The sequence below is a fragment of the Ceratotherium simum genome, chromosome 16, assembly GCF_057802395.1.
Source record: "Ceratotherium simum simum isolate JZ-2026a chromosome 16, ASM5780239v1, whole genome shotgun sequence".
NCBI lineage: Eukaryota > Metazoa > Chordata > Mammalia > Perissodactyla > Rhinocerotidae > Ceratotherium > Ceratotherium simum.
The window spans coordinates 23,894,386-24,016,281 of NC_141915.1; the positions used below are offsets into that span (position 1 = coordinate 23,894,386).

At 40.2% G+C, this 121,896-nt stretch overlaps 2 protein-coding genes and 1 pseudogene across 3 annotated transcripts; 1 reads left to right on the forward strand and 2 right to left on the reverse strand.

Annotated features, from left to right (window-relative positions):
* The first annotated feature begins 8,895 nt into the window (after nucleotides 1-8,895).
* Nucleotides 8,896-22,906, forward strand: LOC147914952 (schlafen family member 5-like). The gene is given in 5 exon segments (XM_087440816.1): nucleotides 8,896-9,934; nucleotides 11,129-11,254; nucleotides 14,038-14,758; nucleotides 14,931-15,276; nucleotides 15,278-22,906. Coding segments are annotated over 5 exon segments (2,685 nt in total). The 5' UTR covers nucleotides 8,896-8,922; the 3' UTR covers nucleotides 15,758-22,906.
* Nucleotides 22,907-46,970: 24,064 nt separating this feature from the next.
* On the reverse strand, nucleotides 46,971-105,999 carry LOC147914953 (schlafen family member 13-like; annotated as a pseudogene). The gene is made up of 5 exons (XR_015554677.1): nucleotides 105,936-105,999; nucleotides 53,419-54,493; nucleotides 52,077-52,196; nucleotides 50,370-51,091; nucleotides 46,971-50,171 (listed from the first exon to the last, which is right to left on the reverse strand). The product of XR_015554677.1 is annotated as a schlafen family member 13-like (transcript).
* LOC101397600 (schlafen family member 12-like) lies at nucleotides 60,720-121,015 on the reverse strand. Its single transcript, XM_087440819.1, is given in 5 exon segments — nucleotides 60,720-70,732; nucleotides 105,936-106,016; nucleotides 107,277-107,858; nucleotides 107,861-108,366; nucleotides 120,935-121,015. Coding segments are annotated over 4 exon segments (1,704 nt in total). The 5' UTR covers nucleotides 108,327-108,366; nucleotides 120,935-121,015; the 3' UTR covers nucleotides 60,720-70,157.
* Between the last annotated feature and the right edge of the window lie 881 nt (nucleotides 121,016-121,896).

Consider the following 121,896-nt stretch of genomic DNA (forward strand, 5'->3'; position numbering starts at 1 on the left):
ATTGCTGAAGGGCATCTTGCAATCATAATGAGAACCACAAGAGCCGGTCCAGCCACCGCATTGGTTAGGGATAGGCTGAGACCGGCACAAAACACTGGTTCATGACAGTTTTGAACTTAGTTCCCTGCAGTGCACAACACCTTTTCTCATAGTTAAAAATGATTGCTAAATCCATACTGTAATAATTCTTGCACTCTATAAGGATGGACACCCAAAAGAAACCAAACAAGAGCTCAAGGGAACTGTGACTTGTGTGGGCTGTGGAGGGAAGCAGCAGATCAAAGTGGTAAGTAGAAGAAACTTAATCAGAACAGTAGCAACGGCATTAGCAGCCAAATCAATAACAGGAAATCCAGCAGAAATTTCAACCGGGCCTCAACTACCACCATGGGGATTATAGAGGCTACTAGAAAAATTAAATGACAAACTCAACAAGATGCACTGCTTAATTCCCTGTCTGGCTCTAGCACTGTTTTTTTTTCCTTGCTGCATTAAATATTTCTTGAGTCACTCAGGCTTATTGTACAAAATAATTCCTCCCGCCCCTTCTTCTTCCCAGGTGGCAATCCGTAATAATAGTTTGGTGTGTATGTAAACAGGCTTTCCTGTAGCATTGTTCTCCAAGGTTAAAGCTCTCTTTGTGATAAACAGTTCTTTTAGAGTCAAGTCAGAACGAACTAGCCTTTCACTTACGAAAACAGTGAATTTCTATTGGTAGACTGAAACAGCCTTTTTTTTTTTTTTTTCCCCTTGAGGCCAGAAAGGCAGGCATTAAGAAGTGAGAGCATTTTAATGTAGTTTTCTGGGAAATCGAAACCTAAAAGACAGGAGCACATCTAGCTTAGTTTTCCGAGACATCAAAATTAAAAAAAAAAAGGCAGGGGGGCCAGCCCGGTGGTGTGTGGTTACGTTTGCATGCTCCGCTTCAGCAGTCCCGGGTTCATTGGTTCGGATCCCAGGCGCGGACCTACACACCGCTCGTCCCACCATGCTGTGGCAGGCGTCCCACATATAAAGTGGAGGAAGAGGGGCGTGGATGTTAGCCCAGGGCCAGTCTTCCTCAGCAAAAAAAGGAGGACCGGCAACGGATGTTAGCTCAGGGTCAATCTTCCTCAGCAAAAAGAGGAGGACTGGCAACGGATGTTAGCTCAGAGTCAATCTTCCTCATACAAAAAAAAAAAAAAGGGACGTTCTAATTTCTTTTTTCAGAAGAATCAAAACTGGCCATCCTCCTGGGCTTGCTTTTGTCCAGGGGGCTCAGAATTAAAAGCCATTTCTTCTCTCTGAAGGTTACCACAGCCCTTGTCAATCAGCAGACTCCTGAATATATCAGGACTCCAGGAGTTTTCTCTTTAACACTCCAACCCTGAGGAATCTTCTCATTCCCAAGACAAGTACAGACTTCCTGGAGAGACCCAAAGCCATTCCTGTTTAACAGAAAGGATGGTCTCAAAAAAAGACCACAGAACTCTAAGACGAAAATCCACTCTGTGGCTGCAGACCCTTCCAGATATACCCACTTTAGGCAAGAGAGGCTGAGGTGGACATGTTAGGGCCGCTCTGTTCTTAAGTAGGAGAAACAGACAGCAAGGAGAACTGGCCCTTAGAGGGGACTCACCTTCTAGCTGAGGCCAAGGGTCCAGGATGCAGGATTCCAGCCCAGACAACCCGGCAGAAGTCTGAGACAGACAGTGGTGGTGAGGGTTATAGGGTGGACCGATCAAAGATCTGTGGAACACACTTTCAGCCAGGCAGGGAGGAGCTAAAGCCTTGGCGGGAGGGGATGACAGTTAGGATTGTCAGTTACCCAGTTGGTTGGTCTCTATGAAAAGGGTTTTCTTGCTTTTCATAATGTATACACTTTCATTTTCAGGAGAAACTTAAGATATATTGACTGAGAAGCTCTGACCTAGTTAGATTTTCCAGGTTACTTTTGGCAACTGTGTCAAAAATACATTTGGCTATTTTGTTTACCAATATTAATTAAAAGCACTGGAAAAGTGAACTTGCCCAACTTTCATAGTTGCTTCAAATCCTTTTGGAGAGGGGTTACAATCAGCAGGTGGATAGCTGAGAAATATTTGCCATTCTATAATAGGAAAAGAATCATCTGTAAGAACAGATATTTATTTTACTGGACACAGGCAGCACCTACACATATTCCGGATATTTTCGCTAGACATCAGTTGGCATACTCATTTTTACATGAGTATGTTGTTATTACATCAGCCATAAATGTAAGATGAATTTTTAGACCCAAATTAAGTGAACTATTTCAGTATGTGTGTGAACAACAAACCATTGGAGACCGTGATTACCCCCAGGACCCACACTGAAGTGGGGGAAAGAAAATAAATCAGAGAAGGTCATCTAATCCTGCTTCTAATCCTGAGCAGGCCATAACTTCTCTGGCTCAAGTCCTCTTTTGCGAAATACAAGACAGCATAATGCTTGGGGGCAGACAGAGCCAGGTCTGAGGACGTGGGTCTCCTCGGTCCAGCGTCTGTGGTTAGTTTCTTCCTGGACTGTCATTTTCGGTTATTCTTCCTGGAGTGCCGGGGACTCATAACCCGACTTCCCTATTCCATTCTTCCCCTTGGGCCCACAAGCAAAGGCTCTGCTCCTCTCACCCCCCGGCCACCCCTGACATCACCATTACCAAACCAGCACACACTCTCTCACACAAACACACACGCTCTGGCGCCTGCACCCCCAACCACTCCTCTGGCCCCGCTGCTGGGGTGCGGCTGCGCTAGGACCCTGTCCTGCAGGAGCCTCCCTGGCCAGCAGCGGGGCCAGAGCGTCGCTGTCGTCGGACGCCGCAATGGAAGCCGCTCAGTTTGCGGTGGGAGGGCGCGCCCAGAGCTCTGGGGGAGCCGGGGAGCTGCTGGAGGAGCTGAAGAGGAGGAGGTGCAGGGCGACAGGGCGGGCGGGAGTGCGCCTGCGTGAGGGGTGAGCGAGGCGGAGGAGAGGCGTGTGTGTGAGTGTGTGTGTGTGGTGTGTGTGTGTTTTTTTAAATTATTTTATTGAGGTCACACTGGCTTATAACATTGTTTAAATTTCAGGTGCACATTGTTGTAGTTCACCTCCTGTCTAGACTCCATTCTGTTCACCACCAAAAGTCTAGTTTCCATCCGTCACTAAACACATGGGCCCCTTTACCCTTTCTGCCCTCCCCCTGCCCCCTTCCCTTCTGGTAACCACCAATCTGTTCTCCTTATCTATGTGTTTGGTTGTTTGTTTATCTTCCACATATTCTGTCACACTTCTTACTCTACCCTTTCTCTCCCCACATCCTGCCAGTACAATTATATCATCATTTCTGATCAGAACAATTTTCAGAGTTTATATCATTATGACTGTCATTTTACAGCTGTGTTGTATAATTATATTTTATTTCCTATTTTTATGCTTTTAATTTTTATGTTAGAGTTATTATCTTATATTTGTATATTGTATTTGTGTATTTGTATTTGCATATTTTCCTAAGACCCTATTGCTAATTCATCCCCAAACTCTCCACCTCTTCAGTTGACTAACTTATTAAGTGTCCCATCAATTGCACAGTCTCAGGGGCTACCTGCTGAAGCCTGTTGCCATCTGCTCCGGTTTTTGGATGCTGATTCTCTAGACCTGCCCCACAGCTGTCATTCTGGAGTCTCCTTTCCCACTCATCCAGGGGATTGTGTTTGCTTCTCTCTTGGGTTGTGTCTTTTGTTTCCTGCATCTAGGGTTTTGTGTGTGTGTGTGACAAATATGGTCATTTCTTTATTTATATGTTTTCTGTAATGTTATTCAATAAGTTTTTAAAAAAATTATTTTATTGAGGTCATTGGTTTATAACATTGTGTTATTTTAGGTGTACATTATTATATATCAGTTTCTGTATAGACTGCATCATGCTCACCAGCAATAGTCTAGTTTTTATCTGTCACCATACATATGTGCCCCTTTACCCCTTTCACCCACCTCCCCACCACCTTTCTCTCTGGTAACCACTAATCTCTTCTCTTCATCCATGTGTTTGTTTATGTTCCACGTAAGTGAAATCATATGGTGTTTGTCTTTCTCTGTCTGGCTTATTTCGCTTAGCATAATACCCTCAAGGTCCATCCATGTTGTTGCAAATGGGACAATTTTGTCTTTTTGTATGGCTGAGTAGTATTTCATTGTATATGTATATACCATATCTTCTTTATCCATTCATCCATTGATGGGCATTGGGTTGCTTCCGTGTCTTGGCTATTGTGAATAATGCTGCAATGAGCATAGGGGTGCGTAAATGTCTTTGTATTCTTGGTTACATGTTCTTTGGGTAAATACCCAGTAGTGAGATAGCTGGATTGTATGGTATTTTTATTTTTAATTTTTTGAGAAATGTCCATACTGTTTTTCATAGTGGCTGCATCAGTTTGCATTCCCACCAGTGGTGTATGAGGGTTTTCTTTTCTCTACATCCTCCACAACATTTGTTATTTTTTGTCTTGTTAATTATAGCCATTCTGACAGATGTGAGGTGAGATCTCATTGTACTTTTGATTTGCATTTCCCTAATAATTAGTGATGTTGAACATCTTTTCATGTGCCTGTTGGCCTTCTGTATATCTTCTTTGGAAAAATGTCTGTTCAGATCCTCTGCCTATTTTTTGATTAGGTTGTTTTTTGTTGTTGTTGTTGTTGTTGAATTGTATGAGTTTTTTATCTATTTTGCAAATTAACCCCTTGTCGGATATATGATTTGCAAATATTTTCTCCCAGTTGGTGGGTTGTCTTTTCGTTTTCTTGATGGTTTCCTTTGCCATGCAGAAGGTTTTGAGTCTAATGTAGTCCCATTTGTTTATTTTTTCTTTTAGTTCCCTTGCCTGAGTAGACGTTGTATTCAAAAAGATGCTGCTAAGACCGATGTCAGAGAGCGTACTGCCTATATTTTCTTCTAGGAGTTTTACCCTTTCAGGTCTTACATTCAAGTCTTTAATCCATTTTGAATTAATTTCTGTGTATGGTGTAAGATAATGGTTTACTTTCATTCTTTTGCATGTGGCTGTACAGTTTTCCCAACACCACTTATTGAAGAGTCTTTCCTTTCTCTAATGCATGTTCTTGGTTCCTTTATCCAAGATTAGCTATCCATAGATGTGTGGTTTTATTTCTGGGCTTTCAATTCTGTTCCATTGACTGTGCATCTGTTTTTGTGCCAGTACGATGCTGTTTTTTTTTTTTTTTGTCTCTATGTGTTTGTTTATTGTTGTTATTATCTACTGCTTAATGAAGGAAATCATATGGTATTTGACCTTCTCCCTCTGACTTATTTCACTTTGCATAATACCCTCAATGTCCGTCCATGTTGTCACAAATGCCTGGATTTCATTGTTTCTTATGGCTGAGTAGTATTCCATTGTGTATATATACCTCATCTTCTTTATCCATTCGTCCCTTGATGGGCACTTAGGTTGCTTCCAAGTCTTGGCTATTGTGAATAACGCTGCAATGAACACAGGGGTGCATGTATCTTGATGCATTGGTGTTTTCAAGTTCTTTGGATAAATACCCAGCAGTGGAATAGCTGGATCCTATGGTAGTTCTATCCTTGATTTTTTGAGGAATCTCCATACTGTTTTCCATAGTGGCTGCACCAGTTTGCACTCCCACCAGCAGTGTATGAGTGTTCCCCTCTCTCCACATCCTCTCCAACAAATGTTGTTTCCTGTCTTGTTAATTATAGCCATTCTGATGGGCATGAGGTGATATCTCATTGTAGTTTTGATTTGCATTTCCCTGATAGTTAATGATTTTGAACATCTTTTCATGTGTCTCTTGGCCATCTGTATATCTTCTTTGGAGAAATGTCTGTTCAGGTCTTTTGCCCATTTTTTAATTGGGTTGGTAGTTTTTTTGTTGTTGAGATGCATGAGTTCTTTATATATTTTGGAGATTAAGCCCTTATCAGATGTATGGTTGGCAAATATCTTCTCCCAATTGTTAGGTTGTCTTTTCGTTTTGTTGATGGTTTCCTTTGCTGTGCAGAAGCTTTTTAGTTTGATGTAGTCCCATTTGTTTATTTTGTCTATTGTTTCTCTTGCCCGGTCAGACATGGTGCTTGAAAATATGTTGTTAAGACCGATGTCGAAGAGCGTACTGCCTATGTTTTCTTCTAGAAGTTTCATAGTTTCAGGTCTTACATTCAAGTCTTTAATCCATTTGGAGTTAATTTTTGTGTATGGTGTAAGGTAAGGGTCTACTTTCATTTTTTTTGCATGTGGCTCTCCAGTTTTCCCAACACCATTTGTTGAAGAGACTTTCTTTTCTTCATTGTATGTTCTTGGCTCCTTTGTCAAAGATTAGCTGTCCATAGATGTGTGGGTTTATTTCTGGGCTTTCGATTCTATTCCATTGATCCGTGTGTCTGTTTTTGTGCCAGTACCATGCTGTTTTGGTTACTATAGCTTTGTAGTACATTTTGAAATCAGGGAGTATGATACCTCCAGCTTTGTTCTTTTTTCTCGGGGTTCCTTTACCTATTCGGGGTCTTTTGCTGTTCCATATAAATTTTAGGATTCTTTGTTCTATTTCTGTGAAAAATGTTGTTGGAACTTTGATAGGGATTGCATTGAATCTATAGATTGCTTTAGGAAGTATGGACATCTTAACTATGTTAATTCTTCCAATCCAAGAGCACGGAATATCTTTCCATTTCTTTGTGTCTTCTTCAATTTCTTTCAGCAATGTTTTATAGTTTTCGGTGTACAGATCTTTCACCTCTTTGGTTAAGTTTATTCCTAGGTATTTTATTCTTTTTGTTGCAATTGTAAATGGGATGGTATTCTTAATTTCTCTTTCCACTACTTCGTTGTTAGTGTATAGAAATGCAACTGATTTTTGTATGTTGATTTTGTATCCTGCAACTTTACCGTATTCATTTATTACTTCTAAAAGTTTTCTGGTGGATTCTTTAGGGTTTTCTATATGTAAAATCATGTCATCTGCAAATAGTGACAGTTTCACTTCTTCCTTTCCAATTTGGATCCCTTTTATTTCTTTTCTTGCCTGATTGCTCTGGCTAGGACTTCCAAGTACCATGCTGTTTTGATTACTATAGCTTTGTAGTATATTTTGAAGTCAGGGATTGTGATGCCTCCAGCTTTATTCTTTTTTATCAGGATTGCTTTGGCTATTCAGGGTCTGTTATTGTTCCATATAAATTTTGGTATTCTTTGTTCTATTTCTGTGATGATTGTCATTGAGATTCTGATTGGGATTGCATTGAATCTGTAGATTGCTTTAGGTAATATGGACATTTTAAATATGTTTATTCTTTCAATCCATGAGTATGGAATATCTTTCCATTTCTTTATGTCTTCTTTGATTCTTTCAATAATGTCTTATAATTTTCAGTGTATAGGTCTTTCACCTCCTTGGTTAAATTTATGCCTAGATGTTTTATTCTTTTTGTTGTGATTGTAAATGGGATTGTATTCTTGACTTCTCTTTCTGCTAGTTCGTCATTGGTGTGTAGAAATGCAACTGATTTTTGTGACTTGATTTTGTACCCTGTAACTTTGCTATAGTTGTTGATTATTTCTATTAGTTTTATAGTGAGTTCTTTAGGGTTTTCTATATATTGAATATGTCATTCACAAACAGCAAGAGTTTCACTTGCTTCTTTCCAATTTGGATACCTTTTATTTCTTTTTCTTGCCTAATTGTTCTGGCCAAAACCTCAAGTATTATGTTGAATAGGAGTGGCGAGAGTGTGCATCCTTGTCTTGTCCCTGTTCTCAGAGGGATGGCTTTCAGTTTTTCACCATTAAGTATGATGTTGGCTGTGGGTCTGCATCTAGGATTTTGAGGAAGGAATTGTTGGGGGGCAGAGCCAGGACACTGTCCAGATAGCATGACATCTTCTTAGTTCACAGTGAAGTCTCTCGTGATAGAGGGTTTTTAATTATGTGTGAGTTGGTTTAGTCGCTCCTTCTTCTTCCTCAACTGCCACAGATTGGTCCAAGATGGCAGCTGCAGGGATGTGTATCACTCACATCCCTTCTTCAATCCTGTCGTGTGGTTGCAAACATGGTGTGTCTGCACGCTCTCATTCAGCTTTCCCTCTTCTGAGATTCCTTGTTGTCAGCTGAGGTTTAGGAAATGTCGAAAGCCCACCTTAACCTGCCAGCCTGGTTATTCCAAACAAATAGTCAATAATTTGTAGTTCCAAATAAATTATATATAAAAATATATAGTATATAATTATAATTATATATAAAATATGTTTTAATGTATAAAAATTGAATATATATTATATATAAAAGTATATAATATACGTATATATTTTTTTTCACAAGATGAGAACTGCTTGGACCAGGGGAAGCTAAAGGATCTGTTCCACAGCAACAACGATAAATTACCAACTCAATCAGATTTGCTCCTTCCCAAAACTGGGCTATAAAATAATCTGAGAATTGCCCAGGTCTCAGTGAAATGAAAAAGACAAAACACCAAGAAATACAATAAACAGCACACCCCAGAGAGACCTCTGACCGTGAAAGCTTTCCAGTTGCATTCCACCTCCAGTCCATGTGTATCTTTGTAAAATTTCCTGTTTTCTGCAGGTGACCCAGGAGACCTTGCCACTCAGAGAACTTGGCAGAAACAGTTGCTAAAATCACAGCATAAAAATAGCCTCTTGATCATTTCTCTGGTGGCAGTGGGCTTCCGGCAGACTTAGTTCCTCAGCCCGTCCTACACACTTAATTCTTGCATCAGTCTGGCCTCAAACCCTGTGGGAATAAATGAAGTTACCAACTTGAGAACAGTGGCCTCAAACTGTCAATTTTCCCATGGCCCCTATTCTTGTCCTATTCTAATGGCTCTATCTTCCTGTTTTTTAGGAGGACATTTCAGGGTAAGAATAGGACAAGTGCCGAGAAGATGAGTATCAAGACTGATTTGGAAACAAACTTTGCTGAGTGTGTTTTAGATGCAGGAAAAGTCATCCTTGGGAATGAGCAAAGGAATAAAATGGACCCTCAATTGCAGGAGAAACAGAATAAAGTCATCTTGCATGCAATATGTGCCCTGATGAATTCTGGTGGGGGAGTGGTCAAGGCTGAGATTGAGAACAAAGAGTACAATTATGAAATTCATGGAGTAGGGTTGCATCTGCCTTCCATTTTCAATGGCTATTTAGACGAGATGCAGCAGGGAGACCTCTTTTTGATTTTTGTGAAATCATGGAACGCAGAGGCCTCTGGTGTACGGCTTGCTACCTTGTGCTCTAACTTGTACTACAGACATAGAACATCTACCAATGTCATGAATTCTCACGAAGCACTGGCATTCCTCAAAGAGAAGACTCGGACTTGTATGAATATTAATGATTCTGATTTAAATCCACAGAAAGTTTGGGTTGGTGTACAAAATGAAGGTAACATAAAGGCCTCAGCCGCTGCTTTATTTGATAGAGCTCACCTTCAGTACCTGGAAAAGCTCAACTTTACTAATTCCACGCATGTTGAATTTAAAATGTTGTCAACAGAGGTGTCACAATGCTTTAAAGAGAGTCTCCCCAGTTGTGTTTCTGCGTTTGCAAACACTGAAGGAGGGTTTGTATTTTTTGGTGTGTGTGATGAGACCCATCGAGTCATTGGATGTAAAAGTGAGAGACTAGATCTTACCGCCTTGAGGGATTCTATTGATCACTGTATTAAGAAATTACCTGTCCATCATTTCTGTACACAGAGGCGTGAGATAAAATATGCCGTCAAATTCCTTGAAGTACACAATCAGGGTGCCCTCCATGGATATGTCTGTGCTGTCAAGGTGGAACCATTCTGCTGTGCAGTGTTTGCTAAAGTGCCTAGTTCCTGGCAGGTGAAGGACAATCGTGTGAGACAGCTGCGCACAAAGGAATGGGTAGCTTGGATGACAGAAGCCGACCCAGGTCAGGGAGCAGAATCCACAGTGATTGTACTGTTTGCTGGGACAGGGGAGGTGGGGAGGGAGGAAAGGAAGGTATTATTTTAGAATCTGGGGAAAGAGAGGTACTCTGAATTGCCCTGATTTATTAATTCCTATAGACATAGTCGGTGGGTCATTGCCCTTTTTTCATCTGCCCATCTTGAATATCCTGCATTCAACAAAAAGGTACCCTGGGCTAGTAAACCAACTAGAGGTTGGTGCAGGGGGCTGTTTGACTTGGTAATTTCTATTTTTACATGCTTTCTTGTGTTCATTTCAAGTCTCTTCTTTTCCTTTTCATGAACTCACATTTTTTCAGGAAATTCCTGTTTCACATGTACATATGTGTGCCCTTGAACTTACTGCCCCATTCCCCTGCCTTCCCATTCTTCTGTGGTTCCCTGGATGAAATATTCTCCCTTTCTCATTGCCCCACTTTCATTTTTGAACCCAAACATGACATGGCTGTCCCTCTCCTTTCTCACATTTCCTTTTGAGAGCCAACATGTGATGCTAACCGTGACTGATAAGCCAAAGAGTAGTCTTGGTGATATGCATCCACCTTGGAAAAGGAAAGCCTGAGATAAAATTAGACAAAAGAAAATCAATGGTAACTTCTTCAAAAGTCCAGAAAAATGAAGTCCATTTCAGAATCTTCTCAGAAATCTATATCCATTGACCTTCACATCTTCTAATCATATTTTTTTAAATATAAGCATTCTAAAAATATGAAAATAGTTTGATTCAATATAATAAAATTAAAAATTAAAAACTGGGGCCAGCCCGGTGGCGTAGTGGTTAAGTTCGCATGCTCTGCTTTGGCAGCCCAGGGTTCGCAGGTTCGCATCCCGGGCGCGGACATACATACCGCTCATCAAGCTATGCGGTGGCAGCATTCCCGGATACAAAATAGAGGAAGACTGGCAACAGATCTTAGCTCAGGGCCGATCTTCCTCACACACACACACACACACACACAATTGAGAACTGTTGCTACATGCCAGTTTTTCCCCCCAAGATGTCAGTGGGCTTTCCCGAGCTGACTTAGGATGTAAACACAAATAGTGTGGGCCACAGCTCTGAGTTCTAAAACTAAGTGAAAGACTGTGCAACACAGCTCAGCTCTAAGTTGGGGTCTGCCTTTTGCATTTTGAAGCTTTGGTTCTTGTTTCCTAAGACCTTTCCAGAGTTTCTGAGATGGTCCTTGTGCTGAGCTTGTCAGCCACGACGCCCTGCAGCAGGAGTGTGTGCATCCATAAGAATTTGGAATGTCTGGAAGAACAGCAAAAACGTTACTTTCCAGGTAACTCCTCATCTCTGGTTGCTTCCGCACATGTTGGTTGTTCATCCATATGGAAAAAAATAAAAATGGGCTCCTATTTTATATTCTATAGAAAACCAATTCCAGAAGTTTTAAGGACTCAAATGGCAGAAACAAACTTTTCACATTTTTAGTAGAAAATGTATATGAATAATTTTGTGTCATTGAGGTAGGGAGGGATTTCCTAAACGAGACACAGAAGTATTAAACTTAAACAAAAAGATTGATCAATTTTCCTACATTAAAATTAAAAACTTCTGTTCCTCAAAAATAGCTTAAAAAGAGTGAAAAGATTTAACTAAAAACTTGAAGAAGATATTTGCAATCCATGTAGCTGACAAAGGATTGGTAGGAAGAACGTATAAGGAACTTGCACAATTTTTTAAAAGGACAAACCACCCAGTGGAAAAATGGGCAATAGTTATAAAGATGTATTTCCCAGAAAAGGAAACATATATGTCCAGTAAACTTATGAAAAGATGCTCAACCCATCAGTCATGAGTGAAATGCAAATCAAAACCACAAGTAGATACCATCTTACACCATTTAATTGACAAATCAGGTGTTGGGGAGGTTGTGGGTAATCAGGATCTTTTGTACATCCATGCTGGGAATTAAGTTGGCCTAATCCCTTTGGAAAACAAACTGGATATTTGGTCATTTGCACACTCTAGCATTCAGCAGTTCTTTCTAGCTTCTAGAGAAAAACGTGTACACGTGCATCAGGAGATATCTATAATTGGAGATATGCCCGTGAGGGGTCATAGAGTCACTATTTGTAACAGCCCCAACAGGAAGCAACCAAATAATCTGTTGTCACAACAATGGATAAATATATTGTAGTTTATTTACATAATGGAATATTACACAGCAGTAAAAATGAATGCACTACAGCTGTGCAAGCTGAACCTGAGTAACGTGTGTGTACCTCTTGTTACAACCTTACTCATAGATTTACCCGATTCTTTTATTGATTGTATAGTATTGCATAGTATTCCTAAACATGTTATTAATTTTGCTGTTTTTATCCTGAAATGTATAATACATGCAGAAAGTACATCGAACAAAGATATAATTTAATAAATAATTATGCAGTGAAACCTGTGTAACCACCACCCTGGTCAAAATATAAGACCTTTGCAAACACCTCTGCTATCACTTCGTTAACCAGTCCCCTTTTTGATGGAATTTTAGATGATATCTAATTTTTTCTATTTTAAACAGTGCTACAATATACGTTTTTCTACAAATACCTTAAGGATAAATCCAAACTAGTAACAATTGCTTGTAAATTTAGGTGAATATTGCCAGTTTGTAATTCAAAACTTGTAAGTCCTTAAGTATACCAGAGTACAGTTTCCTCAAATGGTATTATCATGGTATTATCATTATCATCTCCTACTCTGACAATCTTCGATTTCTTCTGTATAGTCTGCATATTATTCTGTATCAAGTATTCTTTTTCTGCTGTTTCTTCTACATTATCTCTATCGATTGGAGAGTCCATTCTCCATCCGGCCAAGCACAGAAATCTAGATTCATCTTTGTCTCTTCTCTCTACCCTCACTTAGAAATTCAAATTTTATGTGTATTTGAGTTTTTTCTGGAGAGAGGGCTCATAGTTTTGGTTAGATTCCAGATTTGGGCTTGTCACCTCACAATGTTTAAGAACCTTTTGTATACACAGAGAAAAAGCCAAAACTCTTTTTAAAAAGCACTTTTAAAAATTAATTTTTTAAATTTACGTCTGTAAAACGGAATTTTTTTGTTATACTGTTCTAAGGGTTTTCAAACATATATAGATTCATGTAACCACCACCACAGTCAAGATAGACTATAATTCCAACACCCAAAAGAGACTCCTTCATGCTCCCCCTTTGTAGTCACTCTCCTTCAGTCCCTACGCCTAAGAGCCGTTGATCTGTTCTCCATCCCTATAGTTTTGCCTTTCACAGAATGTCAGGTAGGTGAAGTCATATAGTATACAACCTTTGCCAGGTGTTTTTTTTTTCTGGTTTTATGGAGATATAATTGACATGTAACATCATGTGTAAGGTGTATAGTACGATGATTTCATACATGTATATATTGTGAAATGGTGACCGTGATAAGGTTAATTAACATTAACGTATCCATCACTTCACATAATCATCATTTGTGTGGGTACGTGTGGTGAGAACATTTAAGACCCCTCTCAGCAACTTTCAAGTGTATACTACAGTATTGTTAACTATAGTCAGCATTGCCAGGTGTTACGATGGCACTATAGTGCCTTCCTCCCCACCATCATCGCCACCTCTTTCCCTCTCACTTTAGGTGTCAGCAACACACACTGCTTGGAGTTGCCTGAATGGAGCTTGCTGTTGCTTGTCTCTTGTGCTTTACTCATGAATCCTGTTTTGCCTCGCTCTCTGTTCTCCCGTCCTTCTACTGGCTAACTCACAGCGATCCTTTAAGAAACAGCTCAAGATCCTTTAAGAATCTCCTTCATAAGACTCACATTTTCTTCTTTCTTAAGCTGTACGTCTCCTTGGTGTTCACATAATGCCTTGTGCACTTCCTTCCCATTGCATTTATCACTTTGTGTCATAATTATTGTTTGTCTCTGTTTATGCCAATCAATTATCAGCTCCATTGGACTGGGAATTGTTTTATCTTTTTGTTACTAATGCATAACCTAGGGCTGACACACAGTAGGGTCTAAATGTCAATTGAATCTTTTACACGTGGTGGTGATTATTTATTCCAATTCTTTCCCTGTCTAGTATTTTCAGACAGAGTGGTGTATACTCCAGACAGCCTCTACAAAGAATTGATCTCACAACATAAAGGACTCAGAGACTTAATCAATAGAGAAATGCGCTCTGTCTCTCGAGGAATCTTGATTTTTTCTCGAAGCTGGGCTGTGGACTTGGGTCTGCCAGAGAAGCAGGGAGTAATCAGCGATGCTCTTCTACTTTCCCAGAACAACATCCCGCTCCTCTACACCATCCTCAGTGAGTGCGATGAGGGCTGGAAGGACTATTCTCTGCGAGTCGCCTGTTCCTTAAAGCTGAAGCTGGTGAACACAGGTGGCTACACTGGGAAACTGTGCATCACTCCCTTGGTCTTCCTGTTGAATCCTGATAGAACCGCAAACGCCCTTCATGGTTCTGATTTGCAAATTTACCCCGAGTCCTACAACCTTACGACCACCCAGCACATGGAAGCTCTGTTACAGTCCCTTGTGATAGTCCTGCTTGGGTTCAGATCTTTCTTAAGTGAAGAGCTGGGCTCTGAGGTTTTGAACCTACTCACAGATAAACAGTATGAGTTGCTTTCAAAGAACCTTCGCAAGACCAGAGAGCTGTTTGTTCACGGCTTACCTGGATCAGGGAAGACCATCCTGGCTCTTAGGATCATGGAGAAGATCAGGAATGTGTTTTGCTGTCAACCAGGTGACATTCTCTACGTCTGTGAGAACCAGCCCCTGATGAAGTTTGTGAGGTATGCAGCCTAAGTATATTCACTTTCTTTTCTTGAGTAACTCTGACTGATGTGGCTTTAAGTTTACATGCTAAGAGTCATATTATATTTACTATTTTCAGATGAGTTTAAGAGTAGAATTAGCTTCCTTTGTTTGATTGGGGAAACTTGACTATATTTCTTACATTTTCAGCAAGAAAAATATCTGCCAGGCAGTGACCCGGAAAACCGTCATGAAAAATAACTTTGAAAGGACTCAACACATCATCATCGATGAAGCTCAGAATTTCCGCACTGAAGATGGGGACTGGTATGAGAAGGCAAGAACCATCACTCGGAGAGAAAACGGTAACCGAGGAATTCTCTGGATCTTTCTGGACTACTTTCAGACCAGCCACTTGAGTTGCAACGGCCTCCCCCATTTCTTAGACCAGGATCCAAAAGAAGAGCTCACCAGAGTGGTCCGCAATGCAGATCCAATAGCCAACTACCTACAAAAAGTAATGCAGGAGGTCACAGAAAATCCTCCACCTAACCTCCCCCCCTGCATGCCTGGAGATGGTCCATGAAGCTAAATGGGTTCAGGGTGTCCCAGGCAATTTCCAGATTGTGGAGTGCTCGGACTTGGAGGAGATGGTGGTCAAGCTAGCAGAGAGGTGCCAGTTTCTCTTGAGGAATGGTTATTTCCCCAAGGATATTGCTATGCTTTTCAGCAAAGCAAGTGAAGTGGAAATATATAAAGAGAAGCTTCTAAGAGCAATGAGGAGGAGAAGAATGTCTCAGCTCGATGAGGAATCTGATCTGTTAGTACGGATCAAGGATGCAACGGATATCGCGGGCAATCACATTGTGTTGGACAGTGTCCGTCGATTTTCGGGTCTGGAAAGAAACATCGTGTTTGGCATCAATCCAGTGGCAGCTGAGCCAGCTGTTTCCCACAATCTTCTGCTCTGTCTGGCGTCCAGGGCAAAGAAACATCTTTATATTCTGAAGGTTTCTGACAAGAAGATCCCGGTCTAAGAAACAATTAGGTAGCTCTCATCTCTAGTTAACTGTGAAGCTATTGGATCTAAACATTTAATCATCAAATATTTAATGGCACTCATTGTGAGCCATATACTCTTCTAGGTGCTGGGCGTTGGGGATAGCAAACAAGACAGACGAGTTTCCTTCTTCGGAGCAGAGGCAGATCACAGACAAGTAAACAAATACAAGGAATTTTAGATAGTAACAAGAGACATCATAGTAGTAATTAGAGGCCCTGAGATGCAGAGATTGTGTGTGTGTGTCTGTGTGTCTGTGTGCGCGCATTCGCACGCGTGAGTAGGTAGGTAGGTAGGTAGGTAGAGGGAGGGGTTATTCAGGGCGGTCCGGGAGGCCTCCGTGAGGGAAGAAGTCACGAGAAGATCTTTGAGCCAAGAGTGCCAGGCAGACTCAGATATTTTCATTGTTTAACACAGCCATGGTGCAAAAATGCTTGAGTGGGATCTCCTGGGAGAGTATGAAGGGTAGAGAAGAGTAGCGTGGCGAATCCTGGGCCACCACTAAAGGGAAGTGTATGAACTTAACTGCCATGCCACCAGGCTGGCCCCTTAATTGTGCATTTTTTAATGATTAGATTTCATCTCCTTTACTGGTTTATTAGTTATAACTCTTGGTTTTGTTATTTTAGTGGTAGCTCTAGGGTTTACAGTATATATCTTTGACCTTATCATGGTCTACCTTCAAGTGATAATATACGATTTGCTGTATCGTATAAGGTCTTTACAACAGTATTCTTCCATTTCTCCTTTTCAAGACTTTGTGCTATTGTTGAGATACATTTTACTTCTATATAAATCCCATAATATGTTGATATTATTTTTGCTTTAAATAGCCACTTATCTTTTAAAGAGGTTTACATAATATGAAAAAGAATTCTTTATACTTACATATGCAGTTACCATTTCTGGTGGTTTTTATTCCTTTGTGTCAATCTAGATTTCCATCTTGCCTCATTTTCCTTCTGCTGAAAGGAATTTCTTTAACATTTCTTATAGTGTAGGTCTGCTGCTGATGAAGTCATTCAGATTTTGAAAATCTGAAATCGTGAAAAAAGTCTTCATTTCACTTCTATTTTTGATAGATAGCTTTGCTGAGTAGAGACCTAGGTTGGTAGTTTTGTCTTTCAGTAATTTAAATATTTTGCTTCATTGTCTTCTATCTTGCATCATTTCCAATGATAAATCTGCTGTCATCCTTATCTTTGTTCCTCTGTATATAATGTGTCATGTTTCTCTGATTGCTTTTAGGATTTTTTCTTTACTATTGGTTTAAGCAATTTAATTATGATTATTTTCAGTAATTAAAAAATTTCTTGTGCTTGAGGTTTGTTGAGAGCTCCTTGGATCTATGGATTGACAGTTTTCATCAAATTTGGAAATTTTTCAGCCATTATTTCTTCCAATATATTTTCTATATTCCTTCCTCTCCTCAGGTACTCCAATTATAAGTATATTAGGCCACTTGACTTTGTTCCACAACTTACTAATGCTCTGTGCTTTAAAATTTTTCTCTGTGTTTGTTATCAGGTTGTTTCTCTTGCTATGTCTTCAAGTTCAATAACCTTTTCTTCTGCATGCAATGTAATATGCCATTAATCCTGTTCAGTGTATTTTGCCTCTCAGACATTGTTGCATCTTCTAGTCTTTCTCTAGAAGTTTGATTTGGATTCTTTTTTAATATTTTCCATGTTTCTATTTAAGATATTCAATCTTTCTTGTAGCTTCTTGAACATATGGAATACTTTTATAATGTCTATTTTTAATGTTGTGGTCTATTAATTATATTATCTGTGTTAATTCTGAGTCAATTTCAAAGGAATCTTTTCCCTTTATGATTGGTATTTTCCAGCTTCTTGCATACATGGTAATTTTTTATTAGATGCCAGACATTGTGAGTTTTACCATGTTGGATGTTGGATGTTTTTGTATTCTTGTAAGTACTCCTAAGCTTTGTTCTGAGGCACAGTTAAGTTACTGGGAAGCAGTTTGATCCTTTTGGATCTTGTTTTTAATCTTTTTTATACAGGACCAGGGCAGCATTTAGTCTAGGGTTAACTTTTTGCAGCTACTGAGGTAAAATTCTTCTGAGTGCTCTACCTAATGCCTTGTGATTGTTGATGTTTTTCACCCTGGTTGGTGGGACCACACTATTTCTGGCACTATGTGAGCTCCAAGGATTATTCCCTCTAATACTTTTGGGTGAGTCTTTCTCCATCCTCAAGTGTTTCCTCGCAGCCATGAGCTGATAAGCTCTGAGTTGAGTACTCAAAGGGAGCGCTTTGCAGATTTTAGAATTTTCCCTCTGTGAAGCTCTCTCTTCTTTGGTATTCCTCCCTACAAACTCTAGTTTCCTTGGTCTCCCTACAGTCAACTCTGTCTATTCACCTCATGGAGACTTCCAGACTGTACCTGAGTTTTCCCTCCCTGAACTGCTACCTAGAAACTTTCTACAGGCAGTAAGCTGGGGGCAATGAGAAAGATCACCTCATAAGTTTCCCCTATTTCAGGGATCACAGTCCTTCACTGACTGGTTTCCAATGCCTTTTTTTTTTTTAATCCCATTGTTGATTCCACCTTTATACTTTTTTTGTGTGTGTGTGAGGAAGATCAGCCCTGAGCTAACATCCATGCTAATTCTCCTCTTTTTGCTGAGGAAGACCGGCTCTTAGCTAACATCTTTTGCCAATCCTCCTCGTTTTTTTCCCCAAAGCCCCATAGATAGTTGTATGTCATAGTTGCACATCCTTCTAGTTGCTGTATGTGGGACGCCACCTCAGCATGGCCGGTGAAGCGGTGCGTCACTGCACGCCCAGGATCCGAACCCGGGCCACCAGTAGCGGAGCGCACGCACTTAACCGCTAAGCCAGGGGGCCGGCCCCTCCAATGCCTTAAGATCTGTTGTTTCATGTATTCTGTCTGATTTTGCAGTTGTTTCAGAAGGAAGGGTAAATATGGGCCCTATTACTCCATCTTGGCCAGAAGCATCTAAGAAGACAACGAAGCAATATGTATGTAGTTCTTAGGGAATGAAATTTTTGGCCTAGAAATATTAAATTTGACCTAGCCAAAATATTGTTCTAGTACAAAGGCAACTCACGGATATTTTTGAACATACAAGAATTCTATAAATACAGGACCTATAAATCATTCTTGAAGAAAAATTACTCGTGAGGAAATCCACCTAAGTAGGCAATAAGTGAAAATAAAGGATAATGGTAATTGGACTTTAAACCGTTCATATGTATATAATTAAGATATATAAGAATTATGATTACAGAAAAGAATGTTATAAACCTTGACAAAGTAAAAATATTTTTACATCAGATAGATTTTTTTTCAGTCAGCAAAAGCAGAATCTGGATGATTTAAACAAACAACAAAAAAAGAATTTATTGGAACCATGAGGGAGACCACTCACAGAATCAGAAGACAAGCTGAGCGAATAGGTCTGGGAGAAGTGAGGGGCCTCGGAAGCTCCAAGGGTCTGGATGGTGTGCGTGAACCGGCTCCACTCATTTTCCTCACATGGCTTGTAAAGGTCAGATTCCTGCCAGAGAGCTGTGTGTGCCCAGCCGGGTACTCTGCTCAACGCTCAGCTAGCACAGGGAAGGCCCTCGGTTGAAAATCCCCAAGAGGCTTGATGTCAAGTGCAAAGGTTAGTTCCTCGAAAGAGTATCAGTTACTAAAGTAGAGTGAGAGGAAGTTCAGTAGGTCAAAACAACAGATGCCCTTTACAGTAACTAACAAAAGTTAGGGAGGGAGGAAGTTTGAGTGCTAATGTCATCTTTCATGGCAAGGAGTTGATCAATGCTAACCACAGATTTCAAGATAACTTTAAAAATTATCCCAAACATTGTAATGCTTTTTTCAATTTAGTTATTTTAATATTGGATCAATCATTTGGTAACTAAAAGTTCTTGGGTTAAAGAAATGTATTCAGTAGTTCAGCTCTTCAATTTTAGTTGTTGCTTTTCCTTCAGTTAAGTTCAAGCAAAATAAATGTAAAAATAATTTCAAAATAGTATATATAATATCATTCTATTTAATATAATTAAGTCTGTCTAACTGTTCTTATACTTTATCTGATATATTAAAAAACAGTTCTCTGGAATATGGTTAACCTTGAATGTTCTGGTTGCGGGATTATGGGTGATTTATTGCTTCCCTTTTTCTTTCAGTATTGCTGGAATTCATTTTATTGACGTTGTATCTTTGTATAAAGACTTTGGAGGTCACATGTTGAAATCTCTCTCTTTCAAAACAAAATTCAGAGAGATAATGAAAAGATATTTTAGCACATTACTATAGATATAGTGATATTCAAAAACAAGAAAAGCACCTCTCCAGGGATTAAAAACTATGAGGCATTTGCATGACTAGAAAAGAGAAGGCTAAACCACAGGGATAAACAGAGGCTGCCACTACCACAAGGCCAGGACAACCACAGTTGCAAAGCCAGGAGTGAATCCCCCAGGCAGAAATTGTTGCCCTGAAGCTGAGGCCAAGTCTATTCGGCCCCCACTTGGCCGGACCAAGGCCTAGAACTAAAATACCCACACCTCAGCCTGTCTCAGTGTTAGCACTATTGGCAGATTGCGCAGGATAATTCTTTGTTGTGAGGGGCTTTCCTGGATGTTTAGCAGTAAAGCCTCTCCTCCCCAGTTGTGACAAGCAAAAATGTCTTCAGACGTTGCCCAGTGTCCCCCGAGGGGCAAAACCACCACCGCCAAACCTCCTTAGACTAAAAGAGTTCCTGAATAGTGGGCAGAATATATAAGTCAAACATGTAACACATTATAGTCACGATTCAGAACATTAAAGATTTCTTTGATCCTAAAGAGAAAAAAGTTTAGCTAATCTACAAGAAGAAGGATGAATTCGGCAGTAACTGTTTCATCAGCAAGGGTGGGTGCAAGAAGCATGTGGGCAGTATGTTCAAACTGCGGTGGGAACAACTTCGCATCTAGACTCCTCTCCCCAAACTATCGTTCAAGGTTGAGGGAAAAATAAATACATTTTCAGACTTGAAACGACTTGCGATTTTTTTAAAATCAACCATAGCCCATTCCTGAAAGAATAACTGAATAATGTACTCCGGTGAGAGAAAAATGAACTGAGGAGAATGTAGTGGTTTCGAGAAAGAAAGGTGGACAAATAAATCAGTAGAACATAAGGTTAATCTATGTGTATTATTTTCCAGTTGCCAGATAATTCCATAGCCTTTCTATAGGCAAACTACATCTACTTAGAAGATATAATGAAATAAAAGCCCTTTATTTGTAATTCCAACAAAAAAGATCATTAAGAATAAGTGAACAAGAAATGTACAAGGTCTGTATGAATAAAATTATAAAGTGAAACTGAAGAACACAAAAGAGAACTTGAAGAGAGAAATAGCAGATTGTATTGTTGGATGAGAAAACTTAAAATCATAAAAAATCCATGTTCACTACGTTAATCTATAAATTCACTGTGATCCCATTTGTTGTAATAATACCAACAATCTTTACCCAAAGCATCAAAATGATTTTAAAAGTCCTTGAAAAATAAAAAGCAAGACTATCCAGGAAAAATCTAAAAAGGAAGAAACCTGAGGGTAATTAGCATTACCAAATATTAAAACTTTATAAATCTACAATAATTAAAACAATGCGGTTCTACCGTGTGGCAGGTCAGTGGGACAGACTAGAATGTCCAAAAATAAGTTCAAATATATGTGGGAATGTAGCCTATATTAAAGGTGGCATTCACATCAGTTGGGAAAAGATGTATTACTCAACAAATGATGTTGAATGACTTGGGTGCCTATCTGAAAAAAAAAATTAAGCTTAGGCCATACATCACATTTGATACCAAAAGAAATTCGAAGTGGATCCAATACTTAAATGTAAAAATATGGAGTCAAGGGAGTACATGGAGAAAAAGTAGGACATTTATTTTTATAATCTCAGCATAAAGAAGGCCTAAAGATGGCCCCCACTCAGAAAACATGAAAGAAAATATTGATTATTTTAAACAAATTATCTTTGTGGCAAAAACACCATAAAAAGATCAGAATAAAACAACACACTGGAAAAATATTTGCAACAAAAATCATAGACAAATTGTTAACTCCTCAGTTTTAAAAAAGTTTTGACAAATCAAAGAGCAAAATTGTAAGATTCCAAAAGAAAAACAGGCAAAGGATGTGAACAGGCAGAAGAACACAGACAAGGAATTTAAAATAGTTCCTAAGAATATGGAAACTTTAGTCATGATATAGAAGTATCAATTAAAAACTACAAGACTTCACTCTTTTTCACTTATTAGATTAACAATTAGATTAAGTTCAAACTTAATGATGTTGCTCTTTGGCAGAGGAAAAGCACTTTCATACATTGCCATAAAATAGACAACTCCTATGGAGAACAATCTGGCAGTAGCTATCAAAATTTTAAATGCACACATCCCTTTACCTAGCAATTCCTCCTTTAGGAATTTATTCAACATATTTGCTCGAACATGTATGAAATGACTTCCGCAAGTTAATTGAATTTCACTTTATTTCTAATAGAAGACGGTAAAATAGTAACTAGCCACTGGAAAGGGCCAAACTGATTAACTCAGGGCATAGCAACACATTGTCATACTATGAAGCTATAAAAAAAGAGAGATCTCTATATGTATTCATGTGGGATCATCTTTTTGTGTGTGTGTGTGGAAGATTGGCCCTGCGCTAACATCTGTTGCCAAGCTTCCTTTTTTTTTTTTTTTTTTGCCCCAAAGCCCCAGTATGTAGTTGTATATTATAGTTGTAGACTTGTAGCTCTTCCATGTGGGACGCCGCCTCAGCATGGCTTGATGAGTGGTGAGGTGGTCTGTGCCCAGCATCTGAACCGGTGAACCCGGGGCCGCCAAAGTGGAGCGTGCAAACTTAACTGCTAGGCCACCGGGCTGGCCCCTTGATGTAGGACCATCTTTAAGATACATTGTATCGTGAACAAAGCAACATGTGGAAAAATGTCTATCTTGTGCTTATGGAATTGATATAGGTATGTGCTTGTAAACGCATTAAATATCTTTGGAAATATACTAAAACACTGGTAATGGTGTTTGGCTCTAGGGAAGGACAAATGATTGTCAAGGGAACACGGATGAGAAAAGACGGCTTTTGCTTTTCATGACTTTTGGATTTTGTACAAGGTAATAATTTGGGGTATCTACCCATGTGATTTTGCCGTGTGTGTGTTTTTACTTGTTGATGTAATGGTTTTATGAATTACTTTCTTAGTTTTCTATCAACCTGTACCCTGGGATAAGCCCCTCATGATCATTATGAATAATGATGTATGGGGAGTGGAGAGGGGTAAAATTTGAAAAATACAAAACTTAAGAAAACAGTTTAATAAATCTTTGCTACGTCGGATTTCTAAGTATCAACCTTTTTTCATATTTGCTTCAAGCTTTTTTTTAAATAAAGGAAATAAAATACCTTAGCAAAATGTGAATTCCTTTTTTTTTTTTTTTTTTGCTCTTTCCTATGCAATTTCTCTCCCCTTTCCCCTGCACCAAAAACCATCATGACTTGGGTGGGTATCCTTTCAGGCTTCCTGTTAGTGGTTGGTATTACACACACACACACACACCCCCACCTGGTGGCATAATTATCATCAGGAGTGGCAGAGGATGAAGTGAAGGTGGAGGGCAAGGCACTGGGAGATCAAGTGACTGTGGCGTTTAGTTTCTATGGCAACAATAGTAATTATAAAGATGGTGGAGTAAACTGGCTTTTTCTGATAGCTCCAGGAAGTACAGACAGTGGAAAAATTGCGATTGAGAGAAAACTATGCCCCCGAGAAGATCCATGGAAAACCCGACAGCCTTGACAGTTTGGAGGAGTCCCTCAGCCCCTTTAGTTGCAGGGCTGGTATGGCTGAGTGCCAAGCTGAGGGCTGGATTTTTCGGGTTGCTGAGTTCAATGCCAATTAAATCTACAACCATACCAGGTCTCTCACACTTGGGGAGGGGCACTGGTGTGGAAGGAGTGAGACCTTGAGACACGGAATGAGGACATTTGGGTAGTTGCTGAGAACTTTGGATCCCCAAATACCTTTATAATTTTATTTATTTATTTATTTTCCCCCCAAAGCCCCAGTAGATAGTTGTATGTTGTAGTTGCACATCCTTCTAGTTGCTGTATGTGGGACTCGGCCTCAGCATGGTGGGAGAAGCGGTGCGTCGGTGTGCGCCCGGGATCCGAACCCGGGCCGCCAGCAGCGGAGCGCGCACACTTAACCGCTAAGCCACGGGGCCGGCCCCCCAAATACCTTTAGACAGGTAGCCACACCATGCCTAAGGGAACCTGCCTTCCCAGGCAAAAAAGCTTTTCAATAACTGCACTTGGACCAGCTGCTTCACAACCTGATGCTGATTTTCCTCAGGACCCATCCCGACCCCATCCCCATAATAAGAGTTAGATCCCACTGTAGCCAGATGTAGAAGTGAAGGCCTGTTCCAGGAGGAGATAGCCTGTACCCAAAAAAGTCCCAGCACCTCATCAATGCACATTGACAGAGTCTGGGGAGCAAGTATGAGAGTGTGTACTAAAGACGTTCAATGAAGGAGGATGAAATAAAAGGCTTGATCTGGCTGAAATCCTTAACACTCAGCTGGGATTGAATGTGTCGGCTTGGGAGTGGTATTAATACTCTGCTAGATTTGGCTAATTAATGCCTCAACTCACCATGGTCAATAGTTAGAGTTGGAAATGCCTTAACTTGCGTGGCATTTTGTAGAGCCTCGCTACTCAAAATGTGGCCTGTGGACCAGCAGCGATAGTGTCACTGAGAGCTACTTTAAAATGCAGAATCTCAGGCTCCACCCCAGACCATCTGAGTCAGATTTTACCAAGATCTCCATGTGATTCATATGCACATTACACACAACAATTTGAGAAGCACTGTTTCAGAAGAAGGAGCTCAAAGACTCAGAGAAGTGGGAAAATTGAAATAGAGCTACTTTGTGCAACATGCTTTGACACCAGCGCCTAACCGTAATCCCTGAGCAAGCCCAGAGGATGTACCTATCACCAAGGAAATAGACACGCATTGGTGATGAGGGTACTAGCAGGGCTGGAGTACAGGTGAGGCAAGCAGGCACCAGGGAATATTAGAGGCACTCGCCCTCAAGTGCCAACCCTACACTTGCACCAGCCTGAGAGTGCGTGCCTCTTTAAATATTGTACCCTAGGTGCCTTAGCTCCCTCACCCTAATGCTGGTCTTGGGCACTAGCAACCTTGCAAAGCTCTTCAGTGGCTCTTCTCTACAGGCCTGAAATCACAGTGGGACGTGCTGCAGTGGAATTGGTTTCTCTTATCTCAGTGGAAGTAATGGGATCCAGCAGTGGAAGAGGCCTTTTGGTGATGCTTATTAAACAATCAGAGTATTTTTGTGTGTGTGTGAGGAAGAGCATCCCTGAGCTAACATCCATGCTAATCCTCCTCATTTTGCTGAGGAAGACTGGCTCTGAGCTAACATCTATCACCAATCCTCCTCCTTTTTTTTACCCCAAAGCCCCAGTAGATAGTTGTATGTTATAGTTGCACATCCTTCTAGTTGCTGTATGTGGGACGCGACCTCAGCATGGCCGGAGAAGCGGTGCGTCAGTGCGCACCCGGGATCTGAACCCGGGCCGCCAGTAGCGGAACGCCCACACTTAACCACTGAGCCACAGGGCCGGCCCACAATTAGAGTATTTTAACTGGCAGGGATCTGTAGTGATGATCACAGCGTCTGTAGAAATGAAATGGATGGGCAGTCTACTAAGATGCTGCCTAACACACACAAGAAGGAAGATTCGAGTCATACTAGGCATAAACATATCTTTAGTTGCCCTGATGGGCATTCACAGCCCTTACCCAGTTTCCAGATCCAAGCCAATCCAAAATCCTATAGTTTTTTGAGGGAGAGGCCAGGTCCCTACAAGAAAGATCCTGTTACATGGCTACAGGCACATTCTAAGAATCTCCCCTCAATCCTTCCTCAGAGGGACCTGAGAACGCTCAATAGGGTGACTGTGCACTGGGGAAATGGAAATACCCAGACTTCCAGGGGTTATTAGATCTTGGCTCTGAACCAGCAGGGATCCACAGAGAACTGAAATGACACACTGGTCCAGCAGTTAGAGTGGGAAATTAAGGAGTCAGACAACCACTTGTTCTGTGGTTATTTCCCCAGTCTGGACAATGTATAGTAGTCAGAGATATTGGTAATGGGCAGAATTCCCAATCAGTTTCCTGATCCATAAGTGATAGTCATTAAGGTAGGGTCAAGTAGAAGCCCTGGACTTGCACCCCTACCCCCATCAAAACAGCAATATCACATTCCTGGGGAAGTTCAGAGATTAGTCACACCATCAATGACTTGAAAGATACAGGGTAGTGATTGCTATCACATCCCGACTTAACCCACTTGTTTGGTGCAAAAGCCAAGACAGGCATGGAGAATGCCAGTGATTTTTACAAACACGGTCAGGTAATGATGCTAATTTCACCTGCTCTTCCTGATGTGGTATCTTTACTGGAACAAATCAACACAGCCCTGGGCACCTGGTTTACAGCGATTACTGGCTTCCTCCATCCCCAACCCCATCTCCATAAGAGAAGAAAAGCAGAAGCAGGTTGACTTCAGCGGCAGGGCAACAGGATAGTTTATTATTTTGTTTAGGACTACATCGACTCAAATACTCCCTGCCCTAAAATAGTCAGGAAGACTCTTGATTATTTTGATATCCTGTAGGGATATCATTATGCTAATTGGACCTAGTGAGCAAGTATAGCAAATGTGCCTTAGATACATGCCTGCCAGAGGGTAGGCCACCAACCTAAACCCCACACATTCTGGGGACTGTCCCATCAGTGGTGTTTCTGGGGTCTGGTACACTGGGGCATGTTGAAATAGCACCTCTAAGAGAAAGACAAGTTGCAGCACTTTTTAAAACTTTTATTATGTTTTTATTATACTTTTATAATTAGACGTTTTGGGGAGATGATTACACTGAGGGATAATAATAAATAGCAAACGGATACAGAATCCTTCTTTTCAAGAAGTTAAATTTTGTTAACAACTGATTTTATATTTAATTATTTGTTAAGAGTTTGGTTTTTTTAGGGCAGTTTAAGGTTCACAGCAAAACTGAGAGGAAGGTACAGAGATTTCCTGTCCCCACACATGCACAGCCTCCTCCATTATCAGCATCCCCCACCAGAGTGGTACATTTGTTACAACGAATGAACCTACATCGACACATCATGATCACTCACAGTCCGTAGTTTACATTATGGCTCACTCTTGGTGTTGTACCTTCTACGGGTTTGGGCAAATGCATTACGACAAGATCCACCATTACGCTATGGTACAGAGTAGTTTCACTGCCCTCAAAATCCTCTGTGCTCTGCTTATTCATCCTTCCCTCCCCTCCAATATCTGGCAACCACTGATCTGTTTACCGTCTCCATAGTTTTGCCTTTTCCAGAATGTCGTATAGTTGAAATTGTACAGTGTAGCCTTTTCAGATTGGCTTCTTTCACTTAGTAATGTGCATTAACGTTTCCTCCATGTCTTTTCATGGCTTGACAGCTCATTTCTTTTTAGTGCTGAATAATGTTCCATAGTCTGGATGTACCACGGTTTATCTATCCACTCACCTACTGAAGGACATCTTGGTTGCTTCCAAGTTTTGGCAATTGTGAATAAAGATGCCATAAACATCCATGTGTAGGTTTTTCTGTGGACATAAGTTGTGAACTCCTTTGGGTAAAGACCAAGGAGCAAACTGCAGCACTTTACACTGCCCACTACAAAGAGGGAAGCTCCATGCTTGGTTGGTTTCTCTGGATTTTGGACATGGGGCTCTAATCCATTTCCTGGTAACCACTAAGGCTGCCAGGGAAGGACAGGACTCTGTAGCAGGTCCAGGCTGTGGCCTAGATGTCCAGCCATTTGCACATGACGACCCAGCAGACCTAATGGTAATGGAAGGCTTTGTAGAAGACCGAGATCTGTGGAGAGCCTCTAACAAGCCCCAATAACAGAATCCCTAGGGATTCAGAGGAAGACCACACCCTCTTCTGCCAACAAGTGTGGTCCATGTGAAATCAGTATCTAGATTCGCACAGGACCCTATCGAGACTGAATATCTGACCATGAGGTACCAGGTAACTGTGTGACATGAGATCCCACCACGGCCTAGGGGTCATCTGATCCACTAAATCATACAGTGAAGGTACACAGCAGAACTCCATGATCAAATGGAACTCATATATACGAGACTGGGCCCACGTGGGTCTGCAAGACAAGAACAAGCTATAAAGGCAGGCAGCTCAGACTCCCATGGATCTCCATGCACTGTTTCCCTGCCTTTCCCTCCATGCACAGCACTGGCCTCAACCAGAATGGATGGTTGCTGCTCTCTTGCCCCACTCAGGGGTCACCCTGCTAGACAATGACAGAGGGAGCTCCTCTGGGTCAGTGGACACTACAGTAGTACATGTTTGTCCTGCTAGGGTGGAATGAGAGCTCTCCAAGGGCTCAGATCCCACAAGAATGAAAGTTTAAGTAATCCCACCAGGTTACTCCCACCCAACTGAGGTGGCAGAGCTTGGAGGAGGTGGCGGGAGAAGGAAGGCTGCTATAATTACCACTGGGGCTGTGGTCAGCTCCAGAAGTAGGGACAGCGGCAGTGAGGTTTTATGCTAATTGATGCTTATTTCTCTCCTTTCCCCGGTGGCCTTATAAGAAGATTGGGGATGGCTGACATTTTCAGCTTCAGATGAACATTTGACTGAATTGACACCACGGTAGGGTAGCTGATCACATTTCATTGTGTTGGGGACATCAACACTTCGCCTACAGTAAAGATAAGAGTAGATGCTTGGGAGGGCTGGAGGGTATGTCCCGGACATCTTCCATTAGTCCCTCTGGGATCCATTCTCCATCCTCCTCCACCCTGTTCTGGATCCCAGGAGACTGACTGGATGATATCAATGGGCTCCCTTGCCACCTGAACGCTGGTTGATTTGGTCCACGGCGACGATGGCTGGAGCTTAGCGGGAGGGAGGAGAGTGAAGCAAGGCTATTTTTTCTCCTGGCTGACCTCTTGCAGGTGATGCAGGCTGGCTGCGTCCCACAGCTGAAGTTCCTGTGAAGTAGCTCCTTGACAGAGGTCTTTTAGCCTCGGGTTTTAGTAAATGCTCCCTCCCCTCAACAGGGCTGCCAGCCCCTCACCAATAGCCCCAAGCTATACACTGTCTCCTGTGTATGTCTTCCTGTGGCTTTCTACCGTCTATCCACACCTTTGCAAATAGTTCCTTTTCTATTTTTCTCTAATTATGCATTTGAATGTGCCTTGGGATTCCTGCCAGGACCCCTGACTGATCCCCCAGGTTAACAGGATGGATCCAGGAAAGGTAGCATCTGGCCAGCACTTCTCCAAGGAGCATATGATTCACCTGGGGATCTTTACACGATGCAGATTCTGAGTCAGTAGATCTGGGATTCAGCATATTTTAGTAGAGAGGAACTATTCTAGACCCTTGCTACTCAAAGTGAGGTCTGTGGACCAGCAGCTCCCGCATCACCTGGGAGCTTGTTAGAAATGAACAACATCAGACCTCACCCACGCAGACTTCCTGAATGAGTCTCTGGAAGACGACCAGCTCCTTCAGGGGAAACCAGAGGCTCCCATTCTTCAGCGTTTTCCTCGACATTTCCCAGAACTACCTACTCATCTTCTTAGCTGCTTCTCTTTAAATTCATAAAAATTCAACGGATTTTGTTTGATTCACTCTGTCTTGCTTTAGTGCTACTTCTGGGCTGGGATAGAGACAAGAGTTATATAGTGAGGCCAGAATTTTCCAATTCATTTCTTGACCACTCATTTTAGATATTTATGGCAGAAGTCTGCCCCTTTGCTTGCTGTGGGGCAGCTGACTCTCTCACTGGCTCTCTCTGAGGTTAAATCACAGAGAAAATATTTCTCCCAGGGATACTGAGGCAATGAGAGACTTAACTGGATATTGTCCGAAGGGGATAATATTAAGCAGTAATAAACAGCAGAGTTTGACAGTAATCGAAAGAAAAAATGTATTTTGACAACATATTGACTAATCCAGCCAAGGAAAGGAAAAAGGGGAAGTAACAAGAAAACTTGATATAGTGTTGCAAAAATTATAACTTGCAGGACAACATTTGCTATGCTTCTGTTTTTATACCCTGTCCCTGCTCCTCTTGGCTCTTCCAAGGCCTGACACTCTGTCCCTCTCCGTCCTTCATGCCCACCCTGCCTGACACACTCAGCCATTTCTGTCCCAGTGTGGTGTGGGTGGATGTAGAACTGGGAAGCTCCTGCCCTAAGCTCTCGCAGGGCAGCCTTTTGCTCAATGAGGCCTCCTTGACTTTCCACTCTACTGTATCAACCCCTCTTAACACACACACACAGGCACACACACTTACAGATACTGAGAGCCTTTCTATTATACCACCTCATTTACAACCATATTATCACTTTTCATGCTCTGCCATTCATTCCTTGTATTTGTTCACATATTCGAGGTCTTTTCTGAATTCCCAGCAGCTACATCAGCTAGTGTCACACACAGGAAGAGGCAGGAGCTGCCTCGTTTCTTCTTAGACAGGAGGCCTCCCGATCAGTTCTCGCCTTTCACAGCTGTGTTTCCATCCCGGAGGCTGGAGAGAGCGGAAGAGTCTGTACAACACTTGGCTCAGCCGCCCTTGGAGTGATCTCAAATGGGACCGTCCTTTCAAGCGGGAAAACGAGAAGACACTGTCCACCCTGAGGGACTCCTCCAGCCCCTCAGATGCCCCGCTGATGTGGACCACACTCTTTGCTTTCTTGATTCTTTTGGGAGCTTCATCTGCTGTGCTTATTAAAACAGCAACCCCTGCAGGGGAGGGACCCTTTTAAAAAAGAATTGGCACAGCTCTGCCACATGGGTCCCCTCATCTTCCAGATACAATTTGTCCTAATCTCTAAAGTATCATCCACACCCTGAGCCCAGGAAGCCTCCAGAGTCAGGACGGATGCTTGGAGGAGAATTTCCTCTGACCTCCCGCACGACTCCTCAGAGATCCTTGGCTTTTGGATCTCATTGCAAACCACTCTGGCGAGTTCTTTTCCTGAACGCTGGGCTAAGAAGCGGGGAAGGCCCTGGCAATCCCAGTGCCTGGTCAAGAAGTGTCCAAGAGAATCCAAAGACAATTCCTGGGCAATTCTTTGTCCTTTGAGTGATTTTTTTCCCCCATAGCAGTCCCTAGTGTCAGTGTGGAAATTCCTACCTTCATCACTGAAGATGTATTCCATCTTTTCAAAGTTGCTTTTTCAGAAATGTTTCCTGGGCTAGTGCCTAGCAGAAGTTCTACTTGTCGTTAAAAACGTAAAACACAAATGCAAATTTTCCCAATGAAATAAAGAAAGCAGATTCAGTATTAAACTGCTGTGTACATGGACGTTATAACACTGCTCACATCATCTAAATGTAAAGCAACACCAGTCAAGTTATTCAGGAAGAGAGGAAACAGTCTAAATCTCCTTTGCTGTCATCACCACCAGGGTGCACAGCTCACAAACTTCTTCGGAGGCTGCTTTTCACCAATGTAAGAAACCTCAACTGACTCGCAAGGAAACACATGCCTGATCTTCTCTCTCTATCAGGTAAGTTGTAAACATGTTCTCCGCTCATGAAGGTTCCTTAAAAACAGCTTACATTCTTATCTGACAGTAGGCTCAAACTTCAGAGCTCAACGTTCACATAAGAATAGACTAAACCAAAAAAGAATAACCCAAAGGCTGTAACAAACTTTCATTTTCTGGGTGTTTGTAAGGCTTTAGGTCTCAGGATGTGTTATTTGCAAGCCTGAACCATCTGGATCTGCGCATGCCTCTCAGTGCCTGCGTCCCCGACCATGGTTATGAAACGTACATTTGCAGTGTAAGCACCGTTTCCGCCAGCTCCTGCTGTGATGGAAGGCCAGTGCACGTGGAAGAACCTTCCACCTGCTGCCCACTTTGAGTGATATAGCTCAGGGGTTGGCAAACACTTTCTGTAAAAAGCCAGACAGTAAATATTTTAGGCTGTGAGCCATACAGTCTCTGTTGTAATCATTCAGCTCTTCTGTTGTTGCACAAAGAAGTTATAGACAATACCTAAACGAGTGAATGTGGCTGTATTCCAATAAGACTTCTTATGGACAATGAAATTTGAATTTCACATGATTTTCACGTCACAAAACATTACTCTCCGTTGGATTTTCTCAACCTATTCAAAATGTAAAATCATTCTTAGCTTATGCATGTAACATAGGAGTAGGCAGAATTTGGCCCATGGTCTATAGTTTGTCAGCTCCTTGTGTAGAGGATTGGGAGGTTGTTCTGAGAAATTGGGCAAGTGTCACTGATGGCTCCTTGATTTCCTCCACAGACTCCAGCACTGGGTCCATAGCCCAACTTATAAATGCATCAATGCTCCTGGAGACAGACAATATTTTTAATTTATTCACTCTTTGAGTCCTTCATATTGTGGGAACAGCTCCTTGAAGAGGGTTTCTGGAGTTGGTGTTAACCTGCCTAACAGTGTCTGAAAGGAAACAGTTGGAATAATAGAAAATCCTCAAGGAGATGACCATCATCATTCCATATAATAATTCAATCACTATTAGAGTACCTACCCTATACCAGGGCCTGGGCTTGGTGCTGGAAACATAAATATAACATAAATATAAGATTCGTCGTCTTAAGGAGCTCATAATCTACTGGCACAATCAGAGATGGAAAGATAATTATAATTCTAACTAGGAAGTGAAACGAGAGGACAATGCACATACCATATGGGAACACTGAGGAGAGGTGTAGCTTAAGTCAATGGAGATGAGATTTATTCCTAAATGAGGTGATGCCTGAATTGAGTTTTACACTAACTTTGATTTTGAAATAATCTCAACTTTACAGAAAGGGATAAACAGGGGGGTAAATGTTAATGCATATTCTGCAAAAACAATCTTAATAATGACTGCTGGAGATTAAAACTATGTAGAAGTTCAATAAATGACAACAAGAGCATGAAAGGCAGGAAGGGGCAAATGAATGGAAAGTCCTAGCATCCTCAGGGAATTGGTAAAAGTGATAATTCATATTAGAATGGAGTAAGCCAAAAATGTATGTTATAATTTCTAGTGAAGCCTTTATACAAGTGACAAATGATTTAAACTAACGAGCAAATGAGGGAAGGAAACAATAATAAATATTTGACTAATCCAAAAGGAGGACAGGAAGGAGAGAAAATGGAACAGAAAATACTCCAGCCAACTGTAAAACACACAGCAAGATGATAGATATAAACCCAAAGATATAAGTAACTACTATATCAGATATAAATGGACTAAATACCCCAATGAAAAGACTGAGATTGTCAGACTTGATAAGACAAAAAAAACAAAAATCAAAAGCCAAGTATATTTCACCTAAAAGAGATACACATTAAATATATGGACTCAAAAAGTTTGAAAGGAGAGGTATGGAGAAAGGTACACCATGTAAATATTAACCCAAAGGAAGCTCATCTCATGGGCTACAGTAATGCCAATCCAAACAGTTTCAGGAAAGCACGTGGCCAGCTCTGCCCAATCCTCATCCAATGTAGAGCTTGTTCTCTCAGCTGCCAGGAGTGCCATCAGTGGCCACACTTCAGCTGTCAGCTTCTTCGATAATGGCCTCAGCTGAAAAGGGCCACCTGCCCTCAGGTCACACTGCTTCCTGAGGCAGCCCATATCCAGTGACTGATTGTTGGGAGAGTGTGAAGCCTGGGCACCTCTATCGAGATTGGGAGAACGCTGAATGGCCATTCTACCTCCAGGGCTCCCCGAGGGATTGGCCAAAGCTGTCTCTGGGGCTGTATCACAGCTCACTTTCTCTTCTGCCCAACCCTTCCTTCCCTTCCCCAGATATTGGACCCAAGGGCACTCCTTAATCAATACCCGGCACACTACACTGTCTCAGACTCTGCTTCCTGAGGAACCTAGCCTGCGGTGCATTCCTAATGATAAAGATGGATGTTTCACAGGGATGAATAGGTCAAATCACCTGGAATACATAGAAATTCTAAAGCTGGATTCACTGACTAATATGTCTGTGGTAGACTGCAAAAATAGCTACATAGTTCTCCTCTCTTTAGCCACACCCCTTTGCTGTGTCACTTTGATGTGCTCCCACTTGGGGTCTTAGCTCAGCCTTGTGGCCTGCTTTGGCCAATAGGATCACAGCAGGGCTTGCAAGGCACTAGCACAGTGGGACTTGTGCTTTCCTGTTTCTCTTTGGAACCCTGAGACCTGTATGGGATGATGCCCCAGTTAGTCTACTGGATGGTGGGAGACACACGGCCTAGTTATCCTGGCCCCTAGACCAACAGCTTGCTAAGTATCAAATATGTGTGTGTGAGGCTGTTCGAAATTATCCAGCCTTTGCCAACCCACGTGCTGACCCCAAATGCACGAATAAGCCCAGCCAAGATAGCCAGATTGGCCCAGAGCAGAAGAATAACCCAGCCAACTTCCTATACAATGTCTAGCTATGTAAACGGTTGTTGTTTTAAACCACTAGATTTTGGGCTGACTTGCTAAGCAACAAAAGCTAATTGATACAATAGTTTCAAACCATATAAAGCAAAATTTGACACGGTTAATAGTCAAGAGAGACAAATTCATAATAACAACTTGGATATTTAACATACATATCTCAATAGATGATGGAACAAGCAGACAAAATATCAGTAGGGATACAGAATATCTGAATAACATAACATATTTTACCTAAATGATGTACATGGAACTCTGTACCCACCATTGATATGTTACTTATAGTTACATAGGGAACTTTTTGCAAAATGATCACATTCTGTGCCATAACGCAAGCCTCAGCATATTTCAAAATATTGGAAGCTATTAGTATATGTCATGTAAATGCTCTCATCCCAAAGACAGGGAATACCTGTCACATTACGTGTGATTCAGGACACTGAAGAGAGAATGTGTATTAGTTCATGGTGTCCCTGACTCGGAACATCCCAGGGTTTATAGTTTCTGTTTCCCACAGCCAGTGGGCCTTGCAGTATCCTAATCCCAACTTTCCTTCCACCACAGTGGTGCAGTCCCACGAAGCCAGGCCAGGACATGCAGAGTTCCAGCATTTGGGAGTTAAAAGGCCATTCAAGAGACTGAGGTTCCTGTACCGAGAGAGGTGTTGGTACCGAGTTTCTCACAATTGTGGTCTGTGAACCACCTGCATCCAGATCACTCGAGCTGCTTGTTCCAAAAGCTGACTCCTGAGCTCCACCCCTCGCGTACTGAGTCAAAATCTCAGACAGTAGGAGGACCAAGAGGAGGACTGCATCTCAGTGCTGGGCATCTTCATCAAACAAGCAGCCCAAGGGATTCTCAGGATGCCAAGAGTGAAGCGCCACCAGTGTCGCGTTAGAAGAATCCTGTGCTGCCCAGGATGCAAGTGCGTTCCTGACAAGAGGAGGTTCTCTTAGGAAACGAAATTGAAGAGGCACAGAGTCTGAGACAGGAAGTGCTCACGACAGAGCAGGAAAGGTTTCCCGAAACTGGCAGAGCTTTCGGGCACGCCGGGTGTTGAGATTTTTCCCACTTCCCTTGTTTTCTCCTGTTTCTCAACCAGGGGTTAAGGCATCAGACCGCCAAGCAGGGCGCTCACCCTGGGGGGCGCACTGGGTGACAATTGGACTTTGCATGGTGAGGAATCCGCCCTAAGGCGTTGGTGGGCCCATGTCCTGTTGTGCTCAGCTCTTCCGGAGTGGCTGCGGCTTCTCTTCAGCTTCTCTCACGGTCCTCACTTGGTTTCTCCACACGAACCACATGCTCTCAACCTGTCTCTGTGTATTTACCATATATACGTAAGAACCTGGATACAAACTTCTCAGCAAGGGAGTGGTGTTTTTGGTCAAAAAAACAAAAAAACGGATTAAGAGAAGGACATTTTTCCAAGGATATTGTCCCTTCCTCTGGGGATGATGTGGAGAAAAACAGAATGAATTTATTATAAAAACTAAAATGAGAATATTGATATTAAATGCCGACCCCTACCATGCCTTTGTCTGAGGATTTGCTGGCCACAGAAAACATGGAAGGACGTTGGTCATCTGGAAAAGAGACGGCACAATACAACAAATGAACTGCAGCCCACAGGGGAGGTTTCACTGGAGAAGTGGCAGAAGGCAAATAAGCAAGTGTTGGAGGCAAAAGGGACAGAGGGGCTTCTTGGAGGAAGAGGCTGCAATCTTAGACAAGGATGGATTGACATGGAAGTAAAAGGAGCTATGTGAGAACTTACCTGCTCTAGAAGATGAGTTTGAGGAAGAGGGGGTTTTTATGTTATTAGGAAGGGAAGATTTTTCAGAGGAGCAAACCATTTGTACGGGAATTTATTCATGAGCACTTCTGGGGATGCAGACCAAGTCAATAGTACAAGCAACTGATAAATAGTTCTTGGATGACTGCGCTATGACCCCAAGGTGGTCACAGAGAATCTCTGCAGTTGGGAGAGTTCAGCTCAGAAGACCTCAGCGTCGACTCGGGAAGTAGAAAGAATTTAAGATTCGTTTAGATGGCAGATACACTTGACCCAGAACTCGCTGAATTCAAACTCCTCAATATGGCACACTGCATGAAGCAGGGTCTCTCGGAGAGGCGGTATAGCACAGTCGTCAATAGCACTGACTGTGTGGGTTTGAATTCTGCCTCAGTCACTTACTAGCTCTGTGACATTGGGCAAGTTAGTTCACGCTTCTCTGCTTCAGTTTCCTTACCTGAAAAACGGGGATATTAGTCACCACCTTACGGGGCTATTTTGAGGTTTGAAGGAGTATGTAAGCACGTGGTAAGTAACAAAGAAATGTTAGCTCGTTGCCAAGAACACACAAGGAAAGGACAGTGTCTTCAATAAATGGTGTTGAAAAAACTGAATATCCACATGCAAAAGAATGAAACTGGACCTCTATCTTACACCACTCTCAACAATTAACTCAAAATGGACCAAAGACTTAAATGTGAAACCCGGAAACATAAAACTCCAAGAAGAAAACAGGGGGAAAGATCCTTGACATTGGATTTGGCAATGATTTCTTGGAGAAGATACCAAAAGCACAGGCAACAAAAAGGAAAATAAACAAGTGGGACTACATTAAACTAAAGGGCTTTTGCACAGCAAAGAAAATAATCAACCAATGGAAAGGGCAACCTACAGAATGGGAGGAAATATTCACAAACCATGTATCTGAGAAGGGGTTAATACCCAAAATATATAAAGAACTCACACAACTTAATAGCAAAAAAGCAAGTGATCCAATTAAAAACAAGCATAGGACCTGAATAAATATTTTTGCAAAGAAGCCATACACATGGCCAATAGGTATATGAAAAGATGCTCAACATCACTAATCATTAGGGAAATAAAACCACAATGAGATATCACTTCACACCTGCTAGGATGCTATTATCAAAAAGATGAGAGGTAATGAATGCTGGAAAGTAGGCGGGGAAAAGGGAACCTTTATACGCTGTTGGTGGGAATGTAAAATGGTACAGCCACTATAAAAAATAGTATAGTGGTTCCTCAAAAAAGTAAAAATTGAACCATGTGATCCAGAAATCCCACTCATGTGTCTATATCTAAAGGAATTGAAATCAGTATCATGAAAATATATCTGAACACCCATGTTCATAGCGGGATTCTTCGTAGTAGCCAAGATATGGAAACGATCTAAGTGTCCGTCAATGGATGAATGGATAAAGAAGATACGGTGTATATATATATATATATATATACAATGGAATATTATTCAGCCATGAGAAAGAAGGAAATCCTGCCATTTGGGACAACAGGAAGGAACCTTGAGGGCATTATGCTAAGTGAGATAAGCCAGTCAGAGCAACAAAAACTATATGATATCATTTCTATGTGGAATCTAAAGAGGCAGAACTCGTAAACACAGAGAGTAGAAAAGTGGTTACAAGGTGCTGCGGGAGGAGGGAATTGGGGAGATGTTGTTTAAGGGTACAAACTTGCAACTAAGTTCTGGAGATCTAACCTAAAGCATAGTGAATATAGTCAACAAAAGTGTATTATAAACTTCAGAGTTTCTGACAGTCTAGATCTTAATTGTTCTCACCACAAAAAAATGATAATTATGTGACATGGAGGAGGTGTTAACTAATGCTACAGTATCACATTGCAATATATAAATGTATCAAAGCAACCCGACATACACGACATACACGTTAAACTTACACAAAGTTATACATCAATTATATCTCAATAATAAATAAATAAATGTTAGCTATTGCTTTTATTATTATTTGAGACAGCAAGTAGCATTAGCTCTACACAGGGTAGATGTAAAGAACCTTAAGAAGTTTGAAAATGAACAAATCTCATTGTACTTTCTTGAGGGAACAGGGGAACAAATTTTGAGGTCAGAGTCAAAACCCACTAACAGGAAAATAGGGAAGAAAAAAATTTTTTCCTTGTCACTGAAGTTACACAATAGCTAATAATAACCAAAATGTATTGAGCAATGACTATCTGCCTGCACTCTTCTAGGCACTTTACTTCAATCACTCCCTCAATCCTTTAACAGCTCTATGACTTGGGGCCTATTATCCCCATTTCACAGATCAGGGAGCCAACTCAAGGCACAAAGAGATTACCAATTAGCCCAAGGTCCTGGAACTGGTAAGTGGCAGAGAGGCAGACCCATAATCTTCCTCACTATGTACTCTGTCCCTCTCCAAGTGACACTTGTCACTCTAGGCCTGGAAAGTTCACAAGTTCCAGGGAAGGCAAGGGATTCCAGAGGAGCTCATGGCCAAAGACACAACTGGCCTGTAGTAGACACTTGACACAGGCTTTTGGAAGCATCAACTGTAGCTCCAGTTCAAAAATCTGTTGAGGGAGATTCTTCAGCTGGCAAAAGAAGAGAAGGAGGCACTGCCCAGAATCTAAGAAGTTCCAGAGCATGAGACAGAAGTAGGTGCATTAATCAGCATGTCACAAGGCTAAAAATGCCTTGTAATATTGCTGGAGATGAGACAGACAGGGAGGAGATCAAAAGAAAGTGGAGGTTGTATGACCAGAAAGTGAGGGGATGGGGCCTCGATCCAACACAGAGGTATCAGGAATGAGGCAACCGGGATATGGACAATAAGGTTTTAAAACACACTGGATTGACCCAGAGTGGCAGAAGGAAGCCTTGAGGAATAGCCTGAGGACCCGAGCTGCCGTCACTGCAGATGTCTATGTTTTGAAGACTGGGCGTTTGGGTGTTTCTCCAAGAAGGAAATGGTGCAAATAAGTGTAGTCTCCTCCAAGGACTTGGGGGAGCAAGATGTCACAGTTAAGCTTTGATAAGAGACTTCTCCCAGTCCAGTTAAAGTCCAGGCCAAGCACCACTGACAGCTACAACAGGTTGACTGGATTGGTTGAAGTTGGAATCGTGAAGGCTGTCACTTCTCTCTGGTCTAATTTCCTGGCGCAGCCACTTACCCCAGGTAAAACGAAGTATCTGACATGAGCCACGACGGGAGGCAGCAGTGTGGCTCTCAATCAAAAAGATGATTTTGTAGTGGTTATGATTGCATTGGATTTGGGGTCATAAAAGGCTGTAGTCGCGGAGAACTGGCTTGTATCTTGTGTGGGAGCTTGTGCGGTGATATTTTTACATATCATTTCAAACTTGCGGAATGTTGGGGAAGTGACACCCAAGAGAAATTGGTTCAATTGACCCAACCTTGGAGTTGAAAAGACATGCACATATATCCTTGTTCTGCCACTCACTAGGGGTTCAGCCGTGAGGAAGATCTTAAGTTCTCTGAGCCTCAGATTCTTCCACTGTAGAATGGGGATAAAATACCCTACTTCATAGAGGGTTTTTTTTGCAGGGAAAGATTTGCCCTGAGCTAACATCTGTTGCCAATCTTCCTCTCTCTCTCTCTCTTTTATTCCCCCTCCCCAAAGCCCCGGACCATAGTTGTATATTCTAGTTGTAAGTCCTTCTAGTTTTTCTATGTGAGCTGCCATCACAGCATGGCTACTGACAGACGAGTGGTGTGGTTCTGCGCCCCAGAGCTGAACCCAGGTCGCCGAAGTGGAGTACGCCGAACTCTAACCACTAGACCATCAGGGCTGGCTCCAAATCTTTTCAAAGGGTCTCTCACCCATGGAGCTTGCTGTTTTAATAAACACAGCAGATGAACTCCAGAAAGAATCAAGAAAGCAAAGAGTGTAGCCCACATCAGCAGGGCACCTGAGGGGCTGGAGGAGCCCCTCAGGGTGGACAGTATCTTCTCGTTTTCCCGCTTTGAAAGGACGGTCACATTTGAGATCACTCCAAGGGCGGCTGAGCCAAGTGTTGTACAGACTCTTCCGCTCTCTCCAGCCTCCAGGATGGAAACACAGCTGTGTATTCTGAAAGGCGAGAACTGATCGGGAGGCCTCCTGTCTAAGAAGAAACGAGGCAGCTCCTGCCTCTGCCTGTGTGTGAAACTAGGTGATGTAGGTGCTGGGAATCCAGAAAAGACCTCGAATACGTGAACAAATACAAAGAGTGGCAGAGCATGAAAAGTGACCATATGTTAATGAAGTGGTATTATAGAAAGGCTCTCAGTATCTGTAAGTGTGTGTGTGTGTGTGTGTGTTAAGAGGGCTTGGTATAGTAGAGTGGAAAGTCAAGGAGGCCTCATTGAGCAAAAGGCTGCCCTGCGAAAACCTAGGACAGGAGCTCCCCAATTCTACATCCACCGACACCACACTGGGACAGAAATGCCTGAGCGTGTTGGGCAGGGTGGGCGTGAAGGATGGAGAGGGACAGTGTGTCAGGCCTTGTAGGAGCCAAGAAGAGCAGGGACAGGGTAGAAAACAGAACCACAGCAAATGTTGTCAGTGCAAGTTATAGTTTTGGCAACACTGAATTGAATCTTCTTATTCCTGTTCCCTCTCCGTCCCCTTGGCCCCTTTTAAATTGGTTTGAATAGTCAATCTGTTTCCATAGCACCTTTTTCTTTCCTTTGTGTTATTGTGCAATCCTGTTGTTTGTCACTACTTAACGTCAACCTTGTGAAGAATCCCACATTCCCCACAGTGGTCAGACTGCATCAGCATCACAGGGCAATAACATTTTCTCCTTGAATTTACCTCTCAGAAAGTCCAACAGAAGGAGTCAGCTGCTCCCAAACGTCTTCAGTCCTGCTGAGTCGTCGTGAGTCCAGGTAGGCCTTCCTGGGCCATCGCTGCTTAAAGTCCAGTTATATGACACGTTACAGCTTCCTCTAGATTACCTTAATGCCTAAAGAATCAGTGGCCCCCAAACCTACATTTCCTGAGAGAAAGAATCTGGAAAATGATCCTTTAAGGGGGTTAATTTCTGGTTAATAAAATAACATCTGCCACCTCCTCTGAATATCGACTTTTACTTCTCACTGTAAGAAGCAGGATCTTCAATAGACATGGTTTATCAATGTGAGAACCAGTTCTGGTAATTAGATGCAATATAGAGAAATTTGTTGCATAGTTTTGAAATATAAGACCTGTTCACAGGAAAACATAAGATTTCCCTGTTGCTTATGTATAAAAGTTTAGAATTCTGTTAAAGATGTCAGAATGCATTTAGACCACACAATATCGCTCCCCCAGTATCGTGAAATGGACAAAAACAGTAAAAATACAGCCAGGAATTAAAAACAACAATGAGTAACAGAGAAGCAAGGAAAGAGTTACAGCTTCTGGCCAAAAACATCAAGAAGTGTCCAAGAAAAGAGAGAGAAAAGTCTAGCCTGTATAACTCTTGTTTCCACCCCAGCCCCCAGAAGCACACTGGAAAAAACAAAGAGTGAATCAACAAAATCTGTGGAATTCTCATGAATACATGAATTTAAAGAGAAGCAGCTAAGGAGGGGAGTAGAAATATTAATACTTCTTAAACAGTAACTGCCACCTCACATCATCCTTGCTGGTCTGGCCACAGGAAGTTCCCACCTCCACCAGGAAGGGGAGTCAATTTCTCTTTCCCTGACAAGTCAGATGGCGCTTTGCCACCCATGGTAAAACAAGCCCTGTCAAGCATCAGCCCCTTCCTCCAGCTCTTCCTGGGGGCTCTGCTCTGGGACACTGGCCTGGGGTCCTAGAGAGTTCTCTCTTGGTTTTGACACTCACAACAGGAAGAAGAATCACTTCTCAAAACATGGGTCAACCAATGGGGACCAGAGTCCCAGGAGGTCTAGCTTAGGGATGCGTGTGGGGACCAGGGCTTTGGAGGCTAGAATGAGGGGCTGCCCATCCTTTCTGAAGCTGTTGTGGAGTGAAGCCTAACCTGGCCAACTATTTGGAACATGGCTCTACTTGTACCCTGGACTGACACCTCCCTGCCCTCACTCTACTTGGGGCCTTCAAGTTCACAGCTGGTTGTTTCCTCTGCAAATCTTCCTGCCCATGAACCATGGGAAATAGTACCAGGCTTGAGAAGGGATGTAGGCTGTGCAAGTGTGTGAACTTGAGTGGGACAGAGTGATACACGAGGGTCTTCAGAGACCAGTGTGGGAATGGTGGATAGGCAGGAACTCCACGGAAGGGGGCTGAGGTCGGAGCTGAATGTTATGTTGAATGTCACTGTATTTGGAGGCAGTGTGCTCATCCACCCTCCCCCAGAAATTGAGTTTAGCTGCTGTCTCTGGCTCCGACAACTGGAATACACATCGTGGTGACATGTGCTCCTGTAGGAGTCCAAGAGCCCAGAGCTGCAGGGAACCCTTGGGAACTCAGATGGGGGTCTCACAGACTGACCCCCACCTTGCCAGGAATTACCCAAACAACATTTGGAGCGATTCTCTGCACAGCCCCTGCCACGGGCGCCCCTGAACTCCGCTCTGGCCCGGTGCCCTTCTCAGCACTGTGCGGCCCACGCAGGAGGGTCTTCTGCGCCAGCCATCCCGCCGTCAAGTACAAGGCCTGCTCTCCTCCCCTCCACCCGACTGCTCCCCAGACCCCACAGCCTGTAGTTTCCGTGGAAGTTGCTACTGAACCTCTAGCTAAGCCCAGATTCCCTGGCAGGAGAGGAAAGCTCTGGAAGCTCACAGATCTGGTGAAGGATGTGCTCCCCTCCTCCCACTCTCCTCGTGCTGCCGAAAATCAGGGCCAGACAAGACTGGCGGATGGGGAGAAGCTGGGGCTTTGGGGAGCCAGGCGAAGGAGCTGGGGCAATTTCTGAGTACTTAATCTGCTTTCTCTGGGAGCCAGCCCACCCGACCCTCGGAACCTCGAGTCCTGGGGGGCGCTGGGTATCGATCCTTACATCACACGACTCTAGAGACACCCCGGGGCAGGGATCCGCGCAGCGCTGGCACCCCGGCAGAGCCAAGACAGGGGTCTCTCTGGGCCAGAGAGGAGAGACATCCCTGGTTACCTCCGGTACTTAGCAGGGCCTTTTCTTCCTCTGTCTTTCTCCCTCTTTTTTTTTTTTTTTTTTAACAGTTAAGACAAAAAGAGTCAAGAGTATTCCAAAGGAAAGGTGTTAAGAGCTCTGCAGGGGCGTCGCGCCTGTCTGGGGGCCGCGGCCTGGGTAGGGACCCCGGTCCTTTCCCGCATGGCCCACCGCCCTCGCGGGCTGTAGGGTCCCGTCGGGGAAGCCGGCCCACAGCTGCTGAGCTGGCCCCCCATCCCCGCTCGGTCTGCCGGCCGCAGCCCGGGCTCCGCCGCCCCGCGCCGGGGAAGGTGCGGGGTGGGGGGCAGGGGGCGTGCCCGCGGGGCCCGGGAAATCGAGCCTGGGCTCGGCCCGCAGCCGGCCTCGGAACCCGGGAAAAGGCGATTCGGCCGCTGCTCTTTCGTTGCTCTCATTTCCACAGCGTGTTCTACGAAGACGGGGCTCCACCTTAGTCCTGGCCGGGCGGTGGGTTCCGCTTGGGTGAACTCCGGGAGGGGCAGGCGCCGGGGTTGGAGTGTGGAGAAAATGAAACTGGGCCTTCGGGTTCTTCTTCTCCACCTCCCTCCCGTTGCCTCCCCCTCGCCCTATCCTCCTCCTCGCCTGCTTCCCTCTCTCCTCGCCACAGGCACTTAGCTCACCAGAGCCGCCTTCAGCAACTTGGATGCTGGCTCACACAGAGCCCTGTGGGTGCAGATGCGCCTGCTGCGCGCTGAGGCGCGCTGCGGCCCTTCCTGGGCCCCCCAGACCTGTCCACGTTGCCCGACTGGCCCAGTGGTAGCTGGTGAGGGGGAACTGAAGGGCTGAAGCCACTGATAACCTCGGGGCACCACTGCCCACCCAGTTCTAGCTCCATCTTCTCCTTTCCCCTGTGCCTTCCTTGGCCATCCCCCTAGGAATTCTGGGGCATTACTTTTTCTCTGCATTTCCTCACAGACAAAAACAGATTCCCCTCAAATTACCTGGACAAAGGTCAAACAAAGAGGTCAAAGTCACTTGCATTTATTGAAGACTTTGCAAGAATGAACCCTTCTTATTTCCCAACGTTGAGGCACTAAGATATCCAGCACCCCAATCTTTCAAAGGGAAAGCTCTCAACATTTTACCATTAAGACAATGTTTGGTGGGAGATTTTGAACATGCCCTTTATCAGAAAGTAAAGGTCCTCTTTAGTCCTACTTTGCTGTGGGTTTTTACCTTGAATGTGTGTCAAATAACGTTAAATGCTTTTTCTGCATTTATCGAGATTATTATATCATTTTTCTCTTTTAATCGGTTGATGTGGTGGATTACATGAACTGATTTTCACATGTTAAACCAAACTTTGCCTTCTTAGGATAAATGTATGTATGTATTACATTCTTGGGAGACTCTATGTCCTGCATTCCTGGCATAAATGATGCATCATTTGATACATTTGCTATGTTTGTTTTGCTAACATTTATTGAAGAACTTTTGCACCCACATTCATTGGTTAGAATGCCCTAGGATGTTTTCCTCATAATTTTCTTGTGAAATGAGGGGTGTTCTCTCTTTTCTTCAATACCTTGGAATATTACGTACAAGAATGGAATTATCTGTTCCTTGACTGTTTGATAAAACTTGCTGGTGAAACCATTTGGCCTAATGTTTTCTTTATGAGGAGATTTTAAGCTACCATTGGAGGTATGGTCTGTCATTGGGGCCCCACACTCCGGAATCCAGTTATAACCGAACAGTCCAGTTATAACCGAACAGTTTTGAAATAGAGACGATGTGTGGGCTAATGAACCTGGACTCCCCCTTACCACAACTGATCTGGCTACCGCCACCGCTGAGTGTTTACCCTGCTGACAACAGAGGCCAATACAGAGTCAGCAAGATAGCAGCATTCTCCACAGAAACCAGCAGAAACATGGTAGCTCACAGGAATAAATACACATCTCAGGTATGAGTGTTTCTTCCCTGCCCACAAAGCTTCTTCTAGCATCACTTAAAGAATGCCTTATTTATTGCCATAAAACATTGCCTCCAAACAAGGAACACATCTTACCACAACCGTATACCACAATGGTGTAGCACAATGGTATGCCACAGTCATACAGCAATGGGCTCACACCCAGAGAAGTCTCTGCTTTTACCATGTGCCCACCTCTCAGAATCAGCTGGCTTTATAGCATGAAGCCATAGCCTGCTGAAGGATTATTTTAGCCTCAGCTGGGAGACGACACCTACAAGGTCGGGGTTCTTCCCTACAGGAGGCAGTATATGCCAGAATGTACCAGTCTGAGAACCAAGGGGTGGAAGTGGGAGGAGACCTTCTCGTGATTACATCTAATAACCCATTTAGGGAATTTTTGCTACCAGCCACTGTCACCCTGGGCCCAGTAGGTTTGGAAGTTCTAATAGCCCAAAATTGTCATGATCCCATTAAGTTGGAAGCCAAGGTTTCCTCCTGACCCTTTTGGGCTCCTCAGGCTACAGAATCAACATTCAGAAAAAGGTAGTCACTGTAATTGCTGAGTGATTGATCCTGATTGAAGGTTCTGCACCCAATTCCAACAGTGTGGGGTCTTTTTCCCTCACATCACCAAGCAATTCTCCGACACCAACAGGGTGTCCTACAATTCAACTCAATTCTGACACTATTTACTTGGAGATAGCAGTGAGTCCACAGGTTAAGGGCTCAGTCCCACAAGACCACCTTCCACTTCAGATGCCAGCTGCAAGTCCAGGTTGTTATCTGTGCTTCTGACTGAATGGCTATAAATCAGAGGTTGCCACGACCCCTCCTTGGGCTGGCTTAATTTGCTAGAGCGGCTCACAGGACGCAGGAAGTCAGTTTACTCACTAGATCATGGGTTTATTACAAAGGATATTAAAGGATAGAAATCAACAGTGAGATGAAGAGATACATGTAGGGTGAGGCGAGGTCCCCAACAAAGGAGCTTCTGTCGCTGCGGTGTTTGGGGCCCACAAGGGGGCATGTGAAAGCGCTCTGGTTCCCCAACCCGGAAGCTGTCTGAACCTCCTCTTTGGGGTTTCTATGGAGGCTCCATTGCACAGGCGTGACTGATTAAACCACAGGCCATTGGTGACTGATTCAACCACCACCCCCTCTCTCCTCTCCAGGAATCAGGAGCTGGGACTGAAAGTTCCAACCCTCTCTTCATGGTTGGCTCCCTTGGGGAGCAGCCCCCATTTTTAGGGGATTTCCAAAAGTCACATCATTAACATAAACTCAGTTGTGGTTGAAAGGCGCTTGTTATGACTAACAAGACACTCATTTCACCTTTATTGTTCTGAAGGGTTTTTTTTTTAGAAGCCCAAGACAAGAGACCAAATAATAAAACAAAAGATGCTCCTACTGCACTTATTGCTCAGGAAATTCAAAGAGTTTTGGGAACTGTGAGCCAGGAACTGGGACAAAGACCAAATATCTATGAGAAATATACATTTAGTCATCTGAGTGACCAAATATGTGTTCTTATAAATCACAATATCACACTAATAATGAAGGGGAAACTGGTTTACTGCTACATAGCAGATCAAAGCAAACAATGTAGGGAGCCTAGGGGACTCCTGGGAGCACTTCTTAATGCTCCCTTGCCCAACAGAATTGGCTGAGGGAAAAACAGCATCATTTCCTAAAAACAGGACCATCAAGAAGCCCTGATGTCAAACGCCTCACTTCTGCTCACATACCTTTGGCCATGATTTGGTCCTATGGCTACAACTGGCTTCAAGGGAGGCTAGGAAATATCATTTTTTATTTCAGGTTATCATGTGCTCCCCTAAAATGTCTATTACTATAGAAAAAGGAAAGAATAAATATTGAGAGACCATTAGCAGCCTATGTCACTGGTAGAAGATAAGAGCATGAGGGATGGGTCAGAAGAAAGCAACAAATCAAAACAAAATCTATATCACCTTGCCTAAGAAGTAAACAGAATTTGGGGCTAAAAGAAGAATACAGAAGACAGAAGAGAGACTTTTGAGGAAAATAAAAAGGACAAGCAATGTCTTTATATAATACTCTTAGCTCTCTCTTCTTTAGACCATTCCCATGAGTCTTAATAAAATTATCTTGTAAATTCTCCCTCCCCTACTGTTTCCCTCTCCTCTACCATCCAATGAATCGTATCGTGTTTTTAGTGTTTATCTTTGTACTTTTAAATATACTTAATTTTCTACAAATAGTTTTACCAGCTTAAAACGGTTATCTTTTTGTCAGATATGACCTATGAGGCAATAAGACTTCTCTTCTTCTGTGGTCTTCCCCCTTAGGTATGCAATTTCTATATTGTCACAGTATATATCATTTACATATTATCTTGTCACCCTTACCTCTACCTTTGTCTTTGATCTTAGATCTACAGTTCACTATAGCCAATGTTCACTGATAACCTTTGTGCCCAAGTTTCTACAATCATTTCTTGGTTGGATGAAGGTCATCCTCTAATAAGTTCCTCAGGGAGGATTCATGTGCTTGGTCTTCCCTGAGTTCTTACCTAGACAAAATTGTTTGTCTCTAGTCTTCACTCTTGAAGGACCAAGAGGCTGCAGAGAAACGCTCACATATGCACGGCTCGCACATCCTTTCCAGGGCTCTTTTGTTGGTGTCTCTCCACTCTTTCCTGGCATGAAACATTCTTCTGAGAAGGCCGATGCCAACCTGATACTCCTTCAAAGTGACTCAGTCTTTCTGTGTGGCTGCCAGTGGATTCTCTATCTTTACAGTCCAATTATAAATTGGACTAGATTATAAATATAATTTATATGTATATTTCTGTTCTATTGCTTTATATTACTCTCTGAGCAACTCCAATTATACACACATTGAAAATCCATTGCCTATCTTCCGTACTATCTCCTTCTCTCTAATCTTTTCAAAATCTCTTTATTTCTGTTTACTGTTTTGGGCTTTTCTTATTTATATTTTTAGATTTCTTATCTTGCTTTCTATTGTGCTGATTATCCCTGTGCATCTTGTAATCTAGCCTTTGCTTCTGAAGTTCTTTTGTGGTGTTCTTCCTCTCTTGATTGGGTTACTTTACATTCACATCCTCTTTTGGTGGGGCCGTGTCTTATCTGTGCTCCTTTACATCTGATTTGCGATATTCTTCTGGAGTTGCAGTTGCTTCATGATATTTTTTAAAAGTGCGTGTTGAAATGTTGTGTGGCAACCTTCCGCTGCTTCCTGGCCATATTGTTCTGGTGAGCCTTATTCTTTTGCTAATATTGCACAATATATTAAATCAATTTAGAAATTAGTCTTCAGATGAATGAATATCATAATGGTATTCTACTTGGAATAGTTGCCTTTCAAGATCACTCAAGTGAGTTATGTATCAGTCAGTAGAAAGGCAAATATTGCCTTTTGAACAGAATACTATATATTATATATATATCAATATAAAAACAACTAAGTAATTTAAATAAATGTTTACAGTGTTCCATTTTTCTAATGTAAATGTTTTCTCTTTCTAAAAATATCGTGGCTGAGAAAAAGGCACATCAGAGCCTGCTGGAACGGCTTCAGCTGTGGCCCGGTGCTGGAGCTGGCTGACACGGGCTCACGAGAGCAAGCTGTTCAATTCTCAGAGATGCTGGGAGCCTCAGGATGTCACAGCTTCAACAGGTAGCTTGAAATTGGCTGTGGTGGGACTACTCACCAGCTCTCAGATTAATCGTCCAATTCATATCATTCTTTGTCAAAATTAAAGAGCCACGAGTTCTTGAATTCTTTATAAAATAAAGAAATACAGTGCAGTTATATGTTTTATTGCTGTTCAAGTGTGGACAAAGAAGGAATTACCAACAATTCTCTTCTGGCTTACCAAAGAAAACTTATGTTATGTTTTAAAAAATTAAATGTCAATATAAATATAAATAGCAAGGCAATAAAAGAATTAATTAATAGGACCAATCAGAATTAGACTTTTAGAAGTTCTTTTCACAGAATATAGCAACAACTCTGAAGCCAGTCTTCTTACCAGGTTCCACTGTTAGGAATAATACTTTTACGATGCAGAATAGTCATTCCTTTTCTGAAACTGCAGGGACACAGGGAATACTTTATCAGTTCTTCTTAGATTGAGGTCTTTCTTTCAGTTAGAAAGTGTCAGAATATACAGATGTTTCTGCGCTCTGGAAGCCAGACAGAGCAGAAGATTGTTGAAAATGGCTGGCTCAGCTACCACTGGATTGATCCCAAATACAACGTTTCTTTCAAGGCCTAAAAATCGACCAGCAGGATGTGACTGGCCAAAATGGATGCATCATTGAGCTCAGACTCTTTCTTCTTCTTCATTGCTCTTAGAAACTTATCTTCATCTTTTTCCACTTCACTTACTTTGCTGAAAAGCACAGCAATATCCTTGGGGGAATAACCATTCCTCAAGAAAAACCAGCACTTCTCTGCTACCTGGACCACCATCTCCTCCAAGTCCGAGCACCTCAGAATCTCGAAGCTACCTGGAACGCCCTGAGCCCATTTAGCTTCATGGACCAACTCCAGACACCCTGGAGGGATGTTAGGTGGAGGTTTATCTTCTGACGTCCTGCATTGCGTTTTGTAGGTAGTTGGCTATTGGATCTGCATTGCGGACCACTCTGGTGAGCTCTTCTCTTGGAAACTGGGCTGAGAAACGGGGGAGGCCCTTGCAACTCAAGTGGCTGCTCTGAAAGTAGTCCAGAAAGATCCAGAGAATTCCTGGGCAGTCCTTTTCTCTCTGAGTGATGCTTTTTGCCTTCCTATACCAATCCCCATCTTCAGTGTGGAAATTCTGAGCTTCATCGATGATGATGTGTTGAATCTTTTCCAAGTTATGCTTCATGAAAGTTTTCCGGGTCACTGCCTGGCAGATACTTTTATTACTGTAAAAATTAAAATGACACACTCAGGTTTTCTTCAAATAAATAAAGGAGGGAAATGACTCTACCATGCTCCTTGGAACATGGGACTGTTGTCACAGATCATTTTACCACCAAACTCTCAAGGAACAAGGAGTGAGGGTTGTGTGGAGTGAATTCAGACTGTACCTCATTTGGCGACAGTGAGATGCCACTGCTTACCTGATGAAGTTCCTCAGAGGCTGGTTCTCACAAATGTAGAGAATTTCATCTGCTTCACAGTGAAACGTATTCCTGATCTTCTCCGTGATCTTCATGGCCATGATGGTCTTCCCTGAGCCAGGTAAGCCATGGATAAACAATTCTCCCTTCTTGCAGAGGTTTGTTGAGAAGATCTCAGACTGTCGGGCTGTGAGCAGATTTAAAACCTCACAGCCAAGCTGGTCACTCAAGAAAGATCTGAAGCTGAGCAGCACAATCACAAGAGACTGCAGCAAGGCTTCCATTTGCTGGGTGTCTGCAAGGTTACGGGACCCGGGGTAATCGATGGAGGAGCCGGAACCCGCCAAGGACTCCGCATGGCTCTCAGGACTCAGGTGGAGGACCTTGGTCCTGACACACAGCTTCCCGGTGTAGCCGCCCCTGTTCACCAGCTTCTGCTTCACAGTGAAGGCGGTGCGGGTGCAGTAGAACTGCCGTCTGCGTCCTGCTCCCTGAGAACGGTGCAGAGAACGGGGGGCTGTCCTGTGCTATCAGCAGAGCATCGCAGATGACTCCCTGCTTCTCTTGCAAGTTCAGGTCCACAGCCCAGCTTCCAGAGAGGATCAAAATTCCCTGGGAGAAAGGACGCATTTGCTTCTCTATTAATTCCTCCAGACCTTCATGCTGTGCGGACAGCTCCTTCCAGAGGGATTCAGGAGTGTATTGCAGATGTCCTGGGGGCACTAGACATGGAAAGAATTGAAAAGATTTAAAAAATGCTGTTGGTATTTTCTATAAATCACATATTACATTTAAAAGGGAGGGTAAGGCCCCCAAAGAATTGTAGAATTTAAGGGAAATTCTATCTAGCACACCTCTCTTTAACCCACACCCTACAAATCTGGTGAAATGAAGTCACCCTTCTACATATCTCATGAAGAAGGAGAGAGTGCCAACCTTAATGGAATTTATTGAGCCTGAGAAAGCAACAACCATGTACTCAGTACTCTTGTGTCTCATGTTCTTATTGTGGAATGCTAAAAAAAAACCTTTCTGGTAAGCTAATGACTACAAAGATCTCAGGTAAGTAAAGAAACTATTTGATTGAAAATGGATGTAAGGTAGGTCTAATCTAGTAATTTCCAGGGTCTTGATAAACGTTTAGACATATATATACTTATATAATATTTGTATATAATATTCTACTGTCAGAGCTCGCATTTCTGTTTTTTTTTCCTAGGTTTCTCTGTGTTTTTATATTCTATCTAGGTGAAAACTTTATTTTTACAGGCATAATGCTTCCATCCCTGAAAAGCTGACCAGAGGTGGACAATTATTCCACTGTTCCCCCCGATCTAGTGTTTTGCCTACAGTTGGACCAGATCAGTGGTTTCCAAACCCGGTGGAGCATCAGAATCACTTGGGAAGCTTGTTCAAATGCACACGCCCAACCCTCACCCCTGGAAACTGCAGGAGTGTACACTCTCGGTGAGGGCCTGCGTATCTGCATGTTTAACGACCTCCTACGGCATTTCTGATAATCAGCCAGATTTGGCAAACACTAAGCTAGACCATTTCTAGGGGCCTCTGACACTCACCCCAAGAGGCTTGTGGCGTTGTCACTTTATACACCCGGATTTACAGAACACAGTCTTCCATGGATTTATTTTTAACCAAATGCATTCACTTGCTTCCCTTTCTCCTTATGTAAAAACTGGCACTTAGTACCTGGAAATAAACTTCATTGGAGATCTGCTTTATGTTCCAGATTTTTCTTAGAATATACTGGTCTGCAACTTGTAGGCCTGTGAAACTGATTCAGCTGAGATTCAAAAGCTTCGGTCAACTCTGAAAGAAAGAAGGCTCATCTTACTCTATAGGATTTCATCCCTCAACACTGGAATAGGCCATATAAGCTGATGTCTATGTTTCATTTAACACGGTACAATTCAAGACACAAAGGCAGATACTTCACTTGACTCTATGTCAAGGTTCCCAAAGATCCAGAGCCCTTCCTTTAAATGTTGAATGATGTTTCCTCATTCAATATAATGCTCCCTCTTCTATGTTTGAATGGCTATTTGCTCAAATTGTAATGGAACTTAAAACACTGTCGGGGCAGGCCCAGTGGTGTAGTGGCTAAGTTCGTGCTTTCTGCTTCGGCAGCTGCCGGTTCGGGTCCTGGGCGCAGACTTACTCACCGCTCATCAGGCCATGCTGAGGTGGCATCCCACATAGAGGAGCTACAACTCTACACCTATGATACACAACTATGTATTGGGGCTTTGGGGAGAGAAAAGAAAAAGAGGAAGATTGGCAACAGAAGTCAGCACAGGGCCAATCTTCCTCAAAAAAAAAATTACAAAACAAAATATCCCCACTGTCTTTTTAAATTCTAATGATCATGTATTTTATAGTCCTGCACATGTACCTCCACTAATCCCAACCAAACAAACCTCACCCAACACTGGCTCTTGTCTCCCAGAGCTGATCTCACGATAAACTGAGGTACAAGGGAATCATTCTTATGAGGCTCCAGCCAGTTCCAATCAGAGGATTTTAAACAATAAACAAACACATAGAGACAGAGATTGGATTGGTGGTTACCAGAGGGGAAGGGGCGAGGGAGGAGGGCGAAAGGGATAATTGGGCACATGGGTGTGGTGATGGGTTGTAATTAGTATTTGGGTGGTGAACATGATGTAATCTATGCAGAAACAGAAGTATAATGATGTACACCTGAAATTTAGACAATGTCATAAACCAATGTTACTGCAATAAACAAAAAATGTAAAAAATAAATAAATAATTAACACATAGTTAGCCGAGGAATTCATTTCTAAATTATTTCCTCTATTTTTTCTTTTGTGGGAAATCACCATTTACAAAATACTTGATTTTGGCTTTTTCTTACCCAACAAACTCTTCCCGTACATGAAAAGCATGGAGATTTACAGAAAGCAAATTTTAGTGTGTGGGAGGAGTTCAAAGTTATAGAGAATGAAGAAAGGACATGGAGGTGCCACAGAGGGAGAAAAGAACAGGGAAGGAAGAGCTTTCTCCCTCTCACCTGGCTCTGTGTCCATCCTCATGCCGACCCATTCTCCAGCTGTCAGGCTACACACGTGCTTGTCCTTCACGAGCCATGAGCTTGGAGCTTTTGAGAACACTGCACAGCAGAATGGCTCCACTCTGACCACACAGAGATAACCATACAGCTTTTCCAGCTGAAACACATCTATCATTTTGGTCTCATACCTCAGCGCTGGTTGGGAAGAGCAAACATGGACAACAGGCAACTTGGAAATTGCTCCTGCTATTCCAAAGAGACGCGGTCAACATTTTCTTTAGCACATCCCAGGACTTGTTTATTCTTATCATCCACTCCAATAGCAAGATAGCCTCCTCCCGTATTTGCAAATGCAGGGACATACTCTGGAATTTGGCTTTTTAAATATTCTTGGATGTGTTTTGTAGAGAACTGTTTAAACTCTGTGACCTAGGACTCAGGAAAAGGCAAGATTTCACCATATTCAAATCTGTCTCTTTGGAAAACTTGGTAAGCAGGATTCGATTCAAGGATCTGATGCTTCGCGCTGGGAATTTTGCGAGGTAGAGATCCTTCATTAATCAGACTATCTTCTGCATCTCTTTTCTTGGTTTTCAGGAACTTGAATGCATCTCTTGAACTCATGGGAAGCACTGAGGTGCCAGATCTACAGTATAATGAAGAACCCAGGCTGCAAACGCAGGGCTTAACAGAAATGTCTTCAGGCAAAGGGTCACCGCTCCAAGATTTAACGAAAATGTAAAAACACCTCCCTTGTTGCTTAGTCTCAAACAAAGTCTGCAAATCTGAAGACTGAATAAGCGCCCTCAAACACTGTTCTAAATCCAGTCCCATGTCCACGGGATGCTCAGCCTTGTTTGCCATAGCCAGCCGAATCACTCCTCCTCCTGAGTTTAATCAAGCACATGCAGCCTGTATAACTTTCGCCTTCTCTTGCTCTCTCGGAATTTTCTGCAGCTTATTTCTGTTTCCTTCACCAAGAGTCCCGTCTCCTACATTGATGACCAAGTCTGAGTAACGTGGTTCCACCACCAGGGAGCAGTGGTTTGTCTGCATGTTGATCCTGCAGCTGAAACTATTGAAAGATTTGTTTCATTTTGATTAAAAAATAAATTGCTCCATGCACACAATTCATTCACCCATTTATTAGAAAATATTTAATCTGTGTCCCACATGTGCTTGGAGAAGGCACTAGACTAGTGAGCAAAACAGCAATAGTCCCCTCTCTTTAGCAGCTGTCTGGCGGGAAAGGGGGCTAATTAAATGAGCATTTACAATCACGTGTGGTGTGGGTTATAATAGGGGAAACACACTGGAGGGGTACCTGAGCTAATGTGGAGAGGAAAGTTCAACCAGACTTCCAGGAGGTGGTGATATTTAAGCCAAGACTTAAAGGATGCACTGGAATTGGCCAGGTGAAGTCACCAGCGTTGAAGCAATGGGAGCAGGTGGATCACCTGAGGTGGATGTGCACTTACGGTGTGAGAAGGTCTCAGTTTAGAACAGATTTCCAATGAATATCAACTTTAAGAGATGAGTCAAAGAAGAAAACCTTGCGAAGGAGACTGCAAAGAGGACCAAGCGTGAAAAACCAGAGAGGAGGGAGAAAGCCCGAGGGAATGTGGTATTGAGGAAGCCCAGTCGAGGCCACCTGCTGAGGTTTTAAGGTGTCTAATGCTGCTGAGAGGACAGCTAGGTGATGACTGGAAGGAGAATTATCACCACCTGCCGGCTCCTTCCACCAAATCAGTCCTGAAGGACCCATAGGCTGAAACAGAGAGAGAGAAAGGCAGCAGAGTTCAGGGATTAGGATTCAGATTTCCTGGGTTCAAATCCCAGCTCTGCCACTTATTAGCCTTACTTTCCTTTCCCACAAAAATCCATTATATCCTAAAGGATTGAAATGGCAAGCCTTGCTGGCTAGTAGGTGCTAGTAACTCTGGACAGAGAAGGCAGATGTTGATGCAGGTAACAGAAGGAAAGAGATTACTGGGCAGTGAAGACAAATAGGAGAAATTTGTTAGATAAAAATGAAGGCTGGAACATCGACAACTTGATGCTCTTGCCTAATTTAGATCCTTGCATAGAAATTTCTATTTGTAACGATTCCATTTTTGCATTCCAAGACCACTGAAGCGTCTTTGTCAAGATATTTGTAAAATGTTCCTTTGGATACATGGGAACTTCAAAGTTAAATGTTTTCCTCTTGTCCCATACACTTGAACATCAAAACAATGTATGCTGACAGTTTTTCATTGGTAACTGTATTCAAACCCTATCTATTTCGATTCTTCTGTAGGCAGAAGAGGCTCAGGGAGCTCTATGCCCCTCATCTCTTAGGTTTAAAGGAAAATTATAATCAGTGACTCCTGCAGATTGTTTATAATGACTTAAATAAAATTGCACTAAGCCAATAAGAAATTGAGAATTCAGAAAAAAATCAAGAAACTTCAAATAACTTTAAAATAAAGAACACTTCTATGTACCGGGTTTACAGGAGAACTTGCTCAAACTTTCAAATATTTTCAGTTCCCCGAGTTCCTACCAAGACAGCGAATTAGCACCACCTGCTGGCTCGTTCCAGCAAAATCAGTCCTGAAGGACCCACAGGCTGAAACAGGATAGAGAGAGGCAGCGGAGTTCAGAGATTAAGATTCCAATTTCCCGCGTTGAAATCCCAGCTCTGGCACTTATCAGCAGTGTCATTTTGTGGCTACTTATTTAACCTCTATGTACCTAAGAAAAATAGTGTTAACAACAGAACCTACCGCATAGAGTTGTTGTGAGAAGTAAATAAGGTCATATTTGTAAAGTAATTAAAGTATATGACACAAAGTAAGCCTACACTAGACTTTGCCAGATAAACATAGAAAGAAACCTAGGAAATGGGGGCTGGAGGTGGACGGGGACCTGTGAGAAACTCCCAGGTGAAATGGATGCTTGCTGGGGAGCACGCAGTATAACTGGATGAGAATACAGTAATTAGAGACACGCGATCGTTCTGCCCCTTCCCTCGCTGTGGAAACTGGTCGCAACAACCCAGGCCTCCGGTGCAGGTGCCTCTATGCGGGTAAAACGGGTCCGCACAGACTGCGCGCCGGGGCAGGGCTGTGGGGAAACCGGGTGGGGACTGGCTAGCCTCAGGCAGAGGCTGAACAGACGGGGAAATGGGCTGTGATAGAATTGGCCTCTTGGGAAACTAAAATCAAGGAGCTCTTTGCCATTCTCGCACCCTTCTCTTTTGTTTTACCGATCCTGTTGGGAGGGAGACATTTTTCTCATTTCTCCCTCTTCTGGATTATAACCTTTCTGTAGGGAAGTGGCAATTCTAATTCTGCGTTCTAGTTCCTGGATTAAGGACAATAATATACAGTGTGTGGTCGGTCACACAGTCACCTGCAGCACTTCTTTCCCAACCCTGCAATCCCCAAAACTCGGGAAGCCCTGGCCTGCCCTGGGATCTGCCCAAACCTCCGGCTCCGCCTCCGCGGAAACCCGGGCGAGCCTCGCAGCCGCCGGTCAGGCCCGCTCCCCGCCCCCCACCCCTGCTGCCCTCCCCCGACCCCCACGCCTCCCCGCCCTGTCTTCCCCAGTCCGCCTCTCCATTTCAGTAAATTTTCATGTCTCCCCATTCACAGATTATATTCAAGTTTCTCCACTTTTCTTTAAAATATTGCTTACACATGGTTTGTACAAACCTGTATCCAATCCAGGACCGGGCATCTATAAAGTGCTGAGAGGAAGAAAAGATCGTCAACCTAAAATTCTATAACCACACACACACAAAAACCCTCCCCAGTGGCATAGTGGTTAAGTTCGGTGTGCTCTGCTTTGTTGGCCTTGTTCCCGGGTTTGGATCCCAGGTGCAGACCCACAGCACTCCTCAGTCGTGCTAAGGCAGCGACCCACGTACAAAATAGAGGCAGATAGGCAGGGATGGTAGCTCAGGGCTAATCCTCCTCAAGCAAAAAGAGGAAGATTGGCCACAGATGTTAACTCAGGGCGAATCTTCCTCCCCCCCCAAAAATCCTCCCAAATGAAAGGGAAATAATGACTTTTTCAGGCAAAAAAAATTCTTTAGCTTGAAGGAAAATCATACCAGAATGAAACTCAGAACTACACACAATGGGCCGGCCCTGTGGCTTGGTGGTTAAGTGCGCGCGCTGCGATGCTGGTGGCCCGGGTTCGGATCCCGGGTGCGCATCGAGGCACCACTTCTCCGTTCATCCTGAGGCCGAGTCCCACATACAGCAACTAGAAGGATGCGCAGCTATGACATACAACTATCCACTGTGGCTTTGGGGGGAAAAAATAAAAAATAAATAAAATCTTTAAAGAACTACACACAAGAATGAAGCGCACCAAAGATAGTGAATATGTAGGTAAATATAAAAGATGATCTTACTCAGTGTTAAAAATTATTTAAAAGGTAATGGATTGTGAAAGAAAAAAAAAATACCCTTGTATTGTCATGCTTATAACAATGTAGAAATAATAACAGCACAGAGGATGGAAGGGGAAAGGGATGTATGTTGTTGTAATATTCTTTTATTATATATGAAGTGATATATAATTTAACTGTAAAAACTAAAGATGCCTATGGTAAGCCCTAGAGCTACCAATAAAATAAATTAGAACAAAGATGTATAAATAATAAGCCAACAAAGGAGTTTTCCTTATAATTCCTATTTTCTTTCTGTTTTGTAGAAAAATTTTATTTTTTTACCGTTTTCGCTTTATACGCACGCAGTATTTGACTTTGTGTGCCCATTTGTCACCATCAACTTTGCTGAATTTTATAGTTAATTCTCACGATTGATCTGTGTGTTCTTTTAGGTCATCTAAGAACACAATAATATCAAATGTGCATAACAAGTTTTATTTCTTCCTTTCTAATCTAATTTTTTATTTCATTTTCTTGTATGATTGATTCACCAGGACTTTGGGTACAATGCTAAATGAAAGAAATGATACCCAAAGACACAACCTAACAATACTAAAATCCCATCTTTGGGGGTCTGTTTCCTGGGATCACTCTAGAAATCAATTTCTATGCTAATCAGGGTTTTGTCAGAAGAGCAGTTACTTTAAACAGAGGAATTTTAAAATAAAGTTATTCACCAGGTATAAAGACTTAAACTAGTTAATGGAAAGGGACACAAAGGTAACACCAAGGTGTTATGGAGGTAACTACAGAAAACAGCCGCCATTCCTAGGGCTGGGGGAACAAAAAGAAGAGGTCTGTAAGGGAAGCATAAGGCTAATGCTGTGAGTGTTGGAAAAAATTATGTAAAGAGCTGAAAGGTTTTTATGGTGAAAGTTTACAAAACTTTAGTGAATGACAATAAATAAATAGAGTCATATATTATGCCCATGGATTGAAAGACCTAATATATTAAAGAGATCAATTCTCCCCAAATTGATAAGTAAACGTACTGAGATTCCATTTAAAATTCCAACAGTATTTTCCTGGAACTTGACATACTGATTATAAATTTATATCTAAGAGCCAAGACACCCTTAAAAATGAAAAACAGGGTGCGGGCAGATATCAAAATTTATTAGAAAGCTACAGTAATTAAACAAATAGATGAACAGAATAAAATATAGAGCATAAAAGCTGACTCATTTATGGAAAATCTTTGACAGAGTAGGCATTGTACATCAGTGGGGAAAGGAGAGAATATTTCATAAATTGTGCTGAGATATCAGGTGTCCACATAGGACATAAAATTAATTTGCATCTCTCACTCCAAAATCAATTCCAATGGAATAAATATGAAAGGAAAAACCAGTAAACTCTTAAAGACAATATGTAGAAGTATTTCTTAAAAAGACAGAAAACCATGACATTTCCACTCTGTCGTGTGTTAACAAACCTTTCCCTTAGGGAGAGGTAGGAGATGACTAAGGCAGTGGTGATATGACTAACATATCCAGGGCCAGACCGATTATGTGGGAACCCTTCTTAAGTACAGATTCCAAAATTAAAATTGTGCCTTTGCAAATTAGGTTACTCGCTTCCTTTTTTCACTCTGTATTGGATGCTTTCTTTTTCCCAGCTCACATTCCCGTCTTTTTTTTACTCTTTAAACTTATATACAATAAACTTTACTTTTTCATGTACAGTTGTTTGAACTTGAACACATGTATGGTATAATGTAATTCCCACAACTAATGATACAGAATAGTTCCATCACTGCAACAAAACAAAACAAAAACTCCTGCTGCTTCTTTGCAGTCAAATCTCCACCAACTCCAACCCCTGGCAAACACTGATTTGTTCTCCATCCCTAGCTTTGCCTTCTCCAGAATGTTATGTAAATGTCGTCAAATAGGATGTAATGCTTTGAGACTGGCTTTTTCCACCTGTGTAACATCTTTGCAATTCATCCTTGCTGTGTCAATTGTTCATTCCTTTTTATTGTCAAGTACCATTCCCTTGTTTAGATGTACCACAGACTGTTTAAACATTTACCCATTGAAGGTCATTTGCTTGTTTCCAGGATTTGTCTATTATGAATAGAACTGCTATAAATAATCATATTTTTGTGTGATTATAAATAATCACACATTTTTGTGTGAACTTAAGTTTTCATTTTTTCAAGGATAGATACCTAGGAGTAGGATTACTGGGTCATATGGGAAGTATATGTTTATAAGAAACCGTAAAACTGTTTTCTAAAGTGGCTGAACCATTTTGCATCCTCAAAAGCGATGCACAAGAGTTCCAATCCTTGTCAGCACTTAATATTGTCATCTTTTACTTTAGCCATTCTAATATTTATGTAGTGGAATCTCATTGTGGTTTTAATTTACATTTCACTGATGGCCAATAATTTTGAGCATATTTTTATGTGCTTAGTGGCATCCCTACATCTTCTTTGGTACATTCTCTCTCTATACCCAGTGTTGAGAGGTTTTTTTTTTTTAATCATGAATGGATGTTGAATTTTATCAAATGCTTTTCTGCATGTATTGAGATGATCATATGATTTTTATCCTTCATTTTGTTAATGTGGTGAATCACACTGATTGATTTGTGGATGTTGAGCTATCCTTGCATCCCTGGAATTAATCTCACTCGATCACAGTGTTGAATTCAGCTTGCTAATATTTTGTTGAGGATTTCTGCATCGATGTTTATCAGGGATATTGGCCTGTAATTTTCCTTTCTTGTAGTGTCCTTGTCTGCTTTTGGTATCAGGGTAATTCTGGTCTTGTAAAATGTTTGGAAGTGTTCTCACCTCTACTATTTTTCAGAAGAGTTTGAGAAGGATTGGTATTAATTCTTCTTTAAATGTTTGGTAGAATTCACTAGTTAAGGCATTTGGTCCTGGACTTTTGTTTGTTTGGAGGTTTTTGATTAGTGATTCAATCTCCTTACTAGTAATTGGTCTGTTCAGATTTCCTCTTTTTTGTGTGTGAGGAAGATCAGCCCTGAGCTAACGTCTGATCCCAATCCTCCTCTTTTTTGCTGAGGAAGATTGGCCCTGAGCTAACAGCCCTGCCCATCTTCCTCTACTTTATATACGACGCCGCCACAGCATGGCTTGACAAGTGGTGCGTCGGTGCACGCCTGCAGTCCAAACCTGAGAACCCCAGGCCGCCAAAGCGGAGCACACCCACTTAACGGCTTACGCCACTGGGCCGGCCCCTTTCTCTTTCTTAATGATTCAGTCTTGGTAGGTTGGATGTGTTTAGGAATTTATCCATTACTTCTAGGTTATCCAATTTGTTGGCATCACTTTGTTCATGTTTCTGGTTGTCTCTTACGATCCTTTGTATTTGTGCAGTATTAGTTGTAATGTCTCCTTTTTCATTCTAATTTTATTTATGTGAGTCCACTCTCTTTTTTTCAGGGTAAATCTAGCTAAATGTTTGTCTATTTCATTTATGTTTTAAAAAAAACTGCTCTTGGTTTCATTGATCTTTTCTATTGTTGTTTTGATCTCTATTTCATTTATTTCTGCTCTCATCTTTGTTATTGCCTTCCTTCTACTAACTTTGGGCTTCATTTGTTTTTCTAGTTTCTTGAGGTGTCAAGTTAGGTTGTTTATTTCATATTTTTCTTGCTTCTTGATGTAGGCTTTTATTGCTATGAACTTCCCTCTTTAAAACTGCTTTAGTTGCATCCCATGAGTTTTGGTATGATGTATTTCCATTTTCATTTGTTTCAAGATATTTTTGGATTTCTTCTTTGGCCCTTTGGTTGTTCAGCAGCATGTTGTTGAATCTCCACCTATTTGTGAATTTTCCTGTTTTCTTCTTGTAATTGATTTCTAGTTTCATACACTGTGGTCAGAAAAGATGCCTGATATGATTTCAATCTTCTTAAATTTATTAAGACTTGTTTTGTGCTCTAACATATGATCTATCCTGGAGAATATTCCATGTGCACTTGAGAAGAACATGTATTCTGCTGCTATTTGATGGAATTTTCTGTAAATGTCTGTTAAGTCTATCTGGTTTAACAAATAGTTCAAGTCCAACGTTTCCTTAATGACTTTTTGTCTGGATGATTATCCATTGTTGAAAGTGGGGTACTACTACCACAGTATTGCTGTCTATTTCTCCCCTTAGGTCTGTTAATATTGCTTTATATATTTAGATGCTCCTGTGTTGGGTGCATAAATATTTACAGATGTTATATCCTTTTGTTGTTTGGACCTCTCTTTATCATGACCTTCATGACCTTCTATAATGACCTTGTCTCTTATCACAGTCTTTGTCTTAAGAGTCCATTTTCTCTGATATAGTATGGCTACTCTTGCTCTCTTCTGGTTTCTGCTTACACAGAACATCTTCACTTTCTGTCTGTTTGTGTCCTTAGCTGAAGGGAGTCTCCTGTAGACAGCATGTAGTTGGGTCTTATTTTTTTTTTAATCCATTCAGTCACTCTGTCTTTTGATTGGAGAACTTAGTCAATGTACATTTAAAGTAATTATTGATAGGTAGGGACTTACTATTGCCATTTTGTTAACTGTTTCCCGGCTGTTTTGTAACTTCTTTGTTCCTTTCTTCTTCTCTTGTTCTCTTTCTTTGTAATCTGATAATTTTCTGCAATGGTATGCTTAGATTCTTTACTCTTTCTCTTTTGTGTATCTACTATAGGTTTTTGCTTTATGTTACCATGAGACTTAAATAAAACATCTTATATTTATAACTATCTGTTTTAAGCTGATAACTTAACTTCAAATGTACACTAAAGCTCTACATTTTCACTCTCCCCACAATATTTTCTTTTCGATGTCACGATTTACTTTTTTATCTTGTGCATCCATTAACAAATTATTGTTGTTATAGTTATTTTACTACTTTTGTCTTTTAATCTTCATACTAGATTTACGAGTGATTTACCCACCACCATTATACCATTAGAGTATTCTGAATATAATTATATATTTATCTTTACCAGTGAGATTTGCACTTTCGTATGTTGTCCTGTTACTATTTAGTGTTTTTTAATGTCAGCTTGAAGAAGTCCTTTAACATTTCTTGTAAGGCCGTGCTGGTGGTGATGAACTCCTTCAGCTTTTGCTTGTTTGGAAAACTCTTTATCTCCCCCTCAATTCTGAAGGACAACTTTTCCAGGTAGAGTATTCTTGGTTGGCTCGGCTTTTTTGTTTTCTTTCAGCACTTTGAATATATTGTGCCACTCTCTTCTGGCCTGCAAAGTTTCTGCTGAAAAATCTGCTGATAGTCTTATGGGGGTTCCCTTGTACATACCAAGTTGTTTTTCTCTTGTTGCTTTTAAGATTTTCTCCTTGTCTTTAAACATTGACAATTTAAATCACAATGTGTCTCAGTGTGGATCTCTTTAGATTCATCTTATTTGGAACTATCTGGGATTTCTAGATCTGGATGTCTGTTTCTTTTCCCAGGGAAGTTTTCAGCCATTATTTCTTTGAATAAGCTTTCTTCCCCTTTCTCTCGTCTTCTGGGAATAATGTGAATATTCGTCTGCTTCATGTTGGCCCATACATCCCCTAAGCTATCTTCATTCTTTTTCATTCTTTTTTCTCTTTGCTCCTCTGATTGGATGAATTCCACTGCCCTGTCATCAAGTTCACTGACCCTTTCTTCTGCTTGATATACTCCACTGTGAACTCCTCAGTTGAATTTTTCCATTCAATTATTATATTCTTCAGTTCTACGATTTCTGTTTAGTACTTTCTTATATTTTCTATCTCTGTTGAAACTCTCACTTTGTTCATGCATTGAACAATTGCTCGATTGTTCATGCATTCTTACTTTTGTTCATCATCTCCTGATCTCGACAAGCATCTTTATGACCGTTTTTTTTGAACACTCTGTCAAGTAAATCACTTATCTCCATTTCATTAAGGTCTGTTTCTGGAGTTTTATCTTGTTCTTTTGTTTGGAACATATTTCTTTGTTTCTTCATTTTCCTTGTCTCTCTGTGTTGCTGTTTGTGCATCAGATAAAACAGCCACCTCCGCCAGTCTTGACAGAGTAGTCTCATGTAGGAGATGAACCTTATCATTCAGCCCAGCCCAAGCTCTTGGTTGTCTCTCAAACCTTGTGGTTGTCCAACCCTCCTTCTGTGTTCATAGTGACTACCAGTAGCTGAGAGTGTCAAAAACCCTGTCAGTGTCCCCAGAGGGCAGGATCTCAGTTAGCACCTAGATGCAGGCTGATTGGAAGCCACATCCTGAGGCAGCAGCTTGTAAAGTATGTAAATAGGCCTCTTTCAGGGAAAGACTGGGAGATGGGTGTTACTGGCCACTCTCTTTGTGCTGAGCCCTGGGAGGATAGCCACAGTGAGTTCTTGTGAGCCCATTAAGAACTTCTCTTTGTTTGCTACAGTCTTGTGGACAGAAGCCCTCTTGGCTTCCAGAACTAGGTGTTTTGGGGCCTGTCCCCCAGCTAGACCTCTTAAAAGTTGGGCACTAGATGTTGAGTCCAAACCCTTCACTCCTCATTGAGAAGCTGGGAGCTGTGAGTTCCTACCCAAGTGTATGTTGCTGTGCCAGGTGTGGGGGTTATGGTAAAAGTGTGTCTCAGCCTTTCCTACCTGTATTGATATGGGTATTTTCTAGTTTGTCAGATGTGTAAGAGGTTTAAAGTTTCTGGACTTCATTCAGTGGGAATTGTTCCATGTGTAGCTCTAGATCCCATGTATCCATGGGAGGAGGTGAAATCAAGAGCCTTCTCTGTGGCCATCTTGGCCCAAAACTATATATATTTTTTATTGAGTATTTCATTAATTTATTTCCATTCTTTCATTTTTACTAATAGAAATATCTAGTGCTATCAATTGTCCTCTGGTCACTGCTTTAAGTGTATCCCATAGTTTCCATTATCTATTAAGTCCCTAGCTGTAGACTGTGCTCTGATCTACCATAGCACTTTTTTTTTCTTTTAGTATTTTTAGACTTAGTGTTCACTTACTCTTTTTGGTAATGGTTTTAGATCAACGCTATGTCTGTCATTAGCTTCCTTCTTCTGTCTTCTTTGCAGTTTTTCTCAGTCTGATTTTGCTTCACAAAGACTTACATTGGGACAGGAATGGGGAGGGAACATAAGGGATCACACTCTGGTTTTTGGTGTTTTGTTTTTACTTACGGTTATTTTGAATGTGTTTACACAGGCCACAGAGGCAAAGACTTGAACTGCAACTAATTTGAATCTTGATAGAAGGCTTTGAGATCCTCCCAGGGCACGGGAGGATAGGAGGTGTTGCTAAAAGGCCATGTCCCACTTGCCCCTCTGTCTCCTCTAGGAGCCTGCTATGGGGACAGTTTCTCTACAGTTTACAGATTTTGAGGAGGTATGGGGCTTTCTGGCCCAACCCCTCAAGGTATAGCTGCAGACTATAAAACCACTTCACTGTCCACTAGAATAGGCTCCTCAGCAACAAAGTGTCCCACAACTCGCACTGGAGTCACCAGCCTTTCGGCTTCAGTATCCTATTTTCTGGTGTGGAACAAGGACCATGAGGAACCAGAACTTGTATACAATCCCTTTCACTGTTTATATAAATGATAAAATGACAAAATCTAAAAAGGGCTCATTGTGTCTTTACCAACCAGATCTGTCAGTCTTGGTCTGGCCTGGATCTTACCATGCCTGCTGGGTGTGTTTGTATTTACTTACCACCTGTATGTCCTCTTCGGTGAAATGTCCCTTCATGTCTTTTGTCCACTTTCTAATCGAATTATTTGTTTAACTGCTGAGTTTTGAGAGTTCTTTATACATACCAGATACTGGTGCTTTGTCAGATCTGTGGCTTGTAAATATTTCCTCCCGGCTTGTGGCTTATTTTTTATCCCCTTACTGGGTTTTCTTTCAAAGCAAAAGCTTTTTGTTTTTTGTTTTTAATTAATAGAATTTATTTTTTAGAACAGTTTCAGGTTTACAGAAAAACTGCACAAAAAGTACAGAGAGTTCCCGTATACCTCCCCACTCCCCACTCCAATACATAGTTTCTCTAATATCTTGCCTTAGTGTGGTACACTTGTTACAACTGGTGAACCTCCCAACCCCTGGTAACCACTGATCTTTTTACTGTCTCTATGATTTTGCCTTTTCCAGAATGTCATATAGTTGAGATCACATAGTACATAGCCTTTTCACATTGGCTTCTTTCATTTAGCAATATGTATTTAAGCTTCCTCCATCTCTTTTTGTGGCTTGAAGCCCACTTCTTTTTATCTCAGAATAATATTCCATTGTATGGCTGTACCACAGTTTGTTTATCCATTCACCTAATGAGGGACATCTTGATTGCTTCCAGTTTTGGGTAACTATGAATAAAGTTGCTATAAACATTCATGTGCAGGTTTTTGTGTGGACTTCTGGGAGTCCTAGGGACATACCTAGGAGTGGGACTGGTGGATCATACGGTAAGAGTATGTTTAGCTTTGTAAGGAACTGTCAAACAGTCTTCCAAAGTGACTGTACCATTTTTCATTCCCACCAGCAATGAGTGAGACTTCCTGTTGTTTTACATCTTTGCCAGCATTTGGTGTTGCCAGTGTTTTGGGTTTTAGGCATGCTAGTAGGTGTATAGTGGAATCTCATTTTGATTTACTATTCCCTACATAATGTTGAGCATTGCAAAGGTCTGAATGTTTATGTCCCCCCCTCCCAAATTCATATGTTGAAATCTTAACCTCTAAAGGTGATGGTATTAGCAGGTGGGGCCTTTGAGAGGTGAGTAGGCCATAAAGGTGGAGCCTCAATGAATTAGATTAGTGCTCTTATAAGAGATCCCACAGAGCTCCCTAGCCCCTTCTGCCACGCGAGGATACAACCAGAAGTCCGTGACCCAGAAAGGGTCTTACTTGACCATGCTGGCCTCTGATCTCAGATTTCCAGCTTCCAGAACTGTGAGTAATCAATTTCTACCTTTATAAGCTACCCAGTCTGTGGTATTTTGTCATAGCAGCCCAAACGGACTAAAACAAGCATCTTTCCCTATGCTTATTTGCCATCTGTATATCATCTTTGGTGAGATGTCTGTTCAGATATTTTCCCTATTTTTAATTGGGTTGTTTGTTTTCTTGAGTTTTAAGAGTTCTTTGGATATTTTGGATACAAGTCTTTATCAGACATGTGTTTATCAAATATTTTCTCCCAGTCTGTGGCTTGTCTTTTCATTCTCTTAACAGTGTCTTGCTCAGAGCAGAAATTTTTAATTCTACCAAAGTCCAACATATCAATATTTTGTTGTTGTATCTAAAATCTCATTTGCCAAACCCAATATCATCTAGATTTTTCTTCTTTTATGGTGGAGTACATTGATCAGTTTTCAAATAGTAAGCCAGGCTTGCATCCCTGGGATAAACGCCATTTACTCATGGTATATAATTCTTTATATATTAGTGAATTCTATTTGCTAATATCATGTTAATAATTTTCATGTCCATATTCATGAAGGATATTGGTCTCTAATTTTCTTTTTTTGTACTGTCTTTGTCTAGTTTTGGTATCAGGTAGTACATAAGTGAATCCTATAAATGAATACTATAATGAATTCATAAAATGAATTGGGAAGTTTTCACTCTCCTATTTTTGGAAAAGGTTGTGTACAATTGGTGTTAATTTTTAAAAAATTGTTTAGTGGACTTCTCCGGTGAAGTCATCTGGGCCTAGAGACTTCTTCTTTGGGAGTTTTTAAATTACAAAGTCGATTTCCTCAATATTATAGGGCTATTCAAATTATCTACTCATATTGGGTGAGTTGTGGTAGTTCATATTTTTTGCGGAAGCAGTCCATTTCATCTAAGTGGTGAAATTTATGTGTGCACAGTTTTTTTTAGTATTCCCTTATTATCCTTTTGATGTCTACATGGTCAGTATTGATATCCTATTTCATTCCTGATATTGGTAGTTGTTGTATTCTCTCTTTTCTCACTTTGTCAATCTTGCTAGAGATTTGTCAATTTTCTCGATATTTTCAAAGAACCAGTGTTTTGTGTTATTGATTCTTCTACTGTTTTTCTATTTTCAGTTTCATTGATTTTTGCTCTCCTGTCTATTATTTCCTTCCTTCTGCTTGCTTTGGGTTTACTTTGTTTTTCTTTTTCTCGGGTCTTGAGGTGGGAGCTTAGAGGCTTTTCTTACTTTTCTAATTGTATTAGCTTCCTGTTGCTGCTGTAACAAATTACCATAAATTTAGCTGCTTAAGCAAACATGAATTTATTGTCCTACAGCTATGGAGGCTAAAATAACGGTGTCAGCAGGCTTACATTCCTTCTGGAGGCTCTAGGGAAGAATCCATTTCCTTCCCTTTTCTGCATTCTGGAGACTGACTATACTCCGTGGTTCGTAGCCCCTTCCTCCATCTTCAAAGACAGTGGTGTAGGACCTTCTCTCCTCTCTGACCTCTGCTTCCATTCTTACATGTCTCTCCTTGACTCTCATTCTCCTGTCTCCCTCCTAGAAAGACCCTTATGATTACATTGGGCCCACCCAGATAATCCAAGATAATTTCCTCATTGAAAGACTTAATTTGATCACATCTGCAAAGTCCCTTTACCATGTATATCAACATAGTCACAAATCCCAGGGATTAAGAGGTGGACATCTCTGGAGGGCTATACTTTAGCCTACCATACTAATATATACATTCAGTGCTTACATTTCACTCTCATCACTGCTTTCCCTGTCTCACTAATTCTGATATGTTGTATTTTCATTTTCACTCAATTAAACGCATTTTTAAATTTTCCCATGAAACTTCCTCTTTGACACATGGATTATTTACAAATATATTTTTAGTTTCCAAGTGTTTGGAGATTTTCCCGTTATCTTTCTGTTATTGATTTCTTGTTTGATTCCATTTTGCTAGTAGAACACACTCTGTATAATTTCAGTGCCTCAAAATTTGTTGAGGTCTTTTACAGCCAGGCTATGGTCTCTCTTGGTATATGCTCTGTGGGCAGTTGAAAAGAATGCATATTCTGTTGTTTGCTGGAGTGTTCTCTAAATGTCAATTAGATCTGTTGGCTAATGGTGTTAAGTTCTTGTACATCCTTGAAAGATTTTGTTTACTTGTTCTACCAAGTATTGTTAGAGGGGTGTTGAAATCTCCAACTGTGGATTTGTCTATTTCTCCTTTCGGATCTATCACATTTTGCCTCACATATTTTTCGGCTCTGTTGTCTGATGCACACACATTTAGGATCCCTGTGTTTTCTTGGTGGATTGGCCTTTTTATCATCATATAATGTGCTTCTCTGTCAACGGTCATTTTCTTTACTTTCTCTGATATTACTGTAGCAACTCCTGCTTTCCTTCGCATGATATATCTTTTTGTATCCTTTTGCTTTCAACCTCTATATATTTGAAGTGTGTTTCTTATAGACAGCATATAGTTGCGCCATGATGTTTAACCCGCTCTGCCAATCTACGGCTTCAACTGGTGTATTTAGACCATTTACACAATGTAATTATTCACGTTAGGGCTTAAGTCTCCCATTTTTTGTTTTGTTTGTTCTCTCTGTTTTTCATTTCTCTGTTTAATTTTCCTGCCCTCTTCTGGGTTCCCTGAATATTTTTTACCATTCCATTTTGATTTATCTATTTTGTCTTTTAGTGTGTCTCTCTGCATAGCTTTTATAGTGTTTGCTCTAGGTATTACATTAAATATACATATTTTCCACAGTCTACTGTTGTCATTATTTTACCAGCGGAGCAATTAGGAAAGCCATAACTCCTCCAAGGGAATAGTGTAAAAATAGTCCAAGAAGATTTAGAGAATTTTGAGAGAAGGGGTAACAAATTTTGCCGCCTTCTTCATTTCCATTATGGAAATTGTAAGCATCATCAATGATAATCTTTCCTAAGTTATAAAGGTTTTCTGGGTATATCTTGGGAGATTTCCATTATTGTTGTTGCTGTTAAAAATAAAAGTACTGCAATTTTTCCCAATTTAAAAATGGAAGAAAATTTATCCATGAACTATGCACAGAGTAAATAATAAACTCTTCACAGAGCAAATAACGAACTGTGCACAGAGAAATTAAAAAATTAATTTTCCTAATAACTTTTAAGCAACATCTATGAAGATCATTTAGGAAGAAGTAAACAAAGGCCAAACTTGATTTTCCAACATCCCATCAAGTTGTCTTGCAACTTTGTGGTTTTTCAAAGGCATATTTTCACAGAATGAGAAAACATCATCAGCTATAGAATAAAAAAACAATTTGGAGCCTGGTATATTTTCCATGATTGAAGTGAACATTGGACAAGATTTAAACATCCTTGTGTCATTCCTCTGAACGTAATCCACACTGACTATCTAAGAGGTGTTGAAAAATCTCAGAGGCAAATTGGTTACTCAAAGATCCAAGTCTTTTTAAGAGTATAAAAAGGGCCTTCTTCAAGTCTTTCACTGTTTGAGTGGTTACACGATTGTAGGACTTAGGGTAACATACCCGGCAGCTTGAATCATAAAGAAGGCTTGCATTGCCTTCAGTCAATGGAGGAGATTCTTCGCTCAAGTAGAAGATCTTTATCATGATACACACTTTCCCAGGGTAACGACCAAGTTTTGCCAGATTCTGCTTTAAAGTTAAGGCAGTTTGCCTGGAATAGCCTTTTGACTTCTTATCTGGTACCCTGAGGAAGGTATAAAGGACTGGTGGACGGTCCTGGGAAATTAGAAGAGCATCACAGATGACATCCTCGTTCTCTTGCAAGCCTAGATCCAAAGACCAGCTCCTAGAAAATATCAATGTACCTTGACCATCAGACCCCACTTCTTCCCGTATTAACTGTGCAAGTCTTTTGTGTTGAGAGCGCAGTTTCTTGTAGAAGGCTTCTGGAACACATGTCGTCTTTTCTGATGGCACAAGATATAGATATAATTATAATAAATTTTAAAACACTAGACAGCCTCCAATTCCAACCAGGACAAAGTAGCTTGTACCAGACCAACCCTGCCACCAACAACTATAAAAGCTGTACAAAATATATAAAACAGTAATTTAAAGAACCGAAGAGCAACCAATACACGCAGGACTTAAAGGGGTACAATTTTAGATGGAGAGGACGCAGAGGAAGCAGCTCCACATTCACCCACCTTTTTGCCCAAGAATATATTCCATATTGTGTCATGGGTGAAGAGAGCCCAAGCAGAAATAAGCAGTTTTACTAGGTCAAGGAAAAAGAGGTTGGAATTGAGGGCTGCCAGAGGAGCTGGAATTGGAGAGGGAAAATCTCAGAGAGGATGAAACTGCAGAGAAGCAGCCAACATCTACATACCAATTTCCCTCAACTCACTGGCTAATACAGAGTGAGATGCTGGAAACTCAGAAGAAAATATCAACTGGGAGGCTAAAGAGCTGAATAGTTTCATCTACCTCATGGTGCTGGGGAGACTTGGATTGGAATTAAGTCCCAGCAAAGTAGAGGGGTCTTGGTAAACACCTCAGAGTTTAAGTTGAGACTCCAGAAGAGCCACGACCTAATGGTAAGGGGAAAATGGAAAAATATTATCCCTAGAAAAGCATAAAACAAATCTTCAAGAGAATCAAGGAAATCACTGGGTGCTCTATCCACCCGCCAGAAGAAAGTATAATCCTCTTTGGAGAAATGTAACATCTTCCAAAGCCTCTATAATTTGTCATCCATGGTACAATAAAAAATTCAGAGATATGACAAAAATCAGGACAAATTACTAAAAAAAACAGAGAGAGAGAAAAAATGGATAAGAGAAAGAGACTGACAAGTGATTCAGATATTGAAGTTATCGAAGAGGGACTTAAAGAGCAAAGTGCTGGAATAGTAGGCTCCAGAATCTCCCTTCACCCATGGATACCACAAATAAATCGCTACACATGGATCGATTCTCTCTGAGAGAAATCTAGAAATTAGTTCAAAGGCTCCCACACCCTGGGCGACTGAGAAAATACCCACATTGAAATGGGCAGGAAAAGCTGAGACACACTCTTGCCATAAATCTCACCCATAGCACAGCACCATACAGTCAGGAGGGAACCCCCAACTCCTAGCTTCTCACTGAGGAGAAGGGTGTGGCTCACACATCTACTACCCTGTCTTTTATGACTGCTACCTGAGAAACTGGCTCCTAACTCGCCCGTCTCTGGGAGCTGACAGTGCCTGGCGTTTACTAATCCCCTGGGACCACAGACAACAGGCAGTTTTAAATGGGCAGGGGACAACTTCCCATGGTTCTCCCCCTGGCTCAGTGAAGAGTGAGTAGGCAATAAAGCCCAGATCCCAGCTTCTACCTGGAAGGGGTTAGACGGCACACGTAATGTTCCAACTTTTCCAGCTGCTGCCCAAGGAACGGGCTTCTTACTAGCCTGCATCTGGGAGCTGGTGGGGCGGGAAATTACTAGTCTTCTGGGAGCTTGAACAAGTGTGTGTATACTTCCCATAGCTTCTCCCCTCAGTTCACTCCAGTGATAAAACCAAGCCTCCAACTTCTCCCTGGAAGGAGTTAGACCACACATCTAGTGCCCCAACTTTTACAACTGTTACTCAAGGGACTGGCTCCTAATTTGCCTAACTCTGAGAGCTCATGGGGCCTGGCAGTTGCTAGTCTCCTAGGCCCAGAGAACAAAGAGGCAGTTTTAAACAGGTGTGTGAGAGCTTCCAGTGGCTCTTCCCTCTGGCCCATAGAGAGCAAGCAGACAATAAAGCCCAGATCCCAGCATCTCTCTGGAAGGGGTTAGACTGCACATCTAGTCTCCTGGCTTTATCTACCTGCTGTCTGAGGGTCTGGCATCTTACTTGCCTGTCTCTGGGAGCTGATGGGCAGGTAATCACTAGTCCTTTGGGAGTTCGAATGGGAGTGTGGGATCTTCCCATGGCTCTTCCCCCCAGCCCTCTCCAGTGATAAAACCAAGCCTCCACCTTCTCCGTAAAAGAGGTGGGACTGCACATCCATCCCCAAAACTTTCCAGTTGCTACTTGAGGGACAGACTTCTAACCCACCTGTCTCTGAGAGATGACAGAACCTGGCAATTACTAGGTTCCTAGGGGCAACAGAGAGCAAAGCAACAGTTTGAAAAGCTTACAGTCTGAATGAGTGTGCAGGTATTCGCAATAGTTCCTCTCGCTGGCTCAAGAGCAAGTGGGTGACAAACTCCACCTCCAAGCTTTTCCTTGAGGAGAGAAAGAATTGGACCACACATCTAGTGCCCCAGCTTTTATGGCTGCAACTTGAGGGACTGGCTTCTATCTTGCCTGTCTCAAGGCAATTATGGCACTCGGCTTACTCTTGTCTTCTAGGGAAGACTAAAAACGAAGACAGCAGTTTAGATGAGCACAAAGCTTTGAATCTACAATCTCTGGCTGGTCTGATTAGTAAGTTCATCTTCATTATATGAGCCTGGTCTGTGAAGACCAGAAGAGGTGGCTGTTTTATCTAACGTGCAGAAACCAATACACACAGTAAAAGAAAAAGAAGAAACAAGGAAATACATTCCAAATAAAAGAACAAGACTAGTCTCCAGAAACCTTTCCCTGACAAAATGGAGATATGTGATTTACTCAATGGAGAATTCAAAACAAGCCTTAAAGATGCTCATCGAGATCAGGAGAACAACGCATGGACAAAGAGAGGATTTCAACAAAGTAAAAGAAAATACTAAAAAGTATCAAACAGTAATCATAGAATTGAAAAATGCAGTAACTGAACTGAAAAACTCAATAGAGGATTCAACAGCATACTAGATCAAGCAGAAGAAAGGACCAACAAACTGGAAGACAGCTTATTGGAAATCATCCAGTCAGAGTGGCAAAAAGAAAAAAGGAATGAAAAAGAGTGAAGTTAGCTTAAGGAACTTATGGGACACCATCAAATAGACCAATATATGCATTATGGGAGTCCCAGAAGGAGAAGAGAGAGAGAAAGTGCAGAAAGCTTACACAAAGAAGTAATGGCTGAAAATTTCCCAAACCTTAGTGAAAAACAGACATCCAGATTTAGGAAGCTCAAAGGACAACAAATAAGTTGAATCAAAAGAGAACCACACCAAGACACTTTATAATCAAATTGTCAAAAGCAATAAAAGAAAAGCAACTTGTTACATAAAAGGAAACTCCCATAAGACTATCAGTGGATTTTTCTTCAGAAACCTTGCAAGCCAGAGGAGAGTGGGATGATATATTCAAAGTGCTGACAGAAAAAAAACCTATCAACCAAGAATACTATACCCAGAAAACCTGTCCTTCAAAAATGAAGGGAAGATAAAGACTTTTTCAGATAAATGAAACCTGAAGGAGTTCATCACTGTTAGACCCGCTTTACAAGAAATGCTAAAGAGAGTTATTCAAGTTGAAAATAAGGGATGTTAAACAGCAACAAAAAAGCAGATAAACGTATAAACCTCCTTGGTAAAGTTAAATATACAGACAAAAAGAGAATATCACATTACTGTAATGGTTGTGGATAAATCACTTTTAATTTAGTCTAAAGTTAAAAGACAAAATTATTAAAAATAACTATAAATTATGTTAATGGATACACAATATAAATAGATGTAAACTGTGACATCAATAGCATATAACACGGAGGGAGGAGAGGTAAAAGTATAGAGTTTTTATATGTAAGTGAAGTTAAAACAGCTTTTTATCAGCTTAAAATAGACTTAAAATAAAACATTTTAGGTGAGCACTATGGTAACAACAAAGAAAATACTTACAGAAGTCACACAGAAAGAAAAAGAAAAAGGAATCAACTCTAACAATACACAAATACACACCCAAAGGAAAACAGAAAGAGAGAAAAAAAGGAAAAAAGAACAAACAGAAAGTTAACAAAATGGCAATGACAAATCCTTCCATACCAATAACTACTTTAAATGAAAATGGTTTAATGTCCCCAATCAAAAAATACAGAGTGGCTGAATGGATTAAAAACAAATATCCAACTATATGCTGTCTACAAGAAATTCACTTTAGATTCAAGGACAAACATGTTGAAAATGAAGAGATCAAAAAAGATATTCCATACCAATGGTAACTAAAAGAAAGCAGCAGTGGCTATACCTACATCAGAAAAAATAGAATTAAACTCTAAAACAGTCTTTAGAGACAAAGAAGGTCATTATATAATGATAAAACAGTCAGTTCCACAGAGAGATATAACAATTACATGTGCACCCAATATCACTGCACCTAAGTATATAAAGCAAATATTGAGCAATCTGAATGGAGAAATTGACAGCAATAAAATAAAAGTATGAGACTTCAATATTCCACTCTGAATAATGGATAGACCAGCCAGATAAGGAAACAGCAGACTTGAACAACATATAAATCAAATGAACTTAACAGACATATACAGAACTTTCCACCCCACAACAGAAGAATATACATTCTTCTCAAGTACATATGGGACATCCTCCAAAATAGATCTTTCTGACCAAAATGAAATTAAACTAGAAATCAATAACAACAATAAAATGGGGCATTTCCCAAATACCTGGAAACTAAAAAACACAATGTTGAACAACCATTGGGTCAAAGAAGAAATCAAAAGGGAATTTTAAAAATATCTCAAGACAAATGAAAACACAACATGCCAAAACTGATGGATTGTAGCAAAAGCACTATTAATGGGGTTGTTTACAGTGATAAATGCCTACATTTAAAAAGAAGAAAGATCTCAAGTACAAAACCTAATTTGACACCTCAAAGAATTCAAAAAAGAATAACTAAGTAAACTCAAAGTTATCAGAAGGAAATAAAGATTAGAGCAGAATTCAATCAAGTAGAGAATAGAAAAGCAATAGAAAAAAAATCAACAAAACTTAGAGTTGATTTCTGAAAAGGATAAACAAAATTGACGAACCTTAACTAGAGTAAGAAAAAAGGAGAAAACTCAAATAAATAAAGTCATAAATGAAAAATGAGACATCACAACAGATGCCTCAGATATAAAAAGGATCATAAGGGACTATTATGAACAACTATATGCCAACAAATAGGATAACCTAGAAAAAACAAATAAATTCCTAGAAACACACAACCTACCAAGACTGAATCAAGAAGAAATAGAAAGCCTAAACAGACCAATAACAAATAAAGAAATTGAAGGATTAATTAAAAGCCTCTCAACAAAGGAAAGCCCAGGACCAGGTGGTTTGATGGGTGAATTATACCAAACAATAAAAGGAGAATTAATACCAATGCTTCTTAATCTCTTCTAGAAAATAGAAGAGGGAACACCTTCAAACTCATTTTAGGAAGGCAGCATCATCCTGATACCAAAGCCAGAAAAAGACAACGCAAGAAAAGAAAACTACAGGCAAATATCCCTAAATAATATAAATGCAAAACTCTTTAATAAAATACTAGCAAACCAAATTCAAAAGCACATTAGAAGAATTATACACATGACTAAGTGGGATTTATCCCAGGAATGCAAGGATGGTTCAACATATGCAAATCAATATGATATACCACATTAACAGAATGAAAGACAAAAACTATATGATCGTCTCAATGGATGCAGAGAAAGCATTTGACAAAATTGAACATCCATTCATGATAAAAAAAAAAAACTCTCAACAAAATAGGTTAAAAAGGAACTTATCTCAACACAATAAAATCCATAAATGAAAAGCCACAGTTGACATCATCATCAATGGGAAAAAACTAATAGCTTTCCCTCTAAGACCAAGTACAAGGCAAGAATGCCCACTCTCACCACTTCCATTCAACATAGTAGTGGAAGTCCTAGCCAGAGCAATTAGACAAAAAAAGGAAATAAAAGGCATCCAAATCAAAAAGAAAGACATAAAATTACCTCTGTTTGCAGATGACATGATCATATATGTAGAAAACCCTAAAGATTCAATGACGACAAAAATAATTGTTAGAACTAACAAAAAAATTCAGTAACACTGCAGGATACAAAATCAATGTACCAAAATCTGTAGCATTTCTAACAACAAACTATCTGAAAAGGAAATTAAGAAAACAATCCCATTTACGATAGTAACAAAAAGAGTAGAGTACTTAGGAACAAATTTTACCAAGAAGTGAAAGACTTGCACACTGAAAACTATAAAACATTGATGAAGGAAATTAAAGAAGGTGGATAAATGGAAAGACATCTCATGGCAGAAAAATCTTAAAAGCAGTCAGAAGAAAAAAGACACATTATCTTCAAGGAAGCAACAATAAGACTTAAGACTGATTCTTCTACAGAAAATCTACACGCCAGAAGACAACGGAATGACATCTTGAAGTCCTGAAAGAAAAAGTTTGTGAATGTAGATTTCTACGTGTATCAAAAATATCCTTCAAAAAAAGCAAAATTTAAACATTTTCAGATAACAGAAAGAGAAAAAGAGAATTCTTTGCCAGAAGATCTACACAGCAAATAACATCAGAGTTTTATATCTTAAAGGAAAATTATCCCAAATGAAAGCATTAAAGTTCAGAATGAATATATTTTACTGGAAAGAGTAAATGTTAGGCAAATGAGAAATATTATTGACAGTTTTAAATCAATAAAATAGTGGGCAGCCCGGTGACAGAGCAGTTGAGTTCAGGCACTCCGCTTCGGCAGCCCGAGGTTCGAGGGTTCAGAACCCAGGTGCGGACCAACGCATGGCTTATCAAGCCATGCAGTGGTGGCATACCATATAAAGTAGAGGAAAATGGACACAGATGTTAGCCCAGGGTCAACCTTCCTTAGCAAAAAGAGGAGGACTGGCAACGGATGTTAGCTCAGGGCTGATCTTCCTCACACACACACAAAAAGAAATTTAAAAAAAACAATAAAATAATTCACATAAAGTTAATCACTTGCAAAGAAGTAAAATCACTAATGAAATAATAATGTGCACTGTAATCCTTAGGGTAACCATGAAAAGAATAATAGAAGAATGTATAATTAAAAGCTGAGAGGAGAGAAAAACAGAAAAATTAATTATTTAATTCAAAAAAACACGAAAAAAAGTAAAAAGTAGGTGAGAGGTTTTTGTCTTCTAGCTATGGTGAAGTGTAATAGACTAACCCTCTCACAGATACGAAGTATAAAATCTGGGCAAAATATTTAAAATTAACTATTCAAATGTACTAAAGAGTAATCAAAGCAGGAGATATAAGCAGAACAGTCTACTTTTGAAAGACAATTGCAACAGGAGAGACTTTTGAGTTTGCAGCATATTTCCTAGGAGCACTCTCTAGGATGTGCACTGCTCAGTGAGCAGAAAAACTCAGCCTTACTATCTGAGGTGTCAGAGGACAAAATCAAGGTTGGCAGAGCAGTCAGAAAGTTAGAAAAGAAATCCTAGTAGGGAGGGAGATGCAGTGGGAGTGAGTCCCAAAATCTGCATATAAAGTCCCCAAGGATCCTTGGCTGTGGACTAAACTACACATGCACAGGGAATATCCTAGAGGTAAAAAGGGCAGCAGCTGAAATCTGAAAGAATCCAAAAGAAATTTTAGCTGCTTATCACCATAGGAGACACAGAGTTTTGAATTTGAATCCATCCAGGTTCACTCCCTATTAAAATAATACTCACTCTTCAGAGACAGATAACTGAATCCAGAAACTGTAAAACATATCATTCCTGTGAAGGAACAGGAAAACGTCACCTATACTGAAGAAAAAGAGCCGTCAATGAAAACTGACTCTACGATACTCCAGATATTGCAATATACAAACAAAGATTTTAACGCAGCTATTATAAATATATTAAAGGATTTCAAGAAAATATTTGCATAATTAATAAACAGATGGGGACGCTCATCACAAATCAGAAACTCTAAGAAGAACCAAATGAAAATTCTAGAGCTAAAAACGTATGACTGAAATGGAAGAAAATTTGAATGGGTTTACCAGAAGATTAGAGATAGAAAAGAAAGGAGCAGTGAAATTAAAAATAGATAAATTAAAATTATACAATCTAAACCATAGAGAGAAAAGCAGATAGAATAAAAATGAACAGAGAGGATTGCTGGGAAGATGCTGGTGTAGGAGAACTCTGAACTCACCTCCTCACACAGACACAACAAATCTATAACTACCTGTGGAACAATTACCTGTGAGAGAGAACTGGAAACTGGATAAAAAGAACCCCCAGAACAAGGGACAACACTGATAGAGATGGAAGATGCAGAAATACCCCTCTGCTAAGGAAAAAACCACATACTAGCTGCAGCGCTTCATAGCTGGGGGAAATCTTAATGTAACTTTTCCTGGAGGAGTGGGGGATCAGAGCAGGAGAGCTATGCCACAACAAGCAGTCTTTGAATTCAGCACAATGAAAATGAGTCCCATAATACCTGGCTTTGCTGTCTATTCAAACCAATGGGGACGACCCCCAGGAAAGCTATTGAACACAAGAGAAAGAAAAGCCTGCTCTTAAAGGCCCCATGCACAGATTCACCAATTCCAGAAACCAACAGAAAATCACCAGAAAGAAAGGTGCATAGTTCTTTGGTAAAAAAGACTCACTTGATAAGCTCTGAGTGCATCTCAGAGAGGCAGGAGGCAGCAGGGCCAACCTCCTCAGGGACTGAGACACTAGTGGCTGCCATTATTGTGACCTAGTACAGGTGTGCTGACACAAATGCTGGCAGATGCCACTGGATTTCTTCCTCTGGCCTGTTAGCATGGGGATTTGCCCCACCCACTAGAGCACCGATTTAATCCAGCTTAGCCAGGGCAGGCAGCTCACATTAGGGACCAGCCCTGCTCACCAGCCAGCCTGTGGGGAACTGGTGGGCCCACGTAGGTGGGGTGTATGGGACTTCTGCAGCTGGGCAAGTGAGTCTGCCTCAGTGGGGCAGGGTGTGCACACAAGGCAAGATGGGTTGGTAGGGTCAGTGGGCCTGCCGGCAGTGGGGCATGTCAGCTGCAGCAGACTTGTCCCACTGACCATCTAAAACAGCCACACAGGGCATGTGCTCCACCTTCCGATACTTGAAACAACTGTGTACCGCCATGTCTGGGGCCAGCCTCACTCAGCTGTGCTTCTAAGAGAGCTGACATCAGCCTCGAAGGCTGGAGGCCTGCAGCAATTGTGAGCCCCTGAGCCTAGCAACCAGCCATGCTGGGAGTCTGACTCACTTAACAGCTAAATAGCAGCACGTGTGTGCTATTAGACCTTGCAGCCAGCAGTGCTGGGGCTTGCCATACCAAATAAAGTGACTGAAGTGACTGTAGCAGCTGCACACGGCTGAGCCTTACATCCAGCTGGCCCAGCAGTTGGCCTAGCCTACCCACACACCCATAGCAAGAGCAAACCCATCACAATAGAGGGGCTCACCTGGCCCACATTGGACACTACTGGAACATTTGGAACTGGTGACAAGAGGGAAGCACATTCCTGGGCCCCATAAGGCATCTCTTACATAAGGCCATATCTCCAAGATCAGGAGACGTAGCTGATCTACCTAATACATAATATAAGCACAGAGAAGTAGGCAAAATGGGAAGACCAAGGAATATGTTCCACAGAAGGGAACAGGACAAATCCTCAGAAAAACAACTAAACAAAACAGAGATAAACAATCTACCTGATAAAGAGTAGAAACTAAGAGTCATAAGGATGGTCACTGATCTTAGGAGAAGAATAGATGAACACAGAGAGAACTCCAAGAAACAATTGCAAAACGTAAAAAAGAACCAATCAGAACTGAAGAACACAATAATGTCAAAGAAAAATTCACTAGAGGGAATGAACAGCAGAGTAGATAACAAAGAAGAAAGGATCAGCAAACTGGTTGAAGGAGTAGAAGAAGTCACTCAAGCTAAAAAGAAAAAAGAATGAGGACAGTCTAAGGGACCTCTGGGACAACATCAAGCATACTAACATCCATATTATAGGTGTCCCAGGAGGAAAAGAGAGAGACAGAAGGGCAGAGAACCTATTTGAAGAAATAACAGCTGAAAAATTTCCTAACCTAAGGAAGGAAACAGACATCCAGGTAAAGGAAGCACAGAGAGCACAAAGCAAAATGAACCCAAAGAGGCCCACACCAAGATACACTATCATTAAAATTTCAAGAATTAAAGATAAAGAGAGAATTGTAAAAGCTGCAAGAGAAAGGCAACAGGTTACATACAAAGGAAATCCCATAAGGCTATAAGCTTACTTCTCAGCTGAAGCTTTACAGGCTAGAAGGGAGTGGGGCTCAATATAGTCAAAGTGCTGGAAGGAAAGAACTACAGCCAAGAATACTCTACCCAGCAAGGTTATCATGCAGAATGGAAGGAAAGGTAAAGAGTTTTCCAACAAGCAATACCTGAAAGAGTTTATCACCAATAAACTGGCCTGACAAGAAATATTAAATGGACTTATTTTAGTGGAGAAGAAAAGACCACTAATATGAATAAGAAAATTATCAAAGAAAAAAAATCACTGGTAAAGGGGAAATATACAGTAAAGGTAGCAGATCAACCACCTACACAGCTAATATGAGGGTCAAAAGACAAAAGTATTAAAAATATCTATCTCCATCATAAGAGGTTAAGGGATACACACACACACACACAAAGAGCCTAAATATGATATCAAAAACATAAAATGTGGGGGGAGGGAAGTAAAAGTGTACAACTTCTAGTAAGAGGTCAAACTTGAGACTATCAACTTAATACAGATTGCTATTTACATAGATTATTATATATGAACTTCATGGTAATCATAAACAAAAATCCTATATTGAATACAGAAAAAATTAAGAAAAAGGAACCCAAACATAATACTAAAGAAATCTATCAAATCACAAGAGAAGAGAGCAAGAGAAGAAGAAAGGAACACAGAAGAAACGCTACAACACCCAGAAAAAAAGTAACAAAATGGCAATCAGTACATACTTATCAATAGCTACTTTAAATGTCAATGGGCTAAATGCTCCAATCAAAAGACACAGAGTAGCTGAATGAATAAAAAAAAACAAGATCCGTATATATGCTGCATATAAGAGAGACACTTCAGACCTAAGACACTCACAAACTGAAAGTGAAGAGATGGAAAAGATACTCCACGCAAAGGGCAATGAACAGAAAGCTTGGGCAGCAATAGTTATATGAGACAAAATACACTTTAAAACAAAAATTGGGGCCGGCCCCATGGCTTAGCGGTTAAGTGTGCGTGCTCCACTGCTGGCGGCCCGGGTTCGGATCCTGGGCGCGCACTGACGCACTGCTTCTCCGGCCATGCTGAGGCTGCGTCCCACATACAGCAACTAGAAGGCTGTGCAACTATGACATACAACTATCTACTGGGGCTTTGGGGAAAAATAAATAAATAAAATATTTCCATCATGTATTTAAGTTTTAAAAAAAAAAAATTGTAACAAGAGACAAAGAAGGGCATCACATAATAATAAAGAAAACAATCCAACAAGAGAACATAACACTTGTAAATACCTAAGCACCCAACACAAGAGCACCTAAATATATAAAAGAATTCTTAACAGACATAAAAGGAGAAATAAACAGTAACACAATAAGAGTAGGGGACTTAAATGCTCCACCTACATCAATAGATAGGTCATCCAAACAGAAGATCAATAAGGAAACATTGGCTTTCAATGACACATTAGGCCAGATGGACTTAGTAGACATATACAGAACATTCCATCCAAAAACCACAGAATACACATTCTTTTTGAATGCACATGGAACATTCTCCAGGATAGATCACATATTGGGTCACAAAACAAGTCTCAATAAATTTAAGACACCTGAAATAATACCAACCACCATTTCTGACCACAATGGTATGAAACTAGAAATCAACTACAAGAGGAAAGCTGGAAAAACCACAAATACGTGGAGATTAAATAAACATCTATTGGGTCAATGAACAAAACAAAGGAGAAATAAAAAATATGCGGAGACAAGTGAAAAGACAACATGCCAAAGTTTATGGGATACAGCAAAAGCAGTACTAAGAGGGAAGTTTATAGCAGTACAGGCCTACCTCAAGAAACAAGAAAAATCTCAAATAAACAATCTCATAAAAAATAAAAAATCTCAAATAAACATCAACGGTGCACCTAAAGGAAATAGAAAAAGATCAAACAAAGTCCAAAATCAGTAGATGAAAGGAAATAATAAAAATCAGAACAGAAATAAATGAAATAGAGGCTAAAACACAATAGAAAAAAATCAATGAAACTAAGCTTGTTCTTTGAAAAGAAAAACAGAATTGAGAAACCTTTAGCTAGATTCACCAAGAAAAAAAGAGACAAGACTCAAATAAATAAAATCAGAAACAAAACAGGAGACATTACAACAGACACCTCAGAAATACCAAGCATTATAAGAGACTACTAGGAAAAGCTATACGCCAACAAACTGGATACTCTAGAAGAAATGGATCAATTTTTAGAATCATACAACCTTCCAAAACTGAATCAAGAAGAAATAGAGAATTTCAATAGACTAGTCACCAGTAAGGAGATCAAAACAGTAATCAGAATCTTCCAAAAAGAAAAAGTCCAGGACCAGACAGCTTCCCTGATGAATTCTACCAAACATCAAAGAAGACTTAATACCTATCCTTCTCAAACTCTTCCAAAAATTGAGGAGGGGGGGAAGCTCCCTAACTCATTCTACGAAGCTGACATTACCCTGATACCAAAACCAGACAAGGACAACACAAAAAAAGAAAATTACAGGCCAATATCACTGATGAACATCGATGCAAAAATCCTCAACAAAATACTAGCAAATTGAATACAACAATAAATTTAAAAGATCATACACCACGATTAAGTGAGATTTATTCCATGGATGCAGGATGGTTCAACATTTGCAAATCAATCAACGTGATACACCACATTAACAAAATGAAGAATAAAAATCACGTGATCATCTCAATAGACGCAGAGAAAGCATTCGTCAAGATACAGCATCCATTTATGATAAAAACACTCAATAAAATGGTTATAGAAGGAAAGTACCTCAATATAATAAAGGCCATATATGACAAACCCACAGCTAATATACTCGATAGGGAAAAACTGAAAGCTATCCCTTTAAGAACAGGAACCAAACAAGGATGGTCACTCCCAACACTTTTATTTAACATAGTATTGGAAGTCCTAGCCAGAACAATAAGGCAAGAAAAGGAAATAAAAGGGATCCAAATTGGAAAAGAAGAAGTGAAACTGGCACGATTCACAGATGACATGATTTTATACAGAGAAAACCCTAAAGAATCCACCAAAATCTACTAGAAATAATAAATGAATACAGTCATATTAGAGGATACAAAATCAACATACAAAAATCAGTTGCATTTCCAAACGCTAACGACAAAATAGCAGAAAGAGAAATTAAGGATACCATCCCATTTACAATTGCAACAAAATAATAAAATATTTACGAATACATTTAACCAAGGAGGTGAAAGACCTGTACACTGAAAACTATAAAACACTGTTGAAAAAAATCAAAGAAAATACAAAGAAATAGAAGATATTCTGTGCTCATGGATTGGAAGAATTAATATAGTTGAAATGTCCATACTTCCTAAAGCAATCTACAGATTCAATGCAATTCCTATCAAAGTCCCAATGATATTTTTAACAGAAATAGAACAAAGAATCCTAAAACTTATAGGGGACAACAAAGGACCCCGAATAGCCAAAGGAATCCTGAGAAAAAAGAACAAACCTGGGGGTATCACACTCCCTGATTTCAAAATATACTACAAAGCTACAGTAATCAAAACAGCATGGTACTGACACAAAAACAGACACACAGATCAGTGGAACAGAAACAAGAGCCCAGACATAAACCTACACATCTATGGACAGCTAATTTTTGACAAAGGAGCCAAGAATATACATTGGAGAAAAGGAAAGTCTCTTCAATAAATGGTGCTGGGGTAACTGGACAGCCACAAGCAAAAGAATGAAAGGAGACCGTTATCTTACACCATACACAAAAATTAACTCAAAATGCATTAAAGACTTGAATGTAAGATCTGAAACCATAAAACTTCTAGAAGAAAACATAGGCAGTACGCTGTTCAACATCAGTCTTAGCAGCATATTTTCGAATATCATGTCTCACCAGGCAACGGAAACAATAGAGAAAATAAACAAATGGGACTACATCAAACTAAAAATCTTACTGCACAGCAAAGGAAACCATCAGCAAAACGAAAAGACAACCTAACAATTTGGAGAAGATATTTGCCAGCCATATATCCGATAAGGGGTTAATATTCAAAATATATAAAGAATTCATAAAACTCAAGAACAAAGAAACAAGAAACCCAATTAAAAAATTGGCAAAGGATCTGAACAGACATTTTTCCAAAGAAGATATACAGCTGGACAACAGGCATGTGAAAAAATGTTCAACATCACTAATTTTTAGGGAAATGCAAATCAAAACTACAATGAGATATCAATTCACACCCATCAGAAAGGATATAATTAACAAGACAAGAAATGACAAGTGTTGGAGAGGATGTGGAGAAAAGGAAACTCTCAGACACTGCTGGTGGAAATGTAAACTAGTGCAGCCACCATGGAAAACAGTCTGGAGAGTCTCAAAATTATTAAGACTAGAACTACCATATGATCCACCTATTCCATTTCTGGGTATTTATCCAAAGAATATGAAAAAACCAATGTGTAAAGATATTTGCACCTCTGTGTTCATTGCAGCGTTATTCACAATAGCCAAGACTTGGAAACAACCTAAGTGCCATCAAGGGATGAATGGATAAAGAAGATGTGGTATACACGCACAATGGAATACTACTGAGCTATAAAAAAAGATGAAATCTTGCCATTTGTGACAACATGTATGGACCTTGAGGGTATTATCCTAAACAATATAAGTCAGATGAAGAAAGTCAAATACCACATGATTTAACTCATAAGTAGAAGATAAAAACAACAACGACAACGACAAACAAACACAGAGACATAGAGATTAGATTGGTGGTTACCAGATGGGAAGTGGGGAGGGAGGAGGATGAAAGGGGTGATACGGTATATGTGTATGGTGATGGATGATAATTAGTCTTTCGGTTGTGAACATCATGTAGTCTATACAGAAATTGAAATATAATGATGTACACCTGAAATTTATATAAGGCCATAAATCAATGATACCTCAATAAAAAAGAAAGAAAGAACAGAGCCCACAGAGACATGTGGGATAATATCAGGTGGATAACATATGTGGTAGACTGTATTTTCTAAGGATGACCCACCAAAATATATCCCATCTCACATGCTATTCTTACAGTGTGACACTGAAATTCCTCCATTGAGAGGAGGGGACTATGTTCCCTCCCCCTGAACCTGGGCAGACCTTTATTCTTGCCTCAACTTATAGAATGAGGCAGAAGTAACTACATGACTTCTGAGACTAGGACACAAAAGGAGGTACAACTTTGCACTGGACTTCTATCTGCTGAGACATGTCTCGATACTGTCATACTGGAGAGATCACATGGGAAACTACATAGGATGGAGAGAAATGTCTGAGGAGCCCTAGCTGTTCCTGTCCCCTGCTGATTTAGTCTCCCAACTGAGGTTCCAGACACCAAGGAGCAGAGAAAAACCATCCTTACTATACCCTGTCTAAATTCTGACCCATTGGGACCATTAGCATAATAAATGGTTGTTTTATGCCAGTACATTTTGAGGTAAAATTTGCTATCCAGACATAATAACTATAACAACATATGTATAACTGAAGGTCCAGAATGAAAGGAAAAAATGGAGCACATAAAGTATTTGAAGAATTAATGGTTGAAAAATTCCAAAATTTGAAAGACATCAAATCACAGACCCAAGACTTCAATGAACTGCAAGCAGGACAAATACAAAAAAAACAAACCTAGGCACTTCACAGTCAAACTGAAAAAATCCAAAATCAAAGAGAAAATCTTGAAAGTAGAGAAAAAAGGTTAGAATACATAAAAGGAAACAACAATATATATGACAGTCTATTTTTTATAAGAAACAATGGAGGATGGGAGACAATAGAATAAGATCTTTAAAGTCTTAAAAGAAAAAAACAATCCAGAATTCTATCCTCCAAAAATAAAGGCAAAATAAAGATATTTTCAGACAAAGAAAACCAGAGACTTCATTACCAGCAAATCTGTACTACCAAAAAAACATACACACAAAAACTGAGAATCTAAATAATTTTTTTAAGCTGAAGCAAAATGATACTAGATGGTCATTCATTTACTATAGATCAGTTGGACTAGACTAGACATTTAGAAACTAGATGGTAATTCGACTAAATTGCAACTCGATTTAATGGAAAGGATTTAAAACAACATCAGAAATGGTAAATGTGTAGGTAAATATGAAAGACTATATACTTTTTCTTTCCTTATATTACTTGTTTTTAAAAATTAAAACATTGACTTTTTTCAACATATGAATTTTAAATAAACAATTATAATACTGTACTGTGGAGTTTATAACAGATATAGATGTAACACATACAGCAACAAAGCACAGGAGACAAACAGAACTATATTTTTGCAAGGTTTCTATAGTTTCTGTTAAGTAATACAGAATCAACTCTAGTAGACTGTCATAAGCTAAAGACATATTTGTAATCCTTGAAGCAACCACTAAAAAATCATACAAAGAGGCACAACTAATAAGCCAATAGAAAAGTCAAGATAAAATATTTTTTTAAATATTTGACTAGTCCAAAAGAAGACAGGAAATAAGGAACAAACTAAAAACAAATGATAAAAACAAAAAAATGCATAACAAAACGGTATATCTAAATCCAAACATATCAATAATTACATTAAATGTAAATGGACTAAATGCTCCAATTAAAACACAGAGATTGTCAGAATGAATATAAAAGCACCCAACTATAGGCTGTCAACAAGACACACATTTTAAATGCAAAGACATAAATAGGTTGAAAGTAAAAGAATGGAAAAATATATACCATTCAAGCTCTAATTATAAGAAAACTGGATGGCTATATTAATAAGACACTTTTAAAATAGACCTCAACTCAAGAAATATTATGGAGATGAAGAAAATTTCAAAATTATAAATGGGTCAAGACTTCAGGAAAATTATAAATGAGTATGGGCTTAATAACAGAGCTCCAAAATATCTGAAGCAAAAAATGACAGAATTAAAAAGAAAAATAGACAAATGCACTATTATAGATGGAGATTAGAAAACACCTCTCTTGCAAATTGAAAGAAAAACTAAACAAAAAATAAGTTTATAGAAGATGTGACTGACACTATCAACCAACTTGACTTAACTGAATTGAGTATATTTGTAGAAAAATATACTCAACAGCTGTAAAATATATGTTCTTTACTAGTGCACATGGGACATCCACCAAGATAAACCATAAGCAAACCAAAACAAGCTTCAATAAATTTAAAAAGATTTAAATCTTACAGAGGATATTCTCTGATCACGATCAAATTAAATCAGAAATCAATAACTACAAGATATCTATAAAAGCCTCAAGTATTTGAAAATTAAACAGTAAAATTCTAAATAACCCATACATCAAAGAAGAATTCATAGGGAGGCAGAGTCAAGGTGGTGGCGTAAGCAGACTCAGAACTCACCTCCTCCCATGGACACAGCCAATTTACAACTACTCGTGGAAAAATTACCCCTGAGACAGAACTGAAAACTGCATAAGAGGAACTCCTGCAACAACAGACAATCCTAACTGAGGTAGAAGAGGCAGAGACTCCCTTCCGGAGAGGAAAAACGCCGCCTTCACAAGCCGCCAGCTTCACGGCCGCCGGGAGCAGCTCACAGGTATGCAGCCTCCCTGGAGGCGCGGGGCCCTGAGCCAGGGAGAGCCCCCGCTGTGGGCATTGTGTGGACCCAGCACAATCGAGACCAGCGGCATAATATCTGACTTTGCCTGCTACTAAAACACTGGGGAGTACCCCCAGAAAACCCGGTTCACAAAGAAACTAAAACTGGCTCTTAAAGGGCCCGTGCACAAACTCACCCGTTTCAGAAAGCATCCTAAAATCACCAGAAAGAAAGATGCACAGTGCTGTGGTGAAAAGAGACTCACGTAATAGGCCTTGAGTGCATCTCGGTGAGGGGTGAGACCTCTCCAGGGACTGGGACATTGGCAGCGGCCATTGTTGTGGCCCAGTGTGGGCACGCTGACACAGACACCATTGGAGTTCTCCCTGAGGCCTGCCAGCCCAGGGTCTGCCCCACCAGCTAGAGCACCGATTTAATCCAGCTCAGCCAGGGCAGGCAGCCCACCCTAGAGACTGGCCCCACCCAACAACAAGCCCTCAGGCAACTTATGGGCCTGCATAGATTAGTCACTGGGTTCTCTGCAGCCTGGCAACTGAGCCAACTTGAGTGGTGCAGGGTGTGCACAAGGAGCGGGTGGAGAGTGTGGGGCGGTGGCGGAGTGTGTGGGGGCTCCCGCCGTGGAGAGACTGGGTCCGCTTGGGGAGGTCGGGGCGCTCACACGGGGCAGGACTGCGTTGACTGTGTGTGTGGACCTGTGGGCGGCAGGGTTTGTCAGCTGCAGAAGACTTGTGCTTCTCAAAGACCCACATAGGAGGTTTGCCCCACCTTCCAAAGCCTGAAACGATTGGGTGCTCCTGTGCCTGAGGCCAGCCCCACACAGCTGCAATCCTCAGAGAGCTGACAAGAGACCTAATAGGCTAGAGGCTTACAGCAATTGTAAGGCCCTGAGCCTAACAACCTGCCACGCTGGGGGCCTACTCACTTAAAAGAAATACTGCAACACAAATGTGGTATTAGAACTTGCAGCCAACTGTGCTGGGGCTCCCCACACCTGATAAAGAGACTGAAGGGCCCACAACAACTACAAGCAGCTGAGCATTACAACAGCTGGCCAGGAGCATAACTCAGCCTCCCTGGGCACCTACAGGGAGAGCAAACAGGCCACAACAGAAGGACACACGTAGCCCACATACGGGTCACCCCTGGAACATTGAGAACTGAGGGAAGCACACTGGAAGCCTCCGAAGGCACCACTTACATAAGGTCACCTATCCAAGAGCAGGAGACGTAGCTGACCTACCTAATACGCAGACACAAGCACAGGGAAAGAGGCAAAATGAGGAGGCAAAAGAATACATTCCAAGTAAGGGAACAGGACAAAACCCCAGAAAAGGAACTAAGTGACACAGAAATGAGTAACCTACCCGACAGAGAGTTCAAACTAAGAGTGTTAAGGATGCTCACTGATCTGGGGAGAAGAATAGATGAACTCAGTGAGGATGTCAACAAAGAAATGGAAGATATAAAAAAGAACCAATCAGAAATGAAGAATACAATACTGGAAATGAAAAATTCATTAGAGGGACTCAAAAGCAGAGTAGAGGATACAGAAGAATGGATCTGTGAGCTGGACGAAAGACTAGAAGAAATTACCCAAGCTGAACAGGTAAAAGAGAAAAGAATTAAAAAGAGTGAGGACAGTCTAAGGGACCTCTGGGACAACATCAAGCACACTAACATCCGTGTTATAGGTGTCCCGGAAGGAGAAGAGTGAGACAAGGGGACAGAGAGTCTATTTCAAGAAATAATAGATGAAAACTTCCCTAACCTAAGGAAGGAAACAGACATCCAGGTACAGGAAGCACAGAGAGCCCCAAACAAGATAAACCCAAAGAGGCCCACACCAAGACACATCATAATCAAAATGTCCAGAATTAAAGATAAAGAGAGAATCCTAAAAGCCGCAAGAGAATGTCAAGGTACATACAAAGGAAACCCCATAAGGCTATCAGCTGACTTCTCAGCAGAAACTTTACAGACTAGAAGAGAATGGCATGATATATTTAAAGTGTTAAAAGGAAAAAACTTACAGCCAAGAATACTCTACCCAGCAAGGTTATCATTCAAAATGGAAGGAGAGATCAAAATTTTCCCAGATAAGCAAAAATTAAAGGAGTTTGTCACCAAGAAACCAGTGCTACAAGAAATGTTAAAGGGACTGATTTAAGGGGAAAAGAGAAGACCACAAATAGGAAAAATTATCTATTTCCATGATTAGAACGTAATGGATACAAATACACAAAAAAGAGGTTAGATATGATACCAAAAACATAAAAGGAGGGAGGAGGGGAGTTAAGAGTACAGCTTTCAGACAGAGGTCAAACTAAAGTGACCATCAATTCTGTATAGAAGAAGAAAGGAACAGAGAAGGACTACTAAAACACTGAGGAAAAAAAAAAGTTAAAAAATGGCAGTAAGTACATACTTATCAATAGCTACTTTAAACATCAATGGACTAAATGCTCCAATTAAAAGGCATAGGGTGGCTGACTGGATAAAAAAACAAGACCCATATATATGCTGCATACAAGAGACACACTTCAGACCTAAAGACACTCACAAACTGAAAGTGAAGGGATGGAAAAAGATACTCCACGCAAATGGCAATGAAAACAAAGCTGGGGTAGCAGTACTCATATCAGACAAAATAGACTTTAAAACAAAAACTGTAAAAAGAGACAAAGAAGGGCATTACATAATGATCAAGGGAACAAACCAACAAGAGGATATAACACTTGTAAATATCTACGCACCCAATGTAGGTGCACCTAAATATATAAAGCAATTATTAACAGACATAAAAACAGAAATAGACACTAACACAATAATAGTAGGGGACTTTAACACTCTGCTTACACCAACGGATAGATCATCCAAACAGAAGATCAATAAGGAAACATTGGCCTTAAATGACACACTAGAACAGATGGACCTAGTAGATATATACAGAGCATTCCATCCAAAAACCGAAGAATACACGTTCTTTTCAAATGCACATGGAACATTCTCCAGGATTGATCACATATTAGGCCACAAAACAAGTCTCCATAAATTTAAGAAGATTGAAATAATACCAAGCATCTTTTCTGACCACAACGGTATGAAACTAGAAATCAACTATAGGAAGAAAATCAGAAAAGCCACAAATACGTGGAAATTAAACAAACTGCTACTGAACAACGACTGGGTTAACAAAGAAATCAAAGAAGAAATCAAAAAATACCTGGTGACAAATGAAAATGAAAATAAGACATGCCAGAATTTATGGGATACAGCAAAAGCGGTTCTAAGAGGGAAGTTGATAGCGATACAGGCCTATCTCAACAAACAAGAAAAATCTCAAATAAACAATCTAACAATGCACCTAAAGGAACTGGAAAAAGAAGAACAAACAAAGCCCAAAATCAGTAGAAGAAGGGAAATAATAAAAATCAGAGCAGAAAGAAATGAAATAGAGACCAAAAAAAAATAGAAAAAATTAATAAAACCAAGAGCTGGTTCTTTGAAAAGATCAACAAAATTGACAAATCTTTAGCTAGACTCACCAAGAAAAAAAGAGAGAAGGCACAAATAAGTAAAATCAGAAATGAAAGAGGAGAGGTTACAACAGACACCTCAGAAATACAAAAGATTATAAGAGAATACTATGAAAAGCTATATGCCAACCAATTCGACAATCTGGAAGAAATGGATAAATTCTTAGAATCGTACAACCTTCCAAAACTGGATCAAGAAGAAGTAGAGAATTTGAATAGACCAATCGCCAGTAAGGAGATTGAAACAGTAATCACAAACCTCCCCAAAAATAAAAGTCCAGGACCAGACGGCTTCCCTGGGGAATTCTACCAAACATTCAAAGAACACTTAATACCTATCCTTCTCAAACTCTTCCAAAAAATTGAGGAGGGGGGGAAGCTCCCTAACTCATTCTACGAAGCTGACATTACCCTGATACCAAAACCAGACAAGGACAACACAAAAAAAGAAAATTACAGGCCAATATCACTGATGAACATCGATGCAAAAATCCTCAACAAAATACTAGCAAATCGCATACAACAATATGTTAAAAAGATTATACACCATGATCAAGTGGGATTTATTCCAGGGATGCAGGGATGGTTTAACATTCGCAAATCAATCAACGTAATACACCACATTAATAAAATGAAGAATAAAAATCACATGATCATCTCAATAGATATAGAGAAAGCATTTGACAAGATACAGCATCCATTTATGATAAAAACTCTGAATAAAATGGGTATAGAAGGAAACTAACTCAACATAATAAAGACTATATATGAGAAACCCACAGCTAATATCATCCTCAATGGTGAAAAACTGAAAGCCATCCCTCTAAGAACAGGAACCAGACAAGGATGCCCACTGTCACCACTCCTATTTAACATAGTACTGGAAGTCCTAGCCAGAGCAATCAGGCAAGAAAAAGAAATAAAAGGGATCCAAATTGGAAAGGAAGAAGTGAAACTGTCACTATTTGCAGATGACATGATTTTATATATAGAAAACCCTAAAGAATCCACCAGAAAACTTTTTAGAAGTAATAAATGAATATGGTAAAGTTGCAGGATACAAAATCAACATACAAAAATCAGTTGCATTTCTGTACACTAACAACAAAGTAGCAGAAAGACAAATTAAGAATACCATCCCATTTACAACTGCAACAAAAAGAATAAAATACCTAGGAATAAACTTAACCAAAGAGGTGAAAGATCTGTACACGGAAAACTATAAAACATTTCTGAAAGAAATTGAAGAAGACACAAAGAAATGGAAAGATATTCCGTGCTCTTGGATTGGAAGAATTAACATAGTTAAGATGTCCATACTTCCTAAAGCCATCTATAGATCCAAGGCAATCCCTATCAAAGTTCCAACAACATTTTTCACAGAAATAGAACAAAGAATCCTAAAATTTATATGGAACAACAAAAGACTCCGAATAGCTAAAGGAATCCTGAGAAAAAAGAACAAAGCTGGAGGTATCACACTCCCTGATTTCAAAATATACTACAAAGCTATAGTAACCAAAACAGCATCGTACTGGCACAAAAACAGACACACAGATCAATGGAATAGAATCGAAAGCCCAGAAATAAACCGACACATCTATGGACAGCTAATCTTTGACAAAGGAGCCAAGAACATACAATGGGGAAAAGAAAGTCTCTTCAACAAATGGTGTTGGGAAAACTGGATAGCCACATGCAAAAAAATGAAAGTAGACCCTTACCTTACACCATACACAAAAATTAACACCAAATGGATTAAAGACTTGAATGTAAGACCTGAAACTGTGAAACTTCTAGAAGAAAACATAGGCAGTACGCTCTTCGACATCGGTCTTAGCAACATCTTTTCAAACACCACGTCTGATCAGGCAAGAGAAACAATAGGAAAAATAAACAAATGGGACTACATCAAACTAAAAAGCTTCTGCACAGCAAAGGAAACCATCAACAAAACGAAAAGACAACCTAACAATTGGGAGAAGATATTTGCCAACCATACATCTGATAAGGGCTTAATCTCCAAAATATATAAAGAACTCACGCATCTCAACAACAAAAATACTACCAACCCAATTAAAAAATGGGCAAAAGACCTGAACAGACATTTCTTCAAAGAAGATATACAGATGGCCAACAGACACATGAAAAGATGTTCAAAATCACTAACTATCAGGGAAATGCAAATCAAAACTACAATGAGATATCACCTCATGCCCATCAGAATGGCTATAATTAACAAGACAGGAAACAACATGTGTTGGAGAGGATGTGGAGAGAAGGGAACTCTCATACACTGCTGGTGGGAGTGCAAACTGGTGCAGCCACTATGGAAAACAATATGGAGAGTCCTCAAAAAATCAAGGATAGAACTACCATATGATCCAGCTATTCCACTGTTGGGTATTTATCCAAAGAACTTGAAAACACCAATTTGTAAAGGTACATGCACCCCTGTGTTCATTGCAGCGTTATTCACAATAGCCAAGACTTGGAAGCAACCTAAGTGCCCATCAAGGGACAAATGGATAAAGAAGCTGTGGTATATATACACAACGGAATACTACTCAGCCATAAGAAACGATGAAATCCAGCCATTTGTGACAACATGGATGGACATTGAGGGTATTATGCAAAGTGAAATAAGTCAGAGGGAGAAGGTCAAATACCGTATGATTTCCTTCATTAAGTAGTAGATAATAACAACAATAAACAAACACATAGAGACAGAGATTGGATTGGTGGTTACCAGAGGGGAAGCGGGGAGGGAGGAGGATGAAAGGGATAATTTGGTACATGTGTGTGGTGATGGGTTGTAATTAGTATTTGGGTGGTGAACATGATGTAATCTATGCAGAAATAGAAGTACAATGATGTACACCTGAAAATAAATAAATAAACAAATAATAAAAAAAAAAGAAGAATTCATAAGGAAAATTAGAAAATCTTTCAAAATGAATAATTAAAATTCAACATATAAAAATTTGTGGAATGCACATAAAGTAGTGCTTAGAGAGAAATTTATAGCATTTATTAGAAAAGAAAAAGGCTTAAATTTAAATGAGCCTAGTTTCCACTTTAATAAACCCAAAGTAAGTAGAAGGAAAGAAATTATAAAAAGCAGAGCAGAAGTCAATGAAAACAAACACATAAAATTACCAAATCCAAAAGCTGGTTCTTTGAAAATAAAATTAAATTGATAAACCCCTTACAAGACTCATTATGAAAGAGTAAAAAACACAGATAACCAATTACAGGAATAAAAATACAACACCAGAAGAGATCTACACACATTATAAAGATTAAAAGAGAATGCTATAAAAATATTTTTGCTAATAAATTTGACAAATTAGATGAAATAGAAAAAAAAATCTATGAAAATAGAACTTGCCAAAATTGACAGAAGAAGAAACAGAAAATCTGAACAGGCCTATATTTATTAAAGAAATTTATTTTGTTACCAAAAATCTTCCCATTAAGAAAACTCCAGGCACAGGGAGTTTCAATGGTGATTTCCATGAACTATATAAAGAACTATCACCACTCCTACTCAAACTCTTTTATAAAACAGAGGAACAAGAAACATATCTCAACTTATCCTCTGAGACCAGGATAACCCTGATACCAAATCCTGACAAACACAATGCAAGAAAAGAACTGAAAGCTACAGACCAATATCTCTCATGAACACAGAAAAAAAAATTCTTAGCAAAATATTAGCAAATAGAATCTAGAAATATATAAATAGGATAATACAACATGACCAAATAGAGTTTATTCTGGAATGCAAGTTGTGTTTAACATTTTAAAAAAAATCAATCAATATAATTCACCATATTAACAGAAAAAAGGGAAAAAATATGGCCACCTCAACAGATCCAGAAAAGGCACGACAAAATTCAAGACCCATTCATGATTTTTCTCTCAGAAAATGAGAAATAAAGGGGAACTTTATCAATCTGTTAAAGGGCATCTAAGAAAAGAAAGACAGAATGTTTTCTCCTTAAGATTGAGAAGGCAAATTTTCTGCTCTCAGTGCCTGTGTTCAACGTTTTACCTGAGATCCTAATCCTAGTCAGTACAATAAGGCAAAGCAATAAGAAATACTAAGATTAGAAAAGAAATAGTATAACTTTTTCTATTCACAGAAAACATGGTTGTTTATATAGAAAACCTATTTTATATTGATAAAAGAGTCAAGTCAAAAGAAAATATAACAAATTTTTATGTACCTGACAACATGGGTTCAAAATATAGAAGGAAAATTTGACAGAATTAAAAGTAGACAATTTTAGTTGAATGTTTTAACACACTTCTTTCAGTAACTGATACAACAGACAAAATCTTTAGAAGCAGACAACAAAAATCAGTAAAGACACAGGAGATTTGAACAACACAATTAATAAACTTAGCCTAAGTGACAGATAAAAACAGTACAACCATGCAAAACACATGTTGTTTTAAAAAGCACAAGAAACATTTACCAAAATATACAATATGACGGAAAATAAAGCAAGTCTCTACAAACTTCAAAGGATTGAAATCACATCGATATGTCCTCTGACCAGAGGGCAATTGTGCTAGAAATTGCTTGTGACAGCCAGCCTTTAAATCCTCAATAATCTTCCCTTCTTGGTATTCACACCATTGTGTGCCCCTCCCACACTGTACCAGAGTTCTGCCAAAAGCATACAGCAGGAGCAATGGTATGTCACTTCCAAGACTAGGTTATAACAGACAGAAGAATCTCTCTCTCTCTAATTGCTCACTCTGGGCCGGCCCCGTGGCTTAGCAGTTAAGTGTGCGCGCTCTGCTACTGGCGGCCCGGGTTCGGATCCCAGGCGCACACCAACGCACCGCTTCTCCAGCAATGCTGAGGCTGCGTCCCACATACAGCAACTAGAAGGATGTGCAACTATGACATACAACTATCTACGGGGGCTTTGGGCAGAAAAAAGGAGGAGGATTGGCAATAGATGTTAGCTCAGAGTCGGTCTTCCTCAGCAAAAGAAAGAGGAGGATTAGCATGGATGATAGCTTAGGGCTGATCTTCCTCACAAAAATAAATAAATAAAAAATAAATAAATAAATAATTGCTCACTCTGGGGGAAGCTGACATTCCATGAGCATACTCAGACAACTCAGGGATAGACTCACATGGGGAGGAATTAAAGTATCTGGTCAACAGCCAAAGAGGAACTGAGGCCTGGCAACAAGCATGGTTGTTGGTTTGGGAGTGAATTTTCCCCCAGTCGAGCCTTCAAATGAGATAGGCCCATGGCTTGACTACAATGTAGCGAGAGACCTGGAGCCAGAACCACCCAGCTGAGGCACTCCCAGATTCCTGACCCATTGAAACAGTGAGGTAATAAATGTTTCTTGTTAATTTAAGCAGCTAAATTTGGGGTAGTTTGTTTACACATCAATAGATGATGCAGGAGTCCTCCCTTATCTGTGAGGGATACCATTCCAAGACTCCCAGTGGATGTCTGAAACCATGGATAGTACCGAACTCTATATATACTATGTTTTTTTCCTATATGTACATACCTATGATAAAGTTTAATTTATAAATTAAGGACAGTAAGAGATTCACAACAATAACTTCTCTTTGGCATATCTGAATTGCCAGCATCACTACTCTTGTGCTTTGAACTATTAAGTAAAATAAGGGTTACTTAACACAACCACTGTGATATCACGACAGTCAATTTGATAACCAAGATAGCTACCAAGTGACTAAGGGGCGGGTAGCGTATACAGCGTGGATATGCTGGACAAAGGGATGATTTATGTTCTAGGCAGGATGGAGCAGGACAGCACGAGATTTCATCATGCTACTCAGAACAGCTGCAATTTCAAACTTGTGAATTATTTCTGGAATTTTCCATTTAATATTTTTGGATCTCGGTTGCCTGTGTGTCCTGCACACCTGAAACTGTGGAAGGCAGAACCATGGATAAGTGGGGACTAATGTACATCAAAATAGCAGAAAGATCAGGGGCTGGCCCGGTGGCGCAGAGGTTAAGTGCGTGCGCTCGGCTGTGGCGGCCCAGGGTTTGCAGGTTCGGATCCTGGGCGTGCACTGACGCACCACTTGCTAAGCCATGCTGTGGTGGCGTCCCACATAAAGTAGAGGAGGATGGGCACGGATGTTATCCCAGAGCCAATCTTCCTCAAGAAAAAAGGGGAGGATTGGCGTCAGACGTTAGCTCAGGGCTAGTCCTCCTCACAAAAGAAAAAAAAAAATAGCAGAAAGATGACTAGAAAATCCCCAATGTTTGAAAATTAAGAGACAGATTTCCAAACGATCCATGAGTTAAAATAGAAAGCACAATGACAATAAGAAAATATTTAGAACTAGATGAAAATGAAAATACAACACATTAAAACTTTTGGAATGTGGTTAAAACAATTGAGGGGTGGAGTAAATGGCTCTAAAATGCATTTCTTGGAAAAGAAAAGGCTTAAAATCAATTACCTAAGTTTTCAGCTTTATAGCCAGATAAGAACAGCAAACTACACACAAAGAAAGAAATATGAAAAAAAATAAAGATAAGAACAAAAATCATTGCAATAGAAATGAAAATATACAATAGAGAAAATCAGTAAAGCCAAAGTTGGTTCTTTTTTTTTTTTTTTTTTTTTTTTTGCTGAGGAAGATTTGCCGTGAGCTAACATCTGTTGCCAACCTTCCTCTACTTTGTATGTGGGCCACTGCCACAGCATGGCCACCAAAGAGTGGTGTAGGTGCGCACCCGGGAATCAATGCCGGGCTGCCAAAGCAGAGGGTGCCGAACTTAACCACTAGGCCACCGGGGCTAGCCCCCAAGGTTGGTTCTTTGAAAAGATCAATAAAACAGTTAAACATCTAACAAGACTTACCAAGAAAAAAACCCTACAAGTTATCAATCTCAAAAATAAAAAAGACATCATTATAGATTCCACAGTTATTAAAAAGATAGTAAGAGGTTGTTATCAACAACTCTTTCAAAACAGGCAAAACTAACTTCTGGATATGTAAGTCAGAATAGAGATTTCATTTTTGGAGAATAATGACTGGGAGAATGCATGAGGGAGGTTTCTGGGGTGCTGGTAATGTTTTATTTTATTTTATAAGGGTATTAATTACAGAGGTGTGTTTGGTCAGGGGTGTTCACTTGAAAATTTATCAAGTGTGTATGGCTTCTGCACTTTTCTATATATGTTTTTAAGTGCTTATATTAGGAAAAAAGATTAATATTGAGTTAAGCATCATCTCAAGAAAGAAGAACAGCAAAATAAATGCAAATGAAGTAGAAGAAAGAATGTAATACAAATAAGAGCAAAAAGTAATTTAAAAAGGAAACAAACCTACAACAGAGACAATAAATAAAGTCAACAGTTGGTTCTTGGAAAAGAATAATAAATATGTCAACCTTCCAGCAAGACTGGTCAAGAATTTAAAAATAGAAAAAGTACAAATAACCAATATCAGGAATGCAAAATGGGACATCACTACAGATCCTGCAGACATGAAAAATTATAAGACATTATTATGAATAATTTTATGTCACTGAATTTGAAAATTTAGAAGATACAAACTTCTAGAAAATTATACCTTGCGAAAATTGACTAAAGAAGAAATAGAAAAACTAAATAATACTGTAATGTTTAAAGAAAGTCCAGGGGCCGGCCCCATGGCTTAGTGGTTAAGTGCGCGCGCTCCGCTACTGGTGGCCCGGGTTCGGATCCCGGGCGTGCACCGACACACCACTTCTCCGGCCATGCTGAGGCCGCGTCCCACATACAGCAACTAGAAGGATGTGCAGCTATGACGTACAACTATCTACTGGGGCTTTGGGGGAAAAATAAATAAGTAAAAATAAAAAATAAAAAATAAAAATAAAGAAAGAAAGAAAGTCCATTCAGCAATCAAAAATATCTCCACAAAGAAAACTCTAGGAAAAAATGATAAATATGACTTCATTAAAATTAAGAACTACTTTTCCTCAAAACATACCATACAGAGAGTGGGAAAAGTCACACAATGAAAGATGATATTTGCAACATAAATAACAGAAGACTTGTATCTAGATTTATTTTTAATTTCTATAAATCAATAAAAAAACAAAAGACAAACCGAAAGAAAAATGCTTTAAGCAACATTTCCTAGAGAAGGAATTTCAAGTGATCAGTAAACATATAACCAAGTTCTCAACTTCATTAGGAACCAAAGAAAAAGATAAATGCAAATTAAACTTATAGTAAGATAATTCTAGATGTCTACAAAATAGGCAGCATTTAAATGCCTATTTTGTTGCCTATTTTGTGTGGGCAAGATTGTGCAGATTGGGTAGGCATGTAAATTTGGAAGCATTCTGGCATTATCTACTGAAGTTAAAGATACAAATACCCTATGACCCAACAATTCCACTTCTAGGTATGTGCTCAGGAAAAATTCATGCAAATGTGCACAGGGTGTCTGAAGCAGCATTCTTCATAAGAGATCAAACTGGATATGACTCAAATCAACATAGCAATAGAATATATAAATAAATTGTGTGTTCACATAGGAATATTTTATTGCAAGGAAAATTAATGAACTATAGGCAACATCTAACAAGTATAATTTTGAATGAAGAAACATCACAAAATTAATATGTACAGTGTGGTTCCATTTAAATTAGTTCAAAAATAAGCAAAACAAAGCTGTATTTTTAGGGGTGAACATATAGAAGATAAAATTATAAAGAATAGTGAAAATGTGATTACCATAGAACCAGGATGGAGGTAACCCAGGGTGGGGATGTGACTGGGAAAGAATACATAGGAGATTTTTAGGGTGTTAACCAATGATCTATTTTCTGTGTAGTAGATACACAGCTGTTTATAGACAACTGTTTCATTATATTGTTCACTTTTGTTTTATGTACGTTTCTGTAGGCACATTTCACAATCTTAAAAAAGCATTTTTTGAAAGGAAACAAATAACATAAATACAGGAAAGGAATAAGGCAAGGTAACTTTATCATGGTGTGCCTATAAAACCAGGAGAAATAACTGAAAAGCTGTTGTAATCATTAGAAGAATGGTTTGATATAATAAATATATTAACTGTAACATTTTTCTATATAATAGCAATTCATAGTTTAAAAATATAATTTAAAAAAATTTCATTCCAAAAGCAACAAGACTTGCAATTACTAGGAATAAACTTTAACAATAAATATTCAGCAACTCAAGTGAGCACTCAGGTTCTAGAAACTTCTCATAATTAGAGGCAATTCGGCTTGGTCAAGGGAAAGGCTCCATAGAGACCTACAGTCTAGGTCACATGTTCCAGCCCAGATCACTATAGGTATCATTGTCCATCGTGTTTATATAGCTCTCTGGAATTTCTAAGGAAGGGGAGCTCCAACTTGGGCTAGGTTGGGGCACTCTGAATCTACCTGACCTAATACTCTTTTGTTTAATAGGTCTTAAATACCACATTTTCTACCAAAGGGGTTAGCGAAAATATTTTAGATTAGAATACAAGACAGAAAATTAACACCTAAGATACCTAGAAAAAGCATACTGTTTGAAAAGCACTTAATTCACAAAACAAGTAAATTTTTGAAACCAATCTGCTTTGTTCTCATAAGGAAATAAAAATAGACAAACTGAAATAAGAATATGAAAGATGAGATAAGAGAAACAATAGAAAAGATAAACAAATGGGACTACATCAGACTAAAAAGCTTCTGCACAGCAAAGGAAACCATCAACAAAATGAAAAGACAACCTAACAATTTGGAGAAGATATTTGCAAACCATATACCTGATAAGGGGTTAATCTCCAAAATATATAAAGAATTCATGCATCTCAACAACATAAAAACTAACAGCCCGATGAAAAAATGGGCAAAAGACCTGAACAGACATTTCTCCAAAGAAGATATACAGATGGTCAACAGAGACATGTAAAGATGTTCAACATCATTAACTATCAGGGAAATGCAAATCAAAACTACAATGAGATATCACCTCACGCCCATCAGAATGGCTATAATTAACAACACAGGAAGCAACAAGTGTTGGATAGGATGTGGACAGAAGGGAACTCTCATACACTGTTGGTAGGCATGCCAACTGGTGCAGCCACTATGGAAAATAGTATGGAGAGTCCTCAAAAAATTAAGAATAGAACTACCATACGATCTAGCTATCCCACTGCTGGGTATTTATCCAAAGAACATGAAATCACAAATGTGTAAAGATACATGCACCCCTGTGTTCACTGCAGCATTATTCACAATAGCCAAGACTTGGAAGCAAGCTAAGTGCCCATCAACGGACAAATGGATAAAGAAGACGTGGTATGTATACACAATGGAATGCTACTCAGCCATAAGAAACGATGAAATCCCCCCATTTGTGACAACATGGATGGACATTGAGGGTATTATGCTAAGTGAAATAAGTCAGAGGGAGAAGGTCAAATACCGTATCATCTCACTCATAAGTAGAAGATGAAAACAACAACAAACAAACACATAGAGACAGAGATTGGATGGGTGGTTACCAGAGGGGACGGGGGGGAGGGAGGAGAGCAAAAGGGATGATTAGGCACATGTGTGTGGTGATGGATTGTACTTAGTATTTGGGTGGTGAACAAGAGAACATGATGTAATCTATGCATAAATAGAAGTATAATGATGTACACCTGAAATTTATACAATGTTATAAACCAATATTACTGCAATAAAAATATAAAACAGAAAGAAAGATAAGTCAGACTGATAGTGAAATGCTAGCTGCTGAAATGAAGATTCCTTAAAAATATAACTTACCAAAATTAACTCAAGAGGACATAGAAAACCTGGGTAATCCTTTAATTGTTAAAGAACTAGAAATAGTTAAACATCTTCTCACAAAGGGCCCAGACAGTTTCACAGGCAAGTTCTACCAAATTTCAAGCAATGTATTATTCCAATCTTATATAAATTTTTCTAGAGGATAGAAAAAGAAGAAGTAATCCCCAACTCATTCTGATTCCAGTGTTATTTTGATACAAACACTAGACAAAGGAAGAGAGTGGACTATTACGAGCCTTTATCACTCATGAATTTAGATGTAAAAATTCTAAATAAAATATTAGCAAGTTGAACAAAAGTGTATAAAAGAGATAATACACCAATATCCACTTGGATTTGTTACAGGAATGCAAAACTGGTTTAACATAAAACATGAACATGTCATTTGTCAATTAACAAATTAAGGGGAAAAACATATGATCATGTAATCAGAAATAGAAAATGTGCTTGATAAAATTCAATATTCATTCATGATAAAAAGAAAAAGTGTTCAATAAACTAGGTATATCATTGAACTTCCTTAATCTGAAAAGTGGTTTATTCAAAAATACCTAAGGCAAACTTCAATGTAAATGACAAAGTCACAGAAGTATTCTCTTGAAGATTCAAAGAGAGACAATTTCCATTCAGAATTATAGTGAAAGTCCTCATCAGTTCATTAAGACAAGAAAAAATTAAAAGCATAAAGATTGGGGAAAAAATTAAAAGCACAAAGCATAAAAATTAAAAGCATAAGGAAACAAAATATTTTGTAATTGTTTATAAAGAATATAAAAAGGATCTACGGGGGGCCGGCCCCGTAGCATAGCGGTTAAGTGCGCACACTCTGCTGCTGGCGGCCCGGGTTTGGATCCTGGGCGCGCACCGATGCACTGCTTGTCAGGCCATGCTGTGGCGGCGTCCCATATAAAGTGGAGGAAGATGGGCACGGATGTAAGCCCAGGGCCAGTCTTCCTCAGCAAAAAAGAGCAGGATTGGCATGGATGTTAGCTCAGGGCTGATCTTCCTCACCAAAAAAAAAAAAAAATCTATGGAAAAATTATTGGAAATACAAGGAAAGTCTAACAAGGTGGTGTAATATAAAATCAACAGCATTTCTACACACCAGCAACAAACAATTAGAAAATGTAACTTTCAAAGAAAAATATCATTTATAACAACAAAAATTAAAAGAACCTACTAATAAATGTAACAAAAGATGTATAAAACTTGTATACAGAAATTTATAAAACTTTAAAGACATTAAAGAAGATATAAATAAGTGGAGAGATTTCCTATGTTCAAGAATACAAAGACTGACCGATGTAAATATGTCATTTCTTCCCAAATCTATCTACAGATTCAATGTAACTGCAATCAAAATCCCAAAAGGGTTTTTTTGTGGCACTTAAGCAGATTCTAAAATTTGTACGATCGATTAAATGACTAAAATTATCAAGACACACTCAAAGAAAAAGAATAAAAGTAAGGGGGCTTACCCTACCAGATATTGATATTTAGTATAATATTACAATATTAAGACAGTGTAGTGCATGTAGGGACAGACAAACTGACCAAGGCAACGTAACAGAGATTCTAGAAATAGGGCTATACTAGATGTACTTAGTAAGATGCTGGAGGTGGTGGCAGATCAGTCTGGGAAACTGGAACTACTCAGGAACCGGAACTGGGACAGTGTTTATCCACATGGAAGAAATGAAGTAGCACCCCTACATCACTGTTCATAGGGATGGATTGAGGATTTAAATGTTAAATGTAAAGTGCAAAACTTTAAGACCTTTAGAAGAAAATGAAGGGAAATATCTTTGTAATCTTAGGGTAGAGAAGGATCTCTTATACAAGGCATAAAGAGCACTAAACGACAAAATTAAAACATGGTAAGTTTCATTATACTAAAATATAAAACTACTGATTATCATAATATGCCTTAAGAAAAGAGAAACTGCAAGCCACCAGACTTGGAAAAGACATCTGTTATCTGCAATACCCATGACCAAACGAGGATTTGGGTTCTAGAATCTGTAAATTATTCCTACAAATCAACTAGAAAAAAACAAAACCCTAGTAGAAAAATGGGCAAAAGACAGAATAGGTATTTCATAGAAGATGAAAGACATACAGCCAATAAGTATATAAAGAGGTGCTCAACCAAATTAGTAATCAGGGAAATGCATTCCACAAAGAGATACCATTTTATACCCTTTGACTGGGAAGAAGGAGGATGAGAAAGAGGAGGAGAAGAAAGACGATGCGAAGTTTGACAACTGCAGAAGATGTGGCATTTCTAATATACTGTTGATGGGAGTAAAGTGACCCACCTACTTTGAAAAACAATTTGGCGTTAGCTTATTGCTTGAATGTCCACATACCTCCTGACCCAGCAATTCTACTTCTAGGTGTGCACCTAAGAGAAACTCTTGCAAATATGTGCTAGAAGACTGAACAAGAATATTCAAGGGAACACTGTTCAGATAGTAGAAAACATGTTGCCCATAAACAAAAACAGACAAATCAGAGATGCTGAGTACTCAAGGCATTTCTTCAGTAACGGAATATAGCCATGTGTGAAGCTGGGGCCCAGTCTAGACTTCCCCACGATATACTTCCTTTTTTGTTTAAACTAAACTGAGTTAAGTTTCTCTTACTTTCAATTAAAGGAGTTCCTATTACACCAAGAAAAGTCTAATCAAAATCTACAGAATTACACTCGGACATAATCAATGACTAAAAACACCTAAGCATTCCCATAAACACCAGAGTGTGCTTTGGTGACAAATTTCAAGAGAAAGCTGATCTAAAGAGAAGGACACTTGAGCATATTCACACCAAGAAGTCCAAGAAACCAGAATTAAACTACCTGCAAGGTGGCATCTCTGCTGCTGACTTTCTGAATTCTTACCATTATAAACAGGCCGACTCTGGGGAATAGGTGATGACATACTTTGTTGAAGGCTCATCTCTTCAAATAACCTGGAAAAGTCTTAAAAAACAAAAATACATTCTTAATTTGCCACAAAGGAGACCCTCAACTGACTAATGCATAGTTTATCAAAAGTCCGCATAGAACTAACCCCGTTTTCCCAATAGAAATATTGTTAGATGTTGTGGTTAGATTCCTAGGTTAGACACAAATTGTAAATTTAATCCTTGATGCTGCTGAAACATACTATACCTGGAATGAAAATTAATAGGAAAAATGTTTTAATCATAATTGAATCCCTTACCATGCAAGTGGGTTCATTTTAAAAGCAATTAAAATTAGATGTGATGGCTAGTGAAGGAGAGCTGAGTTTTGTGCAGATTCTAAGGAAGAAGCTTGTGTTTTCAGAGATTTTAGAAGTTACTAGTGCTGGCCTAATTTCATTCGAGGCTTTCCTTTTCCAAAATCAAATAAAATACCAGCATTTTTCTTTTCTTAGTCCAATAGTCCAATTCAGGGTTACATTTTGCATCACAAATGGAAAAGACAGGAGAGGAAGAGGTTTCAAGGGAAATAAATGGAAAGGGGTAAAGAAAGATGAAGGAGCAAGTAAACAAAAGAGGCAAGCATTCCTGAGAGAAAGAAATGGTCAGTTCCTGAAACTGAGCTTAGAAGGAACAAGGAGGAGGACTGAACAGGCTTTCCTTGAAAGTGCATAAAGCGCTGGTAGGGAAGAAACACAGGGTTAATCGGATCTTTGTAACAGGTAGTGCTACTGAGAGAAGATAATGTGCTTTCTGTAAGGAATCGCTATCTTCTAAGCAGGTAGAAGAAAAGAAGAGAGAGTGAACTATTGACTGTAGCCACCAGAGATTCGTAAATTAGGTGTTGAAATCTGAGGACTACTGATCTTGCCCCAAATCCCAAAGAAAAAATCTTCCTGCCACCCTTGCCAAATGTATCCTTATTTCTAAGGATAAGAAATTCCTGGGGCTGGCCTCATGGCTTAGCGATTAAGTGCGTGTGCTCCGCTACTGGCGGCCTGGGTTCGGATCCCGGGCGCGCACCGACGCACTGCTTGTCCAGCCATGCTGAGGCGGCGTCCCACATACAGCAACTAGAATGATGTGCAACTATGACATACAACTATCTACTGGGGCTTTGGGGAGAAAAAAGGGAAAAAAAAGAGGAGGATTGGCAATAGATGTTAGCTTAGGGCCAGTCTTCCTCAGCAAAAACAGAGGAGGATTGGCATACATGTTAGCTCAGGTTTGATCTTCCTCCCAAAAAAAAAAAAAGAAAGTATCAGAAATTCCTCACTTGGTCCTTCCTCACTTGGTTCAGCATCCACCATGAACTGAATCCATTCATTCACGGTTATCTGCCTCACACGGTTGTCTTCCACACGCCAGGAATCCGGGTCTTTAGCAAACACTGCACAGCAGAATCGCTCTATTTTGAGAGCACAAACATACCCACAAACACGTCCTTCATCAAATACTTCAAGGAATTTGCACGAGTAATTTATCTCCCTATTCCTCCCACAGAAGTGATAGACAGGCAACTTCCTGATGGATGTTTCTATTTCTCTTTCTAACTGCTCACAATCACTCAACTCTGCTTTAAAGCCAATTACTTGTTGATCTTCACTAACACCAATAAACAAATATCCCCCATCAGTATTTGCAAATGCAGAAACATGTTGAGGGAGAATCTCTTTAATGTATTGAAACCGCTTTTCTGTTGAGAATTGTTTCATTTCAACATGTGTGGATTCAGTAAAGATGAGTTTTCCTTTGTACCTAAGTCGCGTCCTGTTAAAAACGTCAGCAGCCAAGGCCTCTATGTTACTTTCTTCTTGTATATCAAAACGGAATCTCTTTGGAGGCGATAAATGTTTCTAGAAAACCACTCTCCACTTTCTTTCCTGTCTTTGAGAAAGTCCAGTGCAGCCATGGGACTCATGACATTTACAGATGTCACATCTCTTTTGTACAAATTGGAGCTCAAGGTGACAATTTTCATACCAGTGATTTGTGAGCTCCATGATTTGACAAAAATCAGAAAGTAGTTACCTTGCTGCATGAAGTCTAGGTATTTAGGAACACACAGAAGCATATTCTGAAAAGAATTTTCCAAATCTAATCCTATTCCATCACTTTTGAAACTATAGTTTTCATTCTCAATTTTAGCCTTGATCACTCCCCCTCCAGAATTCACTTTACCACACACAGCTTGTGAGATTTTATAATTCTGCATTTTTCTCAGTTGAGGATTCATTTTATTTCTGTTCTTCTCCCCAAGAGTGACTCTTCCCACATACAGAACCAGCTCAGGATAGTCAGTTTCCAAATCAATACTGATATCCATTTTCCCAGTAGCTGTTTAACTTCCAAGCAGAAATCTTTTTCTGTAAAACAAACAGAGTCATTAGACTAGGACTTGAGCAGGAGACACCGCCAATTCTGTAGTGAGAGGCAAATCCAGCAAAACCCTTTGCTGTATATATTCCACTAAATGCCACAGTAAAGATACAGGTAGGAAGTAACTTTGTGGGACAGATTTTGAGGTGAGACTATAATAATTTCTATTCGTACTAAGTTTTTGAATTTTTTCCATAGTTTTGTATGATCCTCTTCTAATTGCTTTAATCTCATCTTTATCTGTGTTTAAATCTCCTTTCTAATCCCTAATATTGTATAACTTGTGTTCTCTCTCCTTTCCTTACATAAGCCCCTGAGGAGAGCCTATCTAGGTTTTGGATCTCAGTGAACCAAGTTTTAGTTTTATATATTATTTCTACTTTACTTTTATTTTAATAATTTCAGCTTTTACCTTAATTAGTTCTCTCCTTTAATTGGGAAATCCTTTCAGAAAATTCTAAGTGGGGATCCAAGGACATCCAGCAACATGCCATGAGAATAATTTTTCCTTCTTGCAAGGATGAATTAGATTCACACATTTTAGCCATAGATCTTAAGCAAGGTGGGCCAAGTCACTGTGCCCTTTTCCTATCAGGTATCCACATATTTTCAATGAGGTAAAATTCTTATATACAAAACACCTACTTTAGTATAAGTATCCCTAATTCATCAGCTCTGTCCCTTTAAGTTCTACTGAGATCACTGCTTTGCCATAGATGGCCTAGAAACAGTTAAGAGTAGAGTCCATCACAGGTAGCAAACACAACACTAGGAAAGGTTATAAAGGGGTCAGAATATTCCTGTCCACTGCTGGACCAGTGTCCTGCAGAGGCTCAGCTGCAGACTGTGGATATCACTTCTGTCTCTATAAATTCCTGATCATATGTAAGCAACTGTTAAGGATTGAATATTTGTGTCCCTCCAAAATTCATATGTTGAACCCTCCCCCACCATGTGATGGTATTAGGAGGTGGGGCCTTTGGGAGGTAATTAGGAACGGATGAGGTCATGAGAGTGGAGCCCTCATGAATAAGATTAGTGCCCTTATAAGAATCACAAGAGAGCTTGCTTCCCCTCTCTGCTCTCCATCTTTTGAGGCTACAACGAGAAGTTGGTAGTCTGCAACCAGAAGAGGCTCCTCACCAGAATCTGACCATGCTGGCACCCTGATCTTGGAATTCTCAGCCTCCAGAACTCTGAAAATTAAATTTCTGTTGTTTATAAGCCACCCAGTCTATGGTGTTTTTGTAATAGAAGCCAGAGCTAAGACACAACAATAATTTTGGGGCCCCAGACCATTTGGACAATTGGGGTGAGATCAAGAAAATCCATATGCCAATCATGACCATTCCATATAGAAGAAAAAAAGAAACATATAGTCCACATGACACTCAGCAAATTATAGGGGCCAGACTAGGTGTTCAGTGAATGCCACCACTCCATGTGCACCAGAATAGTCACCACTCCCCATGTGACCTGGGGCCTCTGTGCCCTTTCACAGGTGTGCTCTGAGACTCCAATGCCCTCCTCGACTTTTGTCACCTGACAAACTTCTCTCATCCTTCCCAGAACTCCCATGTCTGTCCTTCTCTACTCAGGACTCCCACAGAACTTTGTATCCATACTGGGCACTAAACTCACCATGGAACTAGTGAAATCTTTAGAAACAGAGCACTAGAGTGTCCAGAGCAGTTGTTTTCAAAATACAGGAAATCAGGTGAGGGTTCCTAATGATTTGGGACACCAGGATGAAGGTCACTGGGGGCTGGTTGATTCTGACCTACACCCCAGGCTCTGACTTTCTCTAGTAGCAATAACTCCAGTCATAGACAAAATTTATTTTTCAGATAATCTAATCTTACCATGGATCTAGGGGAAATCTTCAGAAACAGAGCACTGAAGAGTCCAGAGAAGTCCTTTTCAAACTAGGGAAGAAATAAGTGAGGGCTCCTAATCACTTAGCACACAAGGAGGAAAGGCTTGTGGCCTGGTTCCTGCCTCGGACTCTGAACCTCAGAGGGCGCAGAGCACTCTCCATGTTCTGGAATGCCTTCCTTGAAATTTTCTGAGCCCCTTCCAGTGCCTGGGACCAGTTAGAGCCAGCAGTGTCATCCTGGAAAGGTGCCCAACCCTGGACAAAACCGCATGGGCCCAGGTCCTCATTTCTTCCCTTTGCAGAGCTCAGTGGCCCTCTACCTAAGGAGCCCTAGGACTCACGCCTATTGAGTTGTCCTGGGACCTCACAGCTGGGTCCTGGTTCCAGGAGCATAACTTGGTGCTATAGATTGAATGTTTGTGTCTCCTCAAAATTCATATATGGAAGCCTAATCCCCAATGTTATGATGTTTGGAGGTGGGGTCCTTGGGAGGTAATTAGATCATGAGGGTGAAGCCCTCATGAATGGTATTAGTACTCTTATAAAAGGTCCCCAGAGAGCTGCCTGGCCCCTCCCATCATGTGAGGACACAGAGAAAAGACAGCCATCTATGAACCAGGAAAGGGGCCTTCTCCAGACACCAAATGTGCTAACACCTTAATCTGGACTTCCTCGCCTCCAAAATTGTGAGAAATAAGTTTCTCTTGTTTATAAGTCACCCAGTTTATGATATTTTATTAGAGCAGCATGAACGGACTAAGACACCCTGGCAAGTGGATCACCCTCATTGGCTGGAGCAGTATTTCTTTCACAAGATTGAGTGAGACTGAATTGCCAGAATGGTGCTGATGTGCTGGTTTTAGTCAACTTAAATTGTTTACATTGGCACAGACCCCACAAAAATTATTTGCCTGGATAGAATTCACCAGCAAAACCACCTAGTCCAGGGCTTTTCTTGGTTGGGAGGGTTTTGATTACTGATCCAGTCCCTTTACTAGTTATAGATCTATTCTGATTTTCCAATTCCACCTGATGCAGTCTTGATAGGTTGTGTGTTTCTAGGAATTTGTCTATTTCATCTAGGTTATCCAATTTGTTGGTGTACAATTGTCCACAGTACTCTCTTATAGTCCTTTTTGTTTCTGTAAAATTGGTAGTAATGTCCCTTCTTTCGTTTCTGATTTTAGTTATTTCAGTTTTCTTTTTTTTCTTTGTCAGTATAGGTAAAGTTTGTCAATTTTGTTGATTTTTTCAAAAAAGCAATTCTTAGTTTCACTGATTTTTTCCCTATTGTTTTTCTATTCTTTATTTCATTTATTTCTGCTCTAATATTTTTTATTTCCTTCCTTCTGCTAACTTTGGGTTTAGTTTGTTCTTTTTCTTTGAGGTGTAAAATTAGGTTGTTGATTTGAAATCTTTCTTCTTTTTTAATGTAGGCATCTACTGCTATAAACTTCCTCCTTATACTGCTTTTGCTGCATCCCATAAGTCTTAGTATGTTCTGTTTTTGTTTTTCTCAAGATATTTTCTAATTTCCCTTGTGATTTACTCTTTGTCCTATTGGTTGCTCAAGAGTGTTATTTAATTTTCACATATTTGTGATTTTTCCAGTTTTTGCTTGTATTATTGATTTCTAGTTTAATTACATTGTGATCAGAAAAGATACTTTGTATAACTCTGATCTTTTTAAATTTGTTAATACTTGTTTTGTGGCCTAACATGTGGTCTAGGATAATGTTCCATGGGATTTGAGAAGAATATATATTCTGTTATTGTTGAATGGATATATCTGTTAGGTCCAATTGGTTTATAGTGTTGTTCAAGTCTTCTATTTCCTTACTGATCTTGTCTGATTGTTCTATCCATTATTAAAAGTGGGATACCGAAGACTCCCACTATTATCATACAGCTGTCTATTTCTTCCTAGAATTCCATTAATGTTTGCTTCATATATTTAGGAGCACTGATGTTTAGTGCATACATGTTTATAACTATCACATATTCTTGGTGAATTGATCCTTCTATCGTTATAGAACGTCCTTCTTTGGCTCTTGTAACTATTTTTGACTTAAAGTGTCCTTTGTCTGATATCAGTGTAGCCACCTCTGCTCTCTTTTGGTTACTATTTGCACAAAATAACTTTTTCCATCTTTCAATCTTCCTCTTTTTGCTGAGGAAGATTGGCCCTGAGCTAACATCCATGCCCATCTTCCTCTATTTTGTAGGTGGGACACTGCCCAAGCATGGCTCGATGAGGGGTGCATAAGTCCATGCCCGGGATCCAAAACTGCAAACCCTGGGCCTCTGAAGTGAAGCATGTGAACTTAACCACTACACCACAGGGCCAGCCCCTGCTGGGTATTTTTTTTTTTAATCTATTCTGCTAATCTATGTCTTTTGATTGGGTAAAATAATCCATTTACATTGAAAGTAACTACTGATAGGGAAATAAATTCTGCCATTTTGTTACATGTTTTCTATAGGTTATAGATTTTTTTGTCCCTTATTTTCTCCCGTACTGCATTCCTTTGTGTTTAATTAATTTTTTTCTGCATAGTTTACCTTAGGTTTCACTCTCGGTGTTGTATGTTCTATGAGTTTGGACAAACGTATAACAACATAATGCAATAATAACATAATAATAACATGAATAACATTATACTATCACACAGTGTTTTCACTGCTCTAAAAGTCCTCTGTGCTCTGCCTCTTCATTCTTCCCCAACCTCCAATCCCTGACATCCACTGATCTTTTTACTATCTCCACAGTTTTGCCTTTTCCAGAATGTCATATAGTTGGAATCATACAATATATAGCCTTTTCAAATTGGCTTCTTTCACTAAGTAATATGCATGTAAGCTTCCTCCATGTATTTTCATGGCTTCATGGCTCACTTCTTTTTAGCACTGAAGAATATTCCATTGTCTGGACATACCACAGTTCATCATTCACCTACTGAAGGACATTTTGGTTGCTTCCAAGCTTTGACTATTATGAATAGAGCTGCTAAACATCCCTGTGCAGGTTTTTGTGTGGACATAAGATTTCAACTCATTTGGATAAATATCAAAGATCATGACTGCTGGGTTGTATGGTAAGAGTATGCTTAATTTTGTAAGAAACTGCCAAACTATCTTCCAAAGTGGCTGTACCAATTGACATTCCCACCAGCAATGAATAAGAGTTCCTGTTGCTTCACATCCTTGCCAACATTTGGTGTTGTCAGTGTTCCCAATTTTAGCCATTCTAATAGGTGTGTAGTGCTATCTTGTTGTTTGAATTTGCATTTCACTGATGACAAATGATGGGGAGCATCTTTTCATATGCTTATTTGCCACCTGTAAGTCTTCTTTGGTAAAATGTTTGTTAAGGTCTTTGGCTCATTTTGTAATCGGGTTGTCTTCTTATTGTTGAGTTTTAAGAGTTCTTTGTATATTTTGGATAACAGTACTTTATCAGATACGTCTTTTGCAAATATTTTCTCCCAGTCTATGCCTTGTTTTCTCATTCTCTTGATATTGTCTTTTGTAGAGCAGAAGTTTTTAATTTTAATGAAGTCCAGCTTATCAAATTCTTTATTTCATAGATCGCACCCTTGGTGTTGTATCTAAAATTTCATCACCATACTCAAGGCCACCTCGGTTTTCTCCTACACTGTTTTCTAGGAGTTTTATAGTTTTGAATTTTATTGTTAGGTCTGTGATCCATTTTGAGTTAATTTCTGTGTCTAGATTCTTTTTTTTTTTTTTGCATGTGAATGTCCAGTAGTTCCAGCACCATTTGTTGAAGAGACTATCTTTGCTCCATTATATTGCCTTTGCTCATTTGTCAAAGATTAGTTGATCATATTTATGTGGGTCTATTTCCGGGTTCTCTATACTGTTCCATTAACCTATTTCTGTTCTTTCACAAATACCATGCTGCCTTGATTACTGTAGCTTTATTGAAGCTATAGTACTTTCTTGAAGTCAGGTAGTGTCAGTCCTCCAACTGTGTTCTTCTTCAATATTGTGTTGGCTATTCAGTTTGTTGATATCCACAAAATATCTTCTGGGATTTTGATTGGGATTGTATTGAATCTATAGATCAAGTTGGGAAGAACTGACATCTTGACAATATTGAGTCTTTCTACTGATGAACATGGAATATCTCTTCATTTATTTAGCTATTCTTTGAGTTCTTTCATCAGAGGTTTACAGTCTTCTTCATATAGATCTTTTACATATTTTGTTAGATTTGTACCTAAATATTTCATTTTTGCAGTGCTAATGTACATGGTATTGTTTTTAATTCCAAATTCCACCTGTTTATTGCTGGTATATAGGAAAGTGACTGACTTTTGTACATTAACCTTGTATCCTGCAACTTTGCTATAATTGCTTATTAGTTCCAGGAGTTTTTGTTTTCCTTTTGTTATTGATTCTTTTGGATTTTCTACATAGATGGTCGTGTTATCTGCAAACAGATACAGTTTTATTTCTTCCTTCACAATCTGTATGTATTTTATTCTCTTTTCTAGTCTTATTGAAGTAGCAAGGACTTCCAATACATTGTTGAAAAGGAGGGGTGAGAGGGGACATCTTTACTTTGTACTTGATCTTAGTGGGAAAGCTTCAAGTTTCTCACCATTAAGTATGCGGTTAGCTGTAGGTTTTTTGTAGATATTATTTATCAAGTTGAGGAAGTTCCCCTCTATTGCTAGTTACTGAGTTTTTATCATGAATGACTGCTGGATGTTGTCAAATGCTTTTCCTGCATCTACTCATATGAGTATGTAATTTTTCTTCTTTAGCCTTCTGATGTAATGGATTACACTGATCAATTTTCAAATGTTGAACCAGCCTTGCACACCTGGCATAAAGCTCACTTGGTTATGGTGTATAATTCTTTTCATACACTGTTGGATTAAACTTTCTAACATTTTGTTAAGGATTTTGGCATATATGTTCATGAGAGATATTGGTCTGTAGTTTTCCCTCCTCGTAATATCTTTTCCTGATTTTAGTATTAGAGTAAAGCTGGTTTCACAGAATAAGTAAAGAAGTATTCCCTTTCCTTCTATCCTCTGAGACTGTTAAAAAATGGTATAATGTCTTCCATAAATGTTTGATATAATTCACCAGCAAACCCATCTGGGCCTGGTGCTTTCTGTTTTGGAAGGTTATTAATTATTGACTCAATTTCTTTGATAGACATAGGCCTATTCAAATTGTCTATTTTTGTGTGTGTGAGTTTGGCAGATTGTGTCTTTCAAGGAATTGGTCTGGTTCATCTAAGTTATCAAATTTGTGGACACAGAATTGTTCATAGTATTCTTTGATTATCTTTTTAATGTCCATGGGGTCTGTAGTGATGTCTCCTCTTTCATTTCTGATATTAGTAATTTGTGTCCTCTCTCTTTTTTTCTTAGTTAGCCTGGCAAGAGGCTTATTGCTTATATTAATCTTTTCAAAGAACCAGCTTTTGGTCTTGTTGCTTTTATCTATTGATTTCCTGTTTTCAATTCCATTGATTTCAGCTCTAATTCTTATTACTTCTTTGCTCTGCTTACTTTGGATATAATTTGCTCTTCTTTTTCTAGTTCCCTTTGGTAGAAACTTAGATTACTGATTTTAGATCTTTCTTCTTTTCTAATATATACATTCAATGCTATAAATTTCCCTCCAAACACTGTTTTTGCTGCATCCCACAAATTTTGATAAGTTGTATTTAGTTCAAAATAATTTTTAATTTCTCTTGAAATTTGTTCTTAGACTCACGTAAATTTGAAGTATATTGTTTAATATCCACATAGTTTGGGATTGTCTAGTTATCTTTCTGTTATTTATTTCTAGCTTAATTCCATTGTGGTCTGAGAGCAGACATTGTATTTTTTTTTCTTCTTTTACATTTGTTAAGAAGTGTTTTATGGACTAGAATGTGATCTATCTTGGTGAACTTAATTGATTTTTGTAGTGATATGTTTTAGTTTCCTTCTCATTTCCTTTTGTGTATATTCTACACATTTTTTTGTAGGTATCATAGGGATTACTTATAACGTCCTAAAATTATGATAATCTGTTTTAAATTGATATCAACTCATCTTCAGTTGCATAGAAAAACTCTACTTCTTTACAACTCATTCCTCCCTCACTTTATGTTACTGATGTCACAACTTGTATCTTTATATACTGTGTACTATTAAAATATATTTATAATTTTTTACATACTTGTCTTTTAAATCCTGTAGAAAATTAAAAATGGAGCTACAAACCAAAATTACAATAATACTTGTTTTTATATATATTTGTCCATGTATTTTCCTTTATCAAAGACTTTTATATTTTGATATATGGCAGGTCTAGTGGTAACGAACTCCCTCAGCTTTTGTTTGGGAATATCTTAATTCCTCCTTTATTTTTGAAAGACAGTTTTACCAGATATAGAAATCTCAGTGGATAGGTTTTGTTTTTTCTTTTAGCATTTTAAATCCATCATCCCACTGCCTTCTGGCCTCCAAGGTTTCTGCTGAAAAATTGGCTGTTAATCTTACTAAAGATCCCTTGTACACAATGAGTTGTTTCTCTCTTGCTGCTTTCAAGATTCTGACTGTGGCTTTTAATTGTTTGATTATAGTGTGTCTTGATGTGGGTCTCTGAGTTTATCCTACTTGGAATCTGTTGGGCTACTTGATCTGTAGATTCACATCTTTCATCAAATTTAAGAAGTTTTCAGCCATTATTTCTTCAAATAATCTCTCTGCTTCTTCTCTCTTCTTCTTCTGGACCCCCATAATGTGTATATTGGTCCCTTTGATAGTATTCCACAAGTCTGTAAGGCTTTGTTTGCTTTTCTTCATTTTTTTTTTCCTGCTCCTCAGCCTTGATAATTTCAATTGTCCTCTCTTAAAATTCATTGATTTTTTTCTTATACCTTCTCACATCTGCTGTTGAACCTCTCTAGTGATTTTTTTCAATTCAGTTATTGTATTTTTCAGATCCAGAGTTTGTTTTCTTCTTATAATTTCTATTTTTTTGTTGATATTCTCAATTTGCTCATATATTATTGTCCTGATTTCTTTTGTTCTTTGTCCATTTTTTTCCTTTAGCTCTTTGAGCATACATAAGACAGTTGTTTCAAAGTCTTCATCTAGTATGTCTAATATCTGGGCTTCCTCAGGGACAAGTTCTGCCATTTCACTTTCTTCTTTTGCATGGGCTATGTTTCCTTGTTTCTTTGTATCCCTTGTGAGTTTTTGTTGAAAATTGGGTGCAGTCATTTCTTCCAGTCTTTGAGGGCTGGCTCTGTGCCAAGTCCTTCACTGATTAGCTGGGCATGCTCTGAGCATAGGGAATCAGCCTCACATGAAAGCTTAAGGTATTCTCAGGTCTTTTCTGAACATGAGTCCTGCCTGTGACTTTCTCAATTCCTCCATGCCCATGGCTGCTTTTCAATGTCTTCATTTCCCAAAGAATCTCACCCCAGCTCCTCCTCCAAGCTTTAGATGGTTATTTTATGTCTCCAGCTCTTATCTTTTGTCCCAGGCATCTGCAAGTCTATAGTCTCCTTGCAACTTTCATGAGCAGTGCCTGCCACTTTTCGCCACCTGAGCTCTGAGTTAGGTGATACAGAGACCAATCCCTCAAGCAGCCCCACACAGGGTAGAACACTGCAAAAAAACACTGTTCTGCCACTGCTTAAGGGAGGGCACTGGGAACTGGGCTGCTACCTCCTCCAGACCAAGACCTTGCCATGCCCGGGAGGAGTGGAGGCAAGGACAAGTAAAAACTTCATGAAATTTCCTACAGTTTTGAAGGTAGCATTTTCTTGACTGGGCATCTACTTGGTTGCTTTAGACCTTTGACTATTGGTTCAGCCAGTTTCTGCTTGTTTTTTATGTTTCCATGGGGAAATGAAGGGTTGGGGCTTCCTAGTCCACCATCTTGCTGACATCACTTCTGTAATCATTTCTTAATACTGATTCTGATTTGCTAATATTTTAAGATTTTGCATCTATGATCATGAGTGAGATTGTCTTGAAATTCTTCTTTCTCATATTATTCTTGACAGATGTTGGTATCAAGGTTATAGTAGCTTCACAAAATGAGTTGGAAATGTAAGCTATTTTTTATTCTTTTAACATTTTACCCAACACGACGAGTTTTTTCCAGTGGGAGAGTTTGTCATGGTCTGCCATACTGCCAGACACGAAAATAGATAAACAGTTTTGAATCTTGCTTTTCCATGTAATAATATATCATATATAGTCATTTTTGTAAGATAATAATTAGCTATTCTTTAAAAACCTTGTTAACTTCTGCATAATTCATATAGAGTATTAATATACCATTATTTAACTATTCCCCTACATCTGAGAATTGAAGTTACTTTCAACTGTTCAATATAACTATACTAGGACCTTGGATCAGTTATACTGAGGCTTTGATATGCTAATCACATCTCCTAATTTGCATTGAGTCTACGATCCCTGGCAAAGTACTTCAAGTCTATATACAAATATGGTTCAAACATATGTAAAGATCTTGGGATGGGGAATAGGAGGCCATAACAAGCAGACAGAAAAGAAGCCAAAATGCCTTGTTTCTGTAGGAATGGAGCCCCACAAGGGAAAAGTCATATAAGTGAAGAAAGAGTCTGAATCTGTGGAAATCAAAGTTGAGGCTAAAACATGAGGTTATACTTGATCTTAGGTGCACAAATAACCTAAAATTATGTGCGTATATAAAGTGTATACACACAGAGAGAGGTTTCTAAAAGTTGCATTACTGGATCAAGTGATGAAATATTTAAAGATCTTGGTATACATTGGCAAGTGGTCTCCTGAAGAATTTTACGAGATTTTTCTCTAGTGACTTTATCTCGGGGAGGATCACAGGGCTCTGCTCTATACCTTTAAAGGGGTGCCAAAAAACTCAGAGCTAAGCCAGAAGTAAGCTGCCTCCCTAAGAGATCTGAAGACTTAGTGATTCATTCAAATAGGCCCTGTGGACTGAGTCCCTAACAGAAAGCTTTTGAACATGACCCTGAGGGGTGCCAAAAAAAGAGAAACTAACAGAAGTCTCCACTCTTGGTAGATGAACAACAATAAAGCCAGGTAAGCACAGTCATTTAAGTTTAAAACTTAATAATAGTCTTAATGTGGCATAGTTATACAAAAAAGCAGAGGGAGATGTGTATTTCTGCCATGCTGTCCTTTCTCCATAGTATAATACCACAATTAGTGTTCTTTAGACCAAACTTCTTCACACTTCTTACACATGAGGGCCGCCTCAAATGTGGGTCCATCTTTCCTGCTGACCTGATAGAAGAGACTCTCCATCTCTATCCCAAAAGTCTGCAGGGAATCAGTTCCACTTACGCCCAGCAACACAGCCCCAGTCCTACTATCTTCTGGTAATGCAAGCCCTGCCAAGCAGCCCTGCTCTCAATTTCTTCTTGCAGCCTCTGTAACTAGAGTCCTCTCACTTTTCCTCCCAGCCCACCTTCTAGCACCTTCTGCATCAGGCCCTGCCATAGGTGAACCCTTTTGGTTCACCCACCATGTGCACATCTCACCCCTAAAGTGCTTAAGGAGGATGCTTTCCCATAACTCGGGGAAACCTGGAACCCACAGGAGCTTGGGCTTATGGGTTAGCATGGGATCCTGGCCATACTAGTCCAACACTGTAGCTATGTAAAACTTTCTATGGTTCAAAACCACTACCTTCAGGCATACATATGGAACAAAATCCTCCGAAAATATGCTGGAGACTGGAGTTTCCAAATCCCTAGGGCCTAAAATACATTGACCTCACCTTGAACCTTGGATCTAGGTTTACAGATTAGTTGTTTCCTCTGAAATCTTTTATACTTTTGACTATGAGGAAAACTGTATCAGACCCAGGTTTGAGATTTAGTCTGTGTTGTAAGCTATTTTAATGGGAAAGGGGACAGCATTCACATCTCCTTAGAGGTATGCCAGAATGCAGGTTGGTGGGAACTGCACAGAAAGGTGGGACGCCAGTGACAAGAACTACCTCCTGGGGAACAAACGCATGGTGCCTTCTTTGCCTCCCCGTACAGCACTTTGTAGTTAGTTTAGGAAGGCATGGTTCTCATCTTTCCCCACTTCTAGATTATAAACCTTGGAAGGGCTCTACAGTGCTTGAGGTCTCTTTCTGGGTCTAGAAGAGAGTTCATCAGTGACTGGTCAGCCACATTTTACGTACAGAGCCCACTCCCCAAATCCCCTCATTTCAGGACGCCAGGAGTGCAGAGTACCTCCAAGCGGCTCTGGAGATCTGCACTTGCCCGACCTGTCCATACAGCACGCTGCTCTTCCCGCCTCACGAGCCCCCGCTGACACTGAAGAACCCGCCGCCTCCTACCCCCAAGGCTCTTTAAGGCACTTCCCGGCCCAAGCAGAGGCAGACGTCCTGCCCTGACCCCAACCTCCCAAGTGTCCGGATCCCAGTCCTTAAGAGCCCGCAATTTTGCCTAGAAGTTGCTACTGAGACGAGAGGCAGAGAGCCAAGACTCCCAAACCGGAGAGAAACCAGCCAGGGGTCTCCCGGGGAGCGGGGTGGGGGTGGGGCTTGTGCTGCGGGCGCCCCACCACGTCCGGGAGCCAGCAGACTAGACCTCAGGGGGATAAGAAGCTGAAGTTCGAATATTTGGCAATGGAAGGGGCCAAACTTACCCGCGCGCTGCTCGCGGGCTGCACGATCCCTCAGAGCAGCGAGAGAGCCCCAGCCTGCCGGCGAGCGCGTGAGCGCGCCTGACAGCGCGCCCAGCCAATAGCGACGCCGCCCCGCCTCCCGAAATTCGGCGCCAAGCGACTAGACGAAAAAGGCCTACGTGACTATCTCTGAGTGACGGCGGGAGCTCTCCCCTTTCGTATTTGCTTATCTGTATTCTCTATATTCTGCATGGTAAAACTAAAAGAATAAAGGTCATTTAAAGAAAACAAAGAAAGAACTCGGCGAGGCCCAAGCTACCGTCCCTGTCTGCACGCTCTGCACCGGCTAAGGGGACGCGGGTCCTGCTGCGCACTCAAGTCCCGCGCGGCAGCCGTTTCCCGCTCTTAGCGCCTCTGTGGCCGAAGTTTCCAGAAACCTGCCTTCTGTTAGCCAGTTTACGTTCCAGGAAGTGCCCGCGCGCGCGCAGAGAGCGACCCTGAGCCTTTGCGCGAGTGTCTTTCTTGTGCCTCAGCGCGGCTGAAGAAGGGTCAGCCTCCTAGCGGGGTGAGCCTACGCGGACCTTGCCAGCTCTGCTCGCGTTCCCGGTGCAGCGCTACTGTCCCCTTGCCGCAAAGCTCAGTCGCCGCTGAGGACTGGCGAGAGCTGCTTAAGGCGCAGAGAGAGCGAAGGAGCGAAGAGCTGGCTGCTCCGCTGGAGGGGCGGTCGGACGCACACCCCTCGTGGTGTAAGGAGCACCTTGGGCCCTTCTGGGATGATTAGTCCAAGCTCCAAAGGCATCTCTCAGGGGATACAGCTCTCCTGCCGCTTTGCTTTTCCCAGGCCCCTTTTTTATGGTAATTATGGTAATACGTGTTTCTTCAGTTCCTCACATCTGAAACCTGTCTCCGGAACCTACAGCTTTTGAAATGCACAGAAGCCATGTTTTAAAACATGATGAGGGGAGGGAGGGAGGGAGGGGGCG